The sequence below is a fragment of the Eleutherodactylus coqui genome, chromosome 1, assembly GCF_035609145.1.
Source record: "Eleutherodactylus coqui strain aEleCoq1 chromosome 1, aEleCoq1.hap1, whole genome shotgun sequence".
Classification (NCBI taxonomy): Eukaryota; Metazoa; Chordata; class Amphibia; order Anura; family Eleutherodactylidae; genus Eleutherodactylus; species Eleutherodactylus coqui.
In genome coordinates this window covers 282,192,309-282,336,487 of record NC_089837.1, presented here as the reverse complement: position 1 = coordinate 282,336,487, position 144,179 = coordinate 282,192,309, and the positions used below count along the sequence as shown (strand labels likewise).

The 144,179-nt window shown below is 45.2% G+C and overlaps 1 protein-coding gene across 1 annotated transcript; it reads left to right on the top strand.

The window, feature by feature from the left end:
• The first annotated feature begins 24,933 nt into the window (after positions 1 to 24,933).
• KDM5B (lysine demethylase 5B) lies at positions 24,934 to 90,176 on the top strand. Its single transcript, XM_066609281.1, has 28 exons — positions 24,934 to 25,585; positions 34,258 to 34,335; positions 36,193 to 36,315; positions 36,452 to 36,622; positions 37,380 to 37,430; positions 38,846 to 38,965; positions 39,051 to 39,147; positions 43,912 to 43,997; positions 44,521 to 44,679; positions 45,629 to 45,748; positions 45,859 to 46,017; positions 46,101 to 46,282; positions 46,363 to 46,525; positions 48,888 to 49,007; positions 51,095 to 51,289; positions 52,781 to 52,962; positions 53,346 to 53,467; positions 55,664 to 55,814; positions 64,509 to 64,623; positions 64,713 to 65,065; positions 65,588 to 65,726; positions 65,802 to 65,981; positions 67,803 to 67,964; positions 68,072 to 68,551; positions 68,960 to 69,071; positions 72,486 to 72,688; positions 85,931 to 86,197; positions 89,073 to 90,176. Exons 1-28 carry the CDS (start codon positions 25,451 to 25,453, stop codon positions 89,208 to 89,210), a joined length of 4,563 nt encoding a protein of 1,520 aa, XP_066465378.1. The 5' UTR covers positions 24,934 to 25,450; the 3' UTR covers positions 89,211 to 90,176.
• The last annotated feature ends 54,003 nt before the right edge of the window (positions 90,177 to 144,179 follow it).

Sequence of the window (144,179 nt, the reverse complement as noted above, 5' to 3'; positions counted from 1 at the left end):
TTTATCATTGGATTATGCCACTTACCATTAGCTCAAGTGCTACGCGAGCGGGTCCCAATCGATCCTCTATTGACGTTTCATCACCTGCTAACAGAAGCCATCGTCCACAGTCAGGATGACAGCATGTTGGAAAATCAACAATAAATTAATTCTAGCATGTCTGAGATAAGCATATATTTATCCTTAGAGAAAAATAAAAAAGAAATGATATAAGGGTAGGCTGGATGGACCACGTGGGCTTTTTCTGTCCACAGTTTTCTGTTTTTATGTTTAAAGAGGTTATCTGAGATTTTAAAACCAATGTCTGTTAAAGGAGTAAATATGTATCCACTTTGTATCGTATATCCATCTTATATGCTTCATTCTGTTATATGATATTGTTATAATTTTCCTTTATGAGAACTTTGCAGATGTACTGGACAACCTTGATTGTTCAGCAACTTGAGACAAGAAAACCAGACTGACAGGCTTGGTGTTATCAGCACCAAATCTCAAAGACAAAGCTTTTTCTTATTTTTTACAAGTTTGTTTTATAAAGCTTATTACGCACGATAGAATATGTTCTGTTTTATTTCACCTTATAAATTGAGATGTACCGCTAATAAAAGGGAGAAATCATTTCCAAAAACATCTGGTGTGTGTGATTTGTAAGCTCCCTCGATGCTTGAGCATTTAGCTATTAATTTGGATACCTAAAAACAAAGTAGCGAATATTTACACTAACGAATATGCTCCCAATGTGGGGCTTGACCGGAATATCTCACTCCAGGTCCCAGTGAAGAATTCAGTGATTTTTCTACTCTCCAGGAAGGACAGACAGAGCGCTCTATAAACATTAGGTAAGAAACCATATTCCTTATAAAATTATCTGTCCTCTCCTGAGGTTGTGATTGTCCCCCTTCACTGGCCAAGGAGGGCATTACTGTCATGCTTTGAGATCCATGTCAAAGAATCTGACAGATGGTATGTTTTGGGCTAAGAAATATTTATGTAAATGGTAAACTGGTGTCCAGAGTGTTTGCGCAGTATGAACCTATTACAGAAGAACATTTTTTAAGTGTAATTGTTTTGATGCTGCGAATGTGCATGGTATTTTTTTTTTTACATCAGACTGTTTTTGCCAAGGAAAGCTATGGAATTTGGTAACTACTAGGAGAGCATATATACCATTGTGTGAAAAAATATATATTGTCATATATTGTCTTGGGATAAGAAAGTGGATAAAGGCTACAATAGCAATTGAATGAATCTGAGAGGAAAAGGTAGGAAAAAAATTGCTGTGTGATCAAAATTGTTCACCATGGTTTAATAAGTACTAAATCTATTTAATATGGTTGGTTTTACAAATAGTTAAATAGCCTGTTTTCATTTGAGTTCTTTGGTCTTTGTTTAGGGAAAAGAAAGGGGGTGAAGCATCAGTTTCAGGGCAGTCAGAGGAATGCTTTGTACTCTACTAACTTGTTAAAAAAAGGAGAAATAGTAATCCCTGTAAAATATTGTGTGGTGTGTCCTTAGACTGGAATGCAATGTTGTATAAGGTGTATATGTAGTGCAACGTTCCTTAGAAACCAACATGGCCATTACCACTTGACTTATGTTGGCGGACCAATAGAATCTTATATGACTGGAGGCCACAATACAGTAGACGGCCAATATAATTACATAGTAAATCTACACACAAGACCTGAACCTCAAATCATAGGGAACATCTGAGAATTTGGAATAGAGGTGAATGGATGAAGGCAGATTGTGATGTGCAGTTACTTACCTGTTTAGAGCGTTATGTATGTGACAAGGGTTATGAGACTAACTAAAAATGTTAGACTGTATTAGGGGACAGATTAGTAAACTGTGGAGAGACTGGAAGTACCATAAGAAATGGATGGCAATATTCTACTTTTAATTTGCATGTTGTACCCTTGCCACAGGCTATTGCCAGACCTTGGACCTTTTATTCAAATAAGACAATTATATGCTCTGGTTTTATGATGGCCGTGTGTTGTCCAGACCCTCTTCTTGCTGCGGTAGACGGAGAATATTTTAATTTGACCTATAAAGAGTGAGATGTGTATTACAGGTGAATTTAAGCAAAATGTTTGTAGTTCTTTTTTTCCTCCCGGTTGTGCTCATCCTTTTTGACTGTTACATTTGAGACAATAGAGGTGTTCAGTTGCTTATTGCTAAGATGTACTGCCCAGGAGAGTAGTATGTCATGTAATACTATGCTGCCCCAGTGTTTAGCATAGATGTTCAGCTGCTTATTGCTTAGGTATATTGCCCAGAGAGTAATACATATAACGCACCGCCCCAGTGTGTAGAGTGTTGTACCCCAGAATGGTATACTTCCCCAAGAGTAGTTGTAATATCTTACTGGTGCTGGATAGGAGCTGTGGGTGTAGTAGCCATGGAAGTCAGTACTTAGCATAGCCAGGAGTTGTTATCAGGAAATGTCAGTTGCAGTACAAAGGGATGAAGCAGGTGAAATAATCAGAGAGGAAGCCAGAAGTCATCAACAGGAGGTCTTGGTTTGCAGTACAAAGGGATGAGGCAGGTAACGTAGTCAGAGAGGAAGCCAGAAGTCATCAATGGGAGATCTCAGTTTGCAGCACAAAGAGATGAGGCAGGTAATATAGTCAGAGGGGGAGCCAGAAGTCAATATCAGGAGGTCTTGCAGAAATAACGGAGAAGCAGGCAACATGGAGCTGGGTTAAACCATGCTGTGAAGCAGATTAATCACTCACTGGTGCAGTGGCAGGGCAAGGCTTTTATAGGAAGCCTAATCAAGAGCTGGGCAGAGCTACGACATGGGCTGGATTAACAGGAAGTGGGAACAAGGCAACAGTTATGCAGGGGACCTGTCCATAGAGCTAATGGCTCAATAAGAAGGCTACTGCTTAGAGTAGAGGAGGTTCCCAGTTCTAGTTCCGACAGTAGCCTCCCTCTTCCAGGATGGCCTCCGGACTTCCCAGGGACTGGCTTTCCTGGGTATCTTCAATGGAAGTCCTCTGTAAGGCTAGGTGCATGTCCCACAAGTTCTTCTCTGGTTTGTATTCCTGTCACTGCATCAGGTACTGCAGTTTTCCTTGGTATGTTTTGGAGTCCAAGATCCTTTCAAGAACATACTCACCATGCCCCTGAACCTTCACAGGAGGGAGAGGTGGTTGCTGTCTCCTCGGTAATTGCTTCAGTAGCTGCCCAGGAGCTTCAAGTGGAAAGCCGGCCCTCGCTGTAATTGGAAAAGGTCCAATAAGCCTTTGCCCAAGTTTAAAAGCAGGTACGTAGTTTTTTTTTAAAGACTTTAAGACTTCTGCTGGATAACTATCCTTTCCCCTCCAACCTGTAAAGAGGGAGCTGCTTGATAATGTTGGACTGCCACTTCTGAGCTTCTCACAAGGCCTCCTTTAATTCCTTTTGAAAATCTGCCAGTCTGTCTGTTGGACAAAAAGGCAAAGGATAGACTCACCGTAATTCCCAGGGCCACGCCTTAGTGTCTTCAGAACTTCAAGGTGAACTGAACGCCTCTGTCCAAGATGATATCAGGGATTCCATGTGGTTGGAAAACTTCCCAGATCATCAACTCTGTGGTGTGCTCAGCAGTAGGAATCTTATTTATGAGGATGAACTGAGCCACTTTTGTGAGTCGGTCTACGACAATGAGGATGGTAGTCATCTTATGGGGGGGGGCAGATCCACTATAAAGTTCATCGATATAGATCCCCATTGCCTGGATGGTACCCAGAGGGCGAACTTGTGGTGTTTTGTTCCAGTAAAAATTCTTCACAAGGGGTGACATACCTTTTCACATCCTTCCTGCAGTTGGGCCACCAAAAGGAACAAAGCAAGAGTTTTTAATGTCTTTGTGACCCCAAGGTGGTCAGACAGCTTGGAATCATGAACCAGTTTGAGGACTTTGAGTCGCCCAGCCTTGGGAACATATAGTTGATGTTCTTACCTCCAAAGTCCATTTTTGAAAGATAGCTTCACGTGCTTGGAAGGACGACTCAGGAAAGGGTTACTTTACTAGCCTCCCTTAAACTTTGTTAGGAGATCCTCAGAATGCAGGATACCTAAAAAGAAAAGGTATGAGGACAGTACTTAAATTCTTTTCAGGCTCTAAAAAATCCTGGAAAATGCATCTGCCTTGCCATTTTGGGCACTGGGGTGTTAAGACGCAATGAAATTAAACCTGAAGAACAACAGGGCCCATCATGTTTTTCTCGCAGATAACATCTTGGCAGTACAGAGAAATTCTAAATCTTTATGGTCAGTAAGAACCGTTATGGGATGATGGGCTCCTTCCAAGAGGTGCCTCCATTTGATGAAAGCCACCTTGATAGCAAAAAGTTCCTTGTTCCTGACATCATAGTTTTTCTTTGGAGGTGATAAGGTGTAGTACAGAAATGCACAAGATTAGAGTTGTATCTTATCTCCAACTTGTTGTGATAGGATAGCTCCCACAGTGGAGTCGGAGGTGTCCACCTCCACGACAAAAGGCAAATCTTGTCTTAAGTGGATCAGTACTGGTGCTGAAGTAAACAGAGTCTTCAGTTTCTTCAAAATGACTTGTGCCTCTCGGGACCAGGAAAATGTATGTGCTTTCTTTGTGATAGCGGTGATGAGCGAGATGATTTTTGAAAAGTCCTTGGTAAATCTTCTATAGAAGTTTGCGAAACCAATCAGGCACTGTAGTTCCATCAAATTTCCTGGAATGGGCCAATCTAGGATGGCTTTAATCTTGCTGGAATTCATACTTTAGCCATCTGGGGAGATAATGTATCTCAGGAATTGCATTTGGGTCTGTTCAAATTCACACTTCTCTAACTTGATGTAGAGGTTATTGAGTGGTTTCAAGACCACCCGAACGTGCCTGCAATGTTCCTCCAAATTGTTAGAGGAGGTGAGGATGTCATTGAGATATGCCACTATGAATTGATTCAACAGGTCTCGAGATACGTCACTGATAAAGTGCTGGAAGGTAGCGGGAGCATTGCAGAGACCAAACGGCATCATTAATGATTTGAAGTGTCCATATCTTGTTCTAAAGGCCGCCTTCTATTCATCTCCGGGACAGATCCATACCAGATTAAATGCTCCTCTGGGGTCCAGTTTAGTAAAGTCCTTGGCTGCCTGAAGCCTCTCCAGTAGTTTTGGGATTAACTGGAGAGGATAGCGATTCTTGATAGTAATTTTATTTAGTTCCCAGTAATCGATGCACGGTCGAAGAGTAGAATCTTTTTTTTCAATGAAGAAAATGGGTGCTCCTGTCAGGGACGAAGATAGCCGAATAAAGCCCTCCTTTATATTTTCATCCAAATGTTCCCGAAGGATGTTTAACTTTGGTTCTGAGAGGTTGTAGATACAGAACCAGGGAATCCCAGAAATTTGGTAGGTATGGGCAAGGGAATCCCGAGTTGCTGCCCATAGACAATGAAGAAGGGAGAGATTTTAGTGAAATCCCTAATATTCTGGTTGTAGGAGAACTCTGCTCATGGCAGAAGGTTGACCCAATTGTTCTGATGGGCATTTATTAAGTGGCGGAGGTACCCAGACAAAATTTGATTTACCAGCTCCATTTGCCCTTTGAAATGCGGGTGATAGGAAGAGAAGTCTAGGGATATACCCAACAGCATGCAGAGGGATCTCCAGAACCTAGACGTAAATTGTACTCCTCTATCCGATACAATATGTTTAGGAAAGCTGTGGAGACTAAAAATGTGTTCAATAAACCTCTCGGCCAGCCGCCTTGTGGAAGGCAGACCAGGCAAAGGCACAAAATGAGCCATTTTAGAGAAGCGGTCCACCACTACCCATATGATGGTACAGTTGTTGGAGGACTGTAGGTCTGTGATGAAATCCATAGCAATATGTTGCCATTGGGTCTCAGGTATCGGTAATGAACACAGGAAGCCCGCAGATCTTTACTTCATCATTTTGTTCTGAGCACAAGAGGTACAGGCCAGCACAAATTCACGAATATCTTGACCTATGGACTGCCACCAGTGCTGCCGGGTGATGAGTTCATTGGTTTTTCGTAGCTCGGAGTACTCAGCTAACCTGGACCCTTGGCCCCAGGCCAAAACCTTTTTCTCTTGGCCTCAGGTACGGAGGTTCTCCCAGGTGGCACATTTCTTAACTGGGCAGATGCCACAGTTACCAACCTAGTGGGATCGATTATATACTGTGGAGTCTCCTCTATGTCATCACAATCGAAGGCTCTAGATAGTGCAACTGCCTTGATATTTCAAGCAGCAAGTCAGAAAGACAAAAGGAAATCAAAGCACACAAAAAACAAGGATCATGGGCCTACCGAGGGTTAAGCCGCTGAGCAGACTGCAGGTATGTCAAGTTTTTATGCTCCGTATAAATTATGATAGAATGAGAGGCTTCCCCTAATAAATATCGCCAGAACTCCAAAGCCATTTTATTGGCCAACAGTTCCTGATCGCTAATGGAGTAATTCCGTTCTGTGGGAGAAAATGATTTGGAGAAAAACCCACAGGTTCTCTTTTTGCCAGAAGCAGCTTTTTGCAGTAAGACCACCCTTGCTCCAGATGAGGATGCATCGACCTCAAGAAAAAATTGTTTCTTCTCCTCTGGTCGATGTAAAACTGAGGTCAACGAAAATGCCTCCTTAAGAGCCTGGAAGGCAGATTCTGCCTCTGGAGGCCAGTGCTTGGCATCTGCTCCCTTTCTTGTGAGGGCATATAGGGGCACCGTCAGGGAAGAGAAATGCAATATGAATTGCCAATAGAAATTGACAAACCCCAAAAATCACAGAATAGCTTGGAGTCCTGAAGGACGAGGCCAATTCAAACCGATGACACTTTTCCTGGGTCCATCTCCAAGCCTTGCTGTGAAACTATGTAGCCAAGAAAATTAAGCAAATCTCGTTTAAAGAGACACTTCTCTAACTTGGCGAACAGACGCTCTCTCTTAAATGCTGAAGAACAATGAAAACCTGTCTCCAGTGAGTGTGAATGTCTAGAAAAAAAAACCTGAATGTCATCCAGGTACATGACCACATATAGATGGAGAAGGTCCCGAAAAGTAACATTGACAAAATCCTGAAACACAACCGAAGCATTGACTAAACTAAATGGCATTTTGAGGTATTCATAATGCACGTCATGGGTATTAAAGGCCATCTTCCACTCATCCCGCTCATGGATACGGATGAGATTATAGGCACCACGTAGCTCAAGCTTGGTAAAGAGCCAAGCCCCCCGTAAACGATCAAATAGTTCGGAGATCAGTGGCAACAGATACTTGTTCTTAACAGTCATAGCATTGAGCTCACGGCAGTCGATGCATGGTCTTAGTGATCCATCCTTCTTCTTAAGAACAATATTTGCAAATAAATAATTTCTCCAGGTTGACCCTTACATACTTGGCAGTAGCCTGAGTCTCAGAAAGTGATAGGGAAAAAACTCTGCCCCAAGGTGGTATGGTACCTGGCATCAGCTCGATAGGACAATTGGAAGAATGGTTTGGGGGGCAGATATTCAGCTTCTCTCTTTTCAAAGACATCTGCAAAGTCCTGGTATACCTCTGGAATGCCCCGGGGATTTGAGGATAAGTGGGCGGTGCATACCAGATGAACAGGACATAGGCATCTGGACTGACAGGTCTCTCCTCACTTGAGCACCTTGCCCTTTTTCCAATTTAGAAAGGGATTATGATCGCCAGGGTAAACCCAGAAGTAGTGGACTAGTGCCCCCAGGAAGTACCAAAAAAAAAATTATCTTGGAGTGGAGAGCGCCAACCCTTAATTCTAAGGACTCTATAGTCTATTGGATGACTTCAAACAGGGCACTGCCATCAACTGTAGTGACCACCAGAGGGCTTTTGAGACACTCAATGGCAATCCGATGTAGATCAACAAAGTTTTGTTGCAGAAAGTTCCTGTCAGCACCGGAGTCAAGAAAGGCCACCACAGGAACTGGGACCCCAACAGACTCAGGGTTACCGGCAGATTCAACCGGGGAGAGGAGACCTCCTTATCCAGGACCGCCTTTCCGACGGATCTGACGTAGTGGAGTCCTCTGGTCTGTGGGAGGCATAGTGGTCTCTGAGGTTCATCTGGAGGAGTCTTCTCTCCTGTCTAATTTCCCTGGACCTCTCCTGAAACCTCAAGCCTATCCTAGTAGCTAAAGAGATCAGGGCATCTAACAAGCCTGGAACCTCGCGTCCTGCTAATTCGTCCTTGATACATCCAGTAAGCCCCTCCCAGAATATGGCCACAAGAACTTCGTTATTCCACCCTAATTCTAAGACCATAGTGCAAAACTGGATGGCGTACTGACCTACCATCAGATCACTTTAATTGAGGCGTAGCAGCGCAGATGTGGTTGAGGCTGAATAACCTGGCTCATTAAAAACCTGGTGAAAAGTTTCAATGAAAAGAACAAGATTGGCAACAAGGGGGTCATTCCACTCCCAAAGGGGGTTGATCCATGCCAGTGCCTGACCTGAAAGGAGTGACATAATAAACGCGACCTTGGCATGATCAGATGCGTAGGGGTGTGTCAGGAGCTCGAAATGTAACGTGCACTGATTGACAAAACCTTGGCAAAGTCCAGGGTCTCGCTCAGAGCAAGGTGGAGATGCCAACCGAGGTCCGAAGCAGTATTTGCTAACAAAACCAGCGCAGCAGCAGCCAGACTGGTAGAGGGCTGCAATGCTGCCATGGCATCCGTGATACCATCGAGCCAGGCACTCGGGGTATGAAGAAATGCCAGAATCTACCAGTGTCTCCGTCGTTGTACAGTAAGTTCCTGAAACAACTCAGGCAGTCCTGAGAATCAGCGAGATCCATGGCTTGATGTATTGTTATGAGGTGTTTGTGCATCCACTATGTCATCTTGCCAACTGAAACCACGCAGCAGGATGGACAGCTGACTCCAAGGCGGAGGCTGTGCAAAAGCTGGGACTCAGTACAAGGGACGAGAACTGACCTGAACCTGAACTGAGAATGGCCAAGTGTCCCTTACTTGAAGGAACCCTTGAAGGTGGGGAGGTCCAGGCTGCCTTTTCTATCCTTAACTCCTAGTCCTCCCTACCTGGTGACGAAAGGAAGCCAGATGGAGTTGTACCGAGCCAAGCACGTATGGAGGAGTGAACGCAAGGAAAGGACAGGAGACAGTCCTATACAGAGACAACAGACACAGGGAATAGGCAGCAAATAAGAAACCAGCAGCAAAACACACAGAAAGCTGGATTCACACAGGATAACTGTAGCAGCAGCTCGCATGCAGTCATACAAAGAAATGAACAACAAGACTGAGTATTCTTGGAAAGGTCTGAGGAGGTTAAATAGGAGGATAATTACAAATCACCACCAGCTGGGTTGAGGAGCCAGACACAGTAACTTTGTGGATGCTGGAAGAAACAGAAGAAGACTCAGGAGGTAGGACGACGCCTCCGTCTGCTAGACCTAACAGCACCCATGACAATCAATTTTTTTAATCGCTGCAGTAAATAATATATTGAAATATATATATGAAAAATATCAGATCTTCAAGGTGCTAAAGTGTAACTGTAATTAACATTTTTTATAATGCACAACCCAGGTGATTCTAATTATTTTTGCAATATTTTTTATCAGCCGTATAATCTTTTATTCTGTATATTTTTAGAAGAAAACCTCCTATTCAGCTATGCAGCTAGAAGTGTTTCTATAGAAATCTGTATTTAGCTTGCTGCATAGCTGAACATGGCCCTCCCTTTTTCACTATGCCTACACTGAAATCTGTAGTCCAGGGATAGCAGGTTCCATGCCACACTTTATTATTATAATTGCTGCATTTTATTCATATGCGTGCAGATTTCCACAATAACTGTTATAATCCTATTACCTCTTTTGTGATGTCTCCCCTGCTCCTGTGATGAGATGAAGCCGTCCTACGCTATCAATGGCTTCTCCTCATCACATTGGGATCACTTAACACCTGGAGCACTGAGATATTGACACAGTGCATCAGGTCCCCGCAGGGAGTGGGTGCGATGTGAAGAGGAGAAGCCATCTGCAGTGCAGGATAACTTTTCCTAACACAGTGCCCGGGGACACGGGATAGAGTATGCAGGAGAAAATGTTAAATTAATTATGGTGGAAATATGTATATATCGATAAAATACAAATAAACGAAGTAACATCTCCTGCTAGAATGTCAGAGAGTTGTCCATCCATGTCCAAGGCTACGTCCGCACAGAATGTCATTTCCACATTGGAAAATGTATTTTGCTGTAGACCTGACCACCTCATTTGAACGGATGAAATCTATGGTAAAAATCCACAGCATAAATTGATTGACATACTGCTCCTTACTGCTGTGTGTGTACCTTCCCTGCAATGTAATAGTATGGTGATTCACGGACATGACATGTGAGCCATAGTATATTATTACAACAATTTTTATTGCCAGTGAAAAACTTACCAACACTGGCCTGAATTTATTGCAGGCTGGGCCGGTGGTCTACTGGCTGTGTGGAAACCCTATAAAATGGTACATCTTCAGATTGCCTACTCCACTAGAGTGGATTCACATGTGCCATAAAAATCCACGTTTTACCTGCAGAATAGATGTACATTACGCCCATTGCCCAAGAGCTAAATACACAGTATCTCAGAAAATCTACACTCAAAACCACATGCAAAACATATAGATTTGGTGAATTTCAATACATGTGTGAATCCAGTTTCAGATTTTCAGTTTTTTTTGTGTCCATAATAAGGACTAGAAATGAGCAAGCATGCTCGGATAAAGCAGTTACTTGAGCGAGCATCGCTCTTCTTACTCGTCCGAGCGTGCTCGGGGGGGGCAGCGGGGGAGAGAGATCTCTCACCCCCCACCGCTCACCCCCCCCCCCCCCGAGCAGGCTCGGACCAGTAAGCAGTTACTTGAGAAGAGCGATGCTCGCTCGAGTAGCTGCTTTATCTGAGCGTGCTCGCTCATCTCTAATAAGGACCAATGTCCTGGCCTGATGACAGGTCTACTGAACTAAAATCACTGCATTTGCCAGAATATGCTCTCCTGAAAATGGCCTGAGGCATTAGTAAATGTCAACCAAATTGTTAACATTTTTAAGGAGTTATCCCAAATCCAATTTTTATCACCTGTAGTGATAAAGGTATGATTGGTGGAGGTCTTACTGCTACGAACCCCACTGATCTCAAGAACGGAAGTCCCGAGGCTGTCTCTCCTCCTCACTACAGATTTACCACACTACCTGCAGTGAGAAGTTTAAAGGGAGTGGCAGTTGAGCATGTGCAGTGACGCTCTATTCGCTCTGTTAGCGCATACTTGGCCGACACTCCATTCAATCCTCACCTCACTGTGGGAGGTGCAGCAAGCCCACAGAGAGGAGGAGAGAGAACATTAGACTTCGATTCTAGGGACCTGTGGGGGTGTCATTGGTGAGTTCCCCATCAATTAGACTTTTATCACCTATCTTACACATAGGGGATATAAGTCAATCTTCAGAATCCCCCTCTGACATGCGTTCACCAGTATACTTGCTCAGTTAGGGTTTCTTTTTCTCTGCTCCAGTATTGGATCTCTCTGTAGGGATTCATCCTATGACTTAAATGAATGGCACTAGTCGGACCCCATTAACTATAATGGGGTCTGTCCAGCTCACTGGTGTTTTCGTGAATGAAATAGCACCACATGCTGTGCTATTTTGTCTGAGATTTGCCAGGTCTGCAATGGAGACTCCATGTGGAGCCTACAATGCACATGTGAACATACCTTGGTAACTGTATAGAATTGGCCACAGACATAAGATTTTAGTACTTAATATGGGGACAACATAGGTATGCCACTGGTGGAAACAGGGGTTGGCCAAGAAGCTTGAAGTGGAAATCGCCAAATCTAATATTGGAGCAAGAAACTGCAATCCCTGCTTGAAGAGATCCGTCCCATAATGGAATTGAACAGGGTTAAATGGACCACATTAGGTATAATCGGGGAGGAGGGAGGCATATGACTTCCATTCATTTTTCCAGACAAAATAGCGCAGAATGCTGAGTCATATTGTCTATGATTTTAAGATGGATCTGCGCTGGAGCTCCATAAAAGGCACTATACTGTAATTGTTTACACAGAAATGTAGAAACCTTAATACGAACTCCAGCATTAGACATAACAGGTATAAAGGATTTTATAATAAACGTTGAGGCAGCTAAATGCTTCTTGTTAGAAGGCTCCTGTAACCAATATTCCAGCTCCACCGCTATTACCAGAGCAAAATACACCAGTGGGCGCCATTCCGCACAGCAGCGAGGAGAGGCGGCCTTGAGGGATGAACGAGAGCTACGCGCCCAGCTGGCGGCCCCACATGGACGGTTGGGTGTGGCTTCCAACAGCATGTGGATGGAGGACTTTTCCCTCAGTCGCAGGTTGGTGTCTATAATGGGGGGAAATAACTGTGGTTTCATAAAAGTGAGCCGTAAATAAGTTGTACTAGATAACCTATGTGAGGGGAATATGCGTATTACCTGCACTCCCAGAGGCGTCTGTGTGTACCCCTGCACTTTGGTATTACACAACAAAGCTGACGGGTTTCACTTCTGTTTTTTTATACCCGCTTTCCAGATCCATAACACTTTTATCAGTGAGGGGACATGAAAATACTCACCTCCGTCCTCCAAGATGTCCCGCAGCGTTCTGGTCCTACAAGGGCCTGACTCTGCCTTCTGCGCATGTGCGCCAAAGGCAAAATGTGGGGTGCATGTGCAGAAGGTCTAGTTTTCAAAATTGGTTCATTTGTGTCGGTTGCCTGTCGTTTTGGCCACTCAAGGGTTCTACAAGTGTGCAATGGGGTCTAAATCACCTTCAAGCAAAATGTCTGTTCTGCAAGCCACCGGCTGCTCTTGTCATTTTGGGCCCCATTGTGCATACGGACATAAGATTTGGGCCACAACGGGTATGTTCCTGAACACGGGACAATCATGGGGATCCATTTTGGGGCGCAAATCTTCATTAAAATGACGCAATTGCCAAAAAAATGAAAACTGTAATTTTTTTTCTTCTGCTTAGATTCATTTAAAAACTGTGGCGTGAAAATATGAAGTACACCCCTAGTCAAATTCTTTAAGGGGTCTAGCTTTCAAAATGGAGTTATTAGTGGGGATTCTCTATCATTTTGGCTGTTCACAGGCTCTACAAGTGTGCAATGGGGCCTAAAACACCTTCAAGCAAAATATCTGTTCTGAAAGCCTCCGGTTGCTCCTTTCGGTTTTGACCCCGTTATTCATACAGACATAATATCAGGGCCACAATGGGTATGTTTCTGAACACAGGACAAACAGGGGGTTTCATTTTGGGGTGCAAGTCTTCATTCATATGTGTGTTGTCCAAAAAAAACCAATCTTTTTTTAAAATGACACGATTGCCAAAAATAAAAAAATCGTAATTTTTTCTCTTCTGCTTTGCTTAGATTTATTCAAAAACTGTGGGATCAAAATAGGCAGTACACCCCTAGATAAATTTGCTAAGGGATCTAGTTTTCACAATGGGTTCATTTGTGGGGGTTCTCCATTGTTTTGACCACTCAAGAGCTCTACAAGTGGGCTGCTCCTTTTGGTGTGGACCGGGAAATTTAAAATCTCCCTGCTTCCGGCTAGCAAAGATAGTAGAGAGTGTGGAGATGTCACCGGGGACCATAGTATACAGTCCCTGGTCACATGGTTGCTGTTATCAAATGGATTGTATCATGTAAAGTTAAAAAAAAAGTTTTGAAAAGGTTTTAAAAAGTTAGTTTCATCATCCCTCATGGATCAAATCCATGAGGGGAGATGAAATTACTTATCTAAGGCCCCCGGTGTCACGTGCAGTGAGAGGAAGGAGGGAAGGCTTTAGATTGTGGAGTGACTGGTACCCAACTTTCCGAGACACCGAACAAGCAACCATGAGCCACAGCCACAATTCTACAGCAATCCGCCTGGCCCTACACTGTAAACCAACTTGTCCCGCACTGGACAAGAGGAGAGAGGGGAAGGGACAATACCTATCGATCCCGCCTCTGTCCTCAAACACTCAGCAGTATTGCAAGCTGGCAGTCATTAGAATACAGGCTGATTTGTACCCAGCTTCCTCAGGCTTCGGCATACATGCGAAGCGAAAGCTCAAATCACCCACCTGATCCATTGTAACGCACTCCAGAGCTATATAATGTGCATACAGCTGCCACCACCAAATTCTTAACGCTAAATTGGAAGCTGATTTATGAATACAATCTTAGGAGAATATGGTTTTGTGTTAACATGGACGAGGCTCGCTAAATAATTTAAAGTTTAATTCTCAAAGAAAAGAGCAGTGCTTATTTACAGAAAAATACAAAACGGATGTTACAAGATAATTGGCATGAGACATACATATAATATTACAGACAGTAAAATAACAGGGATTAAAATAAGAGTGTTACCATTCTTATGCGTGGAGTCTCGTGGGTTACTATGGACCAGTCCTCACGTATAGTAACCTCCAAGTGGCTGACGCTGAGCACACGTCCGTGTGCGATTTTTAAACTCTCACTTGGGTAACTCCCATTTAGTTCTTTCCAGCCCGCATGGGGGGTTGGCTTACCTTGGAACACATAATCCCTGGCATACATATTTTCTTCATAACTCCGTGTTGGTGTGACCCACCATGAAAATATGACAACGACGTTTCCTCTCATGATTTTACATGCGTTTTGAGCCCGCACATGAACAGCTTTGGGTGTACGCTGACCGAGATACGCGTTTCCCGATTCCTGAGCATTGTGCAAATAGGGGAGTCTCTGCATCTTATTTGTGGTTATGCGACATTTCGCAAAATACCGTTGTCAGTGGGGTGCAATGTACAGATCTTTCTTGAGGGCACGTCCTTTGTTAATTTTGGCTCCAAAAGTTACCATTCTGGCTTTTGGCCAGCTGAACCAGTAGGAAGAGAAGATCCCTGTCCTTATCTCCCATTCTAAACATTCAAGGTCCGGCATCAGAGGGACTGTAGAACATCAGAGCCCCCCTGGATGGAGGGAGTGTAACAGCCTTTGCTGAAGTCTACTTCAAAGGTATTTCAGCACTCAGCTTTCCTGGATGCAGAAAAGCATTTACCCTTACACAGCAGTTTGCCAAAGCACATGGGACTAAGTTAGCCGCCTCATCCTGCATGGGCTAACATAACAATGGACGCTAAGAAACACACAGAATGTCTGACAGGCTAAGTCTTTACAATATCTATCTAACATATATATATATATATATATATATGTATCTTTGGTATCTATCTACTTGTCTAAAATCTATCTATCACCTCATCTAGGATGTCAACTCAGCTTTCCTAGTGTCCTGAATGGCAGCTGATTGATACTTGACAGCTGGGGGGACACTTTATTCATCTCTTTATATTACACCCGTATTTGTCCCCGACGCCGATCATCCTCCACGAACCTTTCCCTGGCTTCTACGTTTGTGCCTGTCGGCAAAATGGTGAATGGAAGCACAAAGTCTGGGGAGGAATGGGGAAATTTAAAATCTCCTTGCTGCTAGCTATCAAAGGTAGCCGAGAGCCTGGAGCAGTGACCAGAGGCCTCTTTGACATATAAAAAGGTAGTAATCTGCCTTAGGGCTGACACCCACTGGCGATATTTTCTTTCTTGCGCTGCGAGAGCACGGGAAAACTCTCGCCTCGCAGCGCAAGAAAGACGCCGAAATAGAACCGGCATATCGCCAGTCTTTTCAATGGGGCCAGCGGCAGCAGCGCTAGCCCCATTGAAAAGTTAGTGAGAGTGCCGTGGACTTCTGCCACAGTTGTGGCAGGAGTTTCCTTCACCCCCGCGGGGACCGCGGGGATGAAGGAATCCTCTGTGACAGTGCAGAATGATATCTCATTGCTTTCAATGGGATCGGCACTGCTGCCGATTGCATTGAAAGCAGCGCTTTCTGGCAAGCCCCGCAGTATGATTATCGGGGAAGGGCTTGAAATATAAGCCCTTCCCCGATAAACATCAATAAATGGTAAAAAAAATTTTTTTTAAATTACTCACCTCTCCGCAGCTAAGACCCGTCCTCTGGCTGGCTCCCGGCACTGCTGTGCAGCAGTTTTAGCAGGCGGGGATTTAAAAATCCCAGCTTCCTGAAAGGGCTGTGCTGATTGGCTGAGGGCTCAGCCAATAGCAGCTAGTGCTTAGCTATTGGCTGAGCGCTCAGCCAATTACAGATAGTCCTTAGCTATTCATTCATGAATAGCTAAGATGAATGAATAGCTAAGGACTATCTGTAATTGGCTGAGCGCACAGCCAATAGCTAAGCACTAGCTGCTATTGGCTGACCCCTCAGCCAATCAGCACAGCCCTTTCAGGAGGTGAGGATTTTTAAATCCCCACCTGCTAAAACTGCTGCACAGCAGTGCTGGGGAGCCAGCCAGAGAACGCGTCTGAATGGCGAAGAGGTAATTAAAAAAAAAATTTTTTTACCACTTATTGATGATTATCTGGGAAGGGCTTATATTTCAAGCCCTTCCCCGATAATCATACTGCGGTGCTTGCCAGAAAGCCCTGCTTTCAATGGGATCGGCACTACTGCCGATTGCATTGAAAGCAGCGCTTTCTGGCAAGCCCCGCAGTATGATTATCGGGGAAGGGCTTGAAATATAAGCCCTTCCCCGATAAACATCAATAAATGGTAAAAAAAATTTTTTTAAAATTACTCACCTCTCCGCAGCTAAGACCCGTCCTCTGGCTGGCTCCCGGCACTGCTGTGCAGCAGTTTTAGCAGGCGGGGATTTAAAAATCCCAGCTTCCTGAAAGGGCTGTGCTGATTGGCTGAGGGCTCAGCCAATAGCAGCTAGTGCTTAGCTATTGGTTGAGCGCTCAGCCAATTACAGATAGTCCTTAGCTATTCATTCATGAATAGCTAAGATGAATGAATAGCTAAGGACTATCTGTAATTGGCTGAGCGCACAGCCAATAGCTAAGCACTAGCTGCTATTGGCTGACCCCTCAGCCAATCAGCACAGCCCTTTCAGGAGGTGAGGATTTTTAAATCCCCACCTGCTAAAACTGCTGCACAGCAGTGCTGGGGAGCCAGCCAGAGAACGCGTCTGAATGGCGAAGAGGTAATTAAAAAAAAAAATTTTTTACCACTTATTGATGATTATCGGGGAAGGGCTTATATTTCAAGCCCTTCCCCGATAATCATACTGCGGTGCTTGCCAGAAAGCCCTGCTTTCAATGGGATCGGCAGTAGTGCCGATCCCATTGAAAGCAATGGGATATCACTCTGCACTTCTGTCACAGCTGTGGCAGAAGTCCGCGGCACTCTCCCTATCTTTTCAATGTGGCTAGCGCTGCCGCCGCTGGCCCCATTGAAAGGACTGGTGATGTTCCAGCGATGTGCCAGCGTTTTTCTCGCACTGCGCTGCGAGACTTTTCCTTCACTTTCGCAGCGCAGTGGAGAAAAAAACGCCAGTGGGTGTCCACCCTTAGGCTTGTCTAACACAACCGGATAGGAATTACAGATTGTGCAGTAATATGCGAATCAATCAAATGCATTAGATTACACAATTTTGCTCACATTAGCGGGGCAGAATTATGTAATCCACTCACAGAAAACAAAACTCAGCATATTCTATTTTACCGCGAATATCTGCGCCATAGAGCCCATTGTGCTCTATGGTCGTGGATATTATCACAATCCATACGCGATTACATGTTGCGGATATACCTGTATCATTGCTAAGCAGCGGTACGAGAAATGCAAACAAACGTGAGTACGTAGCTATATGCAGTTCATTACGTGGCTGTTCGCAGAGCCATGGCCGGGATCACAGCTGGAATTCGCTGCAGGCCTCCGCAAGTGCATTTCCCATACATCATTAATCAGATCTCTCCTGTAATGCCTACGTAATTTACAAAAAGTCCCCGAGAAAGCGCACCTTCCTGCAGTTCCATGAACAGCTTGTTGAGCACCTTCTGTTTGAGACCACCGCACCTCAGCAAACTTACGAGTCTTAAGAAGTTGTTACCATGCAGGGCGGCGCAGGGAGCCGCGGTCGGCGCGCGTGTCTCCGGCGTCCTGGAGCTCTGTGTCGGGGCTCTCCCAGCGGCATGGGGCGGCCGGTGGGCGGTGGTGTGGGCGTGTCCGCCCGTAGGGTGCCGCCCACACTCCTCCACCCTTCTTATACAGCAATTGGAGAGTCGGCTCCACCCACTCTCCGCCCATGGGCGGAGCCATGCAGTTATAAGGCTGGCAGTGACTTGAGCTCACGGCCAGTTATTGGTTCGGTTAGCCACTAGTCAGTTCTGCCTGTGTCAGTCAGTACTAGTTGCTAGTCAGTCTCTTTCTAGTGTGCCTTTTACTCAGTCTGTTCTGGTTCTGTCTGCTACTAGCTAGTCTGTCTGCAGCTACCCTCAGCTAGCCCTAGTTTGCCAGTCAGTTTCCTTCAGCCTGCCTGTAGCTTTGTTTGTTCTGTTGGTCTTTTCCATCTGCCTCTCTGTCGGCACTCTGTCCCCCCATCAGTTAGTTTCTCTTGTCAGTCGCCAGGTCCCTAGCCAGCGCAGGGACTGCCGTCCAGTTGTCCGCCTGGGATTAGCCAGGGCCGAGGCAAGTAGGTAGGGACAGTGGGGTGTGGGAAGTTCAGTGAATGCATTAAGGAGTGTATTTTTTAAACTGGGGTTATTTATGGGGGTATCTATCATTCTGACACCTATGAGCCTTTGTAATCTTGGTTGGAAAACAAAATGTTCCTCAAACTTTTAATAATAAGGCCGACTTCCCATGTCCGTGATGGGCTCCGAGCCCGCCACGGCGCCCCCCAGAGACCCCAATACTTACCTCTGGATCCGGCGTCCTCTTGGCGCGCATGCGCAATAGAGTGCGTGATGTGCCGGCCGCGTCATATGACATGCCCACAGCACCACGTGACGCAGCTGGCGGTGGGCGGAGAAGCGGTTTCACAGCGGAAGATAGCGTGATGGATGGCTTCCATTGACTGCAATGGAAGCCGTCCGCGCGTACACCTGCCGCAAATAGAGCATGCCACGGGTGAGGTTGGGTGATTTCACGGTGCGGAATTCCGCGAGCATTCAGCTATTAGGTTCAATAGAACCTAATAGCTGCGGGCAACGCGGCGGATTTTAGCCGGATAATTAAAGTCTCCCATAATAATTACCTTGGTGCAATTTGATGCTTCATTTATTTGCCTCAGCAATATATTTTCAGTGGCTTCTGTTATATTTGGTCGCCTATAGAAAATCTCTATGAGGATTTTTATTATTTTCCCCTACCTATCTCTACCCATAGAGACTCCACACGTTCATTTCCATCACATGCATCTTTCCATAGTGTGGGCTTTAAACAGAATTTTACATAAAGACAAACCCCTCCCATTTATCTTTTTTTACGAACCCTTCTGATCAGACTGTAACCCTGTAAGTTCACCACCCAGTCACAGCCTTTATCTAATCAGATCTCAGTTATTCATGCTATGTCGTAGTTTTTGTCAGACATTACTACTTCCAGTTCGTCAACCTTATTGGTCAGATTTCTAGCATTAGTTATTTTTTTAATTTTAAGTGTATTCTTATTATTTATTCTGCCAGTTTTAACTGTACTAACCCCTCGCACCGCTCCACCCCCATGTCCATGTCCATTACTTAGTCCGAGGACCACTGTCTAGACCATCTCCCCCCCCCCCCCCCCCCCGGTTGCCCTCCCCCCAGTTCCTAGTATCAACACTCCTCCAACCTTCTTACCATCTCCTCCCACAGCACAGTTGCCCCCTCTGCATTGAGATGCAGGCCATCCTTATGGTAAAGCCTGTAGCTAACAGCAAAGTCAGCTCAGTTCTCCAGAAACCCAAACCCCTCCTTCCTACACCAACTCTAGAGCCACTTGTTTACCTCCCTAATCTCCCTCTGCCTTCTGGTGTAGTACATGGTACAGGTAGTATTTCATAAAATACTACTTTGGAGGTTCTAACATCCTAGTTCAATTAAATCGTTTTTAAGGCCCTTCCACCTACCTCTTTGTCATTGGTACCAATGTGTACCATGACCACTAGATCCTCACCAGCCCCTCCCAGTAATATGTTAACCTGAATCCGCGATGTGTTGAACTCAAGGGAGAGAAAACACCGTTTGACGATCCCGGTCTTTGTGGCAGATTGCCTATCTGTCCGTTAAGTGTGTAAAATAGAATAAACCACAATTGTGCCACTTTTTATTTTATATAAAAAGTTATATTTTTATGGGAAGGATGGTGCAGTAAAAAGGACACGTTTGCTTTATTCTGCAAGTTAGCACAAGTACAGTAATTCCAAATTTATTTGCAGGGCTGTCATTTGGGGTGTGCGACAACACATGGCACATCACTCCACCTAGCTGAAACGGCTGTGACCAGGAGCCCTCTTCTGATCCAGGGCTGTCCAGCCCTGCTTCTAAAACTCAAGCTGCTGGAAAGGGTTTAATTCATTCACACACAGGCTGCTGTCTGAGTCTCTGTGTGATCTGTGAATTTCTTTACTCCTACCCTTGCCCGGCTCAGACACTCACTGTATGCCAAGCCTGACAACAGGGGGCTAGTGAAGAAGCTCTGCTATGCAAGATCGCACAGAAACTCAATAGCTAGTGTGTGAGCATGAATGAATTTAACCATTTCCAGGAGCTGGATTTTTTAGGAGCAGGGCTGGGTGGCCCTAAGCATGCATAGGGTCATAGAGGGGGTCACTATTACTATTTGAACTCATAGAGAGGGTCACTGTTACTATTTTGGGCTATAGAGTGGGCCTATTACTAAGTGGGGGCATCATGGGGGTCTTATTTAAGTGGAGCAACACAAAGGTTCAGTATTAATAAGTGGGACTACAGGAAGCACATTATTACTATGCGTGGATATTGTCCTCCAACACACAAAAAAGTAACTTATCTCTGCAATGTAAGGCGCTGCAAAATCTGCTCACATGTATTGACCATGGACAGGATACAGATCCCCAACACATAGCAGGACTATAAGATCCGGGCATATTCACATGTTCCACATCCAATGTTGTCTACCTGATCTTGTGCAGTAAATGTGCTATTTGGGGGCTCTATGTTGGAGAAACAGGGCAAAAATTTAAAGCAAGGATAAGGTCTCATTGCCACGCAATTAAAGAAAGAAAGACTGAATTATCTGTGGCGGAGCATTATTCTAGTCACGGACACAATATAGAACATATGAAGGTTATTATATTAAAAGGCAACTTCAAATCTCAACATCACAGAAAAATTTGGGAGTACAAAATTATAACCATCTTTGACATTCTTGACACAGGCCTAAATATTTCAAAAGGTTTCATGACCTGTCCCCCCTTCCCCAAGACCAATTTAGAGACCAAAAAACTTTCACATCTTTATCACTGGACTATTTAATTGCGATTTCACATCTGCATTGGAACCTCCGTATAGGGGTTCAGTCGCAGATATGGCACAAAATGCTAGAAGAAAAAGCACTGTGTGTACATTTCCACACCAAAATCCGTTGCTCTAAGTGCAGATTTTAATGTGGAATTGCAGACAGATTTAAACCAGTTTCAATTCTGCATCAAAATCCATGTGCGGTCCGATGTGCTGAACATAGCATATTGACTATGTGCTATTCTCATCTGAAATCCGGACAAGAATTAGACTATAAGCGTACAAGATTGTGCTTGTTACTTGAATGAGCATCATGTCGTGTTTGACCCCGCCCCAGTTTTTGGCCCTGAGAAAGAGAGAGAGAAAGAGAGAACGAGAGAGAACCAAGAAAAAAATAAAAAAAAACTCGGGACCCTGCGTCCCACATACAAAAATGCTCGACTCTCCCATTGTAGTCAATGGGGTTCATTACTCGAGTAGAGCTCTCGAATTTTACAAAAAGCTCGACTCGAATAACGCGGACTAGAGCACTTAGGTGCTCGCTCATCTCTAGACGTGATGCAATATATTAATATTTTTTTCACTCTGACTATTCAAGTTAAAAAAAGCTCATGAATATACACCAATTTTGGTCAGATTTTCTGACAGATTCTTTGGTGTAAAATTTGACATAAAATATCGTCCATGTGCATGTGCGCTAACAATAGCTGATGATCACAGCTTACCACCTCTCCCCTCCCTGCACAATGACCTCTGGACAGGTTACAGAACATGTCTAAGTGTCAATTTTGAAATTGACGCAGATCCGGGTTATCGCCGGCGCGACATTCTCTGCACTGCTCCGGATCCTGCAGAGCAAATACGCCAGTGTGCATTAGGCCTAAGCACTCTTTCACACAAGCATTTTATCGCGACTATTTTGCCTCGATAAAACGCAGGCCGAAAATTGCGACCATTTGAAGCATTTGTTCAGATGGGCGATTTTCCGGAGTGTAAAATTGGCTGACTGGAAAGGATAGCACATACTCTTATGGGAACTGCCAGAAAAGTGAGGTGGGAGGGAGTTTAGCAGCATTCCTTTGTCAGAAGCTCCCATAGGCTGGGGAGGGAATTTAGCATGGCGAGCACTGCTAAAGTCCCTCCCCCTACCCTTGCCAGCTGCTCCCATAGGTTTTTATTGCCGTTATCAGCATGCTAAGGTCTCTCCCTCTGTCCCATGGAATTCCAGGCTGCAGCGAATGGACAAGAAATTGGAAGATTTAGCTGCGACTTGGTCGCGGCTTTCTCTAGTTCATGCAAAATCACCACACTTGTGTGAAAGAGGCCTTATACTCATGTAAAATATTGCAGTGTGAAAGAGGCTTTTAAGGGGTTCTTCTGGACTTTACTATTGATGACCTGTCCTAAGGTTAGGTCATCAAGACTTGATTGGCTAGGGGTACAGCTGGTTGGTATTGTAGGTGCAGCTGCCATTCAAATCAATGGGAGCTGTGCCTGCAATAATGACAAGGGCTGCTGCATCACAGCCAGAGCTCTCTGCTTCAGCTCTGGCCTGAATAAAATCTGGCCCAATGTCCGCTGCTCGCTGGGGATCCTGAGTAGGGAACAACTATTGACGATTTATAGAGTCCTGGACCTTTAATTGAAGGAAGAAATAAAGTCCAGAGGCTGCCTTCACACAGTTGTCTTTTCTGGCATTTCTTTTCTCTTTTTAAAAGAAAAAGTGATGAGGTCCATGTTTTTTTCCAAACGTTTTTAGGCCGTTTTAGGTCATATAAGGAGCTTTTTTTCTATAGCATAATCTGTGTGAAAACTAAAAACCGCCAATCTTACAGCTTTTGCAAAGCACACCATGGACACAGAATGTGATTGTTCTCAGTAAGAGAAACAAAGTAATCTTCTAGATATGATACCTTTTAATGGCTAACAAAAAAGGGTAATTCCTGTGGCTGAGCAATTTTCTAACCATGGACACAACATAGAACATGTGACTATATCAAAAGGCAACTTCAAATCTCAACCTCATAGAAGAATTTGGGAGTACAAGTTTTTAACACTCTCAACACAGGCCTAAATATTTCAAAAAGTTTCATGGTAGAGTGGAGTATATGAGAAATCTGGAGCAGAGATAACACACAGGCCTGTTGGCCCTCAACACCAATTTAGAGACCATAAAACCTTTACATTCTTATCAGTGGATTACCGTATTTTTCGCTACATAACATGCACATCCCCCCCAAGTGTGTGTGGGGAAGGGGGAGTCAGTGTCTCTTATAAAGCCATGCTGAAATTCAAGATTATTTTTTTTTAAATGTACTGCGCATGCATGTGGCGGGCCCACACACATCCGCCGTGCAGAAGAAAGAAGATCCGGCTGTGACGGAGAGGACCCGCACAGGATCTGGACAAGTAAGAAAATGTCCACGGCCTCGTATATGAATGGGGTCATATACATAAGGGATTTTTTTCCCCTGCATTGTGGTGCCCTATCTTTGTTCCCTCAGAACGCCTCACATTGTTCAGGGGGGCCGGAAAAGGCATCGCAGGGCGTGCAAGGTGCACGAGATGCAAAGTTTCCCATTGAAAACAATGGGAAACTTGCTGCTCCTCCAAAGCGGATTGCTACTACTTTTTGACACAAAAACGCCTCGCATCCATGGAAAAGTCCCACGTTGGCAAGAGTGATAACTTGCCAAGTTTCATGGCCCGATATTGCAGTCGCCCGTGTGAAATTAGTTGTACTGAGAACAGTCACATTTTGCTCTACTGGATAACACGGTACCAAACTCTTTTCTTATGGACACAGAAAACACACCAAGAAAAAGGAGAAAAAAGAAGAAACCTAACCCGCGTCATGCTTCACTACTGACCTCTAACATCTCGGACAAAATGATTTTTGCAACACAAAAAAAACACCAAAGTCATTAAAAATATGTAACTTGTGGTAGTGTGTGTGTGTGTACTGGGGGGTAAACTAGGTAGGACACCGGCTCATAGCTGCGGGCGTCTGCCAGTACTGAAGGCATGAGACATCCCTGGCCCTGCTCACTGCCCTAAGTGTGCAGTGTCCTCCTACTCCGGAACAACCTGAGACATCCCATGCCCTGCTCGCTGCCCTAGGTGTGCGGTGTCCCCGTGCCCTCCTACTCCGGATCACTTTGGCCCTTCTCCAACGTGATACCGTATCAGCTTGGGGTGTAATAAGCTGTCGTTCACACCCACTAGCCCGTGTCATCCGCAGCTGCCTCCAGCACATAATGGAAGGCGGAGACTGGGGCCAGGGCTTCACCGCCGGGGCCACGTGACAAGCTGAGCGTAGACAATGAACTCCCAGATAGAGCCAGCACGAGCCGCCCCTCTCTCAGCCTGACGTCTCCGGCGTCGCCAGCCAATCCGTCACCAGAATGAAGCTCTTTAAAAAATTAAGTTCCGGCGATGGTGTGGCAGTCAGCTGTATACAGATCCATCCGCCCATGTAAACATAAGGAGTGGATCCCACAGTAAGAAGCCAGTTGGTCGAGCTGGGATCAGATCTGTCACTTATGAAGGGCAGGCCCAATGGGAGGAGGGATGAGAGGCGCAGATTACTAGTGGCGGTTATGTTCCTGCTCGCATACACACACCTGTGTATAACCCTGGGGATTACACCGTGCGTTCTTTTCACGGTCGCTATTATACAGCAACCCGCGAGTCTCCATAGCCGATGTTATCGGACCGCAGCATAAGTAACCCCGATACCTGCCCTTGTTGCGGATGGCGGCATTTAGCATGTAATAAACTGTCCGTGAAGTGTGAGAGCCGCTCTTATTAATGGTAGCCGTGCAGGGAGCCCCCTGACTGATACTGGAGACCCCTGCAGACGTGAGCCGCCAGCACACTGGGACTACTTGTCTTCTGCCACCCCTACTCCGCGGACGTGCACCTCTGCCTTCTGTGCTCCCCACGTCTCGTTCTCTGTCGGTTGGCTGCCTCGCTCCGCCTCCCTCGTGGACTGTTCGCCCGGTGTCACCGGCTTCTCCTCGTAGACTGTGGTCGGCGGCTGCCGTCGTGAGCGGGTTTGTTTGTGGGCGCCATGGAGTTCGTGCCCCCGCCGGAGTGCCCGGTGTTCGAGCCCAGCAGAGAGGAGTTCGCCGACCCTTATGCCTATATCAACAAGATCCGACCGATCGCGGAGCGCACGGGCATCTGTAAGGTCCGGCCGCCGCCGGTGAGTATGGACAGGCGGCGTCCAGCTGATGCTCCTGCCCATCACTGCTATAGTGGTGCCATAGCTGCTGCCCCCACCCACGGGCTGAAGACAGCAGGCGCCCCCACATTAGCTGGATCGTGGGGTGCCAGTGTGCGCGGAGCCCCTGTAGCCGGGACGGGCCTCCCCTGAGTGCGGGCAGTGAAGGCAGGACTCCCGGAAGTGTTCTCTCCCCGTACCTGTCCTCGGGGGGTCCACACAGCTGGGGGGCCTACAGGAAGTATTCAATATGGCGCCCGAGACCCCAATCCTTTGTGTGCTGTGCGGGGGGAGCCGTGCACGGAGCCTGACACCGCGTATCCCTCGCATCGGGGGAAAGTCCTCCTGAGCTGCGGCGACCAAGTGGGACAAAGACCTGCAGAAGTGTGGAAAATGGTGTCCCAGCGAGGCGGGGGCACGATGTTGGGGGGCTCCGTGCATTGTAGCCTGGGGCTCAGCGGGTCACCCGTGTCCTCTAACAAGGTCCCCGTGTCCTGCCGGATGGCCCCTGCTAATCCCATCACACAAGGGGATCACAGGCTCCATCTTTACAACTTGGTTTAGCACACGGCTACCTGCCTGCCCGTCCTGCAGAGCCGCCTGCTCCACCTCTGGGCGGTGGGGACGGTCCTGTGACATTAGTTAGGCACATACATGTGTGTGTACATGTACATATATATGTGTGTACATGAATGTGTTGTATGCCGATCTCCCCTGATGTCACCTTCCCAGTCTCCCCCCTCCTGCTGCCCTTCATTCTGGTTTTCCATCTGTTTGAGCTGCCTGGTTTTTGGGAAGAGTCTAGTGAGGGCTGCAGGTTCTGTGAGGTGTGCACATATATCAGGATTCCAACAGCTCCACCTCGTCCTACCAGGGAGCTGCAGGCTGTGGTAATGAGTGGTCAGCCCTCAGCTTGCATGTAGTTCTAGGCCATCCATGTTTTCTGGCTGAGTCTCCTCCATCTTTCTCAGTCAGCACCGTCCACCATTTTATACACACATGCTGGAAGCAGCACAGATGCTGTCCTGTCTGCCCTCCCCATCGGACAGGCGATGGCTTCCACTTGACATTTTGGTGCGCTGTAGAAGTTTTCCACAGAACAGCATTAGCAGCTATGTGTCGGGGATGAATAAACCGGTCTGCTCCTATGTTCTACCCTCTTGCATGTTAGCTGTGCATAAGCCTTCTCTCAGCTGTTCATAGCCCGGTGTGAGGCATCCCAGGATACATTAGCTGACATTAAGTGGCTGATTCGGTATCGCCCATAGACTTGTATAGGGTAAGCCATGCTTCAGCTCAGCAATTCTTCTGTACGACTGCTGTTGGGCCGTGCCCATCCTAAGGGCTCGTTTACACGGGCATATTGCCGCCGCGGATTATGCACACATTTCCTGTGTGTAACACAAGGTGGATGGAGACCATGACAGACTATGGACTTCCATTCCCACCTACGTTGGAACTGCGAGGGGACATCCTTATAAAACGCAGTAGAAATAGATCGCAGCACACTTTTTTTTTTTTTTGTTACATGTATGAAACCCTGTCCATTCGTAGGCTTTGCAAGAGGGCAGCGTTTAAATACGCAGCCCCACTCGGGATCCCCCATCCATCAGCTGACCGTGCATTAGGGCTGGAAGTAGTCCTCGCTGGACATGTGAGGAAACGAGAGCATTGGCTTCATCCTTGGTACAATCCGTGGCAACGCCACACTTCTATTGCATTTCTTGCTCCTTGTTATGGACTGGATGTCCTGTCCATAAAAGTAGTGGGAAGTGTTATAGAAACGCAGTGCTCCCATTGGTTTCACCGGGAGGGAAGTCGGTGCTCCCATTTCCTGCCCTAACTGCCGATGGTGACGTCCGGCCTGTTCATCAATTACAAATGACCTATTCAGAGGTCAACAGTTGAAAAAAGGCCATAATACCCCTTTAAGGCCGCTTGCACCTGACCAGGTTTGAATAGCAGAATCCACGATTGCCTCCCGCGTGGACTATCAGCAGAATTCAAACCAATGGAGGATCTGTATGTCAGCTCCCCTGCTTGCGGAGGAAATATCGCAGCATGCTCCATTTTTGTTCAGGCTTTGGGAAGTCAATGGAAGCCATCCGACTTGTGGCCCTTCAGCAATTGACATTGTGGAAAGGTCGCGGGACCCGCGCTATCGCCTAGCGACTGAGCAGGGGAAGATTAAACACTTAAAAAAAAAAAGTCATGTGTCCAATGGCTCGCTGGCCAGACCATCTGCTGTACAGAAGGAGACAAGAAATGACAGGTAGGTGCGGACGCCAGCCGGGCACACGGTCAGATTTTGCTACGGGATCCCGCATCCGGAATCCGACCCGTTCGTGTGCAGCCGGCCTAAGGGTAGGTTCTCTTGGGGCGTAAAGCTGCTGACTTTCAGAGAATGCAGTATTTAAGCCACTCTCACACACAGCGTTGGCAAATGGCTGCAATTTTCTGTAATTTTACTGCCAATTTCGGACGCAGGTTACTGCCTCTGACAGTGGGTTTAAACGCACGCCATCACTCTGATCAGTGATGAGGTGCGTTATTCGCGGCAAAATAGAGCAGACAGCGAGATCCCATTGAAATCAATGAGAGCCTTGTACTGCGATCACCGCAGCATAAAAAGTGGATGTGTAAAAGTGGCCTTTTCAGTACAAACTATGTAGATGAGATTAACAAATCCCATCGACTTGGTGCAAAAATATTGCACACGAAATTGACATATGCTACGGATTTTAGAAACCTCTGGATGCGACAGCCTCACTTTCCTGCAGGACTGAAGGAATCCGCCGCTGCGGCTGCACAGCCGCGGCAGGAGATTGCGATATTCCACTGTTTTCAATGGGGCCGCCGCTGCTGCCGGCAGACCCATTGAGAACATGTGGAAACCCCTGGATGCGACAGCCTCGCATCCCTGCAGGGCTCAAGGAATCCCCCGCTGCAGCTGTTGCGGCCATGGCTGGTGATTGCGATCTTCACCTATTGATTTTAATGTGGCTGGCACTGTTGCTGCCGACCCCATTGAGAACAACGGTGAATACCGCAAAAAGAAAGGAGATGCTGCAATTATTATTTTTTTTTCACGCAGCATTGCAGGGATGAAAACATCGCAAATGAGAATGAAGCCATTGGAAATCATTGGCTTTATAAAATGCGGTTTCACCCACTCTCGCATCATGAGAAAATCAAGCGATTGTCCGTCCAGTGTGGAGCCGGCCTTAAGCTACGTTAACATGTAGCAGGATTGCTGCTGATTATCCACAGCAGAATTGACAGCATTCTCCAGTACAAGCTTCCTTTCTTTAACCCCTTAACGACACAGGATGTACATTTGTGTCTTTGTCATTAGGCCTCATGCACACGGCAGGTCCGGAAACCAGCTCTGACCGCAGCGTGTGACCCTGCCTACCTTTCGTCTTTTTCCCCGAAATCCGCGCGGGCCTGTCATGTTCTGCGGATGGTCCACGTTGCTCTCCATCGGACATGCGCAGTACGGATTTTTTTTAAACTCTTGCTTTTCCCACGGAATCTGCACCCCATCCGTGCGGGAACTGGAGGAAAATGGAGCATTCTGCGATATTTTTTTTTCTTCTTTTCATCTGTGAGTGGAAACCGGAATTGGTTTTTCGCTCATGTGCAGGAAGCATCATTTTTCCATAGCATGCAATGGAGGATTATTACTGCGTAACCCAGAGGTGGATGCCAGTCCCGTTTTTTCAGAAAAAATCTGCCCATGTGCGTAAGGCCTAAAGGGAGAAGCAGCCGGCACCCCTCCATAAAATGCGGGTGCTGGCTGTTTCTCACAGCAGACTCCTGCCAGCAACAGCTGTGATCAGCGTGGATCCTGATTGTGGCTGGTAACCTTGTAAATGCCCCAATTAGTTCTGCAGGATCCTGAATGACTCCCCTACAATGAGATCGCAATAACTTGTTAGAGAAAAATAAAAGGTATTTAAAGTTAAATAAAAAAAACATATTTGGTAGTGCTGCATGCTTGAGGGGTTAAATCTGCAGCGTGTCAACTAAGGCTACTTGCTCATGGACAATTTTTCCATCAGTTTTTGTTTTCTTCCAAAAATTGGATGGAATTAGCACTCATTAAAATAAATGGGTGTATTCACATGGGAAACTTGGGTGCAACTTTTTAATCGTTCGTGTGCCAGTAGCCCTATGCTGCAGATTTTCATAGATTTCACCTCTTCGGATGGGGTGAAATCAACACTAAATTGCGCAGTGGATCTTTATGTGTATTTTAGATCCATATTTGGTTTGTGTTTTGCGGACCACAATATGCAACTAATGTAAATCTACTTATCTATTCACATGGCTTTATTTTTCAGTCCATTTTTAAAAAATGCAGCATGACCTCCATACAAAATTATAAAGTATTTGTGCAGTAGAAAATAAAATATATGGAGCAAAAACAGATTAACTACTGATGACATGGCTGTAGTGTCCTCTCTCACATATCCATGATAAGGATCAGTATTACAGACTTGTTAGAACACTCTCATCTGAAACTGGCCTAGAATTGTGCCCTCTGTTTTGAGCCTGAATAAGAAATGCCCCTCTAATGTGCCCTTAACCCTTTCCAATCCACTGTCTGACCTCTGAAGACATGATGATTTAAGGCTGTACAGCTCCGAAGTTGGAAGACGTCCGTCGGGGTTCTCTTACTGTACATTGCCAGCCTCTCTGCTGTTGGAGCCTATCCAACGTGTCACCTCATGCAGTACTGGCTTTAGCCAGCAGATAGCGCCATTGTATCACAGCAGAAAGAGTAAGCCCCCTAGGGAAACCAGGATACAAATTGGATTGGAAAGGGTTAAATAAACTATGCCCCACACTGTGACCTTCAGTAAAATGTGCCCCAGACGGTGCCTTCTGCATAAGAAAACTGGCCCTGACGACTACTGAATGAAAGTATGCCCCTACAATGTGTAAGGAACCTTGTCTGTCATCGCACCTATACAGATGTGTCAGATTTAAGGGTGCGTTCACGCATAGCAGATTTAGTGCAGATTTTCTAGAGTGGAAAATTTCACACCAAAATTCCCAGCATTTAGGCTGCGGTCAGACGGGATGTATTCCCGGCGGAAATCTTGTAGTTTTGCCACAGCGAAGACCTGCAAGATTTCCGCTGGGAAAGTGCTGCTTCAAAACCTGTGCCACTTAGCTGCGGGTTCTGGAGTGGCTTGGCCGCACGCTTTTCCATTGCGGCCGGCGCTCCCATAAAGGAGAGTGCGGCTGCAATGGGAAAAATTTAAAAAATTAACATGCTGTAGCCTGGTAATCTGCACCACAACGCCGGCTTTGCTGTGATGGATTGACCGTCCCGTGTCGATGAGATTTTTCACAAATCTCGTCCACATGGCGGGCTAAACACGGGATTAGTGTTCGCAGGCGGACTCGCCGCAGCGAAATTCCAGACGGTATTTCTGCAGCAAATCCATCTAAATGTGGATTTTGTTGCAAATTCACAGCACTGAAAATCCACACCAAAACTGCAATGCATGAACGCACTTCGAGGGCTCCTGTCCACGGACGATAGTGCATTGCGTTACTTGCGGTGATAATCCGGCTGCGAGTAACGCAGTGCACTCTTTCCATAGAGTAGCTTTGGAAAGTTCACCTCCTGTCCACGAGCGGAGAATCATAGTGATTCTCTGCTCGTGGGACTCCAATTGCGGCATGCTGCGATATGCCGCGATTCTCCGCGTGAGCCTATCTGTCAGGCTCACCGCAGAGAACTGTCAGTTTTCTTTCCCCTGCTCCTTAGCGGTGGAATATTGCTAGCGATATTCTGCCTCGCCCGTGGACAGGGGGCCTTAAGGAGCAGAGATGTAAGCCAAAATATGTTTTGTCCCCATCCCTACAAAGGAATAGCCCCTCCACTGCCTCCCACAAAATAATATTGGTTCAACTAAGTAATTACTGCCACAATATGCCCCTTCTGTTTTCCTCTCCACACCTCTCTGTGAGGTTCCATCACTAGGTAAGTTGGGACCCCCCAGTATCACTCTCTTCCCCATGGCAACCCCTCTAAAAAATTGCCTTTAGAATACTGCAGGACTGGCCAGGTGGAGCAAGTTTTTTGGGTAGGGCCGCCTGGTACAACACACAGCTTCCCTCTGACCTCCACAGTAGGGGCAGCTGTGGCAGTCCTTCGTTGCCTGTTCAAATCTGTGCTTATGGATTCAATTTTCTATTGTTGTGGGAATAGGAAAGCAGAAGCTGAATCAAGCGGCGCCAGATGGACCCCACTGCCTATGGGAGCTGTCCAGCTCCTGTTATGTCCAGAAAAATGCTGTTGGATGAAATGGCGCAACATTTTGCACTATTCTGTCCAGACGTTTTGGTTGCATTGTCAAACTGAGCCTCTGACACAGATATGAATCCATACAGATAAAGGTATTCATTGGACAACCCCTTTTAGTTTATTTAATAGTGATTAGTTTATATATAAGTATATTTTTGTCTTTGCAGTGCCTGTCATTTATTTGTAATAGTCGGTTTTACCATCCATGTCCAAGATGTTACTTCAGGAGTGACAATGAACCGTGTCCCTTTTGTAAATACTAGTAATTATTAGGACATTATAGTAGCAGTGTTTCTGGTGGCACATCACACTCACAGCAGCTTGATTACTACTAAAAGACAAACACAGCTTGACTCCTCCCACAGCTCTGCTACATGGTACATGCATTATGATCCCCACACATCACACACACACACACACACACACACACACCTTGGCTCCTCTCACAGCGGTGACCTCACCACAGGTCCTTCAGCCCACTGGATCTCTGTGGTGGTGGTGGGTCAATGTGTTCTGTCAGGACTGCTGAGTTGTGTAGGAAATTATAGCACCAGTGTTTTTGGTGGCGTAATGTGCCACACGGCTCTGCTACATAGTACATGCGCACACACACACACAGCTCTACTACACATCACACACACAGGTTAACTCCTCCTGCAGCAGTGATGTCACCACAGGTCCTTTAGCCCACTGGATCTCTGTGGTGGTAGGTTGTTGTCTTCTGTCAGGACTGCTGAGTTGTGTCTTCTGAGATAATAATGGCTTAGTTGTATTCTCAGTGTGTTATTTTTGTCCTCCTCTTCCAAGAGCCCTAACTGTGTTGTTCTTCTGTCGGTCAGGCTCTGTTTTATATATGTTGTAGGACCTTCAAAGGCGTCACCAGGGGGCAGAGCGATGACGTTACCAGGGGCGGAGCATCAGAAGCACTCACTCACATACTACAGACAAGTCGTCGTTAGTAGTTTGATACACAGAGCAGCTGAAAAGAGAACAATCTCCAAGTTAAACAAACGCATTTAGAAAATTGGTCTAATGCTCTAAAGCCTCATTTACACTGATAGATGATTGCTCAAAAGTCGCTCCAAGGAAAATTTGAGTGATAGTTTTGAGTGATCATCTTTGCATACTTTATAGTAGCTAATTAGCTACCATAGAATATGCAGCAGGAGCAGGACACAGCTGAGGCCACTAATAGAACAATACAGCTGCTTTGCATATGCAAACAGCTGTAGTGTTCTCTGTGCTTACAGCCCATGCCCCACTGTGAATTTACAGCAGGACACAGACAATCTTATCAGCACAGCTGGCTTTATTCTAGCATACTAGAACTCTGCAATCAGCGACTCGTGCCGCACAATGTCCCTGCATTTAGACAGAACGAGAATCGCTCAAAAGACAGTTTTGAGCGATTTTTGAGGGATTCTCGTTGTGTCTAAAAGGGCCTTAACTTCTGACTGGGGGCCTATTGACACAGCCGTATACTATCTGTGCATCCCATGGAGAGCTCGTGGCCCCATAGTAGCCTATGAGGCTATTCACACTAATGATTTTTTACACAGACCGATACAGTGTGAAAAAGTTGTTGTATGTTCTATTGTATGTTGAAGAGGTCATGCCATATGCAGGGTCCGTGAAGCTTCGACAGGTGTCCGTGTGCTGTCAGATGTTGCACTGGAGTTTCTTAGGCACAACTCACATGTCGTCTTAGCATTATATGGTATGACTTGTACCTCTAAGCCACCCTGAAACTGCAGAGGAAAAAAAGGGATGCAAAACCTATCATGCACTTTTGCCATGATTATCATTGCACTATATTGGGTGTCTAGTATAGTGCAATTTCAGTATTATATTTCAAGGGTCGTTTTTAAAATGGTGTGTGAAATGAAGAACCACACATGGGCTACAAGACTTTAAGAAGGAAAAAAAAGCATATTTTTGGTGCAGATGGGGCAAACATGAAATTGTATGAATGTGATATCCTTGCAGTCTGTCATGGAAGGTTTGGTGCACTATGTAATTGCGTGTGAAGTAGATGGTTACCCAATAAGAAATCCAGCCGCTAGTATCTATGCTATTGTACATATACTAACCTAAAAATGGACAGCATTTACTAAAATTTGTAGTTCCATCTAAGCATCTTCTGTAAGTAGTCTGAGCTGTAAGTGCTGGATGGTACAAGACCAATCTTGGGGGAAACTATTGCCATGAATTGAAGAAAACCATTTGAGAATGCAGGGGATTGGTTTATGTACAGGTGTAGGGAATTGTAAGCCTAGTTTGGGAAAAATAAAACAATACGCTTTATTAATCTTTCAATTGTTCTCTGTAGGACTGGCAACCTCCATTTGCTTGTGACGTTGATAAACTTCACTTCACCCCACGTATCCAAAGACTTAATGAACTTGAGGTAATGCGGTTCTCTTGTTTACCAGTTAAGTTTGCTTTTATAATCTGTCATGATCACTCCACTTTTTTTTCAAAGGTGCGTTTCACACATTACAAGTGATGTATATTGCTAAGATATTCCGTCAGTTGCCTATCAGTGAGTATAGGCCTGAGTTATGGTGTGTTTGCTTCTCTCAATCTGTGTAGGGCTTGCTAACACTGTTTTTTGAGCAGAGAAACTGAATTGGAATACATTCACACGTTGCGGGAAAAACACTGCGCATTTTCCCCAGTGGAAATTTTTACTATTAAAGGGAATGGCATTAAAGCAAATCCTCTTCACATGTAGAGGAAAAAAAATGCTGTACATTTTCTGTTATAACTGTGCTACAACTCTCTAAGGCTGGGGTCACACGGGACCGAAATCTCGCGGAATGATCGCACGGAAATACCGCTAAATTTCCGCAGGAGAAATGCAGCTTCACAACCTGCGGCCTTTTGCCGTGGATTTTGGAGCGGCTCCGCCGCCTGCATTCTGCTGCAGCCGTCTCTACCCATAGAGAGGGAGAGAGGCCATCGGGAAAAGAATCGACATGGTCTTTGAATTCTGTGCGGCGCGTCAATTTCAGTGCGGCTTGGCCGCAACGGATCGTCCGCAGCGTGTGGATGAAATTTTTGCAAATCGCATCCACTTACTGGCTAATCCTGGGATAAAAAGCCGCACGCGGAATTTTCGTGCGCAAAGTCTGCAATTACACCCCATGTGAACCCAGTATAACCTGCGGAAATACTGCAACAAATCTGCACCATTTATACAACGTGTGAATGCACCCTTAGACTGGAATTGAACGCTTCCTTTTATTTCCTGTGGACTTTAAGGCTGGGTTCACACGGGGCGCGTTTGCCGCGGAAATTTCGTCCGAAATTTCGCCGCGGCAGATCCGCCTGCGGCCGCTAATCTTGAGGTTAGCCAGCCATGTGTCGTCCACACGGGACGGCAAATCCGTCACAGCAAAGCCGGCACTGCGGCGCGGATTAGCCGGCCGCAGCATGCTCATTCTTTTTCTTCCTCCACTGCGGCCGCGCTCTCCTCTATGGGAGCGCCGGCCGCAGCGGAAGAGCGAGCGGCCGGGTTGCTTCAAAACCCGCAGCTAAGTGCCGCGGGTTTTGAAGCAGCGCTCCTCCTGGCGGAAATCTCACGGTTTTTTGCTGCGGCCAAACCGCGAGATTTCCACCGGGATTCCGCTGTGTGGGAACCCAGGCTAAGGGGTCTTCAAAAAAAGGAAAGCTTTAGCTTGCTCCTGTTAGGTTTCCGTTTTTAACTGAAAGAATAGTGCAATCTGTAGTACTATCTGGTCTGTTAAAAAACAGAAACCTAACGGAATAGAAGTAAACTGACAGAATTCCTTTTTTTTTCTTTTTTAAATCCATGGAGAAAAAATGAAAATGTTCATATCCGTTTGAATTCTTTTTTTCTGCTCCAAAAATGGAACAGAGAAGAATAATTGGAACTGAAAGCCCAATGCAGGCATGAATGTACCCTAATTGGGTGTATGCGTTACTATGAAGAAGGCATACTCGCCCATTCAATGCTTCGCTGCTCTGGTCCTCTTCGCTGGGCATTGTTACTTGACTTATGGTATATGGCAATAGACCACTGTGTCTGCAATGGTCACATTGGATATAAGGACACATAACAACTGTCAAATAAAGAAAGCCTGGTGAAAAGGGCTGGAGCAGCTGGGCACTGAAAGGGTCAGTATAGTTTTTTCCGTTTTAGCACAATTTTTGGCTTTTGGGCACTTTTTTTTATTACCTCGGACAGCCGCTGTTTAAAATGAATATACAGGTGACGACGTTTATTTCCTGTTCTCTTCAGGCTCAGACAAGGGTGAAGTTGAATTTCTTGGATCAGATTGCCAAGTTCTGGGAACTGCAGGGATGTACTCTGAAAATACCTCATGTTGAACGAAAAATTCTAGATTTATTTCAGCTGAACAAGGTGGGTAACTTCGTGACATGAATGTTAAGTTACTGTGATTTCAGCAAAAATTGCCTTCTGAAGTGTGCGAGACTGATTATATACACTTTCGAGATGCCGCAAATGCCTCAAGGTTTTTTTTGTCTTTTCAATGCAGTTGGTGTCTGATGAAGGTGGTTTTGACTTGGTCTGCAGAGAGAGAAAATGGACTAAGATTGCTGTAAGAATGGGCTTTTCAACGGGAAAAGCTATTGGATCCCATATCCGAGGCCATTATGAACGTATACTCTATCCCTATAACTTGTTTCAGTCTGGAGCTAGTTTACTGGTGAGCATAAAATGTTAATTTTTTTCTTATGTTGTAGAACATACAAAAACTCACTTGTGTATTGAACAGCCTTTAAAGCAAACATGTCACTAGGTTCATACTGTTCGAAGCGCGGGCAGCATGGACTTTGAACAGGTAGGTACACTGCGCCCATGTATGTCTTATTCTGAAATGCTGCGGCGTTTCAGAACAAACATACTTTGAAGATTAATTCCAAACTGAGTTCTAAATCATGAAGGAGGGTGCTTTGGTGTGCTCCTCCGCCCTCATTATCTAGCGTGACAGTTCTCTTCCTGTTTGTGTACCAGGAGAGACCTGTCGCCCTACTAATTGGGGCGAGGAGAGACCAATGTGGCACTGCCCCCATGGCTCTGTTTGGAATCAATCTTCAAAATGCTTTTTCTGAAAGTCCACAGAGTTACAGAATAAGATCTACAAGTGTGTGCTGTACATACCTGTGCACCCTGGGTTCGCTCTTCAATTGCTACAGGGAGCATAAACGTGGTGACTAGTTGCCTTTAAATTCCCCAGGCCAGTATTTGATTATTTGTATTTAGTCCTTACAGTTTTTAATGTATTTCACCAAGTTCTTTTACAATGCTCTCAGTAGTCATGTTTAAAGTCCAGGGCTAGTTTTGATACTCATTTATTTACATTGTTTTTTTACTTGGTTACATTCAGCCAGCTATCTTCTGGTATCCTTTCTATTTCAAAATTTCACTTTGATGAAATCATTTTCTGTGCTTTTTCACATTAGGCTCCAGAGGCATGCACCAAACTCTTCAATGACGATACCTACTCAGATAAGGTATAAAATGTGTGATTTTTATTTTGTTGGCTTTATCTTCTATAGGTGCTGAAATGTTGGCTTGGAAAACTATATTTAACCCCTTAACGCTGCAGGGCGCACATTTACGTCCTGCAGCATCGGGGTATGTATGAAGAGAGATCGCTCGGAAAACTATCATCCTACATCATGGGTGCCGGCTGCTTCTTACAGCCGACACCCGGTGGCAACAGCTCAGATCAGTGGCATTTAAATCCTCCAATGTTCAATGAGATTGCAAGAAGCTGTGCAGGTGTCATTGCAGCTGGGGGCTTCTGAAAGGCCTCAGGACTGTCATGGCAGAATGCCCGTCACGCCATCCCCATGGGCTGGCTTGATAGACTACCTGCCCGATCGCAGTATCTTCACTACTTCAGGAGTGATTAAAGCATTGCTAGTAAAGTAAAAATACAATCATTACTTATTCTAAAAAAAATAGTTTAAATCACCCCCTTTTGCCATATTTATAATAAAAGAATCTAAATCATAAAACAAAATTGTATATTTGATATTGCTGTGTCCGTAAAGGTCCGATCTATCAAAGTAACGCACTATCTACCGTGCACGATGAACGTCGTCAGAAAAAAATAAAGAACGCCAGAAATACGGTTTTTTGGTTACCCTGTTTCCAAAAAATAAATGCAATAAAAAGTGATCAAAAAGTCCTATATATTCCAAAATGGTACCAATGCTAACTACAAGACGTCCCGCAAAAAACGAGCCCTCGCACAACTATGTTGATAGAAAAATAAAAAAAGTGATAGCGCAGAAGATGGCGACAGAAAATAATTTGAAATAATTAAATGTCATTGAAAAAAAAATAAAAATACAAGTAGTACAGAAAAAAAAACTGTATATGTTTGGTATCATAGTAATCGTGCTGACCCATAGAATAAGGTTATCATGTCACTTTTGTTGCAGTTTGTGTGTCGTAGAAACAAGACGCACCGAAAGATGGTGATATTTCGTTTTTGTTTTTTATTTTACTCCACTTAGAGTTTTTTAAACGTTTTTCAGTACATTATATAGTACATTAAATAGTACCATTGAAAACTGCAACTCGTCCCACAAAAAACAAGCCCTCATACAGCGACGTCAATGGGGTTAAGGGGTAAAAGAGTTAGCAATTTATTTGTTTTAAAGGGCCTTTAAAAGGGGGTTGTCCATGTTATGAAAGGGCATCTCACTGGCTCCCCCATGCTGTAAAATGACAAAACGACTTCTGGTGGTTGTCCCAAGTTGGCGTCTTCTGGTCTGGTGGAGTGAATAAGTGGACTGTGGCTTAACTGGCAATTCCTTTTCCCTTTTATGTGGCAAAAAGAAAAGTGATGTTGGTTTGCCTTACAGGCTACAAAGCTGCACCTGGATCTTTTAATTGTACGTATTTTAATTTACAGAAACCAACTCTTGTTCCTGATGTTAAAGACAAGGAGTACAAACCTCATGATATCCCACAAAGGCAATCTGTTCAACCTTCAGAAAACTGTGCCCGACGTGCTAAACGTATGCGATCGGAAGTAGGTGCCAGTCTTTCTCCACTTGACTGTAAATACTTAAAAAGCATACGTAAATACTAAGGCTGTGATTGCTTCCCATGTGCAGGCTGTTAAGATTAAAGTTGAACCAGAAGAAGCACCAGAATTAAGACCTTGGACTCTACGCCGAAGGATGGGAGCTACACCCTCCATATGTGAAAATGGTAGGTTATCTTTTGGAGGGCTTTAACAGAAATTTTCTCACCTTTTACACAATTATGGCATATGCACAAGTTTCTCCAGCTATCTGAATACTGATGGTCTAGCGAACCTAAGCAGAAACCCACTGAAGTAGTGATGCTTGTCTTTCTCCATTATACTGAGCAGGAGTTTCGGAACTTTGCACAGTGTCTATAAGAGTTGTGCTCAGCTGTTTCTGTATTTCCCATAAACAGGAAGAGCCACTTGGTCACCTCTCCAATAACACTATGCCTAGATCATAGGTGTTAAGCCTGCAGCCCAGGAAGCCATATATGATCCCTTGTGCTAACATGTGCCCCTCCTGATATTCAGTACATATCCATGCTGGTTCAAAAGACAGCATCATTCTTTGCTGCAGAGAAGGGAGTGATGCCATTATACCACAGTTCTGTACTCTCTTGCACTCATAGAGACCCTTGCAACTCTTGGAGGATGCATGTGTGTGCCCCCTGTTGGTGATTTACATTTATGTTCAATGCCAGGAAAGAAGAGCTATAAACAGCAGTGTGTGGCCAGCACAATCTGCTGGGGGGAGCTTCACCAATGTGGAGTTGGTAAAGTTCTATTTTAAGCAACTTAAAAGGAACCAGTCAGTTCCCCAGTGCTACCCTGGCTCACTTAGACCAATCGGTGTAGGAGTTTTGTGCTACTTGCTTTTGTACGTTTGCAGTGCTTGATGACATTAGCCTACTGGTGACCCTAATCTCTTAACTAGATGTACTAATGGGCTCAGGAAAAAACGATCACCGTGCACATTTTGAAGTCTAATTTGGTGATTTCCACAGCATTGGCTGATAATTGCAGAAGTCCTGAAATTAAATAAAAAACTGAAACCCATTGCTCACTTATAGAGCCATCAAGGTGCCAAAAGAATAGAACCCCCCCCCCAAGTAACCCCATTTTGAAATCTAGACCCTTAGCCCATTTATCTAGGTGTGTAATGAGCTATTTGACCCCACAGTTGTTTGCAAAAATTATTATAAAGCATGTGAAAAATAAAAAAAATGTGTTTTTTCTTTTTTTCATAAATGTCACTTTCATGTCTGTTTTGTTTGTTTCAAGCAGAGGAAACTGGGGAGATGCACCCCAAATTTTATAGCACTAGTTCTTCTGTGTTCACCAATTCCCTCATTGGAACCCCAATCTACTTATAGGACACATGGCTAGGTCTATAATGAAAGGAACACCCATTGCAATTCAGGGTACAACTGAATAAATTCTAGGCCACATTGCACACTTGTGCAGAAAAAATAGAAGGCCTCCTAAAAAGAAATAACTTCCTCCCACCCTTTTTGGCATTACATAGATAAAAGTAATAATGTAAAATTGTCTGGTATATCTCAAAATAGGAGCAATTATGGAGGCCCTCCTCCTCCCATGCTTGCTGCAAACCCGATAATTTGGGGGGGCATTTCTTAACCTCCACAGCAGGGATGGGGTGTAAAAAGTGGCGCTCTGTGAGACTTGCTGAGGTGCGGCGGTATCAAACAGAAGGCGGGAGCATTCACTGGGAGTTTCCATAAATTACGTACGCATTACAGGTAGCGGTCTGAATAATGCCAGGCTCACATGGCCGAATGTGGAATCCGCTTGCAGAGGCCTGCAGTGAATCCCAGCTGTGAGACCGGCCGTGGCCCTGCGTATGGCCATGTAAATGTACTGTGTACTCACACAGGCGGTCATGCACGGTATACCTTTTGTTTGTTCATATTCCCATGCCATCGCTTAGAGGTGACGCAGGTACCCGCAGCCTGTACACAATATGATTGCATTAGGGCTGCGGGGATGTACGTGACCAGAGACTACAATGGGCTCCATGCCGTGGATATCCGCGGTAAAATAGAATATGCTACGTTAAGTTTTCTGTTAGTGGATTGCACAATTCCGACCTACTAATGTGAGCGGAATTGTGTAATTCCATGCATTTGATAGGAAATGCATGCGAATACGCAAATCCTATCCGGCTGTGTGAGACCGGCCTAAGGTGAATCGGTACCTTTTTTCTATACCATTTGGATAATGTCAATCATGTGAACAGGGACTGCACACAGTGGCCCTTGGTCACTGCTCCAGGCTCTCAGCTACCTTTGGTAGCCAGGAACAGGGAGATTTTAAATTTTCCAGGCCCTCCCCAGCTTCTGCACTTGCACTGATGGGCACATGTGCAGAAGCTCTGTGAATAAAGATCCTATCAGGGCACAAATCTGGGGGCCTTAGGTAAGTAATTTCATCTTCCCTCACAGTTAAAATTTGTGAGGGAAGATGAAACTCTAACTTTTTAAACTTCTTTTTTTTTAAGCTTTACATGATTGCTGTTATCCATTGGCCCCCGGTGACATCTCCTTGCTCTCAGCTATCTTTGACAGCTGGGAGCAGAGAGATTTTAAATTTCCCGGGCTCTCTGGCCTTCTGCGCATATGTGCCAAAGGCAAAGTGTCTGCATGCGCCCGACATTTTGCCTTTGACGCGCATGCACAAATGTTGGCGTTGAGCCCTTGCAGGACCAGATCACCGTGGGACCTCACGGAGGCCGGAGGTGAGTAGTTTCATCTCTCCTCATGGATTGTATCTGTGAGGGGAGATAAACTTTTACTTTGTTTAACTTTTTTACAATTTTCATGTGATCACCGTTATACGTTGGATAACAGCGATCGCATGACTGGGAACTGCACATCGCGGCCCCCGAAGACAGCTCCAGGCTCTTGGCTACTTCTGGCAACCAATAGCAGGGATCTGTCACTCTCACAGGCCCTGGGGCTCTAGTCTACAGGGCTGGTGTGTTTTTCCTACCCTGTAAATTAAAGCCCAGACACCCAGGACGTGAAAACGCGTATGGGTGGTCACTAACAGGTTACTTCAGAGGAACCAAGGAGTGAAATATTTCTATACATAGAAGAGCGTTAGATTTCTACTCAGCCTGCATGTTCCGATGTTCCTCTGCAGAATGTGCCAACCCTGCCACTCTCGTCACTTCTTACCCTTAAAGATAACTCCCTTTTTTATTCAAATTTACTCCCAAACTGGAGGTTGCAGCCTCTTCTTAGCCTTAAAGGCATGCTCCATCCCTGCAGTCCCTGGCCACTTCTTTATGTACTTTACAGCCTTCCAGTATATGCACACAGAGGTCAGTTAGATTCTCCTCAGTATATACACACATAGGTCAGTTAGATTCTCCTCAGTATATACACACATAGGTGAGCTATATTCTCCTTGGTATACAAAGAATTTCCCTAGGCTTAATGGTTTCTGAGAAAAGAACTATCTTGTGTATCGCAGATTTTCACATAGTTTTTCACATTTAGAATTGAATATTGAAGTTGTGACCCCTTTACTTTTCCTATTTACTGCCTAAAGAATGGTTGTGTCACACTTCACGCTTGTGCAGTGCAGATGTGTGTTATTTGTTAAATTTACATGGGTCGGTGCTCTTTCCCATCAGGAAGGATGCAGTCGGGGGTCTGACACTGCTGGGCTCTCCTGACTCTGGACTATAGAACACACATTTGAGCAAGATTTTTGGCTAAAAAGTGCATCCTATAGTCAAAAAAATACAGTAGTTTATAAGTTTTACTGCTTTTACAGTTTTTTAAAAACGGTTTTTGTTTCATTGTATTCGGAGGGCTTTTACTCTAATTTTTTTATTTATTTGGGAGGCAGGCTGACCAAAAAAGGAGCTAAAACAGTTTTGGTATCTTTTTGTTTTTTGTACCTTTTTTGAGACTTGATCATTTCTATAATACATTGCAGTACCTCTATATTGACAGATCTGGAGACTGCTATTAGGCCTCTGGCTGCCATAGCAAGCCGTCAGATCAAGGGAGCTGGGGGCACGATGGTGTATAGAAGGAGCCTCCTTCCTCTATAAAACCACTTGGTTATCATGGTCAAAATTAACTGTGGTATCAGTGGCACTAAACAGCTGGGATCAGAGTTATCCCAGCTGGTACAGTGGGAACTTGGCTGTCGGTCACAGCTGAGCCCAGCTCCTGTTGGAAAGGATTAAGTTTTATTGTGTTCTTTGGCAGCAGTTCAATCTTACAATGTGGCTCTTGAAAAGCTTTTGTGCACTACTTGGCTAGATGTTTGTACCGTATCTTGTGCTTTTTCTTAGTGGCCTGCTCAAAGATGGGCACCCCACTTCTCTGACTACCTGATGCACACTGTGCATTAGTATGTGTTGGTAGCCTAAGGCGCTATATGCTGCTCACATGTGAAGCACTGGTCATCAAAGCATGTGTAGTGTCAGACTAATGATGCACACTAGTGCACAGTCTGGATCAGATATCAGAGAAGCTGTTGCGCCCATCTTTGTTTGCACAGATTGGAGGGTTGCTTTAAATTCCCTTCCTCTTTTGCCCACTCCAGATCAAACCAATTAAGAATCTACACAATAATAATTATCGGTTTTCTCAAAATCAATGTTATGCACTTCTGTTGTAAACTTAAGTGACAGATTTTTGGAAATGGAGTTTTTAAAAAGTTTTTTTATAAGCAAAGGCAGAATCGCAAAGTGGGAGCAAACTCCCTGCACCGTACATACGATGGTATTTAAGTGCATTGACATAAATTGCAAATAGGTGATTTTCTTGAAGTACCCGTGTGCCAGATTAGAATAGAGAGAAGTGGATGAATCTCTTTCTGATATACTCTAGTTTGATGTGTATGTCTCTCTCAAAATGTTAATTTTTCCATACAGCCTGAAATGAATCCCAAACTTTTTTCTGCAGATGAAAGCCAAATAACGGTCAAACGAGAGTCGATAGAAGCAGCTATAGATAAACCAAAAGCGAAATCAAAGAAAAACCGAAGTCCAGTAAGCATGCAATTATTCATTCATTCTTTTTTGAGAGCCTGTTGAAACTGTGAGGTTTTTTTTTCCCTTTTCTATCAAATTGCAGTTTTTAGTTTTTGCCATGGTCAGATTATAATATACCGTAAAGTTTTTTCCCTTGAATTTTGACTGACTATACTACACAAAAATATTGGGAGATTTATGAACCTGGCTAAAAGAAAAAACAAACGGTCTTAGTTGTCCGTAGCAACCAGTCACAGCACAGCTTTTTGTTGTTTCCTCTGGTAAAATGAAAGAGGAGCTCCTAATTAGTTGCTATGGGCAAGTAAGAATGTGGTGTTTTTTTTTTGTTTTTTTTTAAAGACCGTTTCATAAATCTGCCCCATTGTTTTCTCACCCAATTTGAAAAGTCACATTTTAAATGTCATCTTAAGTTTGTTCTGCATAACTCCATTTTCAGGCCACCATAGCTCGGAACCCTTCACTAGATACAATTGGGCAAACTAAATCTCAAACTGTTAATTTTTCTTTTTTTTTTTAAAAGGTGGATTTATATGTTTGTTTTCTCTGTGGGAGTGGAAGTGATGAAGACCGTCTCCTTCTTTGTGATGGGTGTGATGACAGTTATCATACCTTCTGTCTCATTCCACCCTTGCATGATGTACCCAAAGGAGATTGGAGATGCCCTAAATGTCTGGCACAGGTAATGCTTTATTGTAGGCAGTCTGTCTTTTTCAGTGTATGCTTCACTCTTCTTCCTCCAGACATATCGTTGATTCCAGAGGCCTGAAAAGTTCCAGTTTTGTTTCATCATTCCACAGAACAGAATCCTAAAATGTCTGTAGCTTATTTATTGTATATGGTTTTGAGCATATTTGTGCCAACTTCTTAAGGTTTTGGATTAGTAGAGGTGTATGTCTTTGAGTTTGGGCATAAAGACCTTCTTCATTTAGTATGCAGTTTACATAAACACCTCTGTGTCTGCTGCCACCAAATCTTACTGCAGGTCTTTTGCAGTCACTCGACGGTTATTGACCACCTGCCTCCTGAGGAATCTGGTGGCAGCTTGCTTCTGCCACGTCCAGGTAGTGTAGCCAGTGTTCTGTAAATTTTGAACCTGCAAACTATGCTTCCAGCTATATCTCTCTCTAGGAACATTTAGTGCCCTTGCTACCTTATTGTATCCCATTCCTTATTTATAGAAGCCAGTGATCTCTTCCTTCAGCTTTTTGGACCCCTTTCTTGACCTATATCTAACTTGCAGTCAAATGTCACAGTCAAGAAAGCCCTAGCAAGTCCAGGTATTTGATGTGTTTTATCTCAAGCACACCTAATGCTACTTCTTTTAATGAAGCTGTTGACTAGTTGCATTGGGTGATTGAGACAACACCTGATCTGTGTGCTCTTATGAGGGACTCCATTCAGGAGGTCGAATAATTCTGAGACTAGAGTAGTCACTAAAAGTGGCATTTTGCGTATAATTTGGAGAAGCCACTTGTGTTGAATATTGTTCTTGTATGTTTTCTTTGCAAACATTTGAACGTTTGTAAATTTGGCAAACAAACCTAATTTGCATGGGAGTTGAGTAATTTTGATTGCAACTGTATGTCTTAGAGTAAATAGTCTAAAACAGATTTATTTTTTAAATTCAGGAATGCAGTAAACCACAAGAAGCTTTTGGTTTTGAGCAAGCTGCAAGAGATTATACCCTACGTATGTTTGGAGAAATGGCTGATAATTTCAAGTCTGACTATTTTAATATGCCTGTACATGTAAGTATATGTGTGTATATATGTTATTATATAAAATCTGTGTGTAAATATAGTTCTAGGCATCCTATTATGTTAAGAGCAGAGTATAGCTCTTCCCTTTAATTTACCAGATGGTGCCTACGGAGCTGGTAGAAAAAGAGTTCTGGCGTCTAGTAAGCACTATAGAAGAAGATGTAACTGTTGAGTATGGAGCAGATATTGCTTCAAAAGAATTTGGAAGTGGATTTCCTGTGAGAGGTGGAAGGTTCCAGGTTAAACAAGAGGATGAGGTAAGTAATCCTTATGGTTTGGAAATAACTGTAGATTGTCAGGTTATTGATTTTCTACTACTTGTGTTTGTTGTTGTTCTTAGGAATACCTGGACTGTGGTTGGAATTTAAACAATATGCCTGTAATGGAAGCATCAGTTTTGGCCCATATAACTGCTGATATCTGTGGGATGAAGTTGCCATGGCTTTATGTGGGCATGTGCTTCTCTTCTTTTTGTTGGCATATTGAGGATCATTGGAGTTATTCTATCAACTACTTACACTGGTAAGATTTAACATGTAAACCTCAGATTCTTAATCAAATTAACCACTATGGTCTTAGTCTTGTATCTGCTATTTTGTCAGGGGTGAGCCCAAAACTTGGTATGGTGCTCCTGGATATGCAGCAGAACAGCTTGAGGAAGTGATGAAGAAACTGGCTCCAGAGTTGTTTATTGCTCAACCTGATCTCCTACATCAGCTGGTTACCATCATGAATCCAAACACTTTGATGGCTTACGGTGTACCGGTATGTTTCCTAATGGGGTTCTGGAAGTTATTGAAGTTATTCTAAAATAAGAAGGAAAGAAAGGGAGAAATGATAGTGGCTGTATTGTACACCTGATTTATGTGAGGTCTAGTGTCTACCTAACACCCTATTAAATAAATAATTTATTATCTACTGTGATCTATGATTTTGTTTTAAGAGGATTACCTTAATGTGGAATTTTGACAATAGTAAACAATCACTTAAGATGGATGTGGCTGATTTATCTTGTATTGCATTAGTATATGTATGTATACTTGGCAATATTTACACATTATTTCCTATGGGAACAATATGTCTGCCAATGCGCTGCACTTTTGAGATCTGTCTCAGCAGATCCCTGTATACCTGCGATAGCAGGCGCGCCTCTGACACTCGCTAGTAGGGTTTGGCGCTGGGTAAGGCTGTCAGTTGCTTTACAGTGGCGTCTCTCTAGTGCCGTCTCAGAGTGAGATCCGGCGCTGGTTATAGTGCCTTTTTGCTAGGCGATGGAACTTCTGGGCGCTGTTCTGTTGGTCCAGTGCGCATTCGCGAGATCGGCAACCCATTGCGAGATGTATAGAGGAGACTTTGTCTCTGCAGCGCAGTGCTCATTGGAGCAGGACAGACATCCCCCATGGAGGGGAGGTGGCGTAACGACTATTTATGCCTTCAATTGTCTAGCATTTACCATCTCTAGACAATCAATCTGTGGTTGCCGTCGCCACTGCTAGTTTGGAATACACAATCTAATCCTGATGAATCAATCAAGAAATATAGAGGTTGAGGAAATGCGTTGATTATGATATAGAAGAATAACGGACAGAAAAAGCAATACCATGAGGGAATAATAATGAGATAGCTAGTATAAGCATGGCTAGTGGAGGAAAGGAGAATTTATAGGGGCATCACATAGTATCATCCAGTTGGGGTTGTATGTGTTAGGGCTAAGATTAGGAAATACCTGGCGAAAGCTGAGCCAAGTAGGATCAGATACAAGTGGAGTGCAGTCTAGGTGTACTTTTATTACAAGGCAATCTAATCAGTGGTCTTGGGATCCTTTTTATATGTATATGTGTACACGCCAATTTTTGTTTTTAATAATAAATAAAAGTTAATTTTCAGTTCCTTACTTCATGGTTCTGTTTGTGTATGTAAGGGGGAGAGTTGCAAGTGACATCAAGATGAAGGATCATAGCCTGTTCCTCCCCTGTGCAGCCTCTCTGTGTCATTGGGGCAAGTGGTGGGCGGTTGGGGGGCAGACTTGTTTATCACTCCCCCTTATCTCTAAGGCAAGATCACAAGGCCGAGACTGACTGACTTTGGACATGTGACGAGGGCGAATTAACTGGAAAAAGAGAGGCTACTTTACTTCAATGGTAAAAGTAAACTGGGAAGACAAAATACAGGTTGGTTAGACACCATCAAAAAGGATATGGGATTATACATCTGGCAATTGAAAGCAGCCATAGAGACTAGAGGACTGGTGTACAGAGTATCCAAGAGTTGGACGCGATGGAATGGATAGAATTGGAATTATCTTGAAGGGGGTATATGTGCCCTTTGATTGTCACATTTAGGGTGCATTCACATGAACGTATATCGGCTTGGTTTTCACGCCGAGCCGATATACGTCGTTTTCATCTGCAGGGGGGGGGGGGATGATGGAAGAGCCAGGAGCAGGAACTGAGCTCCCGCCTCCTCTCCACCCCTCTGCACACTATTTGCAATAAAAGGAGCGGGGGCGGGGCTAAGTGCTGATAATTAGCCCCGCCCCTGTCCCGCCTCTCCCCATTGCAAATAGTGCAGAGGGGCAGAGAGGGGGCAGGAGCTCAGTTCCTGCTCCTGGCTCTTCCATCCTCCGACCCCCCCCCCCCCCGCAGATGAGGACGACCGATATTGGCTCGGCGTGAAAACCGAGCCGATATACGTTCGTGTGAATCCACCCTTAGGTTGGGAGGGGCCTTTTTTCCTACTAGAGTAATAACAAGTGTCTGATCGGTACATTTGTTGCATCTACCGCAAATATTTGCTTGCAATTGTATCATGGGAAATTTTTTGTCTATCTTGTTCTGGTGAATGTGAAGATATGTACATGTAGACATTGACATGTGAACCATGTGAACTCTGTACATCTTGTTGGATTTAAAATAGCCTGAAAGTATTGTTGAATGTAAAGTGCTGTGTGGCTAAGTTGAGCACATGTATTGTTGCCCTCTCATTTTATAAATCGGGTAGGGTGGGGAGTTGCCTGGTTTCACAGACTGTCACCAATGTGATCTTCTGACATGTCAATTCTGACTGAATTTGTGTTTTGACTGTAGTTTTTTTTTTTTTAATAGCGTGTTTAATTTTTTTTTTACAGATTTATCGGACCAATCAGTGTGCTGGAGAATTTGTTATCACTTTTCCACGGGCATATCATAGTGGATTCAATCAGGGCTTCAACTTTGCCGAGGCTGTCAATTTTTGCACAGTAGACTGGGTATGGGCTAGTATTTCAAGCTTAATGTAAAATATTCTTGCATTGAAACATGTTTACCGTTTAATACACTTTTTTATGGTGCGCGTAAGTGTGCAAGTACGTTGCATAATTTATACCTTGTTCTAAACGTTCATAAATTGCCACTTAATGAAAATTTTGTTGCAGCATTATGTTATTTCCAGACAAACAAGTTATGTAAATTAATGCAGTTTGCGGCCAATCGCATGATCTAGGAGCATGTTGCCAGGAAAAACCAGTCTGTGAAGCTAACATTAGTCACATCACACCCTACAGAAACTGCTTTGTTTTTTCAAAAATTTTTTTTGCACTTGGATAAAGATTAAAGGGCAGCCTGTCATCAACTATAAACACCATGAACTAATATATGGTGCTTATAGTTTGGGTGATGTGGAGTCTAGGGAGTCTCTTCTCCTACTCACATGGTCCTCTGCTCCTGTCGTGGTCCCCAGCAGAGTCAGCACACAAATCGGCTGGACTTTCTCTGAAGGCTGGGTGCATGCACTTCCATTCATCTGAGTTCTTTTTCCTTTTATTTATTTATTTATTTTTTCCTTAAATTTTACATTATTTTTTAGTGCCTTTAGAGAACTTGAACTTGTGATCGTCTGATCGTTTCTACAATATTGTATTTTTTACCTTCGCACATTAAGCCCTGCCATAGGCAGAGCTTGCTATGATTGAATACATGGCAGTTGTCTGAGCCTACACTAGGCCTAGGGCTGCTATGGCAACCATCGGCACACCACGATTGCATCACAGCAATGCCAATGGTGAGTTGGAGGGGGGCTGACTGGTTTACATTCCATGGTCAGCATTAACCACACATGTAAGCTGTCTATCTAGCTCCGATTTTGGCTGTTTTACATCACAGAGGGAGGAAGGGGTTAATATGTGAATATTGGGGGAGATGTATTAAGTAAAATGTGCCAGTATTATGTAGTGTTCCAGTAAAAAGTAGTGTACTTGTCTTGCACTAGATTTGTGTTTTAAGACACTTTGGGGAAATTTTACTATGGCCTGCATTTTCCCCGGCGCACGTTGCCCCTTCATGTTTTAGGTGCACCCAGGCAGCTCCATGTACCTTCTCAGAAATGTATGCCAAGTCCAACCTGGCATACAATTCTGGTTAAATTTACACCAGTTTCTGCTGTAGATTATACATCTATTGTATAATCTACACACCCCTCCTGATAAGCCCCGCCCAGTTTTTAAGAAAATGGCAGGGCTGGCACAGAAATCTAAAGTTGAAATTTTTTGCACAAAGATTTGTGACCTTTTTTTGTCCAACACAAATTTGTGTAAAAACTTTTATAAATGTGCCCCTTCGTGTCTTACTAGACCGTTTGGAAATATGTTGGAGGACCCTTAAAAATGATACAGAAATGTGGTCTGAAGTAAGCCAAGCAAGAGGCGGTGTCCATTTGAGAAGTGTCTGACATGTCTAGCAAAATGCGACAAATCTGTCACATAGCGTGCACGGTGATGAATTTGGTGAATTTTCATTCTCCCTATTCTAGCCTTAATCTGTTTAAATTTAAGACCATAATATTCTTCCCATTGTGGTGTTGGCTTTGTTTGTTTAAATGCTTGTCAACTGTTTTCAGTGCAACCAGTAGGATTGTGAATGCATCTGTAGACTTTATGGTCCTTAAGTCTACGGTTGTCCCAGCAATTTTTACTCCAGTGCTTTTAACAAAGGAGCAATTAAATGTTCAGAGAAGGGAGGCGGAGCGGCCAGAGATCCCTTCCGGCTTCCCACTTCCAATCACAGTGAACAGGTAATCGTTGATAGATGAACAATTGCCTGTTCATACAGGTAGATTGTTTGATTTTTATTCCTGCACAAATTAAATGACGAACGATAATGGAACGAATTACCATTCGTCATTCAGTCATTGGCAGCATTTACATCGAACGATTATCACTGGATCGAGAGTAACTGAACAGTAATCTGAACAATAATTGTTCAGTGTTAAAGGGTTCGAAGGCTTTTTTCAAGCTTTTCTTCTTTAAATGCCAAAATGTTGTGGCCACACACAAGTTGAAAACTTGTCCTTTCCTCTCAGCTGCCTCTTGGACGCCAATGCGTGGAACATTATCGAGCCTTGAACAGATACTGTGTTTTCTCTCATGATGAGATGATCTGCAAGATGGCCTGTAAAGCAGAAGAATTGGATGTTGTTCTGGCTTCCTCTGTTCAGAAAGATCTAACTGTTATGATTGATGAGGAGAAAACTCTCAGAGAGGCTGTCCGAAAAATGGTAAGTGTTCTTGTAAGCTTTGAAGTAGTTTATCACAAGCAATCTTTGTATGGTAAAAGCAGTTATCACAACATAGGGTAGGTGACAAATGTATGACCCTTGGGGGCCTCATTTCTGTCACCACCATCAACCCTGCTTACTCCATTGATAGACTAGAATAGTTGGCCCCAAGCTCCCACTGTTCCTCCTTGCTATAGGAACGTGGTGAGGAGGAATCTGAATGAAAAATGGTCAAATATGCATGCTGCCCATCCATTTTGAAGTCTGTGGGACTGATGGAAATACCTGGGCACAGAGATTTGAAGGAGACACTGCTCTCCTCAAACTTTGCACTGTGGACTCAGGACCTCATTCTAGCATCCTGGCTTGATACAATAATGCCCCATTTAGACGGGACGAGTTGTCGCACAAACTATGCCGACAGAGCTTCCCAGTGATGCTCGCTCTGGTGCTGTTACACAGGTGCATGTATCACTGGCATCGCTCACACCGCGGCCAGCATGGAGGCGGAGTGGCCTGGGAGCGGTTTTCCCCTGTCCGCCTCCATTCACTGTAAGCAAACACTCGTTCAGCAGTGAACGACTACTGTTTACACTAAACGGCTAGTCGTTCAGTTTTCTGAACAATTCTCCTTTAGTTGTTCAATCACAGCATGCATTTACACGGGAAGACTATCATTCAAACTCCCTGAGAGTGTGTGAATTTCAACTACTCTGATCGAAAATCATCCCATGTAAATGGCCCTTAAGTTGAATTTGATTAAGCAAGTTGAATTAAGTTTTATGCACAAACATAGTAACATAGTTCGTAAAGCTGAATAAAGACAATGTCCATCTAGTCCAGCCTGTTAACATATATTAGTACATTTTAAAAAAGAATTGTCACAAAGCTACGTGAAGGTGGACATGGCTGTCAATACAACTGCAATTAACAGATTGTCTGCTTTCAGAAAATATATGGGTATGAGGGTGTAGTATTTTTTATGTTTGTAACTTAAAATGTATCTGTACATATCAAAAGCATAAAAATTGTTGTGACTGCTGGAAGTGCAAGATGTCCAAAACTCCCTGACAGTGAAAAGGCTAAAACACTTGAGGCTTCAAAAAAGGGGGGAAATCGTGCAGAATCCTGTAAAATCTGTGTATTGGTAGAGCACTTTAGCATTCTTCTGACAAGACGGATGCATTGGATAAGTTGGATTTTAACTTGTATAAAACTTTTGTCCATATTTGAATTACAGGTACGCTGTGGTAAGTCCTAGCATGCTTGTTTCTGTTGAGGAACATAGCCTGTTGCTGGCTAGTAACTTTTAGCTGCCTATGATAGAAGAGTGATCAAAATAGCTGATGGTCTTTTACCTGTCCTGTACAGCTCACAATTAAGTTATTTGACGTATTAGCTACTATGTTACTTATACTTTCAGTAGAAGCACATGTGATGACTTTGTAACCAAAGTTTAATGAACATCCTAAATGTATTTTCTTTCTTTAGGGGGTTGTGGAGTCTGAAAAAGTAAATCTTGAGATGCTAGCTGATGATGAACGGCAGTGTGTGAAATGTAAAACCACCTGCTTCACATCTGCAGTATATTGTCCTTGTAGCCCTGGAATTCTTGTATGTCTGCACCATGTTGATGCTCTATGCTCATGCCCTACGTACAAGTATAAGATGGGGTAAGACATGTAAACTGTACATACATGCTACAATTGTCCAGACAACCATTACATTACCATTGTAACCTGATTTTTGTTGTTTTGCATAGTTGTGCTTGCATTACAGCTATATTGATGTATCGTTGTACGGTCTTTGATCTCTATTATCCTGGTTTTCTGCCTGCCATGATAACTGCATGTACAGTACCTGAATGTAATGCAAGCAAGAAAGAAAATGTCAATATAATTTTTTTTTTAGCATTGGATCTTCTCTTCTTTTGTTTGACACTTTGTAGAAAATGTATTATGATAAAATTGTTGGCAGAAATAATGAATATTACAGTAAAACAAAATTTTTTCTTTATTGTTCTGACTGTACAGTCTGATTCTTGGTTCTGTAACAGGTATCGTTATACCCTGGATGATTTGTACCCCATGATGAATGCTGTGAAATTTCGTGCAGAATCCTATGATAACTGGGCTACCGAGGTTATTGATGCTCTGAAAACCTCAGGCAATAAAAAAGGTATATTGATTAAACATGTATCTTGTGATGGTGTCTTCTGCTTATTCGTCTTATGGCTGTACAAGCCAAGTAGACAGTGCACTTTGCTTATTGCCTCTTATTCTTTTAAGAATGATGTATTAAAACTCATACATTTTTTTTTATTTGCCAGACTTTACAGCTGTTTGGATTAAAGCTCTCCATGTAGTGTGCTTTTGCTTGTCTTCATGAGCATATTTTAAGTACTTTTGTCTTAACATTCCATATTCTATCTCCAACACATTACTTTAATTTCTGTGCTGAATGTAAGCTTTAGCTACAATGGGGACTGTTTACCAAAATCAAATATTAAAATACTGAGAGCAGCAAAAATTGTGCAAATAGCACCCCTTCTCTTCCTGCCTCTTTCCCAAGTGTCTAGGCATGAACATGACTGTTGTCCATGCCCAAACTAAACCAAGATTCAGTGCTGAAGACAACCTGGTTCCACTCCATAGCAGTCTATTTTGTCATTCATGACACCACTGCAAACCCTAGGCAACAGTGGGTGTGTGTCAAGCAGTACACGCAATGTGTGTCGTGAGAGCAAATGTCCTTCAGCAAAGTGCCTGTAACGATGGTGCCACCTGTCTCTAGATGGTTGACAATGAAACAGTTGGAGCTGCTCATGCTTGTTGGATGATCAGACAATCCTCTCTAATGGTGGTCTGTTGAGGGTGCCCTGAGCCCGGTCACCTTGTGTGCCTTCCCTCACGCATCCACTGGTCCCAACACCACCAACAGACTGGTTAGAATTGACCATGTGACAACAATTCGTTGATACGACCATCCAGTATCTCACATTCCAATAATGCGCTCCCTCTCAGATTCTGTTAACTGGGTAGAATTTCTTTGATTGCGTTGTGGAGGCATCTATTTGTCAACAAGCTCCACACAAGTGAAAAAAGAGGTGCAGGTCAAACAAGGAGCCTCTGAGAGGCTTTTTATAGGCCACAGGTGGAACCACTTTTAGGGCCTCAGGTGGCAAGACCATTCATCTAATCATGCCACAACTTTAATCATTTGCATATCTGCTCAAGATGTAACTGCATGATGAGTTTTACAGCAAAATGACAATTTATTTCCTTGGGACCTTATTGTGGTACTTGACATGATTGACCGCCGGGTCCAATAAAGGAAACTGCACTGCTGTTTCCTCTATTCACTAAATATACTACAGTAGCACGGCGGAAGCTGAAAAAAGTCAGAAGTGGTTATAAACCACATGTGTATTGTCTTTGGGTCCCCGGCTGTCTCTGACATCCAAACACAGACCCGTTCCTACTAGATTGCAGGAACTTTAAACCGGGGCTGTATATTTACAATGGCGTGGGTTTAAACCCCAGGAGCAAATGCTGCTTATTTACAGCACTTGGTCCATATTAGGTTAAGGTGCTTTTAGACTAAAACATTATAGTTTAAAAAACCGTTCAAACGAGCGAAAGTTAATGATCATTCCGTTTAAACGCGGACGAATGGTCGTTCACTTTACGTTTATCGTTCATTTTCTGCAGACGTAAATATCATCATTGGCTCATTCACTTAGACCACTCTCACACATGCCATCGGGAAAACGCTGCGATTTCGATAGCTGCATTTTGCCTCAATTTTACCACCGTTTTCGGACGCAGGTTACTGCCTCCGATTGCGGGTTTTAGCATACCCCATCATTGTGATGGGTCATGATGTACACTAAACGTGGCAAAATAGAGCAGACAGTGCTCAAAAATCGCGGCGCTTTCTAGTGCATGTCTGAGGCCCCATCGAAATTAATTACCACTGCGTTTTGAATGGTCGGTCAGTCATTCTCAGTCCCTTATGCAGGAAATGTGAAAGACTGAATGATTTCCCGTTTGAATGGGCCAATGATGTATCTGCCTGCATAACCAGAGTGCACGAGCGAACAAGCTAGCTGAAAACGCTGGCAAGACACATGTCAGCGCTGCTGAAACCACAGTTAATGTAGCGTTGGAAAACGCTGTACTTCTGCAAATGCCTGTATGAGGGAGGCCTTACAGTACTTTTAAGAGACATGATCGAGATTTACGACAACTCTACTGCTTTCATGCCTTCATTCATTTTACAATGTTACATTGCAATTATACATAGAGCAGCCTCTGAGTTTACTGTGTATTTTGTCTTGTACCTTACGGTTTACCTTATTTTGTCACTGTGCAGGTCTCTCATGCCTTCGGAAGCTTGTAGAGGAATCAGAGTCAAATAAATTTCCAGAAAATGACCTCCTGCGACATTTACGAGCTGTAGTACAAGATGCAGAAAAGTGCGCAACACTGGCACAACAACTGCTGAATGGAAAACGTCATACCAGGTGAGAAACCTATAGTTTACTGGAAGGAAGAAGATTAGAGATGAGCGAACGCGTTCGTCCGAGCTTGATATTCGTGCGAATATTAGGGTGTTCGGGATGTTCGTTATTCGTGACGAACACCATGCGGTGTTCTGGTTACTTTCACTTCCTTCCCTGAGACGTTAGCGCGCTTTTCTGGCCAATTGAAAGACAGGGAAGGCATTACAACTTCCCCCTGCAACGTTTAAGCCCTATACCACCCCCCTGCTGTGAGTGGCTGGCGAGATCAGGTGTTCGCCTAATATAAAAGTCGGCCCCTCCCGCGGCTCGCCTCAGATGCGGTGTGAGTTAGATGAGGGACAGTGCTGTTTATACCGGAGCTGCTGTAGGGAAAGAATTGGTAGTTAGTGTAGGCTTCAAGACCCCCCAAAGGTCCTTATTAGGGCCACTGATAGCTGTGTGTTGGCTGCTGTTAGCAGTGGGATTTTTTTTTTTTCTCAAAATCGCCTCTGCAGACCGTTGCACCTGGCATTAGGGACAGAAGTGCTGCATAGGCAGGGAGAGTGTTAGGAGTGAGTGTAGCCTTCAAGAACCTCAACGGTCCTTTCTAGGGCCATATTTATCCGTGTGCAGTACTGTCCAGGCTGCTGTTGGCTGTGCTGCATTTTTTTTGGGCTTCTCAAAATCGCCTCTGCAGAGCATTGCACCCTCCATTGATACTGCAGGGAAATAATTGTATAGGCAGGGCCACAACACAGTTATTATTCATAGAATATACGCAGTGCTGCCTGTTGGTGGGAAAAAACTGAAAACAAATCTATTTGTCCAGCCTGTGTCCGTCCTTACGCCTGTGTAGACGTGTGAGCTGCGTGAAAAACATTGCTAAATCATACGCAGCCAGCTACGCTTTACTGCTGGGTTCGCCATTTGCTTTCCTTAATTGGGAAAAAAAAATACCTGCTCTCCAAGAGTTATAATAACTCTGCTACCCTCACGTTCTGTGACACATAAGCAGGGACACAGCGCAGTTATTAAACTTCGCAGGTTCATTGAATATACGCAGTGCTGCCTGTTGGTGGGAAAAAACTGAAAACAAATCTATTTGTCCAGCCTGTGTCCGTCCTTACGCCTGTGTAGACGTGTGAGCTGCGTGAAAAACATTGCTAAATCATACGCAGCCAGCTACGCTTTACTGCTGGGTTCGCCATTTGCTTTCCTTAATTGGGAAAAAAAAATACCTGCTCTCCAAGAGTTATAATAACTCTGCTACCCTCACGTTCTGTGACACATAAGCAGGGACACAGCGCAGTTATTAAACTTCGCAGGTTCATTGAATATACGCAGTGCTGCCTGTTGGTGGGAAAAAACTGAAAACAAATCTATTTGTCCAGCCTGTGTCCGTCCTTACGCCTGTGTAGACGTGTGAGCTGCGTGAAAAACATTGCTAAATCATACGCAGCCAGCTACGCTTTACTGCTGGGTTCGCCATTTGCTTTCCTTAATTGGGAAAAAAAATACCTGCTCTCCAAGAGTTATAATAACTCTGCTACCCTCACGTTCTGTGACACATAAGCAGGGACACAGCGCAGTTATTAAACTTCGCAGGTTCATTGAATATACGCAGTGCTGCCTGTTGGTGGGAAAAAACTGAAAACAAATCTATTTGTCCAGCCTGTGTCCGTCCTTACGCCTGTGTAGACGTGTGAGCTGCGTGAAAAACATTGCTAAATCATACGCACCCAGCTACGCTTTACTGCTGGGTTCGCCATTTGCTTTCCTTAATTGGGAAAAAAAATACCTGCTCTCCAAGAGTTATAATAACTCTGCTACCCTCACGTTCTGTGACACATAAGCAGGGACACAGCGCAGTTATTAAACTTCGCAGGTTCATTGAATATACGCAGTGCTGCCTGTTGGTGGGAAAAAACTGAAAACAAATCTATTTGTCCAGCCTGTGTCCGTCCTTACGCCTGTGTAGACGTGTGAGCTGCGTGAAAAACATTGCTAAATCATACGCAGCCAGCTACGCTTTACTGCTGGGTTCGCCATTTGCTTTCCTTAATTGGGAAAAAAAAATACCTGCTCTCCAAGAGTTATAATAACTCTGCTACCCTCACGTTCTGTGACACATAAGCAGGGACACAGCGCAGTTATTAAACTTCGCAGGTTCATTGAATATACGCAGTGCTGCCTGTTGGTGGGAAAAAACTGAAAACAAATCTATTTGTCCAGCCTGTGTCCGTCCTTACGCCTGTGTAGACGTGTGAGCTGCGTGAAAAACATTGCTAAATCATACGCACCCAGCTACGCTTTACTGCTGGGTTCGCCATTTGCTTTCCTTAATTGGGAAAAAAAATACCTGCTCTCCAAGAGTTATAATAACTCTGCTACCCTCACGTTCTGTGACACATAAGCAGGGACACAGCACAGTTATTAAACTTAGATAATTCATTCACTAGAGGCAGTGGGGCCTTTCGTTTTCCAAAAAGGGCAAAAATTATATTTGGCCTGCAGTCTTGCGCCAATTTATTTCCTGCCTGGGAAATCTAATCACTGGTAATACAGCATGCTGAGGGGTAGGGGTAAGCCTAGAGGACGTGGACGTGGACGTGGCCGAGGACGCGGAGGGCCAAGTGAGGGTGTGGGCACAGGCCAAGCTCCTGATCCAGGTGTGTCGCAGCTGTCTGCTGCGCGATTAGGAGAGAGGCACGTTTCTGGCGTCCCCACATTCATCGCCCAATTAATGGGTCCACGCGGGAGACGGTTATTAGAAAATGAGCAGTGTGAGCAGGTCCTGTCCTGGATGGCAGAAAGTGCTTCGAGCAACCTATCGTCTACCCGCAGTTCTGCGCCGTCCACTGCTGCCAATCCGAATCCTCTGTCTGCTGCTCCTCCTTCCTCCCAGCCTCCTCAGTCCACTACAATGACACCTGCTCAGGAGCGGGAACACTCCCAGGAACTGTTCTCGGGCCCCTGCTTAGATTGGGCAGCAGCGGTTCCTCTCCCACCAGAGGAGTTTATCGTCACTGATGCCCAACCATTCGAAAGTTCCCGGGGTCCGGGGGAAGAGGCTGGGGACTTCCGCCAACTGTCTCAACAACTTTCTGTGGGTGAGGAGGACGATGACGATCAGACACAGTTGTCTTGCAGTGAGGTAGTAGTAAGGGCAGTAAGTCCCAGGGAGCAGCGCACAGAGGATTCGGAGGAAGAGCAGCAGGACGATGAGGTGACTGACCCCACCTGGTGTGCAACGCTTACTCAGGAGGACAGGTCTTCAGAGGGGGAGTCAAGGGCATCAGCAGGGCAGGTTGCAAGAGGCAGTGCGGTGGCCAGGGGTAGAGGCAGGGCCAGACCGAATAATCCACCAAGTGTTTCCCAAAGCGCCCCCTCGCGCCATGCCACCCTGCGTAGGCCGAGGTGCTCTAAGGTCTGGCAGTTTTTCACAGAGACGCCTGACGACCGACGAACAGTGGTGTGCAACCTTTGTCGCGCAAAGCTCAGCCGGGGAGCCAACACCAACAGCCTCACCACCACCACCATGCGCAGACATATGATGGCCAAGCACCCCGCAAGGTGGGACAAAGGCCGTTCACCGTCTCCGGTTTGCACCCCTGCCTCTCCCCCTGTGCCCCAACCTGCCACTGAGATGCAACCCCCCTCTCAGGACACAGGCACTACCGCCTCATGGCCTGCACCCACACCCTCATCTCCGCTGTCCTCGGCCCCATCCAGCAGTGTAGTTCAGCGCACCGTTCAGCCGTCGCTTGCGCAAGTGTTCGAGCGCAAGCGCAAGTACGCCGCCACGCACCCGCACGCTCAAACGTTAACCGTCCGCATCGCAAAATTCATCAGCCTTGAGATGCTGCCGTATAGGGTTGTGGAAACGGAGTCCTTCAAAAGTATCATGGAGGCGGCGGCCCCGCGCTACTCAGTTCCCAGTCGCCACTACTTTTCCCGATGTGCCGTCCCAGCCCTGCACGACCACGTCTCCCGCAACATTGTGCGCGCCCTCACCAACGCGGTTACTGCCACGGTCCACTTAACTACGGACACGTGGACAAGCACAGGCGGGCAGGGCCACTACATCTCCCTGACGGCACATTGGGTGAATTTAGTGGAGGCTGGGACAGAGTCAGAGCCTGGGACCGCTCACGTCCTACCCACCCCCAGAATTGCGGGCCCCAGCTCGGTGCTGGTATCTGCGGAGGTGTATGCTTCCTCCACTAAAGCACCCTCCTCCTCCTCCTCCTCCTCTGTCTCACAATCAAGATGTGTTAGCAGCAGCATGTCGCCAGCAGTCGGTGTCGCGCGGTGTGGCAGCACAGCGGTGGGCAAGCGTCAGCAGGCCGTGCTGAAACTACTCAGCTTAGGCGATAAGAGGCACACGGCCCACGAACTGCTGCAGGGTCTGACACAGCAGACCGACCGCTGGCTTGCGCCGCTGAGCCTCCAACCGGGCATGGTCGTGTGTGACAACGGCCGTAACCTGGTGGCGGCTCTGCAGCTTGGCAGCCTCACGCACGTGCCATGCCTGGCCCACGTCTTTAATTTGGTGGTTCAGCGGTTTCTGAAAAGCTACCCACGCTTGTCAGACCTGCTCGTAAAGGCGCGCCGGCTCTGCGCACATTTCCGCAAGTCCCACACGGACGCTGCCACCCTGCGCACCCTGCAACATCACTTTAAGCTGCCAGTGCACCGACTGCTGTGCGACGTGCCCACACGGTGGAACTCTACGCTCCACATGTTGGCCAGGCTCTATGAACAACGGAGAGCTATAGTCGAATACCAACTCCAACATGGGCGGCGCAGTGGGAGTCAGCCTCCTCAATTCCTTTCAGAAGAGTGGGCCTGGTTGGCAGACATCTGCCATGTCCTTGGTAATTTTGAGGAGTCTACCCAGGTGGTGAGCGGCGATGCTACAATCATTAGCGTCACCATTCCTCTGCTATGCATCTGAGAAATTCCCTGCAAACCATAAAGGCAGCTGCTTTGCGCTCGGAAACGGGGGCGGGGGAAGACAGTATGCCGCTGGATAGTCAGGGCACCCTCCTGTCTATTTCTCAGCGCGTACAGGAGGAGGAGGAGGAGCATGAGGAGGATGAGGAGGAGGGGGAAGAGACAGCTTGGCCCGCTGCTGACGGTACACCGGCTGATTGCCTGTCATCCTTTCAGCGTGTATGGCCTGAGGAGGAGGAGGAGGAGGAGGAGGATCCTGAAAGTGATCTTCCTAGTGAAGACAGCCATGTGTTGCGTACAGGTACCCTGGCACACATGGCTGACTTCATGTTAGGATGCCTTTCTCGTGACCCTCGCGTTGCACGCATTCTGGCCACGACGGATTACTGGGTGTACACACTGCTCGATCCACGGTATAAGGAGAACCTGCCCACTCTGATTCCCGAAGAGGAAAGGGGTTCGAGAGTGTTGCTATACCACAGGACCCTTGCGGACAAGCTGATGGTAAAATTCCCAGCCGACAGCGCTAGTGGCAGAAGGCGCAGTTCCGAGGGCCATGTTGCAGGGGATGTGCGTAGATCGAGCAGCATGTACATCCCAGGCAGTGCAACAGTCTTTAAGGGCCTGGCCAGCTTTATGGCTCCCCACCAAGACTGTGTCACCGCTCCCCAGTCACGGCTGAGTCGGCGGGAGCACTGCAAAAGGATGGTGAGGGAGTACGTAGCGGATCGCACGACCATCCTTGGTGACGCCTCTGCCCCCTACAACTACTGGGTGTCGAAGCTGGACACGTGGCCTGAACTAGCCCTGTATGCCCTTGAGGTGCTTGCTTGTCCTGCGGCTAGCGTGTTGTCGGAGAGGGTGTTTAGTGCGGCTGGGGGAATCATCACAGATAAGCGTAGCCGCTTGTCAACCGACAGTGCCGACAGGCTAACACTCATCAAGATGAACAAAGGCTGGATTTCCCCAGACTTCTGTTCTCCACCAGCGGACAGCAGCGATACGTAAGCAATACGTAGGCTGCACCCGCGGATGGAAGCTACGTTCTCTCTCACCATCCAAAACGGGGACATTTCTGCTTCATCAATCTGTGTCTAATATTCCTCCTCCTCCTCCTCCTGCTCCACCTCCTGAAACCTCACGTAATCACGCTGAACGGGCAATTTTTCTTAGGGCCACAAGGCTCACTCAAATAATTTTTCAGAACAATTTTTATAAGTTTCAATGCGCTTAAAAGCATTGGAACTTTAACTTGAACCAATTTTTCGTTACACTGGGCTGCCTCCAGGCCTAGTTACCACTTAAGCCACATTAACCAAAGCGATTAATGGGTTTCACCTGCCCTCTTGGCTGGCCATGGCCAATTTTTGGGATGTACATTAGTACTGTTGATACAGCAATTTGTGTGGGCCCTCGCCTACAGTGTAATCAAATTAATTTTTAGCCCACCTGCATTACAGCTGACGTTACCTCAGCTGTGTTGGGCAATGCAATGGGATATTTTTGTGTACCGCCGGTGGGTTCCAGGGAGCCACCCATGCTGTAGGTGCACACTGAGTTTTTAATACATCTGTACACTTCTAAAGAACCCGTCTGACCGGGGCATGCAGTGTGGGCCGAAGCCCACCTGTATTACGCACGACATTACTACCTCAGCTGTGTTGGGCAATGCAATGGGATATTTCTATGTACCGCCGGTGGCTTCCTGGCACCCACCCAGGCAGTGGGTCCACAGGGAGTTAAACCTACATGTGTCCACTTGTAAAGAATCCCAGTCTGACTGGGGCATGCAGTGTGGGCCGAAGCACACCTGTATTACGCACGACATTACTACCTCAGCTGTGTTGGGCAATGCAATGGGATATTTCTATGTACCGCCGGTGGCTTCCTGGCACCCACCCAGGCAGTGGGTCCACAGGGAGTTAAACCTACATGTGTCCACTTGTAAAGAATCCCAGTCTGACTGGGGCATGCAGTGTGGGCCGAAGCCCACCTGTATTACGCACGACATTACTACCTCAGCTGTGTTGGGCAATGCAATGGGATATTTTTGTGTACCGCCGGTGGGTTCCAGGGAGCCACCCATGCTGTGGGTCGACAGGGACTTCACAATAGGGAGTTGTACCTGCCTGTGTCTATGAATTAAAAAGCCCGGTCTGACTGGGGCATGCAGACACCTTGACAGAATGAATAGTGTGTGGCACATAGGTTCCCCATTGCTATGCCCACGTGTGCAGCTCCAGATGGCGGTGGCACAGGATTCTATTTCTCATTGCTTCTGTACAGCATTGTGGGCTATCGCTCCGCCACTTTTAAAGAGGGTCGCTGCCTAGCCGTGCCAACCTCTGCAGTGTATGCCTGCGGTCCCTCGTCATGGCAGACGCAATTCTAAATAGACATGAGCGTGGTGTGGCATGAGGGCAGCTGAAGGCTGCGCAGGGACACTTTGGTGTGCGCTGTGGGGGGGAGGGGGTGCGGTTGGGCAGCATGTAACTCAGGAGAAGTGGCAGTGGAGTGTCATGCAGGCAGTGATTGTGCTTTGTTGGAGGTAGTGTGGTGCTTAGCAAAGGTATGCCATGCTAATGAGCGCTTTTCAGAAGTAAAAGTTGTTGGGAGGGGGGGGGGGCCCACTCTTGCCGCTATTGTGGCTTAATAGTGGGACCTGTGAACTTAGGATGCAGCCCAACATGTAGCCCCTCGCCTGCCCTATCCGTCACTGTGTCATTCCCATCACTTTCCTGAATTGCCCAGATTTTCACACATGAAAACCTTAGCGAGCATCGGCAAAATACAAAAATGTTCTGGTCGCCCATTGACTTCAATGGGGTTCGTTGTTCGAAACGAACCCTCGAGCATCACGGGAAGTTCGTTACGAATAACGAACACCCGAACATTTTGGTGTTCGCTCATCTCTAAAGAAGATGTCTTAGGGATATTTTGACATTTCAAATGTTTAACTATATGAGGAAAAATATGTTCTTGCGAATCTCATTAGCTTGTGTAATTAGATTAATTCAGAAGATGCTGTTTTTTGTAGGTGACAATTTTGTAAAGAAGCTATGAGACAACTCTACCACAGTCAAACCTCTAGTTTTGTTGGTAATCCGTCCGAAAGCGATTGGCTAAACTTGAAACCAATGACACTCGAGGCAATTATTTCCATAGGAATCAACCTGAATCCAATTAATTTGTTTTAGATATTCCAAAAAACACACCAAACCACATTTTTGTGCAGCATTTAGCGCTGCTTTTTCAGCACAGAGCTAAACGCTGTACAACGCTCCCATTGATTTTAATGGGGCTGTTCACACAAGTGTTTTTGGCCTTGCGTCACCCATTAAAATTAATGGGCAGCGGTTTGAGTGCTTCTGAAAATGCGACACAACTTAGTATCGCGTTTTTGGCAGCGCTAAATGCCCTAGCTACACTACTGTGGGGGAGATGAGGGATTGAATTGCCTGCCTCCCAGCAAGAGATTGCTCTGATTGGCTGAGTGACAATCCGCTCAGCCAATCACAGCCAGCACTGGATGCTCCAATTACAGCCATTAGGCAATCCATGAATGGCTGTGATTGGACAGCGAGGTCACGTGGGCCGCCGGCGAAACTAGAAAGCAGGCAACTTAAGTAGAGGCACAATTCTGCGCCGAAGAATCGGCGAAACTGGAATTCGGTGAAAGAAGGCAATGAAAGTAGTGGTATGACTGTATTTGATTTAATCTATGGAAAGTCATTTGTTTCCATTTTGTTCTCAATGTAGATTTCGGTCAGGTGGTGGAAAGACTCAGAACCAACTTACAGTTGTAGAACTCAAGTCATTTGTAAAGCAACTTCAGTCATTGCCATGTAGCATCAACCAGACTCCTCAACTCAAGGTAAAGAAAAAAAAATTCCAGTGTTGTTGCATTTCATTTTTGTTTAAAAAAAAATTGCTATTAATTTTGCACTTATCTGTAAATCTAAGGACCTGTTGAGTCGTGTGGAAGAATTTCAGGCACGGAGCCAGAAGCTCTTAGCAGAGGAAATGCCACAAACTAGTGAACTGCAGCAACTTCTTGATTCCGGTTTTCAGTTTGACTTGGAATTACCCCTAGCAAGCCTTAGAGAGCGTCTAGAACAGGCTCGTTGGTTAGAAGAACAGCAGCAATCATGCCAGGATCCAGGGACACTTACAATAGATGTTATGAGGCGACTTATAGACTTGGGTGTAGGACTGGCACCTCATACAACTGTGGAGAAGGCAATGGCTAAACTTCAGGAATTGCTGACCATGTCCGAACATTGGGATGACAAGTGCAAGAGTCTTCTTAAAGCAAGGTCCAGTACCAATGCCCTTTTGTAGCTTACCTTCTCCAAATATTTATTTTCCTTATGTACGGTGCAAACCTAAATTTATAGTCCTAAGATATACCAGCATGGAGTGCTTTTTCTTTATTCCTTTTACATTATTTTTGCATTTTGTAGGCAAATGGATTAGGGGGACTCCTGTTGCATTGGTCTGCTGGACAGCAGTAGTAGTAATGCAATTTTAGAGCTTTTTAATCATTGCATTTCTATTGCACATTAGTGTTACTAATTTTGGCAGGCCCTGATCAAACATTGGGCAAGAAAGAGATTGAGTGATTTGAGTGCTAAAGACTGCAGAACTGTGAATGCAGCTTTGGATGATGACATAGGCAATATTTTGAAACCAGGCAAAATAAGTAATGCAATGTTATTATAAAGTTACTTTTGTGAAGATTAATTTTGTATGTAAATTGTCTTCGAAGGAGGTGATTCACTTTTAGAAATGGTGCTTATTTTCTTTTTTTTTTTCTTTTTGCTTGTGTTTTCTCACAGACCACGACATGATCTTGACACTTTGACTGCAGCACTGAGGGAAGTGGAAAACGTCCCAGCATACCTTCCAAGTGTAGAGTCTCTGAAGGACGCAGTGCAGAGAGCACAGGAATGGTTGCAGAAGGTTGAGACTTTGCAGGTTAGGGTTGTTCTGCTCAAATATAGAGGTGGTAATGTTGAGTCAATAGTAAAAATCTGTTGTAATTGCTTTCAGACTGGTCCTAGAGTTCCTGTACTTGACACATTGGTGGAGCTTGTGAATCATGGACGAGCAATTCCAGTCCACCTTGGTTCACTGCCAAGACTTGAAGCCCTTGTTGGTGAAGTCCATGCCTGGACTGAATGCGCCACAAACACATTCTTAACTCCCAATTCTCCATACACTTTGTTAGAGGTAATTACAAACCCTAATTTCAATGGATGATTATTTATTAGACAGCACATGTCAAAAATCACTGAACTGCAACTTGCAATTAAAGGGGTTGTGCCGCCATAAAGAATATTTGATTATATTTAATCCAGCCCATAATTGTAATGTTTGTTTATTTACATTTATTGAAAATTGTTTTTTTTGCCAGACATTTCTGGACTAAGGCCTCATGTCCACGGGGAAAATCAGGCCCGCTCCGGATTCTCCATGGAGAATCCGTAGCGGGTCCCTCCTGCCCCACGGACATGAGCGATGAAAATGAGAATAAATAAGAATAAACTTACCTCCCGCCCGCTCCAGATCTCTCTTTCGCCGAGGCGTCATCTTCTCTCTGTCGCGGCCGGATCTTCTTTCTTCAGCTCGGCGGATGCGCAGGATGACATCGGTGACGTGCCCTGCGCATGCGCCGGCCGAAAGAAAAAAGATCCGGCCGCGACGGAGAGAAGATGGCGCCTCGGCGAAGGGAAGAACCGGAGCGGGTGAGTAAATTCCTATTTTAGGTCTCCCGCGGATCCGGACGGCTTCCATAGGCTTCAATAGAAGCCCGCGGGAGCTGTCCCCGCGGGAGACCTGCATGAAAATGGAGCATGGTCCAGATTTTTTTTTAAAATCACTTATATTGACCATCCGCGGGTATTTATCTACCCGCGGGTGGTCAATGCATCCCTATGGGGTGCGGATCCGCGTGCAGGAGAAGAGTTAAAATCCGCTGCGGATTTTAATTCTTCTTTTGCCCGTGGACATGAGGCCTAATATTAGAATAGAGCAGAGCCACCTGTTTTTTTGTTTGTTTGTTTTTTGTGTCCAGCTCTGTAATTGTTCATCTGCTCAGTCTTCTCTCTTTGCTCCACTGCATAGAAGTGAACCTGAGTAGGTCTGACCATCTTCAAACAATTAAAGAGTAATGTTTCTATTCTCAGTTATTCTAGGCCTGTTAGGATAGTGCAACCTGCTATTATTACTGAACAGCTTTTCTGTGTCCATTCCACCTCCGTAATTGTTCCAAGGTGGGCGCACATGCTCTGGGTATTTGCAGGGATCTTGGGGTCCTGAGCAGCTGCTTCTAAAGCTCCAGCATCTTCTTGTCAGAAAAGATGATCTCACTCATCCCTTGTTCATCCCCATTTGGAGGTTCCGCCTGTATGATGTCTAAACTGACAACTGGACAGCTCCATGGGCTGCTGTTAGTAAAATGGAGTGCAAAGCTGCATGTTTTGGTCTCTGTTTCAGCAGGTTTCCGTTTTATTTTGTTGACTAGGCTATTCTGTCCAGCCAAAATGCCAGAATCGAATGGAAACCTGCTAAAACTGAGACCAAAGCTGGGATCATAGAAACAGCTGAATAAAGCTGGGGTACACTGTTTCCATAACTTCCATAGAGGTCAATTGGAGATACACAAATGGCATAGTAGCAAGCTATGCTGTTAACATAACTCGGCAGTTACAGAAACCGTGTAGCTTCCTGTTTCCATAACTCCTATTGACGTCGCTGGGAATTATGAAAGTGGCATAACAAAGCCCACTCCGCTGTTATCATAATCCGGGCCACCTTGTTTTGGCCCCTACCACCCCTGGCCTGACCGAACAGGAGGAGACATGCACATCTTCATAGATTACACGCGTTGTAGCATTGTGTGCTGGCAGAAATAATAAGACCGGTGTTAGAAACGCCAGTCTTAATAAATTTCCCGCAATATTTTTCATGGGGCTACTTCTTTTAACTATAATGCTCATATCTTTGCGTGGTCTTCAAATATATTGTAATCTCTTAAATATCTCTCTGCAGGTTCTTTGCCCTCGATGTGATGTAGGCTCTTCTAGCCTGAAAAGGAAAATGAGAAAAATAAAAGACCTTCCAGCTTTAGGTGGAAAGAAAAAATTTCCCAAGCCAGATGGCCTTTTGGAGTTGGAAAAAGCTTTGACTGAGAGGAAGGACACCGCTGCTGCTGTAAGGATATTGCTCTGTATTTCAGAGATGAAGCAAATTTAAAGTATCTTCTTATTTTTTTTGGAGAAAGTTAAAATCTGAGTCTTTTCATTTCTTTGCCCTAACAGATGACAACTCTTGGTGAGGCCAGACTGCGTGAGATGGAGTCTTTACACTGTGTGCGGGTCTCTAATGAGAACAGAATGTTGTTGAGAGAAGAACAGAGTGATTGGAAAGTGTGCATTTGCCAGGGTGCACCCATGGCTCCCATGATTCAATGTGAGCTTTGTCGTTCTTGCTTCCACACTGGCTGCATTACAGCTCCAAAGCATGGATCCCTAGTCTGGCTGTGTCCACAGTGCCATCGCTCAAAAAAGCCACCTCTAGAAAAAATCCTTCCTCTTTTGGCATCTCTACAGCGCCTGCGTGTTCGACTGCCGGAGGGAGATGCATTGCGCTATCTCATAGAGCGGACAGTCAATTGGCAGCATCGGGCACAGCATATGTTGTCTTCTGGAGACCTGAAGCTTGCACAAGAAAGAGTCAGCTCAAGTCAACTGTACAACAGATGGCAAGCAACAGCCGGGCAGCTTTCAGATACTTGTAATGTAAGTTAACATTCAAGGGGCATAGTTTATACCTACTGTCTTAAAGGGATTGTGCCATGAGTAAAAGTTTATCTGCTATCCATATGATGCCTCCTGAAACGAGGGCAGCGGCAGCGGCCACACATGCGCACTGACACTACATTTATTTCAGTGAGACCGCTGGAGATAGCAAGCTTGATCTCTGCAATCTTTTGTTGGTCCCATTAAAATGAGTAAGTTGGTGGTGTATATGTGTGACCTCTTCAGGCACGTAGGAGCCCCGTTCTCAAGAATGTTGGGGTATCATAGCAGTCAGACTGCCATCAATCTAAAAGTTAGTCCCTGTTCTGTGGATAGGGAATCGCTTTTTTAACTTGAAATTAAATAATTTGTCAGACTAACATTTTATTCTGCTTTATTGTTCTGTAGGTATCGCAGTGTGTTGGGGCCACATCTTTCTCTTTGTCTCATGAATGGGACAACAGGACCACATATATTCAGTCTCCGTTTTCTCCTGGACGGAACTGTATTCCCCTGGACAGTAAGTGTCGTGTCCTTAAAACAATGTGAGAAATTTTCACCTCCGGCATCAGTAATGCATGATGGCAGTATAGCTTTATCTGTATTCTATGACTGGTGTTATGTGCCACAGTCCAAGTAGTAGTATACATTTAGCATTATGTGGTAAAATGTTTGAAGAGGAAATGTTACATCTTCCAACAACTGCCATTCTCCATCATTTCATAGCCACTGCTCCACTGATTCTTAATTTTTCGGGTTTTTTAATAGATTTTTTTTTCTCTAGTTTACCCTTATTTTCAAGTGGTAGCTTTGGGTTTTAAAATCAAAATTAGGCCCTATACTGTCAAGTGGGTTGTTACTGGCATCAGTTCCTAAGCGAAAGTGAACACTGGGGTCTAGTCAGTGACATATCAAGTGCTGTACCTAATGGAAAGGATTGTTTGAGTGAGTGGGGGCTGAAAAAATGAAGAATTAGGTCTATAGACTGATAAGGAGGACCTCTCATGTCCTCCAACAAATGCAGCTCTCTATTCTTCTATTCTCTAGTCTTGCATGGAAGTGCTTAAAGGTACCTTTTACATGGGATGACTATCAGGAACATTGGTGCCAGATAGACGACCCAGTGACTATCGCTTCTGTACATAAGCGATGATCATTCTTTGAATGGAGGCAGAGTGCGCTGGAGATCTCGTCTGGCTACCGACCTCCATTCACAGTAAACAGGCAGTCGCCCAAAGATAGAACAACTCTGTTTACATGGGCTGACTGTCACTTGATTTTTAGATGGGCTAAAAGCTAAGCTACTGACAAATGACCAATTTGTCGCTCAGTGCCCTGTTTGTAGCTGTTTGTACATGGACGACTAATCTCCCTATGTAACTGTCACTGTATGTAACACATCATGACTAGAGATGAGCGAGCACGCTCGGTAAGGTGAGTTACTCGAGCGAGCCTCGCTCATCTCGAGTAACTGCCTTCTCCTCTCTCTCACTCTCCAGCCCCCGCCCCCCCCCCGCTCTCTCCCCCGCTGCCCCACCAAGCACGCTTGGAGGAGAAGGCAGTTACTCGAGATGAGCGAGGCTCACTCGAGTAACTCACCTTGCCGAGCGTGCTCGCTCATCTCTAATCATGACTGTAAACAATTGCAATGACCAAGATATAAGAGCTAGATCTTAGCTTCCAGATGATAAAATCAAAACTCTGGGTGCAGTATTTAGGAAGAACTCTTTTGAAGTGGATGAGCAGGATAAAGTGTTGCTTTCTGGTTCTTGTGCTTGTGTAGAGGAGAGTGGGTGTGCTAAAGGAGATGCAAGTCAAGTACAAATGATGCTTTGTGACTCAAATGCTTAATGGCATCAGGATGGTAGTGTCTTCAAATTCTGGTGGTTTTGTGACTATTTTTGTGCATGTAAACATGGGCGGAAAATGGCATGTATGAGTTATGCACCTCAAGTTATGCATTACTTTAATTTTAGGAGGTGTTCTGTATCTAAAGCTCTGCTTGTATTAGGATGGTTTCACAAAAAACATTTTTATGGAGGAAAAAAAAAACAGTTTACATTTGTTACAGTTTAAAAAAAAATAAATATTCCACTGAGGCCAGATGTTAAAGCAATACAGTGGTACCTTGGGATGCGAGTGCCTAAACCTGCGAGTTTTTTGACTTGCGAGCAGGCTCTCTCCCAAATTTTTGCTCTGATTTTACGAGTCAAAAAACTTGCAAGCTGAGGCTCGGGGGAAACTGTACTCACCTGTCGCCGATGTTTCGTCCTCGCAATGGTCTGCGGTGCTGCTGCAGGCTGTCGCTCCCTCCTGCACGCCAACACAGAGCATTGCTTTCTAGATGCAGGGCTTGAATGCCCTGCCTTTAGCAAGCTAATGCTCTGAATGGTTAACTCAGCGCTGTATCAGCCAATGAAAGCCATTCAATGACCTCATTGAATGGCTGTGATTGGTTAACCGAGCGCCGGCTTTCATTGGCTGACGCGACACTAAGTTAACCAATCAGAGCATTAGCTTGCTGGAGGCGGGGCTTTTAAGCCCCACATCCAGAAAGCAATGCTCTGTCGGCGTGGAGGAGGGAGCGGCAGCCTGCAGCAGCACCGCAGATCATCAAGGAACGCTGGCGGTAGGAGAGTATGGATTTCTTTTTCTTTAACTTGCAGTTTGTTTCCCCATTGAAATGCATTAGGAATGCATTAATGGCGATTCAATGCATTTCAATGGGGAAAAGTGCTCTGACATACAAGTTTTTCGGCTTAAGAGCTCCGTCTCGGAACGGATTAAACGTGTATGTCAAGGCACCACTGTAGGGACTTTTTTTTTCCTTCTCTTTTATCTTAAAATATAGCATGCTCTTGGTAAGTATTTTTTAGATTTTCCCCCACTGGCTTCTCTATGGGAAAGAAAAAATACATAGAAAAAAACCCCATAAAAATCTTAGGAACAAACCACATGGAAACGCTTGGAAAAAAAACACACACACTAAATTCATGGCATTTTTTACAAGCAAAAAAAATGTAGTCCAGAGGGTGATACAGTCGAGTGGTTGTTGCAGTGGAAAGCTGCTTTTGCTGAAAGTGAGTCTTAACCCTTTCCAATCCACTGTCTGATGTCTGAAGACATTATGATTTAAGGCTGTACAGCTCCGATGTTGGAAGACGTCCGTCGGGGTTCTCTTACTGTATATTGCCAGCCTCTCTGCTGTCGGAGCCTATCCAACGTGTCACTTCATGCAGTACTGGCTTTAGCCAGCAGATAGCGCCGTTGTATAATGGCAGAAAAAGAGTAAGCCCCCTAGGAAAACCAGGATACAAATTGGATTGGAAAGGGTTAAAGGGCTTGTCCGGTTAGAAGCTCCCTTTTTAAATTTAGAGCCAAGTCACTTAAAACAATGAAACAAATGGGTATTTATCTTCCTCACCCTGGTCATTCAACAATGCAGCTCCTCAAGTCTCCTGGTCTTTTTTGACAGCAGAAGTCTAGTTAATTGGAGGCCACAGTGTCACCTTTAACTTGTGGTGGTATGGTACTCAGGATGTGAGTGCTGCTCCCAGGAGAACGGGTGGCGACGCTGTGATCTCTGATTGGCATGTATCAGTCCCCTGACTCCTGCTGTCACAGAGTTAGATTACGGGATTGGGCGGGGTAAGTACTTGTTTGGTTTTTTTTGTTTTAAGTGAATTTGCTCTAAATTTAAAAAATTAATTTCTAACCACACAACTCCTTTAAGATTCGCCCAACTTCTGTGCAGATGCTGGAATTTCATTTCACTGAGTTTTCAGAACATTATATTCTGCTATTCTAGTGCGATCCCATTCTTTGTACATAATTAAAAGATCACTTGAAAAGAAATTCTTATTTCATAAGTTTATGTTGTTGCCTACCAATAACTTTTTTTTTTCCTTTCCCTATTTTTTTATTTTCAACCCAGGTTTCAGTGCTGAATTGGATGAGTTACTTATGGAAGCTCAGCTTCTGCAAGTCTCGCTTCCTGAAGTACATGAACTTTATCAGGCTCTTTTGACCCAGCCAAACAAACTGACCCCTGAGTGTAGCATAACCACAACAGGCTCTGGGAGAGAGAAGGTGCCCTGTAAGCAGCAGGGAACAGAATGGAACACAATACGTTCTGAGGTAAGAAGAGAAATACTTAACACAGACTGGACCAGAAAGAAGTCCACATAGGGGTGGGGTGCTGACTGTAAAGTCAGACAACAAGTTTAATAAGTGACTAGCTTGTTCAATGAATTCGACAGTCGATAAGTTCTTAATATTTCAAGAACCTATAAAAGGTTAGAAATTCTTACGGTGGGTCACCATGAGATCACATGACCCAACTGAAGGGAAAATTCTCAGATAGAGATGGATAACTGAACAAGGTAAGACTAGGTGATTTTTTTTATATACTGGGGAACTGGTTGCTTAATCTAGAAAAAAAATTCCAAAGACTACTTCTTTAATTGCCCACCTTTGAAACCCGCTCAAGCTCTGATATGTCTTCCGGTGAGTACCGATGCCCAAAGCTGTACACAATATTCTGATCAGTGACTTTTAAAGAGAAAGAACAATGTTCTTGTCATATGCTCCTATACCTCTTTTGATGCCCCCATGATCCTATTTGTATTGGCAGCAGCTGCCTGACACTAGTTGCTCGATTTAAGCTTACAGTTAACTATAATCCCCAAGTCCTTTTCTGCGTCAGTGTTACCCAGTGGTTTCCCATTTAGTGTGTACATAACTAATTTTACCCTTAAGAATCAGTAAGTTTTCATTTTTTGTGTTCCAGTAGTCATAACTTTTTTTTTTTTTTACCGTCTAGCTGTTTAATACCTAGTATTTGTTGGACGAGTTCTAGTTTTTATAGTGACCAATTTACCAATTTCGGTCACTTCTAATGTATTGAATAATTATTATTTTTTGGGGGGGAAAACTGCATTTCACCATTTGTTTTTTGGAGTTTATTTTTGTATTCACAATGAGGTACAGATATGTTAATTATTTTCTACAGGTCATTATGATTACAACAACACAAAATTTTAAAATATATATATATATTGTTTTACATTTTCTTCTTTTGCGCAACTTTTGGATGAGACTGAATGAAGTGTGGTGTTTTGATTTTTTTCCCCCCAATATTTAAAGCATTTTGTAGGGGGAAAAGATATGTTTTCTGTAAAACTAGTTTTGCCTTGGTCAGCATTGACTGGTGCATCTAAGGGGTTAAACTGCATAGAGAGTGTTCTCACTCCTTTACTCTCATTGATAAGTGATGGTGATAACATATACAAAAGTCCATGTTGCCCCCTCTCTTTGGGATGATCTACAGTCAGAAAGGTACAGGAAGAGGATCTATGCCTCCTCTCCTTGTGTCTCTGCATGCTGCTTCCTCACTCTGTGCTTGCCCACCTTTCCTCCTATACACAGGCCAAGGTAAGAATTGAGTGTAAACTCTCACTCCCATCTGTTTTCTGGTTAGATTGTGGCAAGAACCACGGTTCTGGTCTCCTTTTAAAGCCAAGATCATTGGCCTTTAACCCCTTAGTGACGGACCTTTTTTGCTTTTTTCCATTTTTGTTTTTTCCTACTCCCTTTTAAAAAATCATAACTCCTTTATTTATCCATCGAAGTCACTGTATGTGGGCTTGTTTTTTGCGGGATGAGTTTTATTTTTCAATGGCACTATTTATTGTACCATATAATTTACTGAAAAACGTTTAAAAAATTCTAATCGGAGAGAAATGGAAAAAAAACGACATTCCACCATCTTTCGGTGCGTCCTGTTTCTACGGCGCACAAACTGCAACAAAAACAACCTGATATTTTTATTCTATGGGTCAGTACGATTACTACGATACCAAACTTATATAGTATTGTTTTTGCTGTAGTACTTGTATTTTTTTAAAAGATATTTAATTTTTTTCAATTATTTTCTGCGGTCATTTTGTGCGCACGATAACTTTTTTATTTTTCCGTCGACGTAGTTGAGCAAGGGCTCATTTTTTGTAGGATGTCCTGTAGTTTCTGATAGTATCAATTTGGAATACATACGACTTTTTATTGCGTTTTTTCTGGGAGACAGGGTAACTAAAAAGTGTATTTCTGGCGTTCTTTATTTTTTTTTTTCGGACGACGTTCACCGTACAGAAAAAATAATGCACTACTTTGATAGATCGGACTTTTACGGACGCGGCGATATCAAATACATATTTTTATTTTAGGATTTAGATTTTTGAATAATAGATATGGCAAAAGGGGGGTGATTTAAACTTTTATAACTTTTTTTTTTTAACAATTAAAAAAACTTTATTGATTATTTTTTTTTTACTTTACTTTGAAGTTCCCCTGGGGGAATTTAACATGCGATGCTTTGATCGCTCCTGCATTATGACGTAATGCTATAGCATTACGTCATACTGCTTTTTGACAGGCAGTCTATCAAGCCACCCTGTGTGGATGGCTTGATAGGCAGTCTGTTAAGGCAGCCCTGGGGCCATTCATTAGGCCCCCGGCTGCCATGACACCTGCACGGCTCCCCCGATCTCACCGCGGGGGGGCCGTGCGGGACCCCCGAACAGCGTTCGGGGGATTTAAATGCCGCTGTCAGAATTGACAGCGGCATTTAAAGGGTTAATAGCGAACGGCCGAGCGCGGCTATTTCCCGGCTGACGCCCGCGCTGTATGGAGGGAGATAGCGCCGCTACCTCCCTCCATACACGTCCTGCAACAGCAGGACGTAGTTTTACGATAGCGCCGTCACTAAGGGGTTAAACAAGACCTTTACCATGGCTCCACAATCTAACTGAAGCTTCATCATTTAGAAGTAGTACCTCCCAGACCCCCCCCCCACTGCAGTAGAAATGGTGTGTTTTTTTTTCAAAACTGTAATGTTCTAGTTGAATGAACTCAGCTAGTGCTAATTACAGAAGACTATGATTGATTGCAGACAATTAACCCCTAATGTTGTGATTTTATGCATGTGGTGGATTTATGGCTCTATTTTTTTTTTTCTTCAGTTACAAAAATTATTTTCATTGGGGAAGACAGGAAGACCTTGTTTTTAGCTACTGCCACTAGGATGTGGACGCTAAGCAAAGAAATAGTTAGTCCCTCCTACCACCTATACCCCTCCTGCAGGCACTGAGCTAAATCTGTTTTAGCTTCTTGTCGGTCAAAGGCAGACCTCTTTCCTGCTCTGCAGGCCTTCTGTCCTTTCTTATTTTTCTTTCAGCTAGACAAACTGGGAATCGGGTTTGATCTAACTTCCATGACTTTCCCCAATTGGGGAGGGCGAACAGTGCTGCATCAGACGCACTGTAGTTTCCCTCCCAAGAAGGTAAAGTGGAACAGAGTAGCACTAACTGCTCTGTATTCTGCCAGCCAAGGGGTTACCTATGATTCCTGCCTGTTTACGCGCAATTCCAGTGACCTCTCACCACTAAGTTGTAGCTGCTGGGGAGGTGACCTTGGGGGAGCCAAAGAAGAGGATGAAGATATAAGGGGAGCAAATAGGACAAGGGTAAATATGGAATCATCGCCCCTCTCCTGCACACCTTTTGCTTCCCCCTCCCCCCTCATCCACCCCCCTCAGCCATAGCTTGGATAACTCTTCAGTCCTCTCCTTGCCGTCCATTACTGTTCTCTCCTTCCTGCACAACCATCCACTGCTCTGTCACTTCTTTGTCTGTGGCCTGAAATCCTTTGCCCACTGGCCCAGTGCTCCTTTTCTCCTGTGATCACTGGGTGGGGCTTCCTTCGCAATCGCAAGCCTGGCTTCACAGTGACATGTGAATTCGGAGAGGCCGCCTTCCCACAGGCTGGCACTTCTGGAACTAATTTTTTTTCCTCCAAAATGCGCTAAATTGGCTTCTGCGTCATTGGGGTTTTTTGCCTCTGGATCAACACGGGGAGGGGTTGAAAACGGGCCAAACCAGATGGACCTTGTCTTCTTTCAGCCTAACATACTTTGTTACTATGTTCTATTTGAGCCCCCAACTTTTAGACGTATACAGGCCACTGCGGATGGTGGGACTTCCAGTTGGTGCGCGGCTCAGGTGATGGGACTTCCGGTTGGCATGTGGTTCGGAGGGTTGGGGGAAATAAACTTCCAGTTGGTTTGTGGCTGGATGGTGGGACTTCCTTTCCTTTCAGTATCCCTATAGGCTGTCAGCTCTCTCTAATCCCACCTTCTATTCATGGACCCTTCCTGGAAGCCAGCCTCCTCCAGCAGCATCCGAGGTGAACTCAGCAGTGCTTCAGCATCCATTCTTGACTTGGTAGGTGTACTAACAGCCATGCCTGCGCTGATTCTCTGCCATGTTCTCAGTCCTGTCATTCTCCTGTCATCAGCAAGTTCCAGGTACCATCTACCCTGAGGGATGCCATACTTTCATCTCATTTTCTTCCCTCATGCACTTACACAGGGAGAGCCCCAGACAGGGGCCAATGGCTACTACGTGTACCTATTCAGATTCCTCACTGTTACTGTTCTGGAGAAAGCCCTGCTTCTTCCCCCTGCTCTTAATCCCTTTTTTTACTTTCCCCGTACCAGTTTTAGGGATATACTTTAGACATGTAATGTCCTTGACCTGTGACAACATAGATCTCAGCACATCTTGTTGCCAGGCACGTCATTAAGTGATCCTTTCACTCAGTACCCACTGAGCTACTAGGCTCTCCTCTGAATTGGCCGCCCTCCCTCTTTTTATGGTGGTATACTGCATACCATGCTCATGCTTAGCATGTTTTCCCTTGTGAAGTACCAGTCTCTTCCTGGTCTCGTCTACTTCAAAGAAGTCAAACCGGGTACACAGAGAAGAAATCTTATCTCATCTGCCATGCCTTTTAAACCAAGTTTCACCATCCCCTCCCAAAGAGTAGTAATTGCTGTATCACAGTGAGTTTACATCTACAGCAACTATACAGTTCTGACAAATAACAGTCAGCCACCTTGCCCCTTTAACTTGGGACTCTGGTGTGGCCAAAACGATTGTTCAGTAACAACTATCATCTCCTGTTGTCCCCTTTCCATAGGAGGAGTAATTATATTGTGACGAAACCCCACACCTTTCAGGTCTACATAATCCTAACAGCATTTGCCTTGTTTTTCCATTAAATGCTGGAGTACGCTAGTGTTCTCATATTTATACACTCGATCCATGTTGTTCTCCTAAATTATTCACTTGGAGTGCAATTCCATAGATTACAACTGGGCAGTTATGAAGTCACTGTCTTATCACCAGCTCAAAACAAATGCACTTGACACCTGCACTCTGCAATTATTGCAGTGAATAGAAGTGTAAAACAGCCTCATTACCTCCCCTCCAAGAGGAATCTGTGTCGTGCTTTTAGTCTCTACATCTGACCTAACGCAGTGACTCAAAGTATCGTCTGTCTCTTCACGCGTTTCTACAGAACAGATTATGTAGATGGTGGATAGTGTGGTGGTAACAATGCTGCTCTCAGCATGAATACATGTGTTTGGCAAGGTCACTCCCTCATATGAAGGAGGACATGGATGCTCTACTCTCTATGGGACGTTTCAGCAATCCCACTATTTTCGTCCTATAACCAGTAACCAGATTACTACTAGCCTCTGCCTTTGTACCCGCTAAAGCTCTGACATGTCCTCAGGTACCGGTGCCAAAACTGTACACAATATTCCATGTGTGGTCTAACCAGTGACTTGTAAAGGGGAAGAACGATATTCTCGTCGTGTGCCAGTAGACCTCTTTTGGTGCAAGATCCTATTTGCTTTGGCAGCAACTGCCTGACACTGGTTGCTCCAGTTAAGCTTACAGTTAACTAAAATCCCCAAGTCCTTTTCCATGTCACTGTTTCCCACTTAGCGTGTAATTGTGACATGTATTTCCTCTACCCATGTGCCTAACTTTACATTTATCAGTGTTAAACTTCATTTGCCACTTTTCTGCCCAAGCTCCCAACTAGAGATGAGCAAGCGTACTCCCTAAGGCAAATTACTCGAGCGAGTATTTCCATTTTCGAGTTCATGCCGGCTCGTGCCAAAAGATTCGGGGGCCGGTGGGGGTGAGCGGTGCGTTGCAGGAGTGAGCATATAGGAGCGGGGGGGGAGAGAGAGAGATCTCCCCCCCCCCCCCCCATTCCTCTCCCCTCTTCCCAGCTGCCCCTCGCCGGCCCCCGAATCTTTTGGGACGAGTGGGCATGTACTCGAAAATGGCAATATTCGCTCGAGTAATTTGCCTTAGCGAGTACGCTCCCTCATCTCTATTCCCAACTTCTCCAGATCCTCTTGCAAACTGCCTTGTGTCCTCTCGTGTGTTAATTTTTTAATATAGTGTTGTGTCATCTGCAAATATTGATATTTTAGTGTGCTATCCTTCTACCAGATCATTAATATATTAAAAATATTAGGGCCTAAAACCGACCCTTGTGGTACCCCACTAGTAATAATGACCCAATCAGAGTATGTTCCATTTATAACCACCCTCTGCTTTCAATCACCGAGCAAGTTACCCACTTACACACGTTCTCGCCCATACCAAGCATTCTCATTTTACATATTAACCGTTTACGCGGCACAGGATCAAATTCTTTAGAAAAGTCCAGATACACAAGATCCAGTGACTCTCCCTCGTCCAGTCTAGAATTTACCTCCTTCTAGAAGCTGCTCAGGTTGGTTTGACAAGACTGATCTCTTATAAACCCATGCCGATGCGGAGTTATACCGCCATTTTTCTTGAGGTACTCCAGGATAGCATCTCTTAGAAACCCTTTAAACATTTTGCCCACAATAGAAGTAAAACTTGCCTGCCTTTAGTTTCCAGGTTCACTTTTTGACCCCTTCTTGAACATCGGTGTCACATTGGCTATGCACCAATCCAGTGGAACAGACCTGGTCACTATAGAGTCCTTAAACATTAAGAAACAAGTGCTTGTGTATCACATTACTTAATTCCCTTAAAACCTGGGGATGTATGCTATTGGGACCTGGCAATTTGTCAATTTTAATCTTTTTAAGACTGCTCTACACTTCCTCCTGGGTAAGACTGGTGACATTTAGTGGAGAGTTTACTTTATCACTCTGCATCTCATCTGACATTTCATTTTCTTCTGTGAAGACAATCTTTTTACTATTTATATAGTTAATGAGCAGTTTAGGGTTAGTTTTACTCTTTTTGACAATAAGTCTTTCGCTAAACTGCTCGTATTTGGCCTTGCTAAAGTATAGTATTTTCATAGCTCCCCTATAAAACTCTCTCTTGAAGGAAAAATTGAAATGTATTCTATTATGGTCACTATTTCCTAGGTGCCCCCCAACCTGCACCTCTTTATTCTGCCAGGTACTGTTAGTTAGTATTAAGTTCCAAATGGCATAATTCACCGAGGCAGGGAAATCAGTAATTCACTTGGTCATTTCACTGTTCTGAATGGTTTATCGTTAGGAGTAATACCATCCGAGAAAAGTCTCTTTCCTCTGGGTTCTTCATAAAAACTGGTTCCTGATGAGTTGCCATAACAACATAAACGCATCGAACCGAACCAAAAGAACCGAATCTCAAGTGAACCGCATTAGAAATAAAATTTATCCTCAAACAATTTGACCTCTCTGAGGAAAGGCAGAAAGTCAATCAAATTGATGATACTTGTGACTAACAATCTAGCACTTGTCTGTACTAATAGGTACCTAAGTAAGTGCCAGAAATTCAATGCATGAGCCTATTTTATATGGGTAGTGAGATTTAATAACCAGACGTATATGGTTGGGTTCACAGGGTGGCGGAAAGTCCGCATGGCAATTCCCCGCCGCAGCTCCTAATCCCGGGATTAGCCAGCAAAGTGGATGAGATTTTGCAAAAATCTCATCCACACGCTACTGCCAAGCCGCACGAAAAACTGACATGTGGCTCGCAATTCAATTCAGCAGCATGTCAATTCTTTTCTGTTTTATATATTTATATATCATTTCTCTAAGAAATCAGAACAGTGAAATAATTTTCACTGTTCAAAATGGCCATCCCTCTACTTGGGTCCTGTACAAGTTGCGTAAGGTAATTTTTTTTTTAGTAATTGACAGAAAGTTGTTACCTTTATGAGATGCGCAGGGTTCAGCTTCCCAGTTTATATCTGGATAGTTAAAGTCCCCCATAATAATTACCTCATTGTGATTTGCTGTTTCATCTATTTGCTTTAATAATAGATTTTCAGTAGCTTCTATTATATTTGGTGGTCTATAGAAAACCCTTATGAGATTTTTATTGATTTTTTCCCTCCCATGTATTTGCACCCATAGAAACTCCTCCACATGTTCATCTCCCTCCCATTTATCTTCCCTTAATGTGGGCTTTAAACAGGATTTTTCATAAAGACAAATCCTTCCCCCTTTTCAGCTCTTGCGAATGCTTTTGAACAGACTATAACCCAGTAAGTTCACAGCTCTAACACAGCTTTCATCTAACCAGGTCTCTATTATTCCAACTGTGTCATAATTCTCCCCAGACATTATTACTTCTTGTTTGTCTACTTTATGTGTCAGACTTCTAGCATTAGCCACCATACAGTTTAAAAGGTTTTGGTTATTTTTTATATTTCGTGCATCCCTACTAACTGTTCTGCCAGTTCTAACTGTACTAACTCCTCCCACCGCTCTACCACCATTTCCATTACTTAGTCCTAGGTCACTGTCTACACTGTCTCCTCCCCCCCCCTCCAAATCTCTCTGGTTGCCCCCGACACCCCCCCCCCCAGTCCCTTGTTTAAACATTTCTCCAACCTTCTAGCCATTTTCTCCCCCAGCACACTTTTCCCATTGAGATGCAGCCCATCCCTATGGTAGAGCCTGTAGCCAACAGCAAAGTCAGCCTAGTTCTCCAGAAACCCAAACCCCTCCTTCCTACAACAACTCTGGAGCCAATAGTTTATTTCCCTAATCTGCTGCCTTTCTGGTGTGGCATGAGGTACAGGTAGTATTTCAGAAAATACTACTTTGGAGGTCCTTGCCCTAAGATTACTTCCTAGATACCCGAAATCATTTAAGGACCTTCTACATCCCTCTAACTTTGTCATTGGTGCCAATGTGTATCATGACCGCTGAATCCTCACGAGCCCCTCCCTGTAATCTGTTAACCCGATTCACAATGTGACGAAATTGAGCGCCAGGAAGACAACACATTGTTAGACAATCCTGGTCTTTTGTGGCAGATTGTCATGTCTGTCCCCCTATAATTCAGTCTCCCGCTACCAGGACCTGTCTAGTCTGCCATGCGCTCTCATTCCCCTTCTTACTGGAGCAGACATTCCCCTGGCGGAGACCCTGTAATTGCATCCTCCTCAGATGCCAACTTTGCAAACTTGGGGTGTGCAAGTTCAGGATTAGCCTCCCTGGATCTCTTCTCTCTACTCCTCATTCTGTCACCCCGCTAGCTGCCTGCTCATCCTGTTCTCCCAAACTACCATCCACCCCCACATCTACCCCAGCGAGTGCACTAAGCAGCAAACTCCTTTCTATATTGGCAATGGATTTCAGTGTTGCAAGCTGCTCATTTAAATCCAGGATCTGGGCTTCCAAATGTGCAACACGCTCACATCTCATACAGCAGTATGCACCCTTGAACGACTGTTCAAGGACTTCATATATGGCACAAGATGTATACTGGACAACAATGTCAATCATGGAGCATATTCTAAATGGGAACCAAACAGATAGATCAGATGAAAGTAGTACAGTGGGGAAAAAAAGTATTTAGTCAGATACCGATTGTACAAGTTCTCCCACTTAAAAAGATGAGAGAGGCCTGTAATTGACATCATAGGTAGACCTCAACTATGAGAGACAACATGAGAAAACACATCCAGAAAATCATATTGTCTGATTTTTAACTAATTTATTTGCAAATTATGGTGGAAAATAAGTATTTGGTCACCTACAAACAAGCAAGATTTCTGGGTCTCACAGACCTGTAACTTCTTTAAGAGGATCCTCTGTCCTCCACTCATTACCTGTAGTAATGGCACCTGTTTGAACTTGGTATCAGTATAAAAGACACCTGTCCACAACCTCAAGCAGTCACACTCCAAACTCCACTATGGTGAAGACCAAAGAGCTGTCGAAGGACATCAGAAATAAAATTGTAGCCCTGCACCAGACTAGGAAGACTGAATCTGCAATAGGCAAGCAGCTTGGTGTGACGAAATCAACTGTGGGAGCAATAATTAGAAAATGGAAGAGATACAAGACCATGATAATCTCCCTCGATCTGGGGCTCGACGCCAGATCTCACCCCGTGGGGTCAAAATGATCACAAGAACGGTGAGCAAAAATCCCATAACCACACGGGGGGACCTAGTGAATGACCTGCAGAGAGCTGGGACCAACGTAACAAAGGCTATCATCAGTAACACACTACGCTGCCAGGGACTCAGATCCCGCAGTGCCAGACGTGTCCGCCTGCCTAAGCCAGTACATGTCCGGGGCCGACTGAAGTTTGCTAGAGAGCATTTGGATGATCCAGAAGAGTATTGGGAGAATGTCATATGGTCAGATGAAACCAAAGTAGAACTGTTTGGCAGAAACACAACTCGTCGTGTTTGGAGGTGAAAGCATGCTGAGTTGCATCCAAAGAACACCATACCTACTGTGAAGCATGGAGGTGGCAACATCATGCTTTGGGGCTGTTTCTCTGCAAAAGGACCAGGACGACTGATCCATATACATGAAAGAATGAATGGGGCCATGTATCGTGAGATTGTGAGTGCAAACCTCCTTCCATCAGCAAGGGCACTGAAGATGAAACGTGGCTGGGTCTTTCAGCATGACAATGAACCCAAGCACACCACCAGGGCAACGAAGGAGTGGCTTCGTAAGAAGCATTTTAAGGTCCTGGAGTGGCCTAGCCAGTCTCCAGATCTCAACCCTATAGAAAACCTTTGGAGGGAGTTGAAAGTCCGTGTTGCCAAACGACAGCCCCAAAACATCACTGCTCTTGAGGAGATCTGCATGGAGGAATGGGCCAACATACCAGCAACAGTGTGTGCCAACCTTGTGAGGACTTACAGAAAACGTTTGACCTCTGTCATTGGCAATAAAGAATATATAACAAAGTATTGAGATGAACTTTTGTTATTGACAAAATACTTATTTTCCCCAATAATTTGCAAATAAATTCGTTAAAAATCAGACAATGTGATTTTCTGGATGTGTTTTCTTATGTCTCTCATGATGTCAATTACAGGCCTCTCTCATCTTTTTAAGTGGGAGAACTTGTACAATTGGTATCTGACTAAATACTTTTTTTCCCCACTGTATATGCAAAAATTCAAATCAATAGTAATTAAATGCATTCTCCATGACGACGTGCTCTCCACTGGGCCCACTGACCTTTTTAGGGGCCTTCCAGCCATTCTCTACTATTGCCTGGGACAGTTCCCATGAGTATTCTGACTGGACATGGTCTGCTGGGAAGAACTGAGCTGGCTTCTGTGCTTCAGATACCAGACCTTCTTTGTTCGTTTCTGCCCCAGCTCTTCATAAGGCCCTGTTTAGTTTATACAAACACCTCCTTGTTATGGCCATATTTGCAATATTCATTTTATTGGCAGGCTCATGTGACATCTTTCCTGGCTTTTTCCATACAATAGCGAACAACCAGAGTTAATCTCTACACAGCTCTCCTAACCCTCTACATTCCAGGAGCAGGCAGACGCAGGGCCACCATCACCTGTGGAACATACCACAATCCACAGCGTGGTTTCTGCTATTCTGGTCAAGACCCCGATGCAATCTGTGACTCACCCATGATCATTGGTTACCTTTTTACTAACTAGCAAACCAAAAAAAAAATCAATACTTTACTCTCTTACCACCTTCACCTGTTCTTCTGTTCTCTGAGTTTATTTCCCTCTCCACCTACAGAAGTCTGTGGTCTTTGGCAAGCATAGCTCTAATTGTATATACCGTCAGAAGTCTGTGGTCTTTGGCAAGCATAGCTCTAATTGTATATACCATCAGTTGGTCTGCCTACATCTGTAGGCATACTGTTAAAAAAGGGCATCTTTGCCCGCATGGGCCACCCTACTATTTGTGCATACACTCCTGTAACCATGGCCAGCATATTATTCTATTGTTACTTCTTGTACAAGAAGTATTACTCAGCAGCTGTTGGCAGATCGGTCACTTGTTTGCACCCACTGGGAGCGACAGGCTGACACGCATCATCCATTTCTCGCCCCTTTGGATACTGCTTTCGAACATCCCAAGGTCTTCCTGTGTCCCCCAATGATATAGACAAGTAAACAGGGTTTTTGTTACTTACTGTAAAATCCCTTTCTTACCATGTTCATCGAGGGACATAGCACCTATCCAGTGTTGGTTTTCTTGCCTGCATTGGGAGTCTTTTTGTTTTATTCCCCCCCCCCCCCCCCCCCCCCAAAAAAAATAGACAAAGCAGGATTTTCACTCTGGTCTGGTTTTTACTTTGTGTTATTTGTTTTATGTTGTCGTCTGTATTGATTGTCTTCACGTGTTCATTGGTTCTCTCCTGCTTTTGTACGAACTGATTTAGTCCAGTGCCTCTAGGTGCAAGCTAAAAAGAAAAACGCTTTCTTAAATTTTTTAAGTTTTAGTTTATTTTATTTTTAAAATTAGTATACCTGGGCTCAAATAGTATAAGAATGGCTTCGCCATTTTGTTTCAGATGTTTATATATTGAATCTATATAACCTTGGATTACTGGGTGGATATGGTGATGGTTTAGGTCAGTGTTGGATCATTATTTATACATATATATTGATCCAACACTGACGTAAACCATTGCCATATACACCCAATAATCTGAGGCTATTTAATATATATTTGTAACAAATTTTAACATCTATATCCCCCATAATGATATATCAGACTTCTGGGGGAAAGTCACACTTTTCCAATGTTGCAAGAGTATCCATAGGAGCCACAGTTATAGGGGAAAATGCTCCGCTGTAGTCACAAAAGTCACTGGCAGAGCTGCTCTGGGTCTGCTAAGAACCAGCTACTCCACCATGCCAGAGGGCACTTCCGCTTTCTCTCTTTTCTACATAGTGCTAATTGAGTGCTATGTAGCATGCAGAAGAGAAGGCAGAAGCTTATTTAACCCACGTCTGTCTTATCCTCTGGATCCTAGGCTCTCAAGGGCAGCCAAGGACCTGACCTGCTCTTGCTAGATTGCAGAAGCTTTAATCCCATGTGGGATTAAAGCCCAGGCCCAAGTGCCTTTATTTATAGCCCTTGGTCCTTACCTGGTTCAGGAGCTATTTTTTATTTATTTAGTTCTTTTGTTGATATGAAGTGAGAACTACCTAACTGTAATTTACAAATGTCCACAATAGCACTATGGTAGCAGTCTTTTTTTTATTTCTTCTTTCAAGGTTGTATCCTGCTTAATGAAGAAAGAAAAAATTGAGTGCATAGATAAAAAGTTAAAAAGGCGTCATGAAGGCACTGATAGTAGAATTAAGAAAGCATCTGTTCCACGTAAAAAGAGAGTGAAATCCTTGCAGTCCAAAGACCTGTGCAGCAGAGACCAACGCCTAGAAATCCGAGATGGTGACTCCCTATGTTCTCTTACATCTGAATCTGAAGATGATAATGCAGTTTGTCCTGCAGAACAATGTATGGAGCCTGAAGGCGATGAGGTGAGAGTGATAAGGCACATGTGATGTAAAATTTCAGACACGCAAAAATGGCGCACTATAAAGCCAATTTCACACAAACTTTAATACGGGTACATTAATATGACCACAAGATCTGGCCCAGCTGTGGGTCTAATTTTTTTTATTTCATAGCCTACCAATAATTTTTTCTTTCTTTTTTACAAGATATTCAGGCTGTACTTAAAAGATCAAAAGTGAATCCTTGTATGTGTTTTATAGGGAAGATGGACATAATTTGGAGAAAAAAAAGCACAACTTTCTTCAGCTCTTTCCCCTTATATTCCAATATAGTTGGGGGAATCTATAAATTTACTTGTTTTATACCCAGTATAAAGAAACCAGATGTGCATTTTGCTTGTTGACTGATGCAGCCATTACTGGTCAAAACAAAGATTTCCATTAATATTTTTATTACCTGGCAGCTATATGGCATTCATGATGGTAAAGTATTTGGGTGTCAATTTTTTGTTCAAATTAAGAGCAGATAGGGAGAAGACAGCTAGTGTATAACTAGAAAATAAAGATTTTTTTTTTTTTTTGTGGTTTGGGAAGCCAAAAAATGTGTGTGTTGTTGGCAATCTGTTTGTAGGGACAGTGGCATTCAGTAAGGGCATCTGTCTGCTGCAGAGTGAATGCATGGTAAATATGTGCCTACAGGAAGATGATGAGATCTGGTACTCTTTTTTCAATTTATAATTTTTCACTTAAATTTGGTACAGTTTTTGCCATTTTAGTAATAAACATCTAATTATTTGAGTACTTTGTCACATTAGTATGGTCAATTTACAAACATACAAACCCTGCCTCTCCTCTCTCAGAGAATGAAGACTCAGGGCGTAGAGGGGTTAAAGAATTCAGCCATCAAACTTTGCCTGCCCCAACTATATAAAAATGATCTTTGTTTACATCCTTCTGCTGAAAAGTTTAACCTACTTCAGTACACTGCTCGGAGAGAGTGTTAGAACACTTAGGATTCCTTCATATACACTTGTGTTATATCTTTTATCTTATTTGTCATACAATTATTTTTTACACACGTAAAGTAGGGAAAGAAAGTCAAAGAAATTCACTGTTTTATTGCTCGTTTGTAGTAATTTACTTGCTTCCAGCTCAAATCTGACGACTGCATTTTTAAAATCAAAATCACAGCAAATGTCACTGAAAAGCAGTATTTTTCTTAGAATCCAATATGGAATCTTCCTTAAACAGGTTGTACCGGTATTCCAAATTATCCCCTATCCACAGGAAAGCAGTTAACTTGCTGATCGATGGGGGTTTCATCCAAGAAACCCTCGTTTATCTGGCGAATGGGAGTTTTTCAGATTAATTTTCGGAATGAGCTTCTGTGTGCACATGAGGAATAACACACATTTTGGCCATTATTTGACTTGTATCACCATTTTCCCCTCTCTACAGGCTGTATCTAATTCTCAGTTCTCTCAGAACTGGTGGGAAGATCCTGCCTGTTGTGCTGTATTCTATACACTGTGCAGAGAGAACTGCAAATTCTGCTCTCTAACTGTGTAAAAAAGAGACATGACATCTAATTATGTAGGGCAATGCACAGCAATATTTATTAGTTTAGATGTGATCAAATAGCACTAAATAACTTGCTGTTAGCTTTAACAGCATGTCAATGTTAGTCTGGTGAGTTTCACATCTGCGTCCAGAAGTTGGGTAGATGGGTGGACTCCATTATAGTCAATGGGTTCCGTCCGGCGCTGTTCAGTTCCATCCAGAGATTGGACCTTTCTGCTATGGGGACTCCTCTTTCCTGCTCACTGAATGGAGCAGGAAGGTGGGTTCCCCACTCCAGATCTGAAACCATCCTCTGTTTCTATCCTCCTCCCCTTCTGCTCTCCTAAACTTCATTCAGCAGGATGACTAATCCCCCTCTTCCATCCCTTGATCTCTGTCTTGGTGACAGACATAACAGAAATAACATCACAGTAGGAAAAAGGAAAAGAGACCCCTAGTGGTCAGCACACTGAGTAAATTTACTGCACAAAAACATCATTTTAGGTAAATAAAGTGATCTGCCCTTTGCTGGATATCACATTTGGTTATCGTATAACGACAGGCTGTTTAAAAAGTGCTGTAAATTTATGACCAAGTGCTGTAAATTTATGGTGCTTTGTCCTGGGGTTTAATCCCGGCCAATAGTAGTTTTTAACCACTTCTGCCTTCCCCTTTCCCTGGTACATAGCGCTCAAAAAGGCATAGGTATTTAAAAATGGTACCAACAGAAACTACAGGAAGTCCTGCAGAAAATGAGCCCTTGCACAACCGTGTCAATTGAAAAATAAAGTTATTGTGGTCAAAATTAAGTATTTTTGAAAAAAAGAGTACAACAAAACCTATATAAATTTGATATCGTAGTAATCGTACTGACTCATAGAATAAAGTTATCTTGACGTTTTTGTTGCAGTGTGTAAGCTGTAGAAACCAGATGCACTCAAAGATGGTGGAATTTCATTTTTGTTCAATTTCACTCCACTTAGAATTTTACTAAGCTTTTCAGTACATTATATGGTACATTAAATGGTACCGCTGAAAAATGCTACTCTTTCCACAAAAAATAAGCCCTCGGATATCTACGTCGATAGATAAAGAGTTGTTTTTTAAAAGAGGGAATGAAAAAACGAAAATGAAGGAGAGGGGGGGGGGGGGGGGGCAATCCTTAAGCGGTTAATGGACTGCATTAAAGTTGTGTAATATTGTACTATGATGGCAATATCTAAACCTTGTCAGAGTGATGTGATGCTAACAAATTTGAGATGCCAGGAAGTAAAACTCTATTAATGAATTAGTAGATAAACAAAAATCTGTCTTTAAGATTTTTCCTTTACTTTTGCAGGTGTACTGGGTACAGTGCGATGGAAGCTGTAATCGTTGGTTTCATCAGGTCTGTGTTGGAGTTTGTGCAGAAACAGCTGAGAAAGAGGATTACGTGTGCACTCACTGCAATGAAGCAATTGTGGCCGCACTAAAATAAGAGCAGGATTCCCCTCCCTCAGTGAATGAAGACTGTACTCCCCTACCCAAGCTCTGGGTGGAATTTATGAGAACAATACTCACAGGAGCTTTAGGATTCTTTTACTTTCCTTTAGACACATGCCTGGTTTCCTTTCCAGATCCAGCTCCTAATGGTGCTTCTCAGACCCTCTGAATCCATAGCTCCTTCCAGGGAACTTGGACTTCACTGAAAGATTAATTGTTTTTGTATAATCTCCGCAGCTTTGCAGCTGTTACGGATCAGCTGGTTCTCCAGCACTATTAGTTATAGATTGATTGGTATCTGAAGAGAAACGTTTGTTCCTTTCGTACCTCACAATTAGAGAATGCAGATCAGTGCAGTACACAAGGGAGACTGGATCAATTATTTCACTTGGGGTGAGGTACCAAGATTTTGAAGTTTCAGTTCCATTTAAGACTATACGGTTTCTGTGTTTTTGGTTTTTTTTGTCTTTGTGTAGGAAAGTTTTCCTGAGCAATAACTTTGGTTTTGTTTATTTTCTTAAATTCCAAAACTGAAATCAGATGCTGAACCTTTTGTCTCTGAAATAAAAGCCCTTTCCAAATGAGGGTCTTGTACAGAAATGTTAGGTGAGTAGGTGCTTAGGGCAGCCAGAGTGTTAGACATAGCAAACTGAGCTTTACGTCAGCTTCCCTTAAATACCTATTAATTAATTATTTGTTTGTTTTTTGGCTTTTCTTGTAGCTTGTATTAAATTTTGCAGTTTATATTGTGGAATAAAAATCCTTGGTTATAACAGTAAAAACTCATTTTACTATATCTTAATACCACATACCTGAGATGCTGCAATTGAGACAGCCTGTCAGATCTACTATAATTTACGCTGGAAACTGGAGTTAATTAAAACTAGTTAAAATCTACACCAGCTAGTACTGGCCAGACCTGTAACATACGCCTCTTAATAAATGTCACGCTTCATCCCAATGCACAGTTGACTTAGATAGTCTTATAAAACATTTCTTTTAGGTGTTCTGACATGATTCTATCAACGGCCATTTGAGCAGCAATTGTACTACGGAGAAATGGAAGAAGGTGGACTAGTCTGATTTAATCACTTTTTCATTTACATCATGTGGGTTGGCAAGTGCTTGTGCGTTTGCTTACATGGGAAAGAGATGGCACCAGGATGCACTATGGGAACATGCTGGGAAACCTTGGCTCCTGGCATTCACGCGGATGTTATTTTGCTACATAAACATAGTAAACATTGTTTCAGACCATGAACACCCCTCATATCAACAGTATTCCCTAATAGCAGTGGCCTCTTTCTACAGGGTACTGTACTTTGTCACACTACAAAAATTGTTCAGGAATGGTTTTGAGGAACATGATAAAGAATTCAATGTACTGACTTGCCCTCAAATTCTTCAAATCTCAATCTCCTTCAGCATCTGTGGGGTCTGTTAGCAAAAACAAGACTAATCCATGGAGGGTTAAACTTACAACTCGTAGAATCTGGGGGGGGGGGGGACATCTATTCCTAACTATCTCAGTGCCAGATAAAACAGAACACTTGCAGAATCCTTGTTGAAGTTCATGCCTCAAAAGATCAGAGGCGGCACAAGGTGGGTCTACAGAATATTAGTAGGTATGTGGCTTTATTATTAACCAGTGCAAATGTTAAATGTATATAGTTCTGACAACTACATACAATTTCATTGTTTAACCCCCTTTAGTGACATCCATGTTCAGAGGCTGTGTGGAAGGACAATGTGGTGTAAGCTCATGAGCTGAACCCTATCTATATGTGGTAGGTGGTGACTGTTATATAGCTTACACCCATCAGCATTAGCCAAGATGCAGCATGGATCCAATTTCAGATCCTTTAGCCTATCAGATGCAGCCAATAACTGCAACTGAGCAGTTATACAGAAGAAGGGTGTTCCCTTAGTCCCCCTAGTTAAGCCGCACACAAAATGCAGTTGCAAGGTATTGGGCTGTCGACATAGGATTTGAAAGCTAAATGAACTTCTCTGGCCATCAGTAGGGATTTTGACTCGAAATGGGCTGCGCTTTCACAGCTAATTTTAGAAGATACTGTGTTCCCTCTCACCTCCTGAAGTCTTCATGCTCTCGGTGCTTCCTACACAGGGCATCTTCCGGTGAGCCCATTGTGGCTGGTTAGGTGATGTGGAAGTGAACAGTGCCGCAGCACTCATTAGAGTGCCTGGTAAAGGAAGCACAAAGACTCTTTGGAGGTGAGAAAGTACGGTATCGTCTGCAATCTGCTGCGGAAGCGCAGCTGATTTAGAGTCAAAATCAGCTGCGGAAGCGCAGCTGATTTAGAGTCAAAATCCGCTCCGATGGTCATCAAGAAGTGAATTACATTTGGCACAACAGTGACATTACCAAGAACTAGACAACCCCTTAAAAATTGATGAAAAGACGACAAGAAAGTTTGTTCAGGAGGCTGCCAAGACGTCTGTCTACACCAACTTTGAAGGAGCTTCAGGAATTTCTTGCAAGCAGATTGTTGTGTAGTGCATGTGATAATCATCTCCTGTATTCTTCATATGTGTTGCATCGTTGGCAAGAGGGAAGCCTTTTCTAATATTGGCAAAACATAGTAGAGCTTGGATGTTTTTCAAACCCTACATCAAGTCTGGCAAAAGTATGTGGGACAATGTGTTATAGACCGATGAGACCACGATTGAACTTTTTGGCCATAATTCCAAAAGGTATGTTTTGGCACAAAGCAAACACTGCATCAACAAAAGGCCACCCTACCCATAGTGAAACATGGTGGAGGCAGCATTATGATTTGGGGCGGTTTGTTTGCTATTGGAACTGGGATTTTAGTTAAGCTGGAGGGAATTATGAAGAGTTCTAAGTATCAGTCTATTTTAGCACAAGACCTTCAGGACTTTGGTAGAGATGAAGAGGAATTTCACCTTTCAGCACACAATGATCCAAGGCATACCGCTAAATCAACAAAAGAATGGCTTCACCAGAAGATCAAAGTTTTGAAATAGCTGAACCAGAGCCCAGACCTGGATCCCATTGAAATTCTGTGGTTTGACCTGAAGATGGCGGTATACATGAGAGGCCCTTGCAATCTGACAGATTTGGCGTGCTTTTGCAAGGAAGAGTTGGCAAAGATTGAGAAGTCAAGATGTGCCATGCTGATAGACTTTATGACTGCAGCCTTTTTGGGTAGTTGTATATGGGTATATCAACAAAATACCAGCTTCCGGGTGTGCATCCTTATGCACAACCACATTATTTTAGTTCCCCCCCCCCCCCCCCCCCTAAAAGATTTCCGGTTTTTGTTTTTCAATGGAATTGTTTAGATAATGGGTCACATTGAAGGCGGAAATAAATCTGAAAATGATTCATCTTGGTTGGATTTTTTAACATGACAAAAATATGACATTTTAACAGGGGTGTGAAAACTTTTTATATCCACTGTAGCTCCCCTGTAAATTGCTATATGAACATTTAATCCTTACCCGCTATAGGATGCACAGTTACGTCCTGCGGGGTCAGGGTATGTATAAAAGGAGATCGTGGGGCTACCTCCCTTCATACATCGCAGGTGTGCGGTTGACCTGAGCTATTAACCATTTAAATGCCGCTGTCAATTCTGAAAGCGGTAATTAAAAGAGCATATAGCAGGGAGCTGTGTGGGTGCCATGGCAGCCGAGGGCCTTCTGAAAGGCCCCAGGGCTGTCTTGGCAGAATGCCTATTAAGCCATCCCCGTGGGGTGGCTTGATAGACTGCCTGCCCGATAGCAGAATGATGATATGCTACGTCATTACATCATACTGCAGGAGCGATCAAAGCATCGCTAGTTGTTGTTCCCTCTGGGGACTAAAAAAATAAAGCAAAAATTAGAACAATAAAGTTTTACTAATTGTTAAAAAAAACAAAAAACCTTTTGCCATATTTACAATAAAAGAATCTAAATTATAAAACAAAAATACATAATACATATGTGGTACCGCTGCATCCAAAAAGGTCCGATCTATCAAAGTAACAAATAATTTACCCCACACAGTGATCGTCAAAAAAAAAAAAAGACTGCCAGAAATGTGATTTTTATTTATTTATTTATTTATTTATTTATTTTTTTGGGGTCACCCTGTCTCCAAGTAAAAATGCAATAAAAAGCACTCAAAAAGTCATATGCATTCCAAAATGGTATCAACGCAAACTACAGGACGTCCTGCAAAAAATGAGACCTCGCACAACTATGTTGACAGGAAAATAAAAAAGTTACGGCTGCAGAAAATAGCAAAAAAAAAACCTTTTTTTTTTCTTTTTTTTAAAATCGTACTAATTAGAGATGAGCGAGCACCAAAATGCTCGGGTGCTCGTTACTCGGAACGAACTTTTCGCGATGCTCGAGGGTTCGTTTCGAATAACGAACCCCATTGAAGTCAATGGGCGACCCGAGCATTTTTGTATTTCGCCGATGCTCGCTAAGGTTTTCATGTGTGAAAATCTGGGCAATTCAAGAAAGTGATGGGAACGACACAGCAACGGATAGGGCAGGCGAGGGGCTACGTGTTGGGCTGCATTTCAAGTTCACAGGTCCCACTATTAAGCCACAATAGCGGCAAGAGTGAGGCCCCCCCCTCCCAAAAACTTTTACTTCTGAAAAGCCCTCATTAGCATGGCATACCTTTGCTAAGCACCACACTAGCTACAACAAAGCACAATCACTGCCTGGATGACACTCCGCTGCCACTTCTCCTGGGTTACATGCTGCCCAACCGCCCCCCCTCCCCCCCACAGCGCACACCAAAGTGTCCCTGCGCAGCCTTCAGCTGCCCTCATGCCACACCACCCTCATGTCTATTTAGAAGTGCGTCTGCCATGAGGAGGAACCGCAGGCACACACTGCAGAGGGTTGGCATGGGTAGGCAGCGACCCTCTTTAAAAGGGGCGGGGCGATAGCCCACAATGCTGTACAGAAGCAATGAGAAATCCAATCCTGTGCCACCGCCATCAGGAGCTGCACACGTGGGCATAGCAATGGGGAACCTATGTGCCACACACTATTCATTCTGTCAAGGTGTCTGCATGCCCCAGTCAGACTGGTAATATGTACCTTAACAGTAACTGCGTTGGTGGTAATGTGGTGGTGACTGCGGACCTAGTAGCGCGGTTTTATTTTGTTGGTTTTCGGAATGTGGCCAGGATTAAGTGGGCTGTGGCGGGGGGATGGTGGGGGGGCTCTCTTGTAGTGTCGGTAAAGGTGAAATTCTTGGACTGCCACCAGACGAACCAATGCAAAGGCATTTGCCAAGAATGTTTTCCCTGTTGGAGGAGGAGGGGGATGTTTTTGAGGCACTACGTGTCCTCTCCACGTGTCCGTGGTTATATGCACCTTAACAGTAACCGCGTTGGTGGGAAATGGCCTCGCCGCCATCATGTCTTTGGGAAGCCTCTGTTTCCACACCCCAGAGACATACCATTAGCAGCGGTATAGGCAGAGCCCATAATTCGTAACATTTCAGCCGTAGCATTAGGACAGGCCCCACTAGCAGCATTATAGCGGGAGCGCAGTCTTCGTTCCATGTCAGCAATAGTAGCACTCAAGACAGGCCCCAGTAACAATTCCGAAGCAGCAGTATAGCGGGAGCGCAGTCTTCGTTCCATGTCAGCAATAGTAGCACTCAAGACAGGCCCCAGTAACAATTCTGAAGCAGCAGTATAGTGGGAGCGCAGTCTTAGTTCCATTTCAGTAGCTGCAGTATAGCCAAGGCCCAAGTTACATTTATGTAGCTAAAGTGTAGGCCAACCCCACACACACTTCTGTACCATGAGTGCAGGCGAAGAACATACAAATTGCTATGATTACACTGTAGGTGAGGGCCCCAAAAAATTGGTGTACCAACAGTACTAATGTACCTCAGTAAAAATTGGCCATGCCCAACCAAGATGGCAGGTGAAACCCATTAATCGCTTTGGTTAATGTGGCTTAAGTGGTAACTAGGCCTGGAGGCAGCCCAGTTTAACGAAAAATTGGTTCAAGTTAAAGTTTCAACGCTTTTAAGAGCATTGAAACATATAAAAATTGTTTCGAAAAATTAGATGAGTGAGCCTTGTGGCCCTAAGAAAAATTGCCCGTTCAGCGTGATTACGTGAGGTTTCAGGAGGAGGAGGAGGAATATTAGACACAGATTGATGAAGCAGAAATGTCCCCGTTTTGGATGGTGAGAGAGAACGTAGCTTCCATCCGCGGGTGCAGCCTACGTATTGCTTACGTATCGCTGCTGTCCGCTGGTGGAGAAGAGAAGTCTGGGGAAATCCAGGCTTTGTTCATCTTGATGAGTGTTAGCCTGTCGGTACTGTCGGTTGACAGGCGGGTACGCTTATCTGTGATGATTCCCCCAGCCGCACTAAACACCCTCTCCGACAAGACGCTAGCCGCAGGACAAGCAAGCACCTCCAGGGCATACAGCGCTAGTTCAGGCCACGTGTCCAGCTTCGACACCCAGTAGTTGTAGGGGGCAGAGGCGTCACCGAGGATGGTCGTGCGATCAGCTACGTACTCCCTCACCATCCTTTTACAGTGCTCCCGCCGACTCAGCCTTGACTGGGGAGCGGTGACACAGTCTTGCTGGGGAGCCATAAAGCTGGCCAGGCCCTTAAAGACTGTTGCACTGCCAGGGCTGTACATGCTGCTCGATCTACGCACCTCCCCTGCTACCTGGCCCTCGGAACTGCGCCTTCTGCCACTACCGCTGTCGGATGGGAATTTTACCATCAGCTTGTCCGCCAGGGTCCTGTGGTATAGCAACACTCTCGAACCCCTTTCCTCTTCGGGAATGAGAGTGGGAAGGTTCTCCTTATAGCGTGGGTCGAGCAGTGTGTACACCCAGAATGCGTTGAATGCGAGGGTCACGAGAAAGGCATCCTAACATGAAGTCAGCCATGTGTGCCAGGGTACCTGTACGCAACACATGGCTGTCCGCACTAGGAAGATCACTTTCAGGATCCTCCTCCTCCTCCTCAGGCCATACACGCTGAAATGATGACAGGCAAGCAGCATGGGTACGGTCAGCAGTGGGCCAAGCTGTCTCTTCCCCCTCCTCCTCATGCTCCTCCTCCTCCTCCTCCTCCTCCTGAACGCGCTGAGATATAGACAGGACGGTGCTCTGACTATCCAGCGACATACTGTCTTCCCCCGGCTCGGTTTCCGAGCGCAAAGCGGCTGCCTTTATGGTTTGCAGGGAAGTTCTCAAGATGCATAGCAGAGGAATGGTGACGCTAATGATTGCAGCATCGCCGCTCACCACCTGGGTAGACTGCTCAAAGTTTCGAAGGACCTGGCAGATGTCTGCCAACCAGGCCCACTCTTCTGAAAAGAATTGAGGAGGCTGACTCCCACTGCGCCGCCCATGTTGGAGTTGGTATTCCACTATTGCTCTACGCTGCTCATAGAGCCTGGCCAACATGTGGAGCGTAGAGTTCCACCGTGTGGGCACGTCGCACAGCAGTCGGTGCACTGGCAGATTAAAGCGATGTTGCAGGGTGCGCAGGGTGGCAGCGTCCGTGTGGGACTTGCGGAAATGTGCGCAGAGCCGGCGCTCCTTTACGCGCAAGTCTGACAAGCGTGGGTAGCTTTTCAGAAAGAGCTGAACCACCAAATTAAAGACGTGGGCCAGGCATGGCACGTGCGTGAGGCTGCCGAGCTGCAGAGCCGCCACCAGGTTACGGCCGTTGTCACACACGACCATGCCCGGTTGGAGGCTCAGCGGCGCAAGCCAACGGTCGGTCTGCTCTGTCAGACCCTGCAGCAGTTCGTGGGCCGTGTGCCTCCTATCTCCTAAGCTGAGTAGTTTCAGCACGGCCTGCTGACGCTTGCCCACCGCTGTGCTGCCACGCCGCGCGACACCAACTGCTGGCGACGTGCTGCTGCTGCTGACACATCTAGATTGCGAGACAGAGGTTGAGAAGGAGGAGGAGGAGGAGGAGGGTGCTTTAGTGGAAGAAGCATACACCGCCGAACATACCACCACCGAGCTGGGGCCCGCAATTCTGGGGGTGGGTAGGACGTGAGCGGTCCCAGGCTCTGACTCTGTCCCAGCCTCCACTAAATTCACCCAATGTGCCGTCAGGGAGATGTAGTGGCCCTGCCCGCCTGTGCTTGTCCACGTGTCCGTAGTTAAGTGGACCTTGCCACTAACCGCATTGCTGAGGGCGCGTACAATGTTGCGGGAGACGTGGTCGTGCAGGGCTGGGACGGCACATCGGGAAAAGTAGTGGCGACTGGGAACTGAGTAGCGCGGGGCCGCCGCCGCCATCATAGCTTTGAAGGACTCCGTTTCCACAACCCTATACGGCAGCATCTCAAGGCTGATAAATTTGGCGATGTGGACGGTTAACGATTGAGCGTGCGGGTGCGTGGCGGCGTACTTGCGCTTGCGCTCCAACAGTTGCGCTAGCGACGGCTGGACGGTGCGGTGCGAGACATTGCTGGATTGGGCCGAGGACAGCGGAGGTGAGGGTGTGGGTGCAGGCCATGAGACGGTCGTGCCTGTGTCCTGAGAGGGGGGTTGTATCTCAGTGGCAGGTTGGGGCACAGGGGGAGAGGCAGCGGTGCAAACCGGAGGCGGTGAACGGCCTTCGTCCCACCTTGTGGGGTGCTTGGCCATCATATGTCTGCGCATGCTGGTGGTGGTCAGGCTGTTGGTGGTGGCTCCCCGGCTGATCTTGGCGCGACAAAGGTTGCACACCACTGTTCGTCGGTCGTCAGGCGTCTCTGTGAAAAACTGCCAGACCTTAGAGCACCTCGGCCTCTGCAGGGTGGCATGGCGCGAGGGGGCGCTTTGGGAAACACTTGGTGGATTATTCGGTCTGGCCCTGCCTCTACCCCTGGCCACCGCACTGCCTCTTGCAACCTGCCCTGCTGCTGCCCGTGCCTCCCCCTCTGAAGACCTGTCCTGTGTAGGCGTTGCACACCAGGTGGGGTCAGTCACCTCATCGTCCTGCTGCTCTTCCTCCGAATCCTCTGTGCGCTGCTCCCTCGGACTTACTGCCCTTACTACTACCTCACTGCAAGACAACTGTGTCTCATCGTCATCGTCCTCCTCACCCACTGAAAGGTCTTGAGACAGTTGCCGGAAGTCCCCAGCCTCATCCCCCGGACCCCGGGAACTTTCCAATGGTTGGGCATCAGTGACGATAAACTCCTCTGGTGGTAGAGGAACCACTGCTGCCCAATCTGAGCAGGGGCCCGAGAAAAGTTCCTGGGAGTGTTCCCGCTCCTGAGCATGTGTCATTGTAGTGGAGTGAGGAGGCTGGGAGGAAGGAGGAGCAGCAGACAGAGGATTCGGATTTGCAGCACTGGACGGCGCAGAACTCTGGGTGGATGATAGCTTGCTCGAAGCACTTTCTGCCATCCAGGACAGGACCTGCTCACACTGCTCATTTTCTAATAAAGGTCTCCCGCGTGGACCCATTAATTGGGCGATGAATGTGGGGACGCCAGAAACGTGCCTCTCTCCTAATCGCGCAGCAGTTGGCTGTGACACACCTGGATCAGGAGCTCGGCCTGTGCCCACACCCTCACTTGGCCCTCCGCGTCCTCGGCCGCGTCCACGTCCTCTAGGCCTACCCCTACCCCTCAGCATGCTGTATTACCAGTGATTTGATTTCCCAGGCAGGAAAGAAATTGGCGCAAGCCTGCAGGCCAAATATAATTTTTTCGCTTTTTTGCAAAGGGAAGGCCCCACTGCGGATATTCAATGAACAATACGTTTAATAACTGTGGTGTGGCCCTGAAAAAGTGTCACACAACTTTAGTGCAGCAGAGTTATTAACTCTGGCAGAGCAGGTATTTGCCAGTCAGGAAAGACAATGGCGCAAGCCTGCAGTAAACCGTAGCTGGTTGCGTTTGATTTTTGTACATTCTCCACGCAGCACACACGTACACGGAGACCTTAGGACTGACACAGGCAGGCCAAATATAATTTTTTCGCAAATTTGCAAAGGGAGGGCCCCACTGCGGATATTCAATGAACAATACGTTTAATAACTGTGGTGTGGCCCTGAAAAAGTGTCACACAACTTTAGTGTAGCAGAGTTATTAACTCTGGCAGAGCAGGTATTTGCCAGTCAGGAAAGACAATGGCGCAAGCCTGCAGTAAACCGTAGCTGGTTGCGTTTGATTTTTGTACGTTCTCCACGCAGCACACACGTACACGGAGACCTTAGGACTGACACAGGCAGGCCAAATATAATTTTTTTCGCAAATTTGCAAAGGGAGGGCCCCACTGCGGATATTCAATGAACAATAACTGTGTTGTGGCCCTGCCTACACAATTCTGTCCCTGTAGTATCAATGGAGGGTGCAATGCTCTGCACAGACGATTTTTAGAAAAAACAAAGTATGCAACACTGCTAACAGCAGCCAGCACAGTACTGGACCGTTGAGGTTCTTGAAGGCTACACTCACTCCTAACACTCTCCCTGCCTAAGCACCACTTCTGTCCCTAATACCGGGTGCAATGCTCTGCACTGCCGATTTTGAGAAAAAAAAAAAAATTTCCACTGCTAACAGCAGCCTGCACACACGTAGATGTGGCCCTAAGAAGGACCGTTGGGGTTCTTGAAGCCTACACTCACTACAAACACTCTCCCTACAGCAACTCCAATAGAACAGCACTTTCCCTCACTAACTCACACGGCATCTGAGCCGAGCCGCGGGAGGGGTTGACTTTTATACTCGGGTGACATCTGATCGCCCCAGCCACTCACAGCAGGGGGGTGGTATAGGGCTTGAACGTCACAGGGGGAAGTTGTAATGCCTTCCCTGTCTTTCAATTGGCCAGAAAAGCGCGCTAACATCTCAGAGAGGAAACTGAAAGTAACCAGAACACCGCGTGGTACTCGTTATGAGTAACGAGCATCCCGAACACCCTAATATTCGCACGAATATCAAGCTCGGACGAGTACGTTCGCTCATCTCTAGTACTAATCATACTGACTAGAGATGAGCGAACGTACTCAGATAAGCACTACTCGTCCGAGTAATGTGCTTTATCCGAGTACCTCCCCACTCGTCCTGAAAGATTCGGGACGCGCTGCAGAGCGGGGAGCTGCAGGGGAGAGCGGGGAGGAACGGAGGGGAGATCTTTCTCTCCTTCTCTTCCGCCCGCTCTGTTCCGCTCCCCGCTGCGACTCACCTGTCAGCAGCGGAGCGCCCCGAATCTTTCAGGACGAGCGGCGAGATACTCGGATAAAGCACATTACTCGGACGAGTAGTGCTTTACCGAGTACGTTCGCTCATCTCTAATACTGACCCATAGAATAGTTTTATGTCAAGATGCACCAAAAGATGGAGGAAGTTCATTTTTTTTTTTTCAGTTTACCCCACTTAGTATTTTTCAAAAGTTTTTCAGTACATTATATGGTACATTGGATAGCACCATTGAAAAATACAACTCGTCCGGTAAAAAACAAGCCCTCACACAAGCGGCATCGATGGATAAATAAAGGAGTTAGGATTTTTTTTAAAAAGGGGGAGGATCAAACAAAAATGCAGGGTAGGGGGGGGGGGGGGGGGGGGGGAGAGGACCGCATCATTATTAAGGGGTTAACAGTCCTTGCAACATGACTAGTCATGTAAGCCAAACCAGAATTACCTATGTTCATATAGTAGTTTCAGGTTTCTTTATCCTCATCAGTGGCAATAGAGTTTGAGTTGGCTAGGGCATAATGGCAGGATCAAGGGGGTGAAATGGTAATTTTTAATAGCAAGTCAGATTCTCCCTCCTGTGCCTCCCCTCCTTCCCTGCTGGTCGGTGACTCGTGTTTACACTCTGTGGTAGAAACGGCCATGTTCATATTATCTAAATCAGAATACTGCAATTCATCCGAGATGAGCGGGTACATCTATAACGTTCCTGAATGTCTCCATCTCTAAGGATAACAATGATGATCTTACTCAAGGCAATTTGCAAACGAACAGCCATGAACACCCTCTTTAATTGGTCTAGTCATCACACGTTTTCCTGCATAAAAGTCTCTTTAATTGTAAATTTATGAGGCTTCAGTGTAAATTTTGTCATTGTCTGATTTTAAACAAAACACAAAGGATAGGTGTGGCAGGTTGATAACCTCTGTTTTAGCCCCTTAGTGACCAGCCCATAGTGTTTTTACATCCTAGCGAAGTGGGCTTTAATCCCCTTGGACGTAAAAACATGCTTCCTGCAGGGATTAAAGCCACATGGGCTGTGGACGTGACAGATCCATGCTGTCGCTGCCCAGAGGTAGCTGAGAACATGGAGCTGTCATCCCAGACCGCAGGGAGTTCCCCCTCCGGCAATGTGATCGGCGCTATCCGATGGATGGCTCCGATCGCATTAAAGTACAAAAAAGTTTTTAAAAAGTTAAAGATTTAGCTGTCCTGATGGATCGCATACATCAGGGAAGCTGGGATTACTCACCTCGGTCCTGCGGTGATCTGGTCCTTCAGGACCCGACGCTGGCCTTCTGCGCATGCGTGCCAGGCGTCATTACGTCAGCCACATAAGACCAGGAGCCCCGGTAAATTTGAAATCTGGCGCTCGGAAGGTAGCCGGGAGGCAGGAGATGTTACCGGCGACCGTGGTGAGCGCCGTTATCCAATGGATAACAGCATTCACAGAAAAGTGAAAAAAAGTTTAAAAAAGTTAAAGTTTCATCTCCCCTCGTGGATCGGATCCATGAGTGGAGGTAAAAATACTCACCCCGGTCCTCCATGATGTCCCCCGGGGAGCGGTACCTGCCCTGGGCTTCTGCGCATGCGCAGAAAGCCGAAGAGCCTGGCAAATTTAAAATTCCACTGCACCTGGCTGTAAAAGATAGCCGAGTGCAGAGAGATGTCACCGGGGACCGCTGGATGCCGTTCCTAGTCACATGATCACCGTTATCCATTAGATAACGGTGATCATGGAAAGTTAAAAAGTGTTAAAAAAAAAAAAGTTTAAAAAGTTAAAGTTTCATCTACCCTTACGGATCGTATCTGTGAGGGGAGATTAAATTACATACCCAAGATTCCCAGATTTGTCTCCAGATGGTGTGGTGGAGATGAGCATCGATCAGTGTAAAATGTCTATTTGTTGCACAGCTATAGTGATTTGACTTACAGAGACCCTGTAAACAACATCTCTCATCATGGTGGCTGCTGTACAGCAGCACTATGAAAGTTGTGTGCCGCATTGGCTGCTGAAGATGGGTTCAGTAGTCCAAGAAGATGGGGAAGTAGTTTTTGCAGCATCAAGTTACTCCCACAGTCAGCCAACTTGAATCACATGATACACGCACACACACTGACTTCATTCTTTCTACCCTCCCCTTTCTCCAACAGCGAGCTGGACAAAGGAGAAGCTTGTATCCAGACCACATGGCAAAAGGAGCAGTCTGCACATTGCATTACACAGACGCTGGGAGGGTGGAGGGGGTGGGGAGAGGGGAGGAGGTTCTATATAGATTAACCTATAACAATGCCTATAATACTATATATGTCATACCTTATACGCCCATAAAGGGCAGGTGTTCTGTGTTTAGATAGAAGGAGCCTTATGCATAATAAATGTCAAAGCTCTCTAGACTTCAGACTGAATTGGTTGTTAGTATGAATTATTTCTTCGTGTGCGCATAAATCAGAGTTTACAATCAGGAGGCTACAAAATACCCCAGACCCTGCTGGAAAAATCTTGATCCAGAACAATGGGATCTTTATCCGCGGACCTTATCCAGGCTTCGGCGCATACCTGTCAGCATAATGTTGGACGCATGTGCAAGAGTCTAGGATTGCCCAGGAAAGAGCCTGGCAATGTCATGGGGGGCTGCGGTGAGCCGTTTCTGGTCACATGATTGCTGTTATCCAATGGATAACGGTGATCACGTAAACGTTTTTTAAAAAGTTGAAGTTTCATTTGCCTTCCCCAATGTGATCAGTGAGAGGAGATGAAACTTCTTAATGGAGGCCTCTGCATTTGAGCCCCGAGGGAATCCTCCTACATGGACCTTCACCTGACTCCTGCGCATGCCCCTGACAGAAAAACACCGGACACATTTGCAGGATCTGGGAAGGGCCTAGGAAATTTAAAACCTCCTTGCTCCCGGTGACCAAAGGTCGCCAAGAGCCTGGGGCAGTGACCGGTGTTCTCGTTGAGCGGTCCCTGCTCATGTGATAAAAAAAGTAGCAATCTACCATTAGGCTGGTCTCACATGACCGGATAGAAATTGAGAATTCCGCATGCGTTTGATCCGCAGTAATACACGGACCAATCAAATGCATGGATTACACAATTCTCACTTTAGCGGGTTAGAATTACGTAATCCACTCACAGAAAACAGAATGCAGCAGGTTCTATTTTACCGTGGATATCTGCCATATAGAACCCATTGTGCTTTATTGTCGCGCCCATACGTAACTACATTGTGTATGGGCTGCGGGTACCCGTGTCATCGCTGAGCGACAGCAGGGGAAATATAAACAAGAAAAGGTGTACTGCGCATGACCGCCTGTGCTAGTACGCAGTTATGCACAGTCGTACACATTGCCGCAGCTGGGATCCAGTACGGGCCAACGCAAGTGGATTCTACATACGGCCGTGTGAACCCGGCGTTATTCAGATCACTACCTGTAATATGTCATTTACAAGAAGCCCCGGGAACGCTCGCTTTCCTGCAGTTCCAGGAGCAGCTTGTTGAGCGCCTTCTGTGCGAGACCGCTGCACCTCAGCAAGATTACCGAGACTCACAGAACACCACTTTTTACACACCATCCCTGTCACTGAGGTCAAGAAATAACCCCCCAAAAAACATGAGAGGAGGAGAGATACACTATTTTATTGCCCCATGTGTACATCCCAACCAGACTCCCCTAATTACCCCTGTCTTCCGACATACAACACAGTTTACATTATTACTGTTATCTAAGATCTGGGAAACGCCAAAAAGGAGGGCGGGGGAAGGGGGGATTATTTTTAGGGAGTCATTTTTTTTCTCCACAAGTGAGCAATGGGGCCTGGAATTTATTCAGTTGTGCCCTGAGTCCATTGGGTGTTACCTCCATTATAGGTCTAGCCATGTGTCCAGTAAGTAGATTAGGGCCATAATGGGTCTTTTTCTAAACGCAGGACAAACAGGGGTATCCATTTTGGGGTGCAAGTCTTCATATATATATATGTGTTCTGTACAAAAAAAAAAAAAAAAAGCCTGTTTTACAAATGACAATTGCCAAAAAAATACGCAGCACACCCCTAGAGCTATTTGTTAAGGGGTCTAGTTTTAAAAATGGGGTTATTTGTGGGGGTTCTTTATTGTTTTGGCCGCTCAATGGCTCTACAAGTGAGCAATGGGGCCTGGAATTTTTTCAGCTGTACCCTGAAATCCAATGGGTGTTGCCTCCATTGTAGGCCTAGAGTCCTATAAGTAGATTAGGGTATGTTTCTGAACACAGGACAATCGGGGGTATCTTTTCTGGGGTGCATGTCTTCATTTATATGTGTGTTGTTAAAAAAAACTTTTTAAATTGACACAATTGCCAAAAAAATGAAAATCGTAATTATTCCCTTCTGCTTTGCTTAGACTCATTCAAAAACTGTGGGATCAAAATACACAGTACACCCCTAGATGAATTCGTTAAGGGGCCTAGTTTTCAAAATGGGGTCATTTGTGGGGGTACTATATCGTTTTGGCCACTCAAGAGCTCTACAAGTGAGAAATGGGGCCTTAATCCCCTTCAAGCGCAATTTCTGTTCTAAAAAGCCACCCATTGCTCCTGTCATTTTGGGCATCGTTGTGTATACAGATAGAATATAGGGACACAACGGGTATGTTTCTGAACACAGGATAAACAGGGGTATCCATTTTGGGGCGCTATTCTTTATTCATAAGTGTGCTGTACAAAAATTTTTTTTTAAATGACACAATTGCCCAAAAAATGAAAATTGTATTTATTTTCTTCTGCTTTGCTTAAATTCATTTAAAAACTGTGGAATCAAAATATGCCGTACACCCCTAGATGAATTTGGTAAGGGTCTAGTTTTCAAAAGGGGGTCATTTGTGGGGGTTCTTTATTAGAGATGAGCGAAGGTACTCGGTAAGGGCGATTTCACAATCGAGCACCGCGATTTTCGAGTACTTCACTACTCGGGTGAAAAGTACTCGGGTGTGCTGTGGGGCGGGGGGTTGCAGAGGGGAGTGGGGGGTAGCAGCGGGGAACAGGGGGGAGCCCTCTCTCTTTCCCTCTCCCCCCCACTCCCCGCTGCAACCCCCCGCTCACCCACAGCGCACCCGAGTACTTTTCACCCGAGTAGTGAAGTACTCGAAAATCGCGGTGCTCGATTGCGAAATCGGCCGTACCGACTACGTTCGCTCATCTCTATTCTTTATCGTTTTGGCCACTCAAGGGCTCTACAATGGGGCCTAAATCTCCTTCAAGCAAAATATCTGTTCTGAAAGCCACCGGGCTCCTCCTTTTGGTTTGGCCCCCATTGTGCATACAGACATAATCTTGGGGAAACAATGGGTATGTTTCTGAATACAGGACAAACAGGGGTTTCCATTTTGGGGTGTAAATCCTCATTTTCATGTGCACTCTAGAAAAAAAATACCTGCCTTTAAAATGACATATTTGCAAAAATATGAAATTTTATTTTTTTTCCTCTAATTTGCATAAATTCCTGAAAATAACTTTGGGGTCAAAATACTCATGACACCCCTCAGTGAATACATTAAGGGGTGTTCTTAAAATGGGGTCATTTGTGGAGGTATCTATCATTCTGATACCTATGAGCTTTTGCAATGTTGGCTTGGTGTAGGAAAACAAAGTGTTCCTCAAAATGTTGATAATCTATATTAAATTTGTACATCTCCTAAATGTTTACAAAAAACATATTTCAAATGTGCGGCCAAAATAAAGTAATGAGATGAAAATATATATCTTATCAAAAATTTGTACAGTATGTTTGCACATATTTGAGATTGCAATTGAAAATGAAAAAAAATGACAATTTTTTTTCAAAATTTTCCCAATTTTGGCGCTTTTAATAAATATACACAAAATCTATCGGACTATTTTTACCACCTAAATGAAGTACAACGTGTCGAAAAAACAATGTCAGAATTACTTGAACATGAAAAACCTTTACGGAGTTATTCTATGTTATGGTGACACATCAGATTTCCAAAATTTGGCTTGATCATTAAGACACAAAGAGGTTTGGTCACTAAGGGGTTAAAGAGCTTGTTTCCTCAGAAAATGGCTCAGAAAATTGAGAACTTGCTGGTTCCTAAAAAAAAAAAAAAGCCTCAGCTGCAGCCACTGACGAAAAAGCAGGCTACGTCAGAAATCTAGATTTGGTACTTTTTGGGACATTGTGAAGAAAGACCCTACCATTTCTAGATACTTAACAACAACCTTCAGAAAGGGCCATGCCACAGTTTGAGAGATCAGCTAGTGTACAGTAATCTTTCAATAACTGAAAACAACTGATTAGGGGAAAATATACTAACCATAACTTTCCTATGTGGGGATTGTAAGGCTGCTGCTATGTGCAGAAAAATCAGGTCATTACTAGAGATGAGCGAGCATACTCATCCGAGCTTGATGCTCGTTCGAGTATTAGGGTGCTCGAGATGCTCGTTACTCGAGACGAGCACCACGCGGTACTCGTCTCGATTAAACGAGCACTGACCATTGAATTCAATGGAGTCGGCAATACAGCCGGCTCCATTGAAAGCAATGGGCTGCCGGCGATCGTGGGATGAATTGTCGGGAAGGGCTTAAATATATAAGCCCTTCCCTGCAATTCATGCAGAAATGTGTAAATATAAAAAAAAAATATACTCACCTTGTCCCGGCAGAACGATGTTAGTCCATTGAAAGCAATGGGCTGCCGGCGATCGCGGGATGAATTGTCGGGAAGGGCTTAAATATATAAGCCCTTCCCTGCCATGCATCCAGAAATGTGTAAAAATAAAAAATATATATATACTCACCTTGTCCCGGCAGACTGAGTTCAGCGTGGCCGGCCTGCAGTGGGTGTGAAGGGGGTGTGAGTCAGACATGCCCCTGATTGGCTCAGCGCTGAGCCAACCAGAGGCAGATCTCACTCACACTCATTCATGAATTCATGAATGGGTGAGTGAGTGTTGCCTCTGATTGGCTCAGCGCAGCTCTCAGCTGAATGACAGCAGTTCAGCACCACAGTGCAGGGGACAGCAGGAGAAGACGCAGCTGTGCCCCGGCAGCTGAAGGGAGGTGAGTATCTATTTTTTTTGTTTTTTAAATCACTTTTAATTCATTTCCAGGGAATGGCTTATATGTAAAGCCCTTCCCTGAAAAAGAATTCAGGTGTGCCAGAGGACCATTGTCTTCAATGGAGTCGCCGGCAGCAGCAGCGGCTCTATTGAAGAGAATGCCTGCATTTTTATTCTTTTTTACACTAAAATCTTTCTTTTTCAGGTAAGGGCTTATATTTTTAAGCCCTTCCCGAAAATTCATCCCGCGCTCGCCGGCAGCCCATTGCTTTCAATGGAGCCGGCTGTATTGCCGGCTCCATTGAATTCAATGGGCTAACATCGTTCTTCTCTGCCACAGCTGTGGCAGAGGAGAACGATCGTTATGCTGACAGTGGGGGTGGGGGGGGGGGGTGTCTCACTCTTGCCACAAATTGTGGCTTAATAGTGAGACCTCGAAGCCCGAAATGCAGCCCTGCATGTTGCTCCTCGCCTGCCCTATGCATTTCTGTGTTTTTTACATGACTTTGGTGATTTGCTAAGATTTTCACAAATGAAAAACTTAGCGGAGCACCAGTCATATACAAAAATGCTCGAGTCGCCCATTGACTTCAATGGGGTTCATTACTCGAAACGAACTCTCGAGCATCACTGAAAGTTCGACTCGAGTAACGAGCACTTGAGCATTTTGGTGCTCGCTCATCTCTAGTCATTACACATTTAACAAGTCAGTGCATTAAGTTGTATAGCCAGCTATAATCCCAATAAATGTATGTTAAGGGTAACAATGAACATATGGTGATATAAGAACATTGCAATGTGACTCTGAAGCCCACTATTTTATGGCAGGAAATACCACTATGTGAGATCACTGAGACTTTGTGTAAAGACGAGTCGTGGATGGAACTCTTTCATAGTGCTTTGGGCCTGGATAGAGAAGAAAAGGTGAAGTAGATGACGCCAATCAAAGATGATGTCGCCTGTGCGCACTACACTGTAGAAATAGTTTCTTGTGGTGACTGCATTTGGCTATGTGTACATCACAGGGTCTGCATTGGATTTTGCCTCAAAATTTAGAGCAGGAATATGCTGTGTGAACTATTACTGGGAGGTGACACAAAGTACATGGATTACTGAAAATGGGGCATGGCCCTAAATTAACCCCTTAATGACGTCTCCCTTTTTTTTCTTTCCATTTTTCTTTTTTTTCCCCCCCTTTAAAAAAATCGTAACTCCTTTATTTATCCATCAACATAGCTGTGTGAGGGCTTGTTTTTTGTGGGACGAGTTGTGTTTCTCAATGGTACTATTTAATGTACCATATAATGTACTGAAAAACTTTACAGGACTCCCTGAACAGCGCTCGGGGGATTTAAATGCCGCTGTCAGAATTGACAGTGGCATTTAAAGGGTTAATAGCCACTATCGGCAGTGCGGCCGATTGCAGCTATTGCCAGTGCGTGTCAGTTGCAATAAACAGCTAACGCCCGCACTGTATGAAGAGAGGTTGCCACACGATCTCTCTTCATAAATACCCTGATGCTGCAGGACGTAAATGTACGCTCTGGAGCTGGAAGGGGTTAAAGATGTGCTGTGATGCACATAGCGTACCACAAAAGTTCTCTCTTTGCCTCATGCCAGATTCAGACTAGCATATTTGCATATGCAGAAAAAAACCTCTATTTCAATGGGTTAGTCCTTACGCATTTCAGTCGTGCAAAAATATACGCAGCATGTTCTATTTTCCTGCGCAGTTGGAGGAAAAAGAGCATTTTAAAGTCCTAAAACTAATTGGTCATTTCAATGGCCGAGAGCATAGTTGCATAATTTTTTTGAATGTGCAAAAAATACAGTAAACCAGTTGTGTGCGTAAATATGCAACACGTATTTCGCAAAGAAAAATCATACATTCGTATGAATCCAGTCTCATTCAAAAATTGGGAGGTGTGCTGAGATGTGTAGATACTAGAGATGAGCGAGCACCAAAATGCTCGGGTGCTCGTTACTCGAGTCGAACTTCCCGCGATGTTCGAGGGTTCGTTTCGAGTAACGAACCCCATTGAAGTCAATGGGCGACCCGAGCATTTTTGTATGGGACCTATGCTCCGCTAAGGTTTTCATTTGTGAAAATCTGGGAAATTCAAGAAAGTGATGGGAACGACACAGAAACGGATAGGGCAGGTGAGGGGCTACATGTTGGGCTGCATCTCAAGTTCCCAGGTCCCACTATTAAGCCACAATAGCGGCAAGAGTGGCCCCCCCCCCAACAATTTTTACTTCTGAAAAACCCTCATTAGCAAGGCATACCTTAGCTAAGCACCAGACTACCTCCAACAAAGCACAATCACTGCCTGCATGACACTCCGCTGCCACTTCTCCTGGGTAACATGCTGCCCAATCGCCCCACACGACCCAGCGTCTGCTGCACACACAAAAGTGTCACTGCGCTCCCTTCAGCTGCCCCCATGCCACACGCTCACTTCATAGCCACACCACCCTCATGTCTATTTATAATTGCCTCTGTGATGAGGAGGAACCGGAGGCACACACTGCAGAGGGTTGGCAGGGCAAGGTAGCGACCCTCTTTAAAAGGGGCGGGGCGATAGCCCACAATGCAGTTGAGAATCACTGACAAATCGACGTTCGATCTTCGTCCAATCCTGTGCCACCTCCGTCAGGAGCTGCAAATGTCGCCAAGAGTTACGTAGCGATGGGGAATCCATGTGCCCACACAGTGTTCATTCTGTCTAGGTGTCAGGTGGCTCAATCGACACTGCAAGGGGAAAGCCATCTGCACTATGCCCCCTTTCCAAGTCACTCAGTGTCTTAGTGGCAGACAGGTAAAGCACCGCGATGGGAACTAAATGTGCGCCCACAGCAGGTGTGGCTCCAAGGAAGCCACCGACGGTACCAAAAAAAATACCATTGCAGTGCCTCCCTTAAAGCTGAGGTAACGCGAGAAGAAAGGAAGGTTGGCTTCGGGCCACATTGCAAGCCCTAGTCACGCAGGCTGGGTTATTTTCATAGTCACAGGTAGGTAGAACTCCGCTATGGGAAGTCTGTGTGCACCCACAGCAGGGGTGGGCCCCAGGAAGCCACCGACGATACATAAATAAATCCCATTGCAGTACCCCTCATAGCTAATGGCACGTCAGAAGAAATGCAGGTTTGCTTCGGCCCACACTGCATGGCCCAGTCAGTCTGGGTAATTAAGATTTGTCACAGATAGGATGAACTCCCCTATGGTATGTCTGCGTGCACCCAAAAGGATGGGTGGCTCCCTGGAACCCACCGACGGTACATAAATATATCCCGTTGCAGTGCCTCCCTTAGAGCTGATGGAATGCGAGAAGAAATGCAGGTTGGTTCCGGCCCACAAGGCAAGCCCTAGTCAGGCTGCCCAGAGGCTAGTATTAGCAGCATTTCAGTAGTAGCAGAATAGACAGGCCCCAGTAACAATTCCGCGGCAGCAGTATAGGGAGAGCCTAGTATTAGTAACATTTCAGTAGCAGCAGTATAGAGAGGCCCCAGTAACATATCACTAGCAGCAGTATAGGGGGAGCACAGTATTAGTTCCATTTCAGTAGTAGCAGAATAGACAGGGCCCTGTAACAATTCCGTGGCAGCAGTATGGCCAAAGGCCTGTAGTAGTAACATTTCAGTAGTAGTAGCAGTCAAGACAGGCCCCAGTAACAATTCCGAAGCAGCAGTATAGGGGGAGCACAGTATGAGTTCCATTTCAGTAGTAGTAGCAGTCTAGACAGGCCCCAGTAACATATCACTAGCAGCAGTATAGGGGGAGCACAGTATTAGTTCCATTTCAGTAGTAGTAGCAGTCTAGACAGGCCCCAGTAACATATCACTAGCAGCAGTATAGGGGGAGCACAGTATTAGTTCCATTTCAGTAATAGTAGCAGTCAAGACAGGCCCCGGTAACAATTCCGAAGCAGCAGTATAGGGGGAGCACAGTATGAGTTCTATTTCAGTAGTAGTAGCAGTTAAGACAGGCCCCAGTAACATATCACTAGCAGCAGTATAGGGGGAGCACAGTATTAGTTCCATTTCAGTAATAGTAGCAGTCAAGACAGGCCCCAGTAACAATTCCGAAGCAGCAGTATAGGGGGAGCACAGTATTAGTTCCATTTCAGTAGTAGTAGCAGTCAAGACAGGCCCCAGTAACAATTCCGAAGCAGCAGTATAGGGGGAGCACAGTATGAGTTCCATTTCAGTAGTAGTAGCAGTCTAGACAGGCCCCAGTAACATATCACTAGCAGCAGTATAGGGGGAGCACAGTATTAGTTCCATTTCAGTAGTAGTAGCAGTCTAGACAGGCCCCAGTAACATATCACTAGCAGCAGTATAGGGGGAGCACAGTCTTAGTTCCATTTCAGTAATAGTAGCAGTCAAGACAGGCCCCAGTAACAATTCCGAAGCAGCAGTATAGGGGGAGCACAGTATTAGTTCCATTTCAGTAGTAGTAGCAGTCAAGACAGGCCCTGGTAACAATTCCGAAGCAGCAGTATAGGGGGAGCACAGTAGTCGTTCCATTTCAGTAGTAGTTGCAGTCTAGACAGGCCCCAGTAACATATCACTAGCAGCAGTATAGGGGGAGCAGTATTAGTTCCATTTCAGTAGTAGTTGCAGTCTAGACAGGCCCCAGTAACATATCACTAGCAGCAGTATAGGGGGAGCACAGTCTTAGTTCCATTTCAGTAATAGTAGCAGTCAAGACAGGCCCCAGTAACAATTCCAAAGCAGCAGTATAGGGGGAGCACAGTATTAGTTCCATTTCAGTAGTAGTGTGAGGATATATATATATTGCCATATGTTCTTTATACTTTTATACCTATATGCAAGTTTTATTCAATTCCAAATGAGAAAAAACTTATATGTCGCCTTACATCAGATATTCCAAGGCTTTGCAAGGCTGAGAGAGATGTTCTAGAAATTCAGAGATGATACCGAACCAGACATGAAGGACGCGTGTACTTGGCCGTTTTCCCAGAAGCAAGATATCAAGATGTTCCACTATGTACATAATTTTCACTGTCTTAGGCCGGAAATCCGGACTTCCCATATATGGAGAATGCATGCTTGGCCGCTTTCTTAGAATTGAGTGGGTGATTCTTTGCACTGGAGTTAATTGAATACGTGATTTTCTGTACATAAGCCAGAGGCGCCGTAGTAAGATAACGGCAGTTTTCACTGTCTCAGGCCGGAAATCCGGACTGCCCATATATGGTTATAAGCCCATCACCCCTTGCTGGGGATGGGACAAAGGGTATAAGATCTCATGTAATCTGTAATAAAGCACGTTGGCAAAGCGCAGCCATGTCCCGTGTGAGGAATTATACCAGACCTCCGTGTGTGTGGTGTTTTTTCTTTACCGCCGGCAGCGGGGCAAGTGGGGTGGGCCTGATTGGTGCTGTACTTAGAATATTTTATTACCCTGACAGTAGTAGCAGTCTAGACAGGCCCCAGTAACATATCACTAGCAGCAGTATGGGGGGGGGGGGGGGACTGTATTAGTTCCATTTCAGTAGTAGCAGAATAGACAGGGACCTGTAACAATTTCGTGGCAGCAGTATGGCCAAAGGCCTGTAGTAGTAACATTTCAGTAGTAGTAGCAGTCAAGACAGGCCCCAGTAACAATTCCGAAGCAGCAGTATAGGGGGAGCACAGTATGTGTTCCATTTCAGTAGTAGTAGCAGTCTAGACAGGCCCCAGTAACATATCACTAGCAGCAGTATAGGGGGAGCACAGACTTAGTTCCATTTCAGAAATAGTAGCAGTCAAGACAGGCCCCAGTAAACATTCCGAAGCAGCAGTATAGGGGGAGCACAGTCTTAGCTCCATTTCAGTAATAGTAGCAGTCAAGACAGGCCCCGGTAACAATTCCGAAGCAGCAGTATAGGGGGAGCACAGTAGTAGTTCCATTTCAGTAGTAGTTGCAGTCTAGACAGGCCCCAGTAACATATCACTAGCAGCAGTATAGGGGGAGCACAGTCTTAGTTCCATTTCAGTAATAGTAGCAGTCAAGACAGGCCCCAGTAACAATTCCAAAGCAGCAGTATAGGGGGAGCACAGTATTAGTTCCATTTTAGTAGTAGTAGCAGTCTAGACAGGCCCCAGTAACATATCACTAGCAGCAGTATAGGGGGGGGGGGGGACCGTATTAGTTCCATTTCAGTAGTAGCAGAATAGACAGGGCCCTGTAACAATTCCGTGGCAGCAGTATGGCCAAAGGGCTGTAGTAGTAACATTTCAGTAGTAGTAGCAGTCAAGACAGGCCCCAGTAACAATTCCGAAGCAGCAGTATAGGGGGAGCACAGTATGAGTTCCATTTCAGTAGTAGTAGCAGTCTAGACAGGCCCCAGTAACAATTCCGAAGCAGCAGTATAGGGGGAGCACAGTAGTAGTTCCATTTCAGTAGTAGTTGCAGTCTAGACAGGCCCCAGTAACAATTCCGAAGCAGCAGTATAGGGGGAGCACAGTAGTAGTTCCATTTCAGTAGTAGTAGCAGTCTAGACAGGCCCCAGTAACAATTCCGAAGCAGCAGTATAGGGGGAGCACAGTAGTAGTTCCATTTCAGTAGTAGTTGCAGTCTAGACAGGCCCCAGTAACATATCACTAGCAGCAGTATAGGGGGAGCACAGTCTTAGTTCCATTTCAGTAATAGTAGCAGTCAAGACAGGCCCCAGTAACAATTCCAAAGCAGCAGTATAGGGGGAGCACAGTATTAGTTCCATTTTAGTAGTAGTAGCAGTCTAGACAGGCCCCAGTAACATATCACTAGCAGCAGTATAGGGGGGGGGGGGGAGGGGACCGTATTAGTTCCATTTCAGTAGTAGCAGAATAGACAGGGCCCTGTAGCAATTCCGTGGCAGCAGTATGGCCAAAGGGCTGTAGTAGTTCCATTTCAGAAATAGTAGCAGTCAAGACAGGCCCCAGTAACAATTCCGAAGCAGCAGTATAGGGGGAGCACAGTCTTAGCTCCATTTCAGTAATAGTAGCAGTCAAGACAGGCCCCGGTAACAATTCCGAAGCAGCAGTATAGGGGGAGCACAGTAGTAGTTCCATTTCAGTAGTAGTTGCAGTCTAGACAGGCCCCAGTAACATATCACTAGCAGCAGTATAGGGGGAGCACAGTATTAGTTCCATTTCGGTAGTAGTAGCAGTCTAGAAAGGCCCCAGTAACATATCACTAGCAGCAGTATAGGGGGAGCACAGTCTTAGTTCCATTTCAGTAATAGTAGCAGTCAAGACAGGCCCCAGTAACAATTCCGAAGCAGCAGTATAGGGGGAGCACAGTCTTAGTTCCATTTCAGTAATAGTAGCAGTCAAGACAGGCCCCAGTAACATATCACTAGCAGCAGTATAGGGGGAGCACAGTCTTCATTCCATTTCAGTAATAGTAGCAGTCAAGACAGGCCCCGGTAAGAATTCCGAAGCAGCAGTATAGGGGGAGCACAGTAGTAGTTCCATTTCGGTAGTAGTAGCAGTCTAGAAAGGCCCCAGTAACATATCACTAGCAGCAGTATAGGGGGAGCACAGTCTTAGTTCCATTTCAGTAATAGTAGCAGTCAAGACAGGCCCCAGTAACAATTCCGAAGCAGCAGTATAGGGGGAGCACAGTATTAGTTCCATTTCAGTAGTAGTAGCAGTCAAGACAGGCCCCAGTAACATATCACTAGCAGCAGTATAGGGGGAGCACAGCATTAGTTCCATTTCAGTAGTAGTAGCAGTCAAGACAGGCCACAGTAACATTCCCGTTGCAGCAGTTTAGGGAGATAACAGTCTCTTTCACATTTCAGTAGTTGCAGTATAGACAGGCCCCAGTTACATTTATGTAGCAAAAGTGTAGGCCAACCCCACACACCTTGCTGTACCATGAGTGCAGGCGAAGCCCATAAAAATTACTACGATTACACTGTAGGCGAGGGCCCCAAAAAATTGGTGTACCAACAGTACTAATGTACCTCAGAAAAATTGCCCATGCCCAACCAAGAGGGCAGGTGAAACCCATTAATCGCCTTGGTTACTGTAGCTTAATTTGTAACTAGGCCTCGAGGCAGCCCAGTTAAAATAAAAATTGGTTCAGGTGCAAGTTTCAACGCCTTAATGAGAATTGAAGCGTAGAAACATTGTTTACAAAAGTAATATGACTGAGCGTTGTGGGCCTAAGAAAAATTGCCTGTTCGCCGTGATTACGTGAGGTTTCAGGAGGAGGAGCAGGAGGAGGAGGATGAATATAATACACAGATTGATGAAGCTAAAAGGTCCCCGTTTTTTATGGTGATAGAGAACGATGCTTCCATCTGCGGGTGCACCCTACGTATTGTTTAGGTACCGCTGCTGTCCGCTGGTGGAGAAGAGAAGTCTGGGGAAATCCAGGCTTTGTTCATCTTTATGAGTGTAAACCTGTCGGCACTGTCGGTTGACAGGCGGGTATGCTTATCCGTGATGATTCTGCCAGCCGCACTAAACACCCTCTCTGACAAGACGCTAGCCGCAGGGCAAGCAAGCACCTCCAGGGCATACAGCGCGAGTTCAGGCCACGTGTCCAGCTTCGACACCCAGTAGTTGTACGGAGCAGAGGCGTCACGGAGGACGGTCGTGCGATCGGCTACGTACTCCCTCACCATCCTTTTACAGCCTTGACTGGGGAGCGGTGACACAGTCTTGCTGGGGAGCCATAAAGCTGGCAAAGGCCTTGGAGAGTGTTCCCCTGCCTGCGCTGTACATGCTGCCTGATCTCCGCGCCTCCCCTGCTACCTGGCCCTTGGAACTGCGCCTTCTGCCACTAGCGCTGTCGGATGGGAATTTTACCATCAGTTTGTCCACCAGGGTCCTGTGGTATAGCATCACTCTCGAACCCCTTTCCTCTTCGGGTATGAGAGTGGAAAGGTTCTCCTTATACCGTGGGTCGAGCAATGTGTACACCCAGTAATCCGTAGTGGCCAGAATGCGTCTAACGCGAGGGTCACGAGAAAGGCATCTTAACAGGAAGTCAGCCATGTGTGCCAGGGTACCTGTACGCAACATATGGCTGTCCTCACTAGGAAGATCACTTTCAGGATCCTCCTCCTCCTCCTCAGGCCTTACACGCTGAAAGGATGACCGGCAAGCAACATGGGTACCTTCAGCAGTGGGCCCGGCTGTCTCTTCCCCCTGCTCCTCCTCAGGCTCCTCCCCCTACACCTCCTCTTTCTCCTCCCCAACGCGCTGAGATATAGACATGAGGGTGCTCTGACTATCCAGCGACATACTGTCTTCCCCCGCTTCCGTTTCTGAGCGCAAAGCGTCTGCCTTTATACTTTGCAGGGAACTTCTCAAGAGGCATAGCAGAGGAATGGTGATGCTAATGATTGCAGCATCGCCGCTCACCATCTGGGTAGACTCCTCAAAGTTTCCAAGGACCTGGCAGATGTCTGCCAACCAGGCCCACTCTTCTGTAAAGAATTGAGGAGGCTGACTCCCACTACGCCGCCCATGTTGGAGTTGGTATTCCACTATAGCTCTACGCTGCTCATAGAGCCTGGCCAACATGTGGAGCGTAGAGTTCCACCGTGTGGGCACGTCGCACAGCAGTCGGTGCACTGGCAGATTAAACCGATGTTACAGGGTCCGCAGGGTGGCAGCGTCCGTGTTGGACTTGCGGAAATGTGCGCTGACCCGGCGCACCTTTCCGAGCAGGTCTGACAAGTGTGGGTAGCTTTTCAGAAACCGCTGAACCACCAAATTAAAGACGTGGGCAAGGCATGGCACGTGCGTGAGGCTGCCGAGCTGCAGAGCCGCCACCAGGTTACGGCCGTTGTCACACACGACCATGCCCGGTTGGAGGCTCAGTGGCGAAAGCCAGCGGTTGGTCTGCTCTGTCAAACCCTGCAGCAGTTCATGGGCCGTGTGCCTCTTCTCTCCTAAGCTGAGTAGTTTTAGCACGGCCTGCTGACGCTTGCCCACCGTTGTGTTGCCACACCGTGCGACACCGACTGCTGGCGACGTGCTGCTGACACATCTTGATTGCGAGACAGAGGTTGCGTAGGAGGAGGAGGGTGGTTTAGTGGAGGAAGCATACACCGCCGCAGATACCAGCACCGAGCTGGGGCCCGCAATTCTGGGGGTGGGTAGGACGTGAGTGGTCCCAGGCTCTGACTCGGTCCCAGCCTCCACTAAATTCACCCAATGTGCCGTCAGGGAGATATAGTGGCCCTGCCCGCCTGTGCTTGTCCACGTGTCCGTTGTTAAGTGGACCTTGGCAGTAACCGCGTTGGTGAGGGCGCGTACAATGTTGCGGGAGACGTGGTCGTGCAGGACTGGGACAGCACATCAGGAAAAGTAGTGGCGACTGGGAACTGAGTAGCGCGGGGCCGCCGCCACCATCATGTTTTTGAAAGCCTCCGTTTCCACAAGCCTATGCGGCAGCATCTCCAGGCTGATCAATTTGGCTATGTGCACGTTTAACGCTTGAGCGTGCGCGGTGGCGTACTTGCGCTTGCGCTCAAACAGTTGCGCTAGTGACGGCTGGACGCTGTGCTGAGATACATTGCTGGATGGGGCCGAGGACAGCGGAGGTGAGGGTGTGGATGTAGGCTGGGAGACGGTCGTGCCTGTGTCCTGAGAGGGGGGTTGGATCTCAGTAGCAGGTTGGGGCACAGGGGGAGAGGCAGTGGTGCAAACCGGAGGTGGTGAACGGCCTTCGTCCCACCTTGTGGGGTGCTTGGCCATTATTTGCCTGTGCATGCTGGTGGTGGTGAGCTGGTGGTGGTGGCTCCCCGGCTGATCTTGGTGCGACAAACCTTGCACACCACAGTTCGTCGGTCGTCTGCACTCTCAGTAAAAAACTGCCACACCTTTGAGCACCTCGGCCTCTGCAGGGTGGCATGGCGCGAGGGGGCGCTTTGGGAAACAGTTGGTGGATTATTCGGTCTGGCCCTGCCTCTACTCCTGGCCATTGCACTGCCTCTTCCAACCTGCCCTGCTGCTGCACTTGCCTCCCCCTCTGAAGACCTGTCCTCAGTAGGCTTAGCAAACCAGGTGGGGTCAGTCACCTCATCGTCCTGCTGCTCTTCCTCCGAATCCTCTGTGCGCTTCTCCCTCGGACTTACTGCCCTTACTACTACCTCACTGATAGACAACTGTGTCTCATCGTCATCGTCCTCCTCACCCACTGAAAGCTCTTGAGACAGTTGCCGGAAGTCCCCAGTGTCCTCACCCGAATCCCGAGAACTTTCCAAAGGTTGGGCATCGGTCACGACAAACTCCTCCGGTGGGAGAGGAACCATTTTTTCCCACTCAAGGCCGGCATCCGAGAACAGTTCCTGGGAGCCTGCCTGCTCTTCTGAATGTGTCATTTGCTGGGAGGGAGGAAGCTGGGAGAAGGGAGGAGCAGCAGCGAGAGGATTCAGGGATGCAGCAGTGGACGGCGTAGAAGACTGGGTGGTGACAGTGGATAGTTTGCTGGATGCACTTTCTGCCATCCACGACAGGACCTGCTCACACTGCTCAGTTTCTAATCAAGGTCTACCGCGTGGACCCATTAATTGTGAGATAAATCTGGGGACCCCAGAAACTTGCCTCTCTCCTAATCCCGCAGCAGTCGGCTGCGATACAACTGGACCAGGAGCTCGGCCTGTGCCCACACCCTGACTTGGGCCTCCGCATCCTCGCCCGTGTCCACGTCCTCTAGGCCTACCCCTAGCCCTCAGCATGGTGTATTACGAGTAGAGCAGAAACAGAACGCTGTAATTAAATGTGCCGCTTATTGGCCTGTGGTTGGAGGCTGACTTTGCTTACGGGATGCACAGTAGAGCCAGGAAACAATTATGCGCAAGCCTGTAGTCAGACCTAGGTGCGTATGACTGAGCTACTGGATTTCACAGGGCAGAACCAGTCAAGTGGCCAAAGGCCAGTGTTAGGCCTTAAGTATTTTGCTTCCATTTTTTAAAATGGTGAGGTGAAAAACCAGACAGACACCGTATGCAGCGTATATATGTATACTGTTTCCCTCTGGCGGGATGATGGCGATCATGTAACGGACACAGCAGAGCCAGGAAACAATTATGCGCAAGCTTGCTGTAACGCTTAGCTGGGTAATAATGAGCGACTACTACCCCCAGCAGACACGCAGTAAACTGTACACGGTCACAGGCTTGGCTGGGTAATAATGAGCGACTACTACCCCCAGCAGACGCAGTAAACTAAAGACGGTCACAGGCAGCCCAAATATAGTATTTTTTTCCAATTTTTGGGAAAAAGCCCACTGCCTATATAGCTTGTATATGGATTTCCCTGTTGGAGGATGACTGTGGTTATTGAAAGCAAGGTGCTGCCAGAAAAAATTATGCGCAAGGCTGGGTATTAATGAGTGACTACTACCCCCAGCAGACACACAGTAAACTGTAGACGGTCACAGGCTTAGCTGGGTAATAATGAGCAACTACTACCCCCAGCACACACGCAGTAAACTGAAGACGGTCACATGCAGCCCAAGTATGGTATTTTTTTCCAATTTTTGGGAAAAAGCCCACTGCCTATATAGCTTGTATATGGATTTCCCTGTTGGAGGATGACTGTGGTTATTGAAAGCACAGTGCAGCCAGAAAAAAATATGCGCAAGGCTGGGTAATAATGAGCGAGTACTACCCCCAGCAGACACGCAGTAAACTGTAGACGGTCACAGGCTTAGCTGGGTAATAATGAGCGACTACTACCCCCAGCACACACGCAGTAAACTGAAGACGGTCACGGGCAGCCCAAATATAGTATTTTTTTCCAATTTTTGGGAAAAAGACCACTGCCTATATAGCCTGTATATGGATTTCCCTGTTGGAGGATGACTGTGGTTATTGAAAGCACAGTGCAGCCAGAAAAAATTATGCGCAGGGCTGAGTAATAATGAGCGACTACTACCCCCAGCAGACACGCAGTAAACTGTAGACGGTCACAGGCTTAGTTGGGTAATAGTGAGCCACTTCTACCCCCAGGAGACACGCAGTAAACTGAACACGGTCACAGGCAGCCCAAAGATTTTTTTTTCCAATTGTTTTGAAAAAAACCACTACCTAGATAGCCAGTATATCTCTTTCCCTGTACCACTGTCCCTGCCTCACCAGTACTGCCCCTATACTCAGTAAAAATGACTGCAGACTGAGGACGCTATGGTCTGCACGCCCGATCTACAAAAAAAAGAAAAAATCTGCAAAACTGCTAAAAGCAGCCTCAACAGTACTTACCCCGCACGGTGAAAGTCGTCGGAAAAAAAAAAAATCACTCTGTCTCCCAGAAAAAATGCAGTAAAAAGCGATCAAAAAGTCGGATGTATTCCGAATTAGTACTAACGGAAACTACAGGACATCGTGCAAAAAATGAGCCATCGCTGAACTACGTCGACGGAAAAATAAAAAAGCTATTGCGCGCACAAGATGACCGCAGAAAATAATTGAAAAAAAATTAAATGTCCTTGAAAAAAAAAAAAACTATACAAGTTTGGTGTCATAGCAATCATACTGACCCATAGAATAAAGTTATCATGTCGTTTTTGTTACAGTCTGTGCCCTGTAGAAACAAGACGCACTGAAAGATGGTGGAATGTTGTTTTTTTAAATTTTACTCCACTTAGAATTTTTAAAAAGTTTTTCAGTACGTTATATGGTACATTAAATAGCACCATTGAAAAATACCACTTGTCCCGCAAAAAACAAGCCCTTATACAGCGACGTTGATAAATAAATAAAGGAGTTATGATTTTTTTCAGGGGGGGGGGGGGGGGACAAAAATGGAAAAAAAAAGGGCCACGTCATGAAGGGGTTAAAGGGATTATAAATTATGTCCTACACACAGAATAGACAATATCTTTGATCGGTAAGTGTCTTGACTGCTGGGACCTCCACAATCCTGAGAACAGGGTTCCTGATGGTCCCTGCATAAATAGAGCAACGGTCATGCATGCATGTCAATGCTTCATTCGTTTCAGTGGTAATGCTGGAAATTGCACAATGAATTTAATTTTTTATCCTAACTCCTGTGGATAGGGAATAACTTTGCATCATGGTACATCTCTCTTTTTCCCACGAGTGATATACGCTATGTTGGGAGAGCTAAAACTGGTAAACAGATCAAACGTTTGTGCGCCCGTTCCGACGGCATGGGTCCCGGCGCATATACGCCGAGACTACCATGCCATCACCCCTTTTCCCTCCCTCCCCATCACAGGCTCACCTGTCCTTTTCTCCCCTCTCGTTCTTTGCAATGGGAGGGGGCGAGACGGGGGCGCAGCTAAGCACGAGCCCATCCCGCCTCCTCCCATTGATGGCTATGGACAAGGGGTGGGGAAAGGGTGGGAGCTTAGCACGATGAGTGATGAGCTTCATCGCTCATCTTTTATGCTGCATAAAAGATGAGTGATGAAGCTCATCGCTCATCGTTAAGTTTAAACAGCAGCCGTTCAGTAGCAAACGGCTGCTGTGTTATCTCAATGGAGGGGGACGGGGGAGCGAGAGGAGAGAAATCTCCTGCAATGCCCTGCCCCCTGCTGGCCGCTTCGTAACCCAGCCAGCTCTACTAGCAGGAGCAGGGGAGCGCGGCGACACTGGGACGAGTGTCGGGCATCGTTTGTCCGACACTCGTTCTGTGTAAATGGGCCTTTAGTGGCATTTTCAGGGAAGTATAGAAGATATGAGGAAGCAGCCCTCTGATTATCTCAGTATTTAAATAGGGGAGGGGAGGGTCCATCCTCAGAACATTAGTCTGTGATTGTAGGAGCACTGGAGATTGATAGACCTAACACCCTATGGTAGGGAGTCTGCAATGACTGTGTTTAATGAAATGCACTCTCAGGAAGAGATAGTAGCCATGTCATAGAAGTGTTTTTTACGCACACACTGGGTAAACACAGCAGCAGATGAAAGTCGCATAGCAATTGTCATAAATGCTATTCTCGTGCATTCACATATAGTGATAGAAAACTAAATAATGGATTCCATCACTATTTTCCTGAATATTAACGTAAATGTGCTATAATGGACCTATTGTTAAAGCCTGTTGGCACAGCAGAAGTACGCAGATGGGGTCCATCTAGAGTTAAGCGAACATGCTCCTCCGAGCTTGATGCTCGTTCGAGTATTAGCATACTCGATGGTGCTCGTTACTCGAGCAAGTACCACGCAGAGTTCGACCCCTCCCCGTTTTGACCCCCTCACTGCTTTACCACTTTCTGCTGTGACGTGCCAGCGTCCGCACACCCACAGCAGTATGTGGCTTGCTGGGGAGAGAGGGAGACTAAAAAAAAAAAAAAGTTCGGCACGGGGCGGGTCAAATACAAAAATGCTCGGGTCTCCCATTGACGTCAATGGAGTTCGTTACTTGAATAGAGCTCTCGAATAACGAGCCCCCGAGCATTTGGTACTCGCACATCTCTAGGTCCATCCCTCAATGTTGTTAGACTGGCTGCAGTTTTAACTAGTCAAGAAAACAGTGACAGAACCTATCAGCCAGTCTTATGTTATAGCGCATATACTTTGCGAATGCAAGCAGACTAAGAAGTGCAGTGAATTGACAAATACGAATGGTGACTAAGTACAGTGGATTAAAAAAAATGCTGCATGTAACAATCTTTGTTTGTTACAACTATTTACTGCTGTTTTAAGTCTCTGTCCTGGTGCAAGTCACAGGCTCAACAGTCTGCCTAAGGCATTTCTTTCATGTATGAATGGAACATCTATTCATGTTGTGCTGAATGTATATTTTCTATTAAGGTGAAGACAGTAAGAGACTCCTGTAGACCTGTGTATTTATTAACACCCCATGTGGTGTTAGGAAATTCACTGACCAAAAATTTAGAACCTACAATTGCCAAACTGTTCTCCTCCCTAAGACAATATTAATTACACCACTTATTGGAAGAGTTTGTGTTCTGTGCTTAACAATATTATCTGTAACTATCCTGAAAAATATGGCCGAAATAAATTAATCATACGACAGTAGATTGTGACAGTTTGTTCAGATTCATAGCCATAGATTATTATGAAGGTTTTGTGTTAGTACTTGTCTGCCTTTGTGTTTTTTGCATACATCTTGGTATAAAAACTGTTGTAGATCAGAGAAAGGGCAATCTGTCAGATTGGAGTCTGGGGCTATGGACTAATTGATTAAAAAACTTAAGGGAAGTTTCCTTTCATAGTCCTGGGAATGACATTACAGAAGGGATTCCAGACTAGCAGATTAAAAAATTAAAGGGAAGTTTCCATTAGTGGTCATTCATGGTATTCAAGATGGTTGTAACCGGCACCAGGGATTCCAGACTAGCAGATTAAGACTTTAGGGAGGATTTTTATTAGTAGTTGTTCAGGGAACAAGGTTGTGGATCATCATGGCTGGGCAATCAAAGCAGTAAATGTCCAGGGCACAAAGAGATAACTGCAGTGGAGGTCATTCTCAATTATTCTGCCAAATGGGTACTCAGAAAGTGCCAAAGGCTGTTTAGAAATGCGAGTGTGCCGAAGACTGGCTGTTTGGATATGGATAAAGTTCGTAAGTGATTGTAAAGGATGGATTAACAATAATAGATTCAGAAAGAAGGGCTTTGTATATAAATCCCTGTTTGCAAAGATGTGGAATTGCCGGAACATGTAGAAATGAGAAGAAAAGCAGTGAAATCTGTTATACAATTCTCTTACCTGCCCAGAGAGTTAAACTTTCAATTTTTGAAGAGATAAGGCACATTTCACTGTGAGGGGCCAGAGAGCAGAGCATAGTTCTAAAATCCTGCATTCTGGTAAAAATTGCATAATAAGAATATGTGGTGGCATGAGCTTATTGAGTTAGGGGGCTGTGATTTCACTTCAAAAAATATAGAATATAAATTTTAAGTCTGATATTTGATTATTAATAATGCAAATGTGTTATTTTTGGGTGTGTGAAGGGCCCCATATATGTGTCTGTCCAATTCCTAATTATGTGTCCAATTCCTAATTATGTGTCATTGTTCATTTGTATAAGAGCCCTTTCACACGGACTGATAAATCCTTCAGTGTAAATGCATGCCAGAGCCGAATGATGAATGAGAATTCGTTTTGCTTGTCGTTCGTCGTCCAGTTTCTTCATGTAGGAAACTGAACAGCGGATTGGCCTGTGTAAACGGGCAATCATTCAGTTATGAACAACTCCCTGTTTATTGTGAATGAAGGCAGGTAGGGCTGAACGTGCCCTGACCCACTGTGCCTCCATTCAGGGCCATGAAAAAGCACAGTAATGATTAGCCCTGGGACGGCCTGTCAGGCATCTGCGGCCGACAGGTTCTGCCATGTAAAAGGACTCTAAGTTATATGGTTCATATGTAAGGGTCCATTTACAGGGGATGAATGTTCGGCAAACAATGCCCGACACTCATCCCTGTGTGTCCTTGCTGCCGTGCTCCTGCACAGGAGCTAGAAGTGCAGGCTCACTCACAGAGCAGCCAGCAGGGGGGGGGGGGGGTAGCTACAGGACATTTCTCTCCTCTAGCTCCCTCGCCCCCTCTCCATTAACATAACAAAGCAGCTCTTCAACACTGAACAGCCACTATTTACACTGAACGGTGAGTGATCAGCTCATCGTCCATCATTTATGCTGCATAAACGATGGACGATGAGCTGATCACTCATCTTTCCTTGTAAATAGCGTTTGTACAGTATTGAACAGCTGCTATGTTATGTCAATGCAAAGGTGTGTGTGAGTGAGAAGAGAGAAATCTCCTGCAGCCTCCCTGATGGGAGCTAACGATACTAGCTCCCATGCAGTTGCATGGGAGCTAGTATGTGTGGAAACGAGCATCAGGCATCATTTGCCTGACCTTCGTCCCATCTAAAAGGGCCTTAATATTGGATGGCTGGGCCTAGCCTGGGAGAGGTACGCCCATACAGTTGGTCAACCCACAAGGGGTGGAGCTAGGTGATGTAATGGGAGGAAGGAGACAGAGGTGCAAGTAATTAACACTACTTGAATCACAGTGGTATTCCAAATCTATATAGTCATAGAAATGCCCTTCACAGATATAGATAAAATTAAAATTAATAACTTTTATTCACAACTGGTTAAAATTAGGGCCACATAAATCATATAACAAACACAAACAAACGTGGACTGACAACATGGATCATACTATGTGACTCAGTGACCGGATGGAATGAGGGTCTCAATTCCCCTCGAGTATCCAGTCGGGTTAACCCCTATTGACAAAATTAGGGGACTGGGTCACTGGTTTGTAGCGGTACGTCACAATAGGAAGGATGGTCAGAAGGTATCAGGTTTCCAGTCTAGGATAATAATTCATAGCTGGAGACCCATCGACCATTTCTATCGCTACTTTCAATAAGGATCATATGGTTAATCAGAGGTGTGTGTTACACCATACTAGATAGACAATCACTCAGGGTTTGTGTATTTCAACGTTGACGATAGGGGAATTGTTCCACACAGTGGGTAATCACTCAGATATTAGTGTAAGTGTTCCAACGTTAGTGGCCGAGTAGTCACTCAGTAATCACTCAAACATTCTGAAGTCTTTTCATGTTTGGGAGTGAGGTAATTACTCCGCAGGTAGGTGACTACTCGAGTGTCTTTCAACGTTCCAACTCTTTTTAAGGTATTAACTCAGAGTTGTATATTCGTTTCACACAGTGAGTGACTGCTCAAGTATTAGTGTACGTATTTCGAATAGTCATTCAGTGATCGCTCAAACATTCATAAGTTTTAAGGAGCGGGATAATCACTCCAAAGGTAAGTGATCACTTCAGTGGCTCTTCGTAGTTCAATTCCTTTAGGAATAGGATATTAGCTCTTTTTCAGAATAAGATATTGGCTCTTTCAATTCTTTTAGGGATAAGATATTGGCTCAACGCGTTTCTCCGTCCCTGTCTGGGACGGTTCTTCAGGAGCAGGGCCGAGGATCGCCCTAAAAAATACGTGATAATCCCTATGAATCCTATTATAGTGAATAAGACCCTTGTTGGTAGTCCTTATTTTTATTAGAAGGGAATAAAACAAGCAAAGTTCTCCTCCTATTACTTCCCCCGTCTCGGCTCAGAGACTTCGTGTAGAAGGTCACCTTGCTAGATAGAATAGCGGAGGGACCAATGATAGCCTATAATTATTTGTCTGACAACTTTACTGATTGCAGCGAGACCAAATTAACGTATATGAGTCTCACGGCAAGTAGGAGGAAGTTAAATATCTCAGCTCCCCATTCCCAGAAGAGTCTCCAAAGACAATTCCTTCTAAGGCGCAATATAAATCGTGCCCAAAAATGAAGGGCTAGTCAAATAGACCCGTTGGTCCAAGTCTATAAGTACTAGACCAATGCCCTGTTACAGCCTGTAGCCTGTAAAGGGTAGTCTAATCCATAGGCCCCTGATAGGGTTGGATCAATCATCCAATGCGCCAAAAATAGGTAAGCAGTGCTGCCCCAAATGCCGGGCAGAGCTGCGCAGCCCTAATAATAAGGGGAGGTAAGTTGCGGGAGGAAGAGAGGAGAAAAGGTATACCGCCTGCGGCTCTGATGGTGAGCGGCTGGCAATGAAGTCCCAGAGCTCACAGCAGGGATTAAGAAGGGATATAGCTCCTCCTATTTCCGGGGGCCTGTCAGTAGTCAACCAATGGGTTCCCTTGTGGGGCGGATTTGCACTTAACAAGGTGAATGGCAGTGCACTCAATCCATCCCCACACTGCCTATGTCACCTATCATAGTGCAAATTGTAATCCGGGCCATAGTGCTGTTAAACGTGCATCCGAAGCAACATCACGATTCTTTAATAAGAGGCCACGATCGGCAGCACAGGCAGTAGTACAGCATTTCCGCGTTCCACGCTGGAACGCATGCACCATTGCCTGGTGACATCATCGCGCACCGTACACCCCCGTTGGACGGGAGGACGGCACCACGATGTCGTCAGTTGGAAGCTGTATCGGTGGGCGGAGCAGGTACAGGGAGAAGTAAGTCACTCAGGCAGCCTGGGAGTGGTTGCCCCACTTTATCGCCGCCTCCACAATCTGTACAGTGACACTTCCGCGTTCCACGCTGGAACGCATCCGACGTTGCGGGATGACGTCATCGCGCTCCATACACACTGATTACCCGAGAGGGTGGCAGCGCGATGCAGTCATTGGAAGACTGAATCCGTGGGCGGAATATGCAGGTACGAGGTAGATTAGTGACACAGGCAGCGTGGGAGTGGTTGCATCACTGTCTCTCCGCCCCCAAATGCTCGGTGTATAGAACCAGTAGCAAATGGGGCACCGTTCAAATTCAAAAGGTGGTTTAAAATCGTGATGTCCGATACTAACCCCCTCACGAGGGGTAATGATGGTCAAGTCTGCACCAGGTTGCTATGGGTAACAGACTACTCGTGGCAGGGAGCCCAAAGTATATATCTCCCATTTAGTGATAGTTTCTGGGATGTTAATTATATCAAGTATGTATACCCCAAATTTATAGATTTTAATGGTCAGAATTATAATTTCTACATGTAGGTAGGGGGAATCGGTGTGAACCAGCAAGATATATCACTACCTATATGCAAATCTAAGTCAGGCGGGGAAACTGTCATAGACAAGAATAACATGCGAGAAAATTATCGCATATTGTTCTGGAAGATGCTCGAATTGTATGAAGCTAATCCCCTGTTTATCCCACGATAGGGCGGGAATAAATCCGACATGGGTCAGGAGTAACTAGAAAGTGCAAGAGAGGCTGTAAATTTTAGAAGATGTTATGAATCCAGCATCAGCGATACAGAGTTTAGAGGAAGCAATTGAAGTTTAGGGTCGCATTTAGGCCCGCGAGGGTTACCGTGTTTAACCTAAAGATCCAGGCCGCTTCTTTTTTGAGAAGCATCTTGTCAATGTTACCCCGTCTGGCGTTCGTTCGTAGGTTTTCAATTCCCTGGAATTTCAAATCAGCCAGATTGCCGTTATGCACTGTTAGGAAGTGGTCTGCCAGTGGTGTTTTTTCCCGGCGTCGGATATTTCCCACATGCCCCAGGATACGACGCCGGAATTCCTGAATAGTCTTCCCGACGTAGTTCCTGGGGCATGGGCAAGACGCCATGTAAACGATATTCCGTGTTTTACAGTTAATAAAACTCCTGTTGTAGTAGGTTCTGTTGGTACTGGCACTTGTGAACGTCTTGCTCTTCAGTATAAAGGTACACGCCTCACAGTCATGGCAGGGAAATGTCCGACATGGTTTTAGGCTACCCAACCAGTTTTCCTTTAGGCAAGGGGTTAGATGGCTCTTGACAAGATGATCCCTGAGGTTATGACCCCTCCGGAATGTTATCATCGGGTATGCTGGTATAATGTCTCTCAGGTCAGGGTCATTGGAGAGGATGGTCCAGTAGTGTTCCAGGATGTGCCGAACCTCTCTCGTTCCTGTATCGAAGGTCCCGATGATCCTTGAGGTTCTTGAATTGTTGCGTAGTCGAGGGACTAGGAGATCCCGTCTAGGTTGTAATTCTGCATGTTTCAGTGCGTCTTCAATTATATTACTTGGGTAGTCTCTCTCCAAGAAACGTTGCTTGAGTCCTTCGCTCTCTCTTTGGAAATCTTCCTCCCTAGAGCAGTTCCGTTTAACTCTGAGGAACTGCCCTTTTGGGATTCCTTTCTTTAAGGTAAAGGGGTGGTAACTATCCCATTTAAGGAGGCTATTCGTAGCCGTTGCCTTACGATGCAGAGTCGATGTAATTGATCCATCGATATTTTTCTGAATCAATAAATCAAGGAAGGCAATTTATTTGCTATTGATTTCCGAGGTGAGTTTGAGATTTAAATTGTTGGTGTTAAGTGTTTCAACGAATCTGTGGAAGGATACCTCAGAACCTCTCCAGAAGACCAAGATATCATCAATAAAGTGCAACCAGAGGGTGATGTTTTCAGACCATTCTTCGTTTGGGTATATGTACTTTTCCTCCCACCAGCCCAGGTAGAGATTGGCGTACGATGGGGCACAAGATGTCCCCATCGCCGTCCCCCTGAGCTGGTGGAAGTACTGGGTATCAAACAGAAAGAAATTGTGGGTCAAAATAAATGATAGAAAATTCAGAACGCACTGATTATGTTGCAGAAACTGTGTCCCCCTTTGTTCCAAAAAGAACCGTGTGGCCATTATACCTCCCTCATGGGGGATGGAACTGTACAAAGATTCCACGTCAAGTGTGGCGAGAAGTGTGTCCGAATCGACAGAAATCCCATCGATGATTTTGAGAACATCCATGGTGTCTCTAACATGGGATCTAAGGGATGTTACAAAGGGACGTAGTATCTCGTCTACGTAAGTGCTCATGTTCTGTGTAAGGTTCCCAATGCCAGACACAATGGGTCTTCCATGAAGGGGGTTCGTCCCCTTGTGGACCTTAGGTAGGGCGTAAAAGGTAGCCGCAATTGGATGTGTTGGATTCATATATGTAAATTCATTTCTATCGATGCATTCTGTCTCTCGGGCCTTATAGAGAAGTTCCCTTAGTTCCCTCTGGAAATGTGTTGTTGGATCAGTAGTTAGGACTTTATAAGTAGCAGGATCACTAAGCAGATGGTGACACATCTGTTTATATTTGTCCCTGTTCATGACAACGACATTGCCCCCCTTATCCGCTGGTTTAATTATTAAGTCTTCATTTGCTTTGAGTCTTTGTAGTGCTTCACTCTCCCCTCGCGATAAATTGGAACATTTTTTGTGGGGCTTAATAATCTTCAGGTCCTCCGTAACTAGGCGCTCAAAAATATCAATCTCTGGACATGGACATGCCGGAGGATTTGAGGTGTTAGGTGCCTTAAGGTCCGTAAAGGGACCGGTTCCTATTTCTCTCATGTTTTCGTCCTCCAAGGCTTGAAGTGTGTCCAGGCCAGGTAGGTCTGTGACAGCGAGCCCCAGTTCTTTAGCGCGTTCTCGGTTTTTGGTGCTGAAGTATTTATGCCACCGCAACTTACGAGTGAAGAGGGAGATGTCCTTCGCCCACACGAACGGATCATATTGCGTCGTGGGGACGAAGGACAGCCCCCTCTCCAAAACTCGTTTTTCGTCCAGAGTGAGGTGGTGGTCTGACAGATTCACCACCTGTAGTTTGTTTGTAGATGTAATCCCCACTACGTTGGGGCCCAGAGGAGTAGTGGGTTGATATTGTGGTGGTTTCCTACCAGTTCTAGATCTGTTAATTACTTTTCTAATCACTGATCTCTCCTCCCCCTCAGAAAGTATTGAGAGATCGGTTGTTCTAAAAAACCGGCGGGTTGTGTTGGTCTCCCACGTCTCCTCGATTGTTGCGCAAATGGGCCTCGTCTTTGTGGTCGCGGGGGTCGTCTGTTGCTGTTTCTCTCACTATCTGATTGCTCAGGTTCTGAAGAGCTAATATCTCTCAGAGAATCTGCCCCTATCCGTATAGACCCGATTCTCACGAAAATCCTGTAGGTCTCTATTAAATTGTACGTGTTTACGTTCTTTAATTTGTAGAGTGAATTTCTCAATATTGGTCTGAAGAGTTCTTTCCTTAGCAGGAAAATCTGGGTCTGAGGAAAATGTTTTGGTTTTGGCTATCAAGTCATCCAGTTTTTTCTGATTTATTGCTAATGTAGCTTTTTCCTCCTCCACTAATAGCTTGATTAGTTAAAGGGAGAATGCGGTGGATTCATTCTCCCATTTCTTAATGAATTCTGGGTTCTTAATACGTTTAGGGGGTATAATTGGATTCCTGAGTCCTCTAGGTATAATTTTATGCTCTTCGTATCGCTGAAGTCCCTGCACCTCCCACCAGTTTCTGGTGAACTCACGGTACAGGGCCGTCAACTCCTTAAAGCATGAATTAATAGAGTTCTCCTGAGATTGTCGGTTAAGTTCTCCTTCCGAGAACACTGCACCCGCATCTGACAGCCACTGAGTGGCAGTGAGGTCCCTCGAGAGGAAACCAGCCATACCAAGCACAATTGTAACAGAAATCACAGTGGTATTCCAAATCTATATAGTCATAGAAATGCCCTTCACAGATATAGATAAAATTAAAATTAATAACTTTTATTCACAACTGGTTAAAATTAGGGCCACATAAATCATATAACAAACACAAACAAACATGGACTGACAACATGGATCATACTATGTGACTCAGTGACCGGATGGAATGAGGGTCTCAATTCCCCTCGAGTATCCAGTCGGGTTAACCCCTATTGACAAAATTAGGGGACTGGGTCACTGGTTTGTAGCGGTACGTCACAATAGGAAGGATGGTCAGAAGGTATCAGGTTTCCAGTCTAGGATAATAATTCATAGCTGGAGACCCATCGACCATTTCTATCGCTACTTTCAATAAGGATCATATGGTTAATCAGAGGTGTGTGTTACACCATACTAGATAGACAATCACTCAGGGTTTGTGTATTTCAACGTTGACAATAGGGGAATTGTTCCACACAGTGGGTAATCACTCAGATATTAGTGTAAGTGTTCCAACGTTAGTGGCCGAGTAGTCACTCAGTAATCACTCAAACATTCTGAAGTCTTTTCATGTTTGGGAGTGAGGTAATTACTCCACAGGTAGGTGACTACTCGAGTGTCTTTCAACTTTCCAACTCTTTTTAAGGTATTAACTCAGAGTTGTATATTCGTTTCACACAGTGAGTGACTGCTCAAGTATTAGTGTACGTATTTCGAATAGTCACTCAGTGATCGCTCAAACATTCATAAGTTTTAAGGAGCGGGATAATCACTCCAAAGGTAAGTGATCACTTCAGTGGCTCTTCGTAGTTCAATTCCTTTAGGAATAGGATATTAGCTCTTTTTCAGAATAAGATATTGGCTCTTTCAATTCTTTTAGGGATAAGATATTGGCTCAACGCGTTTCTCCGTCCCTGTCTGGGACGGTTCTTCAGGAGCAGGGCCGAGGATCGCCCTAAAAAATACGTGATAATCCCTATGAATCCTATTATAGTGAATAAGACCCTTGTTGGTAGTCCTTATTTTTATTAGAAGGGAATAAAACAAGCAAAGTTCTCCTCCTATTACTTCCCCCGTCTCGGCTCAGAGACTTCGTGTAGAAGGTCACCTTACTAGATAGAATAGCGGAGGGACCAATGATAGCCTATAAGTATTTGTCTGACAACTTTACTGATTGCAGCGAGACCAAATTAACGTATATGAGTCTCACGGCAAGTAGGAGGAAGTTAAATATCTCAGCTCCCCGTTCCCAGAAGGAGTCTCCAAAGACAATTCCTTCTAAGGCGCAATATAAATCGTGCCCAAAAATGAAGGGCTAGTCAAATAGACCCGTTGGTCCAAGTCTATAAGTACTAGACCAATGCCCTGTTACAGCCTGTAGCCTGTAAAGGGTAGTCTAATCCATAGGCCCCTGATAGGGTTGGATCAATCATCCAATGCGCCAAAAATAGGTAAGCAGTGCTGCCCCAAATGCCGGGCAGAGCTGCGCAGCCCTAATAATAAGGGGAGGTAAGTTGCGGGAGGAAGAGAGGAGAAAAGGTATACCGCCTGCGGCTCTGATGGTGAGCGGCTGGCAATGAAGTCCCAGAGCTCACAGCAGGGATTAAGAAGGGATATAGCTCCTCCTATTTCCGGGGGCCTGTCAGTAGTCAACCAATGGGTTCCCTTGTGGGGCGGATTTGCACTTAACAAGGTGAATGGCAGTGCACTCAATCCATCCCCACACTGCCTATGTCACCTATCATAGTGCAAATTGTAATCCGGGCCATAGCGCTGTTAAACGTGCATCCGAAGCAACATCACGATTCTTTAATAAGAGGCCACGATCGGCAGCACAGGCAGTAGTACAGCATTTCCGCGTTCCACGCTGGAACGCATGCACCGTTGCCTGGTGACGTCATCGCGCACCGTACACCCCCGTTGGACGGGAGGATGGCACCACGATGTCGTCAGTTGGAAGCTGTATCGGTGGGCGGAGCAGGTACAGGGAGAAGTAAGTCACTCAGGCAGCCTGGGAGTGGTTGCCCCACTTTATCACCGCCTCCACAATCTGTACAGTGACACTTCCGCGTTCCACGCTGGAACGCATCCGACGTTGCGGGATGACGTCATCGCGCTCCATACACACTGATTACCCGAGAGGGCGGCAGCGCGATGCAGTCATTGGAAGACTGAATCCGTGGGCGGAATATGCAGGTACGAGGTAGATTAGTGACACAGGCAGCGTGGGAGTGGTTGCACCACTGTCTCTCCGCCCCCAAATGCTCGGTGTATAGAACCAGTAGCAAATGGGGCACCGTTCAAATTCAAAAGGTGGTTTAAAATCGTGATGTCCGATACTAACCCCCTCACGAGGGGTAATGATGGTCAAGTCTGCACCAGGTTGCTATGGGTAAAGGATGGATTAACAATAATAGATTCAGAAAGAAGGGCTTTGTATATAAATCCCTGTTTGCAAAGATGTGGGATTGCCGGAAAATGTAGAAATGAGAAGAAAAGCAGTGAAATCTGTTATACAATTCTCTTACCTGCCCAGAGAGTTAAACTTTCAATTTTTCAAGAGATAAGGCACATTTCACTGTGAGGGGCCAGAGAGCAGAGCATAGTTCTAAAATCCTGCATTCTGGTAAAAATTGCATAATAAGAATATGTGGTGGCATGAGTTTATTGAGTTAGGGGGCTGTGATTTCACTTCAAAAAATATAGAATATAAATTTTAAGTCTGATATTTGATTATTAATAATGCAAATGTGTTATTTTTGGGTGTGTGAAGGGCCCCATATATGTGTCTGTCCAATTCCTAATTATGTGTCCAATTCCTAATTATGTGTCATTGTTCATTTGTATAAGAGCCCTTTCACACGGACTGATAAATCCTTCAGTGTAAATGCATGCCAGAGCCGAATGATGAATGAGAATTCATTTTGCTTGTCGTTCGTCGTCCAGTTTCTTCATGTAGGAAACTGAACAGCGGATTGGCCTGTGTAAACGGACAATCATTCAGTTATGAACAACTCCCTGTTTATTGTGAATGAAGGCAGGTAGGGCTGAACGTGCCCTGACCCACTGTGCCTCCATTCAGGGCCATGAAAAAGCACAGTAATGATTAGCCCTGGGACGGCCTGTCAGGCATCTGCGGCCGACAGGTTCTGCCATGTAAAAGGACTCTAAGTTATATGGTTTATATGTAAGGGTCCATTTACAGGGGATGAATGTTCGGCAAACAATGCCCGACACTCATCCCTGTGTGTCCTTGCTGCCGTGCTCCTGCACAGGAGCTAGAAGTGCAGGCTCACTCACAGAGCAGCCAGCAGGGGGGGGGGGGGTAGCTACAGGACATTTCTCTCCTCTAGCTCCCTTGCCCCCTCTCCATTAACATAACAAAGCAGCTCTTCAACAGTGAACAGCCACTATTTACACTGAACGGTGAGTGATCAGCTCATCGTCCATCATTTATGCTGCACTCATCTTTCCTTGTAAATAGCGTTTGTACAGTATTGAACAGCCGCTATGTTATGTCAATGCAAAGGCGTGTGTGAGTGAGAGGAGAGAAATCTCCTGCAGCCTCCCTGATGGGAGCTAACGATACTAGCTCCCATGCAGTTGCATGGGAGCTAGTATGTGTGGAAACGAGCATCAGGCATCATTTGCCTGACCTTCGTCCCATCTAAAAGGGCCTTAATATTGGATGGCTGGGCCTAGCCTGGGAGAGGTACGCCCAAACAGTTGGTCAACCCACAAGGGGTGGAGCTAGGTGATGTAATGGGAGGAAGGAGACAGAGGTGCAAGTAATTAACACTACTTGCTTGGATTGAATGTCCGAGAACAAATAAAGACCTATATCATACTTTTCAAATATGATGTATACAGGCAATTGTTAAAGTAATAGGTACTAACTATAATATATTTTTTATTATATGTTATTTTAAGCAAATATTTTCTGGTTTTCAAATCTTACATCATTGACAAAACATAAGTCAGTAAATGCATATACAATATATCAAAGAAACCAGGAGAGGGGAAAGGTAACAGGTCAGTGAACAGGAGGGAGTAGAGGGGCAGAAAAGGGGAGGTCAGAACGCAGTGAGGCACCTCCTTGTTAAGCATATTACTAGATTTCCATCGTGGTGGAAGAGACGGGCTCTCTTCCACCTCAATTATCCTCCTGTAGCCCCAGCAAGTCATAGAGGTAGGGAGATTGTGTTGAAGTAAGGTCCATAAGTATATCTTAACTTGGTTGACTTTTCTGTTTGCTCTGGACAAGTCTAGTCCAGGGTTCCCAATTTTTCTTGAATTGCCTCAATCTATCCTGCTGAAACGTGGTTATCCCTCATAAGAGTAATTCACAGCTAGGGTGTCTTCAGATTCCTCAGTTTTAGGGATTAGTGAGGTCCTCCATTTCCTGGTAATTAGGAGTCTCACAACATGAAATACACACACGTGACCACTATGAGCATTACGTGGGCTTTCTATATTTAGCAAGAATAATGCCATTTCAGGGGTAAGCTGAGAGTTGGCTATATGGAGTCTGATTCGAGAGACCAGACAGCATGGGGCACCCCCAATATATATGGAGGAATAATCCTACTCCACATCACCTTCAGCATTCCTGGGAAAGATTTTTCCTCATCTGAGATAGAAGTACCGGGGTGTAATACCACCTGTTCAGCAAATTTTGGTACTGTTCCCAGTGCAAGGCAGTTGATCTGTAAGCCCATTTTAGTACCCTATCCTATTCTGTTGGGGGGAATGTTTTGTTAAATCATCTTTTGTTAATCTTTTTACCAGTACAGTGCGATTGTTCTCAGTAAGAGAAACCAAGTAATCTTACAGTTATGATACCTTTTAATGGCTAACAAAAATACATGATGTTATTGGGAGCTTTCGGATTCTTCTTCAGGCAAATAAAACAGATCTGGGTGGGGTGTATATATGAATAATATACACAAATGTACACACATGAAAAGGCACTGATATAATGAGACTAAATTGTACTAACCAGACAGGATGAGCAGAGGAGTAAATATTTAATTTGTCCACTGCTAAGGAATGTGACAGTTTTATAATCTCTAAATTGGGTCAGAGGCCTGTTTGTTATCTCTCTTTCAGACCTGCAAATGAAGAGGATGGAACAATATCTTTGCAGCGCCACCTATTGGAATGCAGCATTCCCTCAAATCAATGTATGACTTTTTACCAAGTCTGTAAAACAATGATTGGGTATAGCATCCCTTCTGGGTACTCTCCCTGGGGAGAGAGACGACGCCACGTGACGTTATCCCTGTAATGTAAGGAGCTACAACCCCTGCAAGATTTGTACTAAGTGCAAATTAGTCTCGCTATGTCTGTGCCTTTTCATGTGTGTATATTATATGCCCCATCCAGATCAGTTTCATTATGCCTAAGGAAGTATCCTGAGGGGTCCAAAAGCTTGCAATAACATTATGATACCTTTTAATGGTTAACAAAAACACATATGTACAAGATTACTTAGTTTCTCTCACTGAGCACAATCCCACTTTGCTCTACTGGCTAACACGGTACCAAACCTTCTTTTTTGTTTTACCAGTACAGGTAATGAGTCTGTGAGTAGGTGATAGAATTTGTGAGTTTTTTATGGGGGACTTGATTAGGCTGCAGGAGCTATGGAGGTTTTATTGTTAAAAATATACACATACATCCGAATCAGCAACTATCTAAAAACTGAGTCTGGAAAACCAAACCAATCCATCACCTGGGAAAAGGGGGTGGCACAGTTCCTCTGATATATATCTATTAGTGTCATCTCATCTCCCCAAGAGCACCTTTTCAGCGAAAGGTTGGGGATCAGATCACAGAGATGGGTCCTCACAGATGCAGATGCACTTGGTGAGTTGAAGACGGTTCTCCATGCACGGATCGTGGCAGCCACTGTCCCAGAACCACTAAGCAGGGAATGGACTCCAACTCCTGATGCCAGGAGAAGAGCCAGACAGTTTTTAGTGTGTCAGAGGGAGGATTCAAGGGCGGGCCAGGATATGTTTACATCAGCACAGCATCAGTGCTTAATTTGGTCTAGTAAGAAGGCATTATGGTAATGATAAAGATTGAGCACCCCCCCCATGCCACAGAGGTATAAAGGTCTGGACATCATGGAGAACATAATCCTAGGCTTTCCCCCTAATTATTCATCTGATGATAAAAGGCTGAAAAGGTCTAAAGGGATGGATCGGAGATGATAATAAAATGCATTGTAGAATTAACATTTTGCAGAGTACTATTCTATCCATTCAGCTGGGTTTGAGGGTGACCAATTCGTCTAGCTCTTTTTGCAACGCGATCAGTAATGGGGACTTTGGTCATGATCATGTCGTCTAGTGAAGAGGTAAGAGGGATACCGAAGAATGGGGTGCAAAAGGGCACCACTGAAAGTTGTATTTATTTATTAGGAACTTCCTGACCCTATCTTGTATGTGGATGTGTGGAGGATATATACTTAAGGTGAAATGTCTATTTCACTATCTAAGCCAGCAGAACAGAATGTGTCTCGTGTTCTGCTAACCGTTATCAGAATATGCAGCTTGATAGAAATACACACTTATAACCTCAGGGCACACTTTTTACCTGCACATAACCCTCTGGTGTCATTTGACGACACGCTGCTTACTCCACTCTCTGCCCCCTCCATCGAACGCCAAAAGATGTCGCCGTTTTTTCATCTGAAACCACGTAATGTCAGGCGTCCATGACGACAGAAGCTCACGCAGGACTGGAGGAAAAAAGACCATAATTGGACTACCTAATCCCATGCTTGGATTTCCAATCGCGTATTGCTTCTGGCATGCCCGTAAAGGACAAGTAACTCATAATTCTATATAAGATGCTATACGCCTACTAATAGACATAGTCGAGGAGGACTTTCTACACTGACACTCTGTCTGTGTGATCTCTTCCATTGTGCACACAATCTCTGAATATGAATCTGGAAGGGTGCAAACATTCCTATTGATTACGCCGTGGACCCCAAAATAAATCCATGACAGCTCGCGCCCCACTGGGACCGTGGTTGACTTGGATCCGGACGCGACTGGACCTTGGAGAAGGCGACAAGGAGGCAACCCTAGCAGACCTGGCGGGCCCAACCAACAATCTGAACATGGTAAGATAAATTATCTATACCGGTGTGGCCAGTTCCAGGCTTGTCTGTGTACCCGTACCCAATCCGGTCAGTCCAGATCCGTCAGACAGGTACCTTAAGTCCCGACCAAGCAATACAGAACCTGTCATATTTTAAAAGGAATGGTTTGCATGCCTGTTGTTCTGAGTACTGGTTAATTGGCAGAGTCAACAGACTGTTCACGGGAGGGTAAAATTTATTGAAATTGTCTTGGAAGACTCTTCTCCAGGGGAGCGATAGTTGATTCCGGATAAAGGGTGTAACCGGACGGTGTTAGGGTTGAAATGAGTCAACCTGGTTACTCCTGGCAGGGCAGTGAGATGACCCAGATTATACCAGTGCTTCGTCTATGTGTATGTATGCCCTGCTCAAACTGTAAGAAGGGATTGTTTTTGGCAATAAGTACGCATTGGTTGGGTTATAGCCAAGATTGATGAACCGTACACAGTGGCTCATTGTGGGTTTGGCCCACTGGTAGAGGACTATCCTCAGATCAAAGTGTATAGGTTAAATGTGCATTATTGGATCCCTTCTAGTAACGGCAGATTGCTAAACTGTGTTGCTGCTGAATTGATTGAAAGTACAGGGCGTGATATATTGTGCCTGGCATTGGGAGAGTGTCCACTGAACGTTAATGTTTACATAGTTTCAGAAGTGGGATCAATATATGATTTATATATACAATGCAAGAAGTGTGATTGTGTCACCTATAGATATATAGGAAAAGGCATATGGTACTAGGTAGATAGATATGGATGTGTGTATCTATCTCTCTCTATATCTATCTATACATATACACACACATGGTTAACTGAGCTTGCTTTTAGTGAAAGACTGTTTACTTGAAGCTGCAGGCTGAGACAACCCCCACCCCCTCCTTGTCTCCTAACTTCTCAAGGCCTCATGAGATAAGAACAAAGAGAAGAATGGGAAACTAACCTTGGAAAGTAGCTTTGTTTGCTTTAATCCAATAGAAGCTTGTAATGAATTATACTGTCTTAGAAGGCAAGGAAGATCAGAATTTTAAGGTACATTCTTGCTGTGGTCTGGGGTCACAAATGGACATTCAGTGATGTACTAAATTGTTAGAGCAGATGGGGTACCAGTAAACAGAAGCATTAGACCCCAGCGGTAGAAGAGGAAGCAAGTTCATGAAGAATCTGTGGACAATTATGTGACAAATCCCCACTACTGTTTGTTTTGTATGTCTTGAATGTTATGTAATCTAATTTTTGTTGTACGTCTTGGTCTCCTTCATACAAGTGTAAAAAAAGTTATACCCCACTCACATCCTGTGGGGGCTTTTAAGAATACAAGGGTTAAAAAAAATGCAGAAAATTTTGCGTTGTCAGAAGCTCCTAGCATGTTTTCTTTTCTGTATGTGTTTATTCCCTACAGTTAAACTAAAACAACTTTGTTAAAGTCTGTGTTTCATATTCTATTCATATATCTCTTGCAATTACTAATGATTAATTTTGTTTAAAGTTGTTTGAATATTTTGGCTGCTTTCTAATATCTTTCGATGTAGCAGTGCTGAGAGAACAGTCAGTTATTTTGCAAAGGTGGGGGCTGTCATTCTCAGACTTCACTCTTTGTTCAGGGTCACAAAAAGAAGGAGGGAGAGAGGGGCCTGAAACAGCACCAATACCCACGCATTCCAAAGACACCAGCATTTAATATATCATATAACAGCTTCAATAAATAAGGAAGATAGAATAATATCTCAGTAACTCAGCACACTTTTTCACACAATTTGTCAAAAATAGCACTCATTCACAATCTCATCTCAATAGAATCATGTACTTTATAACATTCTAACACTTACCTCAATGCCTTTCAACTGATATCTGTTTATCACACTCCTTTTCTGTCTCAAATTTGATAAAGACATTGCAGGCAGGATCAGATTAATAATGAATTGCTTAAAGGATATCACATTTCAAAAATGGATAGATGTCTGTGGATTATTCTGCCCTGATGTAAGTCATGTCTCGGTTATTGGCGCTGACATCTTGCAAGGCTTATTTGCATCCATCAAATTCTCACAGGATGGATCGATATGGGTTGAGACCTCAGGTGCCAGTTCAGAAGAGTTTTGTAAACTAAATGCTCTCTTGGTGGATCCGGCTTATGCGTTTGTCCTGACAGCTGCTGCAGAAACTCAGTTTTCCTCGGTTCCTGACAAATTGTTGGCCACCTCCAAGACAGACAGAGAAATTAAATGTACCCCCTATGATGGTATATTTGAAACCAGGATACACACCCCTGGGTCAAATAGTATCCCTTAAGTTTCCCACAAGAAAATGTTGTTGGGGGACAAGTGGGAGACTTGGTTCCAATGGGGTTTTTGTGTGAGATACATCCTCCAGCAAACACCTCTCTTTTCAGTCAAGAAAAGACACAAAAAAGTCTGACACCTACCCCATGGTCCATGACCTCCATAGGGGAACAAGTTAAGGTTTTGGACTACTGCCTAGTGGTCCTCACCCCTCATGACATCCAGAGCATACGCACGCAAGTGCAACCCAAGCACTTATCTCTGGCCTGTCAGATCCGGCTACAATGTGCTCTTTTCATGCCCGTCCTAATATTTATTTCCAACGTTGTACTACTTTGAACCCGGCTTCTCTTCTTCCAATCGAGTATCCTGGTTCAAATGGGGGAGAAGAAGGCATAGGTAATCTAGGTATTACAGATCAGCTATTTTTAAAAAATTTTTTTGCAATAAGCATTGATGCAACAAGAAAATTCAGGTTTTAAAAACAGTTACTGGAACCCCCTTGTTAACAGTGTATATTTTGAGCTTTTTGTAGATGGTACAAGGGTGAGGATTGAAGACTCCACACCAGATATGCAATGGTCACACAACAAGATGTCCTAAAAGCAGAAGCTCTGTCGCCACATGTCACAACACAAGAAGCAGAACTGAAGGCCCTCACTGAGGCGTGTTGAGTAGCAGAAGGTAAGATGGCAAACATTTTCACCGATTCCCGGTATGCATTTGGCATAGCTCATGATTACGGCCCAATATGGAAGGCCAGACAGTTTCTTACCTCAGCAGGGCAGCCAATTAAGAATGGTGCAGTGGTGCAGAGTCTCATGGAGGCCCTACTTCTACCTGACAGAGTGGAGAGCTCACACCAATTCCTACACTGGAGAAGCAAGAGGCAATGCCATCGTCGAAAGCACAGCAAAGGCAGCGGCTCTCAAGCCATGGAAAAAAAAAAAAAAAAAGATAAGGCCTCCTTCCCACGAACGGATTTCCGCCGCGTAATTCGCGGCGAAAATCCGCTGTGTTGCTTGCAGCTATTAGGTTCTATTGAACCTAATAGCTCAGGGCACACGGTGCGGAATTCCACCATGGAATTCCGCACCGTGAAATCTCCCGTTTTCACCCGCGGCATGCTCTATTTGCCGCGGGTGTACACGCTGACGGCTTCCATTGCAGTCAATGGAAGCCATTCGTCACGCTATCTTCCGCTGTAACACAGCGGAAGATAGCGTGAAAATGCTTTCCCGCCTACTGCCGCCGCGTCATATGACGCGGCCGGCGCGTCACATGACGCGGCCTGCGCGTCACATGACACGGCCGGGCGCGTCACGTGACGTGGCGGCGGTGGGCGGGGAAGCGTCATGCGGGAGCGAAGGCGCCGGATCCGCTGGTAAGTATGGGGTCTCTGGGGGGGTGCCATGACGGGCTTCGCCGCGGAGTATTCCACGGCGGAGCCCGTCACGCTCGTGTGCAGCCGGGCTTAGTCAGAGACAAAAACTTTGGACAATGATATGCTAAGGACTTTACAAGCCAGCAAGGAAGAAAAGGAAAAATGAACTAAAAATTGGAGTAACAAAACAGGACGGCGTATGGCGAACAGTCAACAGAACTTGTCTACCATGGTCCCTGTACCCCATGATGTCCCAGCTGATGCACGGAAACACACACCTATTAAATGCAGCAATGATGTCGGCGCTTGAACGAGGACAGGTGACTCCTGGGTTCTCTGTAGCTGCTGCATCATTTGTCCAGTCTTGCATAATCTGTGCCATAGGCAACCCAGGGCAGAAGTAAAGGGGCCACATAACACTTGCCTGGGCCACTCTACCCATATCCGAGATTTCAAATTGACTACATTCAGCTCCCACTTGTTGGCAAGTATGAATATGTGCTTGTTGTTGTTGATGTCTTTTCAGGTTGGAGGCCTTCCCTGTTACCAAGGTAAATGAGCAGGTAACCACAAAGCAGCTCATGAATGAGGTAATCTGCAGATATGGGGTACCGGAAGTGATTGAGTCAAACAAAGGTACACACCTGACAGAATAGGTCTCAGCCCATATGAGGTACTTTTTGGGTCAGCTCCAAGGTTAGGATTGCATTTACCGATATAACTACAGATGCAGCATGGTAGCTTGAGAAACTGTTATTGCTCTCACAAAATACCTAACTAATGTATATTCTCGAGTGTTTATTTCCCTTTCAGATCCAGAGACTGACACGGGGACCCATGACCTGCTCTGTGGAGATTGTGTCTATGTGAAGAAAATCGTTAGAAAACACTCCTTTGAGCCCAAATACGACGGTCCTTCTCCGTTTTCTCAGTCTCTATACTAACACCACCACCAATAGGACAGGCTGTGAAAGATGGGGAAAAAAAAAAAAAGTACCGCGTCCAGGGGAGGAGATTGTGATATACCCAGGAAACTAGAGATTCAATAGAAGAAAGGAACCAGCAGTCTGGAATTTTGTGCAAAGAAATCCTCCTCTTTATTCCCCGGTCAGATGCATAAAAACAGACTGCACCTCCCCGGAGGATGGAACCCAAGCAAGGGGACAAGTCCAGTCCCTAGGAGATGTCTATTGGGTGTGTGGTGACAGGAAGATACGCACCAGACTTGAGGGGGGACTGGACTGAAGAATGTGCCCTTGAGAAGGCCTTAATGCCCCTACACAGACTACCCGACAATACAGAAGCCATAGGGGTGCCTAGGGTGGTATCAGATGAATACAAAGCCAGAAATCAGGTTAAAGCAGGACGGGAGTCATTATATACCATTGTCACTGTTAGAAAAAAAAAACGTAGATTGGTTAAACTATATGTATTATAACCAACAGAGATTTGTAAAGTATACCAGGAGATGCCTTACAGGGAATTGCTGACCAGCTAGGACCCATGGTAGCAGGGCCCAAGTAGGGATTGGTGTCCTGTGTGTATTAATGATCTTTATCGTTGTAGCTTGCTGTGTAATCCCCTGTATCCGGAGGACCTGTGAAACCGCTGCTGCCAGCACTGCTCCCACCATGAACCTGCTGAACGTGTCCTCAGAGAATGTGAACAAGCCTCACACCCCCTTGAAGCCTCTGACCAGTCTACAACACACTCCAGCCTTAAGGACAGATCACCCTCCTTGGAACGAGTCAGTAGCTACGGGGGACCAAGGCTAGCTGTTGTCCAGTCACAAGGTCTGTGAAAACCCCGTGGTTGGCTCAAAGGGCCTGCCTAGATTTGGGTTGCCAAGGAGGGTGGCAAAAAAAAAATTCTCTTTAGGCACGGGACAACCCCTTTAAGGTGAAATGTCTATTTCACTATCTGAGCCAGCAGAACGGAATGTGTCGGCCACATCCTGTTCTGC

Bases quoted from the DNA above. Each gene is read 5' to 3' on its own strand.
- KDM5B (XM_066609281.1), top strand. From the start codon at position 25,451: ATGGAGTTCGTGCCCCCGCCGGAGTGCCCGGTGTTCGAGCCCAGCAGA. The intron at 37,431-38,845 runs GTATAAAATGTG...TTTAATTTACAG, and splicing joins ACGATACCTACTCAGATAAG to AAACCAACTCTTGTTCCTGA. The intron at 43,998-44,520 runs GTAAGCATGCAA...TTTTTTTAAAAG, and splicing joins CAAAGAAAAACCGAAGTCCA to GTGGATTTATATGTTTGTTT.